We start from the raw sequence: 144,179 nt of genomic DNA on the forward strand, positions 1-144,179 counted from the left end.
TGAGTTCAAATCCAGCCTCACCTACTAACTATGCAATTTTGGGCAAGTCATTTAACCTCTATCTGCTTTAATTTCCTCAACTGTAAAATGTAAAATGTACCTAACTCCTAGCTTTGTTGTGATAATCAATTAATATACTATTTTTGAAATAAGTACAGTGCCTGGCACATAGCACACTATATAAATGCTAACTATTATAATTATTACCAATAATCTTAATCTATTTATCTTGTTGAATATCTAAGAATTATACCTGTTTTATATATCAGAAAAGTATAGACAGGTTTGGGAAGATTTTTTTTTAAACAGCAGACTACTTCTTCACAGTCACACTATTAAGTGAAAGATGGTAAAGAAGAAAACAAGGAAACAAGAATCAATGAAGTACCTACTATGTGCCAGAAGTCTTACAAATGTTATCTCATTTAATTCTTACAACAGCTTAGGAAGGTAAGAACTCTTATTATCCTCATTTTATAATGAGGCAGATAGAGGTGCCCAGGGTCACAGGACTAGTAAATACTTGAGGCTGGATTTGAACTTGGCTATTTCTTGACTTGAGAACCTGAGTTCTAACCACTATGTGGTCTAGCTTACTCATCCTACTATATTGTATCCTACTAAGTTTATCATTTTTTGGTGCTTTTAAAAATCATTTATTTATTAATGAAAAAATGAAGCCATAAAAGCTTTCCTCCAGTGAAATGTTAGCATTAAGGCAAGCAACATCAGAAGAAACACTGGATCTGGAATTAGAAGCATTTGATTTAAATCCCAACTGCCACATATTGCTTAAATAACTTCAGGCAAGTACCTTAACCTCTCTGAGACTATGAGAAGTCTTTATCTATAAAATGAGAAATCAGCTCGGTTGGCTCCATACTTCTATGGTCCTTTCTGGCTCTAAATGTATACTTTGACATCATCCAATAATTGTTAAATGAGACATTAAAATAGGAGATGTATTCTTGCCAAGCCAGTTTGTCAGTCATGATTGATAGCCAAATGGAAAGGAGATTTCTTATAGCTAATAAAGTTCTTCAGATGCTAGTATTTGCAGATAACATTGTTCTGATTGCATTAAGCCACAGAATACAATAGGATCTCCTTAGTGGGGACAATCACTATTCAAAGGAAGAGGACTTAGCAGTCCACCCAGGAAAAATCAAATGCATGATGACTGTATAGTGCCCAAATTATGATGTGCATCTGAGCAAACAGCCTATTGAATTAATATATCAGCAACATACAGATTGGACACTTGCTGAAGACACACAATGGGCTGGGCCCAGAGATGAATATGAATAAGAGCATTCTGTCATATCTGGGGGATTTTATAGTGTTATTAGTGATGCTAAACTATTCTCTGATATAAAAACCCTATCTTTTAAAAACTGATATCCTTCCAGTAATGACATGTAGCTATGAGTCATGGAATATCATGATCTCTGAATAAGCAGAATTGTAAGTATCCCCAAAAGCAGTGAGGGTAGGGCAGGGGATGCAAGTGAGCTACACTATGTGACCAATAATGACTAATTCCCAAGAACTGTCATAAAATGACATCATAAATAAAATATGTGATCAAAAAGAAGGTGGGAGGATCTTATTTCAAGGGCAAATTGTCTGATTTGGCATTTGACATAATTTGCAGACACAATCTTGACTTCAAAAGATAGGAAATGGTGTGGGGGGGTTGGGAAGGAGGCAGAATAGAAGAGACCTCAAAAATGCAATAAATCCCAGTGGAAAGTTTGCCCCATAATAGGTAGAGGATATGCTTTGGAAAATTGCTGGGAGGATGAGGAGGAGAATTAGCACATAGGATAAAGTCACCTGTCTTCTCATGCTTTTCAATCTGTACCACTGGATAAAGTATCCACATCATCAAGATCAAGGAGCCACCAAAAAAGGGGTCCTATTCTGGTTAGCCTCTTTTAAAATGATTAAATGAACAAAAATGTTTAGGAAGTGTTCCATTTGTTTTATTTGCTGGGGGGGTAGGTGGGAGGAGGAATAGGCCCTTTGATTTCATGCATTTCTGAGGGATGAGTAGTCTTAACTGAGTAGATATAAAAGCATCAGAGGCTGCTCTGTGCCTTCTGAGTCATCTACAGCTCCTTTTGCTGGTAGTTACTAATCAACTATTCCCTGCTGCTACTTTAGTCTCTCTCCCTGCCCCCACCCCTATCTTTTGAAATTAAGGCTGTGTCTGCAAATTATGTCAAGTGAAGAATAGAGACAATTTGAGAGACAATGTTATGTTGGTGGGAAGCAAATCTCAATTCACCTGGACTTTTATGACAAAAATGAGCTTTGGGCTAAAAATATCCTGATGATTTTCTCTCTTTTGGGGGGCCACAGATGGCATCTCTGAAGGGAAGTTATTTGCTTTGTCATCAACCTCTTTTGAAGTGAAGACAAAACCCTGTGTTAGTGTTGGTTGCAAATATTATGAACTGTGGCCAAAAAAAATACTTGTACCTAGCTTAGGGCTTTGCATATAGTAGCTGCTTAATAAATGGTGAGTTTCCTGTTTTCTGATGCATTAAAAATAGTCCTGAAGTTTCTTTCAAAGAGTCCAGTAGGAAGCATATTAAATGTAACCTACATTGTTCCTTCATATAAAATGTTTCCTTTCTAGAAGTGAGCATAATGTATCGCTTATAACCGTCTATACATTTTGATGATCCCTGAAAATCAATAAAAAAATAAATGTAGTTAATGTTTGACCAAAGGTGTACAGGGAGCGGCGAGTGAATCAGAAACTGTTCAAAGGGAGGTGCACAGGCAGATACGGCTTGTCTCAAGTAAGCAGTCTTAAGATTCGAAAAGAAGAAAATACATTTTAAGGAGCCTTCCATTTCTTCTTCAATGAAAGGTAGGGATTGACCTCTTTGAAGAGTACAGATACAATTTTCATGACTGGAAAATTAGGATGAAATTTCCAGTAGAGTGGGAAATAGGGGCACTTACTAAGTTATAGGAATTGGCTTCATAGGGAGAATAACTGATATGACTGTTGGTAAGAGTGGCTTATTCATTTTTACTTATTAGCTAAGTTTTCTTTGCTTCATTATGTCTTCCTATGTGGTTTGCTTTTTATAAATTCACCTGAAGAGCTAAATTCTGCTAGGTAGCAAAGTCAAAGAAGAATTTGTGTTCTGTTGGAAGTTTGGAACAAGTATCTAGTCATTTTTTACTGTGTGTCTGGAAGTTAAAAAGAATCTAGTCTTAAGTTATGAAGGAACTCTTGCTATTTCTAAAATTTGAACATAAATCTCCTATTCAGCATCAAGTACCTAATACTGAGACAGAAACCTCTGGAAAAAAAAAGAATTCCAGAGTTTATGAGAGCTAGGAATGATCAGGAATTAAAATTGCTAGAGACTGAAAGAAGGCCTAGAAGGGCTTTCTAACATGAAAAAAGCTATATAAAGGAGAAGGAAAATTCAAGAAAAAAGACACATAGGCCTTGGGGGTAGGAAAGAAAGGATACTAAGAACTCAGTGATAGTCTAATATTTCAAACATCTACTCTTTGGTTTGGGGCCCTGGTTACAGTTAGAGGAAATGCACTTTGCCAATGGTTTCCTGAGTTTCAGAATTAAATATGTTCTTAAATCCAAAACCAACTTCCTCCTTTTTTCTTCTTTCTCTTCCTCCTGTTGTTCCTTCTCCTTCTGCCCTTTATCTCCCTTCTGCCTCTTAAACTCTTCTTCCTCTCACTCCTCAACTTCCTCTTCTTCTTCTTTTTCTTCAGCCTTTTTCTTTTCCTTTTTCTTCCTCATCCTCCTCTACTTTCTTTACTGTTCTTTCTCTTTTTTCTCTTCCACCTTTTTCTCCTCAACTTCCTCTTCTTCCTCCTCTTCTTCCTTTCTACTTCTTCTTCTCCCTCCTCTCCTTATTCTTCTTCTTTTCCTCAACTTCCTCTTCTTTCTTTTCCTTTTACTCCTCTTCCTTCTCTTCTTCCTCTTCCTCCTCAACCTCCTTCTTCCCTTCTTCCTCTTCCTTTTCTTTGTTCTCCTTGTATTTATCAAAACTCCTGGATTCTGATCCTGGCTCTACCTCTACCTTGCTTCATGACACTGGGAAGGTCACTTCATTAGCCTGAGCCTTGATGGTCTTATCTGTAAAATGAAAGGGCTCGACTAGATCATCTCTTAAGCTCCCTTCCAGGTCTAACTATCTATATTCTATGAAAAATGCTATTTCTTGTGCCAGGAAACACAATGCATCCTTTACCAAATATAATTGTCCCAGGAAAAAATTTAAGCAGGTGGCTCAGACTTTGAGATGAGAATAAGTCCTGCAATTTCAGCTACATTTTCTTCTATCAGGAAACACAACCTCTCATGTATCTTTTATACATAAATCTTACATCTTTTAGATCTATATATGTATATATACACACACATATATATATATATATATGGAGAGAGATAATTCATTCATTATATTTAAATTGTAAATTGTATGGACATATATGATGGAAGTACAGACTCAGAACCAGGACACACAGCTCAAAAGTCTCTAGAACAACAATGGGTGTGGCAAGTACATGACCTCTGAGGAAAGGAAAGATCATTAATGTTAATGGCATCACTCCACCTCCAGGTAGGCGTCCTTTCTTATCAAAGGAGAATTAAATAAATGTTTGGTGCTATTTTTCTTTCTGATTTCATTGTCAAGGCCATTTTCCAGAAAGCACAGTAGTAATCCACTTTTATTATACTGTGAGGAAGAATATATTAGGAAGCAGTCAAGAAGTGATCTTACTCTTTTCTTCAGAGATTCATAAATTCATTCTTGTATTCAACACACATTTATTAATCACTTATTATTTTCAGAACACTGTACAAGGTATCAGGGAAAATAAAAAATAAAGGTAAAATATGGTTTTGACTTGTGGAGTTTACACTTTAGTCAAGGGATAAGAAACAAACAAATAATTATGATCTATAGTATTAAAAGATCTATGCAAATTTTAAAACAAAGTTTTATAATATGTAAGGTACAAGGGGGAAGGTTGTCTCTACCTACCTGGTCTTTTTTTCTTGCGGGGGGGTGGTTTGATTAGGAGTCACTTGATTTAGGTTTTAGGGTAGGATGAGAATTTAATAAAAGAAAAAAGAGAAGTAATGAGTTATAGGAATAGGGAATAGCATGAGTAATACCTTGGAGATGGAGATGGAAGTGTTTATTTGGGGAACAGAAATTGATCCATTTTAATTGTAACATAGATTACAAGGGATTTGGGGATCAGACCTATATCATTCATATGGGGAATTTCCACTGATAAAATTTCCTCTTCCATACCAGCAAATATTCTGAAACTTTTAGGAAAGTGTCTGGGGTTCTGATAGGTTCAATGATTTGTTCTCAGAAGCAAAACTTGAATTCAGATCATTCTGCCTCTGAGGTCAACTCTTCATCCATTGTGTCAAGATTGTCTTCTTTTATATGGAAGAATTATGGGAGAAGGCTGGCAAGGTAGGATGGTATCGGATTGTAGAAGGCTTTTACAGATAGTACTCCACTTGGAATAGAAGTCTATCTAGGGCCATTTATATAGTAAAGCCTAAGAAATTTAGATTTTATTAATAGAGAATTTTTGGTCATTAGTATAGGGACAGGGCTAGAATTTACTCCACCCCCCCACCTGAATTCTTTGAAATCTCAGCTTAAATCCTACCTTCTGAAGAAAGCCTTTCCTGATCTTCCTCCCTTTCAGCTATTAGTGTATTCTCCTCAGAGGATACTTCCTATAAACTCTGTATATTTTAGGTCTGTTTACATATTTTTTGACTGAGCACCTGAAGGGCTGAGATTATTTTGATTTTTCTTTCTTTCTCCTCTACTTATGCCTGACCCATAAGAACACTTAATAAATGCTTTTTGATTGATTTTTATATAAGTGTGTATCTGTGAGGAAAGGAGCCCTTATACTAGGATTGCTAGGGAACCATGGAAGGACAGTGATGATATAGCATTTGAATTCATTTATGAAAACCAAAAAATGGGTAAGATCCTGTTGTGGCACTGCTTTCTTAAGGCCAAATCCACCTAAGAGTCACTCTACTCCTTTTTGTCAGTCAAAAAACTTTCACAACTCTCTAAGATGTCATTTTTAACTCAGTTGCTACCCATGACTTACATTTTCCTGAAGCCACTGAGGCTTTACTGTTTCCAGTTCAGAATTTAAGCCACAATAATAATTTGTAAGCTAAAAAAACCTGTTTTTGCTATTCCATCTCCCCACCCTCAACTCCAACACATCCCTGGATGGGGTCTAAGTTGGACATCCTTTATTTTGAATTTTATTTTCAGCAAATGTGTCATAATGAAGTACTAGTATATTAAGAAGAGCTTATTACCTTGATAAAATCCTTTAAAGTACATTCTAGAGGATATAAGGAAACACATGTAAGAATTTGTGTATAGTGAATATAAGTAGCAAATTATAAATGAATTCTTCAATCAAAAATTATAAATTTCATTTTACACAAAATAACAGTGATTCCAAACCACTTCTATTGCTGGTATTATTGGAACAAAGAAAACTCCCTCCTCTCTTTGGGACTTTCTTAGGCTTTCTTAGAGAATCCTTCTCCCTCTCTCCAACCCCCTCCTACCTCACTCAAGGATGATGCTCAATTCCTAGCTCTGCATTTGTCAGGAATTAAGGGAGACAGGGAAGTAGGCGAGCTAGATTTTCACAGTAAGATTCCCAAGTTATATCCTTCCTCTTCCCTTTTCCCCTCAAGGCTCTAAGGTGCTGAGAGTGCACACTGGAAGGGGCAAAGAGACAAGAGAGAGCACATCTTTCTCATATGTTGCTATTTTGAAGAGGCAGAAAAATCTAGTGCAGGATTTCTTAACCTGGGTCCCTAAGCTTGTTTTTTTTTTTAAATGTTAGGATAATTATATTTTAGTAATTTTATCAAAGTTTCCTTTATTATCTTATGTATTTAAATCATTATTCTGAGATTATCAGTCATTATTATTGATGATGATGATGATGGTGATGATGATGATAAGTCTCTAGATTTTTCCAGACTACTAAAGTTGGGGGAGGTGTACACAATACAAAGGTTAAGAACCTGGTGTAGAGAATGCAAAGCTGGCTTCAAATTCCACTTCCAGTACTTACCTGTGACCAAGAGCAAATGACTAACTGTCTCTAACTCTTAGGTTCCTTATCTGTAAAATAATTCCTGTAGCCCTACTCCCCACAGGGCTATTTGAGGACCAAATAAGAAAATATAAAATGTCCCCAAAGACTTAGTGCATCTAGACTTAATGGCCTAAATAACTTTACTTGAGGCAAATAGTGGGTAAGGAATTCCCTGGAGTTATTTAGTTAATGTTGGGATTTGAACCTTACTGTAAGTCCAGCTTTCTGCCTACTACATTGCACTGTCTACACATTACTGTGGATCAGGAAAGCAAAATAAATAAATAAATAACCAAAAGAAAATATAAATAAGAACAATATTTTCCTTAAAAGTTGCCTGTATGGTAGCTTAGTTAACCAAGATTGGAATATTTTTAAAAAATTCTCTATGGGAGCTGCATTCTGTAAAGTGAATAATCATATTCTATTTTATTTTTGTGTAATTCTAAATTTTTAAATGTTGGGACTATTTTCATATCACAGCTTGTTAAATTTAGCACAATCTCCAAAAGTATATTGCTGTCTCCCCCTTTCCTTTGCCTCTTTTTCTTTCTTTCTTTCTTTCTTTCTTTCTTTCTTTCTTTCTTTCTTTCTTTCTTTCTTTCTTTCTTTCTTTCTTTCTTTCTTTCTTTCTTTCTTTCTTTCTTTCTTTCTTTCTTTCTTTCTTTCTTTCTTTCTTTCTTTCTTTCTTTCTTCTTTCTTTCTTTCTTTCTTTCTTTCTTTCTTTCTTTCTTTCTTTCTTTCTTTCTTTCTTTCTTTCTTTCTTTCTTTCTTTCTTTCTTTCTTTCTTTCTTTCTTTCTTTCTTTCTTTCTTTCTTTCTTTCTTTCTTTCTTTCTTTCTTTCTTTCTTTCTTTCTTTCTTTCTTTCTTTCTTTCTTTCTTTCTTTCTTCTTCTTCTTCTTCTTCTTCTTCTTCTTCTTCTTCTTCTTCTTCTTCTTCTTCTTCTTCTTCTTCTTCTTCTTCTTCTTCTCCTTCTCCTCCTTCTCCTTCTCCTTCTCCTCCTTCTCCTCCTCCTCCTCTTTCTCCCCTTTCTCCTCCTTCTCCTTCTCCTTCTCCTCCTTCTCCTTCTCCTCCTCCTCTCTTTCTCTTTTTGTCTCCTTACCTATTAAACAGAACTAAGTATACAAACCAGTTAACTCCTCTTCCCTCTCCTCAGGTAAATTGATTTGCCTATTATGAGGCAATAATCTTAGAATTCCTCCCTCCTTTAATCCCTCCTTCTTCCTTCCCTCCCTCCTTGCTTTAATTCCCTCCCTAACTCCTTTAGTCCCTTCCTTCGTTCCTTCCTTCGTTCCTTCCTTCGTTCCTTCCTTCGTTTCTTCATTCCTTCTCTTCCTTCGTTCCTTCCTTCGTTTCTTCGTTCCTTCTCTTCCTTCCTTCCTTCCTTCCTTCCTTCCTTCCTTCCTTCCTTCCTTCCTTCCTTCCTTCCTTCCTTCCTTCCTTCCTTCCTTCCTTCCTTCCTTCCTTCCTTCCTTCCTTCCTTCCTTCCTTCCCTCCCTTTGATTAGATGCCTCAGTCAAGAGTACAAATTAGTCAAATCTTTTTCTGTCTTAATAACCTTTAAGTAGTGTAATTGGTGCCAAAAGGCTTCTAGCCAAACTAAAAAAAGATGCACATGTTTTATCTGAAAATCATTTAATGAGGAATGCTCTGAGCAGTGTTTTAATTTGATCTTCATTCATATCTGACCATGATTCCTAACTTGTGCTTGCTGTGCCAAATTAGTGCTATCCAAAATGGTACTAAAATAATGAATGCAGAGGACACCTGGGGCTATTTCATTCTGGGGAGGTTACACATGCAAGACCCATCCTGCCTGGATGTGCTCCCCATAGTGTTTTAAAATAGCTACTCTAATCATTTACTTCTGGGATTTATCAGCATCTTGGACATGGAAGGATCTTTAGTAGAATTGACCTACTTAGCAGTAGGTGCTAAGCTCAGAGCACTTGGACATTTTGTGAGAATGGGTTTTCCAGTTATGATGAATGATTGTCAGCTCTCTCTAGTTCACCTGTCTGTCAACTTGGAGACCTATAGTCTACATATTCATATTATTTGTTGAGGTAATGGGGGATGTGGTCAATACACCCTTAAAGAGAACTTGTAAAGAGCTCCCATTGTGTGCTCTACTCTGAACATTTCTTAAATCTTTTTAAGTGCCTTGGAACCCATGAGAAGAATGGATTATCCTCAATGAATGATTTCAAGGAGATGGTTTCTGTCTTGCATAATTATGGTATAAAGAATTCAACACAAAAGGTCCTCTATCCAGGGTGGCCTGCTGTACTGGCTCTGAGAGCTCTCAGATAAATCTTTAATGTGAATACTTACACTTCAGAAATCATGTTTTAAATCAGAACTTGATTTATAGTTTTGTTGATATTCTTAAGAAAGTGAGGGAGAGTATGTTAATAATGCACATTAAATCTGAAAAACATGTCCTGCATTCTTATCTCCCCAACCAAAACTAGTTGTTACATTTTTGCCAGCATAACACTGCCCCAAACGCTATGTTGCCAGCTTCTCTCAGTCAAAATTAGAGTTCATTGTTAAATTTCAAATAAGAAGGCAGATGTAAAGGATAGAAGGTGAAGAGAATGAAAGGGGCTATGTTTTTCTGAAATACATCCTTCTCTGGAAAATTCAAAATGGTTAATGAAGGAAGAAGGGTTATTTCAAGGCCAAAAGCTGATTTTGATAACAGTGAAGTGTAATATTTCTTTCTTAAACAGAGACAATAGACATTAAGTGTAGGATGCTTTTTTAAAGCCTTACCTTCTGTCTTGGAATCAATAATGTATATTGGTTCCAAGCCAGAAGAGTGATAAGGGCTGGGCAATGAAGGTTAAGTAACTTGCCCAGGGTTACACAGTGAAGTATGCTTTTTAAAAAAATGTAGAATGGACTAAACTCAATATGTGATGAGGCATGCTGTTTCATGATGTCTCTGCTATCTGGCAAGACCTCAAATGAACCCAGAACTTTAAAAAGTTGTAGTATAAGGATTGATGTCAGTGTTCTTACTAATGGCATCATTTTCTTAATTATGAAGTCTGAGTTTTCTTCAGGAAAAACACTTTTTGTGAATGACTGTTGAAATAAGACTGCCAATAGGACAAGTTTCCAGAACCAAAGAGGTCTGGTTTTCATTCACACAATATAAGCAAGTGAAGACTTTCAGTTGGTGAATGTTGGGTTTAGAGCCTCTGCCCTGTGTTCTTAGGATTTCCCAGACAACCGTTGAGGAGAACACGTGGCATTTAAAGGATGTACATGTAGTATACATTTAAAAAAAGATATATGAGAGACTTTTTAAGTTTTCACTTCAGAAAGATAGAAAAGAATAGCTTAACAAAAATCAACAGTTTTACTCTATTGATGTCTGGAGCGATTCTGGCAAAAGGTAGGAAAACTCAAACATTTGGTTTGGGTCATTTAGACAAAAATATCACTGAAATGATCTGGAAATCTGCTTTAATCCTCTTATAAACACTGACTGTGGGAAATTCAAACTGCATACCTGGTCAGATTTTACAGAAAGTAATTTAAAACTCAGTGTGTCCTAAGTATCATTAAAGACTTTATGACTTCAACTCAGAGCCCTGTAATGACAATGATTAATGTAACCGATGTCCATGTGTGGAGAAAATATGACAAAGTCCTGCCAGAAAAGTCGAAGTCCGTTCTTTATATAATCTGGATAAAAGTGGAGTTTTTCTCCCTCAATTAACAATATCACTCTGTGTTTGAGTTGGTTATGTGAGATGCCTTACACTCATTCATTTGCCTATTTCAGATATAAAAACCCTATTTAGGGAGGGCTTTTAAAATTGTAAAGTATGAAGGGAATTTTTTACTTTAAAAATGTTCAACTTAGCACAATAGGGTGGAAGATTAAATTAGGTTCATGGGGCCTCAATTTATGCTGCAAGAATTCTTCCTCATTTAGAGATGAGGAAATTAAGGCACAGTGGTTATGGGACCTACCCAAAATTGCCCACATGGCAAATGTCATAGATGGGATCTGAACCCAGGTCTAGACTGATTCTAAGATCAGAGTTCTGTCCACTATATCACACTGCTCTGCCATCGCTTCCCAAAATAAGGCCCATGGAGTTCCTTCAGGGCTAAAACATTCCCATGCTGGCAACTGAAGATCAATGGGTAGATTGAAAGGAACAACTGATAGGACATGATCCAACCATTCTGGAAGTCAATTTGGAACTATTCCCAAAGGGCTGTAAAACTGTTCATATCCCAAAGAGATTTTTTAAAAAGGGGAGAAAGGACCTACTTACACCAAAATATTTATAGCAGCCTTTTTTGTGGTGGCAAAGAATTGAAATTGAGATGTCCATCAATTGAGGAATGGTTGAGCAATTTGTGGTATATAATGGGTGATGGAATACTATTATGCTGTAAAAAATCATGAACAGCATTATTTCAGAAAGAACTAGAAAGACCTTCATGAACTGATGCAGAGTAAAACAAGTAGAACCAGAAGAATATTGTGCATAGTAACAGCAGTATTGTGGAATTATCAACTGTGATAGACTTCGCTACTCTCAGCAATACAGTGATCTGAGAGACTTAGGGCAAAGAATGCTATCTATCTCCAGGGAAAGAACCATTGGAGTGAGAATGCAGATCAATCAAAGCTTATTATTTTTTACTCAAGATTATTTAGGTTTTTATTTTGGGGTTTTGGTTTTATATGATGATTCTTTTACAAAACTGAACAATATGGAAATATGTTTTATATGATAATACACGGGTAGCCCAGATCAAATTGCTTATCATCTTTGAAAAGGGGTATAAAATTAATTTAATATACAATAATTTTAAACATTATATTTTATAAGATTTATTAATATTCACTAGAAATGACAAACTAAAAAGGTAACAAAATAAACAAAAACAAAAACAAAAAACAAAACAAAATAGCCCATGGCTAATCTACCTGTTCAAAAGCCCCACTCCACCACAGGGAGCAAAGAGAGTGAGACCAGGAACCCCACCAAATTTATCACTCCAAGTCAGCATGTAACAATAGGAAGTCAGTGGGCTCCTGGGAAACATAGTTCAAAGGCACAAGATTTCCAATTACACAGGGGAGGGAGACAATAAAACTTATGTGGAAAATTCTTATTACATGTAATTGATAAAATAAAAGATCCATTTTTTTAAAAGAAAGGAACAACCAAGGTAAAGAGGCAGCCAGTTGGCTCAGTGGATAGAGGGCTATACCCAGAGTCAAGAAGACTCAGGTCTTCAGGTTCAAAACCAGCCTCTGATACTTACTAGCAGTGTAACCCTGGGCAAATAAATCACATAATCTCTATTTGCCTTAATCCACTGGAGAAAGAAATGGCAAACCACCTTGTATTTTTGCCAAGAAAACCCTATGCCCAGTATTAGCATGCTATGATCCATGAGATCGCAAAGAGTTGGATGTGACTAAAGAACAACAATTGAGCTAAAGCTGAGGCCTGGATTAGTTTGTCCTCAAAGAAATGATAGAAGGCTGGTAGTGGCAATGGAAAAGATTCAGTTCTACTCCTTCCTGACAATTCTTCTCTAATGGAAGAGAGCAAATGTGACAGAAACAATGCACTATGAACTCATCTCTGTCTTTACTTTCTGGACTTGCCCAAAATAGGGAATGGCTTCTTGAACATCAATATAAAATAAAAAATACTTTTTTTCTCTACCTTAAAAAAAGAGTAGAGCCCACTTAAAATCTTACTTTGTCTCTTGTCCATTGAGTCCCATTTTTATGGACATCAGAAACACCACCAAGAGCATTAAAAGTCAGGAGGTTAGCATCTTCCTTTCTTTTCTTTTTTTAAACCCTTATTTTCTGGCTTAGTAACAACTCAAAGGGCTAGGCAAACAGGGTTAAGTGAGTTGTCTGAGATCACACAGTTAGGAAGTGTCTGAAACTAAATTTGAACTCAGGTCTTCCTGACTCTCGATCTGGCACTCTATCCACTGTACCACTTAGCTGCCTTCATTAGTACCTTACAATCCAATGTTGCTCATCTACTGAGTAGCAGGAACTATTAGTTTGTTTGAAATAACTCCCATTGCCAAAAATACGTTTAATTAAATCTAAATGTAATTGAAAAGATTTGTTTTTAGTTCACGTGTACATTCTAATGCTTTGAGAATTAAAACGTGTCAATCTCTCTATAGTATGTCAATTTTTAAACACTTGCAAATGTTTGGCAATAATTAAGTTTCATTCATGAAACTGAAATGTTTAAATCTCAGAAACTCAAGTTATGTGTTTCATTCTACAATATGAAAGAATTAACATATATTACCAAAATAATACTCCTGAAGTGGAAGTCTGGTTATGTCACTTCCTTGCTTGACTACAATATTGTTTTACGCAATGGTGTGCTGGTAAAGGTCTAATAACTGGCTCTCCAAAATTGGGCAGCTAAATGGAACAGTGGATAGAGTGCTGAACCTATCAACATTAATTATAATCTGGCCTCAGATACTTCCTAACTGAGTGACCCTGGTCAAGTCACTTAATCCTATTTGCCTCAGTTTCCTCATCTATAAAATGAACTGGAGAAGGAAATGGCAAATCATTCTGGTATCTTTGCCAAGAAAAACCCAGAGAAGAAACCAAAGAGTTGGACATGAGTGAAATGACTGAAAGACAATCTCCAAAACTGTATACAAGGCATATTTTAAAGTTTAATCTACATTATTAATTTTTTCTCCATCACATTTTAATAACTTTTTTCTTAATCACATGTAGAAATAATTTTTGACAATTTTTTCTGATATTTTATGATTAAGTTTTTTTCTCCTTCCCCTCCTTCTTCAAGGCACTAAATAATCTGATATAGGTTATACCAGTGCTGTCATGCAATAAATATTTTCATATTCCTCATGCCACGAAGGAAGACACATGTACAATAAAAAGTTCACAGAGGAAATAAAGTGAAAAATGGAATGTTTTGATTTGCAATCAGAATCCAACAGTTCCTTCTTGGACTGTGGATTGTATTTTTCATCATGAGTCCCTTGGGTTTATATGAGAACCTTGTTTTGCTGATAACAGTTTAGACCATCGTTGATCATCACACATAGCAATATTTCTGTTAGTGTATACAATGTTCTTCTGGTTCTGCTCACTTCATTTTGCATCACTTCATATAAGTCTTCCCAGGTTATTTTGAAATGATCCTGCTTGTCATTTCTTATGGCACAATAGTATTCCATTATAAACATATATCACAACTTGTTCAGTCATTCCCCAATTGATGGACAACCCTTCAGTTCCCAGTTCTTTGCCACCACAAAAAGAGCTGCTAAAAGTTACAGACCCAGTAGTGGTATTGCTGGGTCAAAGGGTATGCATAATTTTATGGCTCTTTGCATGTGGTACCATATTGGTTTCCAGAATGATTGTATCAACTTACAGTTCCATCAACAGTATATTAGTGTCCCAATTTCCCATATTCTCTCTTAACATCTATCATTTTCCTTTTTTTGGTCATGTTAGCCAATCTGATAGGTATGCAGTGGTATCTCAGTTGTTTTAATTGTATTTTTTCTAATTAAAAGGGAGTGTTATTTTTCATTTGGCCATAAATAGTTTTAATTTCTTTATGTGAGAACTACTTGTTTATAATTTTTGACCACTTATCAATCAGAAAATGCTTTGTATTCTAATAAATTTGACTCATTTCACTATCCATGTAAGTAATAAGTTCTTTACCAGAAACACTTGCTATAAAATCCATAACTTTCCTGAGACAATCAACCACACAATAAACCAGTTTTGATTTTTAGTGTTTGTTGACTTCCTCACACAACTAATTTGAATTAACTTTTGCACATCCCTTCTCTATGATCAAATTTGAACAACTTTGGCATTTACAAACCATTTTCACAGTCTTCCTCCTCTCTATCTTTCCAACCATTTTAAAATTAGCTACCTTCCTCTCATCTATGGTTCAGCCAACTGGTCTTCTTGCTGTTCTTATCATAGGTCACTCCATCCCTCATCTCCTTGTTTTTGTATAGTCATCCCTCCATTTCTGGAAAGAGCTCCATCTTTTCTTTCTCTCTTAGAATTTCTAGTTTCCTTTGAAATTCAGTAGTTACTACTTCCTACATTAGGTCTTTTTCTGATTCTTCCTGCTGTGTTCTTCCTTCCAAATTACCTTATATTTATATTATTTATATCATATGCATCTATATTCTATGTATAGATATTGATTATATCTCTATATCCCATCTATTATAGATTTCTAACTATCCATGATTTATTTATATCTAACTCATCTGTTAAAGCTATCTCTATTTCTTATCTACCTTTGTCTATCTATCTATCTATCTATCTATCTATCTATCTATCTATCTATCTATCTATCTATCTATCTGTCTGTCTGTCTGTCTGTCTATCTGTCTATCTGTCTATCTGTCTGTCTGTTTGTCTGCCTGTCTGTCTGTCTGTCTGTCTAGTCTACCTTAATAGTACATAAGACCCTTAAGAATGGGGCTTTTTAAAGTCTATCTTTAACACCTAATGCAATGACTGACACTCAGTAAGTGCTTAATGAATATGTTGCTTGATCAGTTCACATGGTTATGCCATTGTGTAGACACTGCTGTGCATTGGATATTTATATTTAGTTTGAAGGAATAGAGACATGGCATAGGGGATAGAGTACTGGATTTTAGAGTAAGAAGCCTTGATTTGAATCCCATCTCTGACATTCACTTGTTCTGGGACCCTGAGTAAGTTATTTAACCTCTCAGAGCCTCAGTTTTTTTCATCCACAAAATGTACCTATGAATACTTTATGAATACTTGTACACCTGCCTTATTAAGTTTGTATGACCAAAGTGTTTTGTAAACCTCAAAAGACTGTAGAAATGTGAATTGTTAATATTAAAAACATCAAATAAAAATAAAATGATTGACAGAAAGTTTTCAGTCCTGTTTAACATGAAAATAAACCAACCTCTATTGATATCTTTTTCCATTGTCTCAGTGAGTTATGAATCTTGCTGGCTAAAGTTCTGGCAGCTTTCTGTTAGGCTGAAAAGGAGGCTTTCAGTATCATCCTAGGGATGGATGATGTCTATTGTCAGGGGGCTCAGCAAAAGATTGGCCATAAAGTAGCTACATTTAAAAAAAATTAAAGCAGCTGGAATAATCATCTACCATAGCAAGGAAGGGCTTCAGACTACATTGATGGAGGAAGTAACCAAACTAATGAAATAATTCATCTTTTAAAAGAAGGAAATAAACCAAGTTTAAATGTGATTTCTTGATACATTGTTGTTGCTGTGGTACTACATAGGACAGTAGATAAAATGCTGTACCTGGAATCAGGAAGACTCATCTGAGTTCAAATCTGCCCTTAGACACTTGCTAGCCATTTGCTAGTTATGTGATGCTAGGCAAGTCACAACCCTGTTTGTCTTAGTTTCTTCATTTGTAAAAATGAGCTGGAGAAGGAAATGGCAAATCACTCCAATTTCTTTTTATAATAAAACCCCAAATGAGGTCACAAAGTCAGATATGTCAGAACAACAACAAAAATTTTAAGGCATTTGAATGTTGGTATTGGTAGGCAGTAGACTTGAATCTAGTCCCAGGCCTGCCACTGGAACTCAATGATATAAGAAGACTTTTTATCACTCTAGACCTTTTGTATCTAGATCTGCAAAATGATGCACTACATGGCACAGGGAATAGTTCAAATCCAGCCCCAAGCGCTTATTAGATGTGTGACCTGGGTAATTCACTTAACTTCTGCCTGTTTCAGTTTCCTTAAATGTAAAACGGGGTTATCATAGCACCTGACTCCCAGGGATGTTGTGAAGATTAAATGAGGTAATATTACCAAAAGCACTTTGCCAAATTTTAAGTGCTGTATAAATGCCAGGTATTATTACTATTGTTGTCTGACATGACTTCTGAAATCCATTCCAGCTCTTAATTTCTATGATCCTCTGATTTTCCATGCATAAGAACTCTCAATTAATAGAACAGGCCTAGGGCTACCAGTGAATCAACCTCGATTCTGGTCCTGGTTTTGCTGGTTTTGCCACTTATCCAAGTTCTGTACTTCATTTCCTGCCTGACAAATAGGGATAATAATCCCTCTCTCAGCAGCCACACAGAGCTGTATATTGTGATTACATCATAGAATCTTTGGCTTTTATAGTGGAAAGGACCCAGGAGGATCACAGAGGTGAAGACATTTTGACTGGCTGATGACATTGTGTTCCATTATCATAAAAATGACTTAGAGGATCTTACTCTAAATAGAATGTGTCTAAACAACAGCCTTCCTTTTCAGATAACATGGAACATTTCTCTCAGACCTTAAAAGCAGTTATGAATTGCCTTAGTGTGGAAGTTACAATTTCACCAAGGAATCAAAACTCTAGGGTTAGAAGGGATCTTAGAAACTATCTAGTTCACAGAGACCAAGGAATTGGAAATGCAAATAAAAAAACTTGAGAATGAACAAATTAAAAACCCCCAGAAGAAAACCATACTAGAGATCCTAAAAATTAAGGGAGAAATTAATAAAATAGAAAGTGACAGAACTATTGAGCTAATAAACAAGACTAGAAGCTGGTACTTTGAAAAAACAGACAAAATAGACAAAGTACTGGTTAATTTAATTAAAAAAAGGAAAGAAGAAAGGCAAATTAATAGCATCAAGGATGAAAAGGGGGATCTCACCTCAAATGAAGAGGAAATTAAGGCAATCATTAAAAACTACTTTGCCCAACTATATGGCAATAAATATACCAACCTAGGTGATATGGATGAATATTTACAAAAATATAAATTGCCTAGACTAACAGAAGAAGAAATAGTTTTCTTAAATAATCCCATATCAGAAATTGAAATCCATCAAGCCATCAAAGAACTGCCTAAGAAAAAATCCCCAGGGCCTGATGGATTCACCAGTGAATTCTATCAAACATTCAGAGAACAGTTAACCCCAATATTATACAAACTATTTGACATAATAAGCAAAGAGGGAGTCCTACCAAACTCCTTTTATGACACAAGCATGGTACTAATTCCAAAGCCAGGCAGGCCAAAAACAGAGAAAGAAAACTATAGGCCAATCTCCCTAATGAATATAGATGCAAAAATCTTAAATAGGATACTAGCAAAAAGACTCCAGCAAGTGATTAGAAGGGTCATCCACCATGATCAAGTAGGATTCATACCAGGGATGCAGGGCTGGTTCAACATTAGGAAAACTATCCACATAATTGACCACATCAACAAGCAAACCAACAAGAATCACATGATTATCTCAATAGATGCAGAAAAAGCCTTTGATAATATACAACACTCATTCCTACTAAAAACACTAGAAAGCATAGGAATAGAAGGGTCATTCCTAAAAATAATAAACAGTATATATCTAAAACCATCAGCTAATATCATCTGCAATGGGGATAAACTAAATCCATTCCCATTAAGATCAGGAGTGAAACAAGGATGCCCATTATCACCTCTATTATTTGACATTGTATTAGAAACACTAGCAGTAGCAATTAGAGAAGAAAAAGAAATTGAAGGCATCAAAATAGGCAAGGAGGAGACCAAATTATCACTCTTTGCAGATGACATGATGGTCTACTTAAAGAATCCTAGAGTCTCAACCAAAAAGCTAATTGAAATAATCAACAACTTTAGCAAAGTTGCAGGATACAAAATAAACCCACATAAGTCATCAGCATTTCTATATAATTCCAACACAGCTCAGCAGCAAGAACTAGAAAGAGAAATCCCATTCAAAATTACCCAAGACAAAATAAAATACTTAGGAATCTATCTCCCGAGACAAACACAGGATCTATATGAACACAACTACAAAACACTTTCCACACAACTAAAACTAGACTTGAACAATTGGAAGAACATTAACTGCTCATGGGTAGGACGAGCCAATATAATAAAAATGACCATCCTACCCAAACTCATCTATCTATTTAGTGCCATACCCATGGAACTTCCAAAAAATTTTTTTACTGATTTAGAAAAAAACATAACAAAGTTCATTTGGAAGAACAAAAGATCAAGGATATCCAGGGAATTAATGAAAAAAAATACAAAGGAAGGGGGTCTTGCAGTCCCAGATCTGACTATATTATAAAGCAGTGGTCATCAAAACAATTTGGTACTGGCTAAGAGACAGAAAGGAGGATCAGTGGAATAGACTGGGGGCAAGCAACCTCAGCAAGACAGTATATGACAAACCCAAAGATCCCAGCTTTTGGGACAAAAATCCACTATTTCATAAAAACTGTTGGGAAAATTGGAGGACAGTGTGGGAAAGATTAGGCTTAGATCAACACCTCACACCCTACACCAAGATAAATTCAAAATGGATGAATGACTTGAACATAAAGAAGGAAACTATAAGAAAATTAGGCGAACACAGAATAGTATACATGTCAGACCTTTGGGAAGGGAAATACTTCAAAACCAAGCAAGAATTAGAAAGAATTACAAAATGCAAAATAAATAATCTGGATTACATCAAATTAAAAAGTTTTTGTACAAACAAAACCAATGTAACCAAAATCAGAAGGGTAGCAACAAATTGGGAAACAATCTTCATAAAAACCTCTGACAAGGGTTTAATTACTAAAATTTATAAAGAACTAAATCAATTGTACAAAGAATCAAGCCATTCTCCAATTGACAAATGGGCAAGGGACATGAACAGGCAATTCTCAGCCAAAGAAATCAAAACTATTAATAAGCACATGAAAAAGTGCTCTACATCTCTTATAATCAGAGAGATGCAAATCAAAACAACTCTGAGGTATCATCTCACACCTAGCAGATTGGCTAACATGACAGCTATGCAAAGTAATGAATGCTGGAGGGGATGTGGCAAAGTGGGGACATTAATTCATTGCTGGTGGAGTTGTGAATTGATCCAACCATTCTGGAGGGCAATTTGGAACTATGTCCAAAGGGCGATAAAAGACTGTCTGCCCTTTGATCCAGCCATAGCACTGCTGGGCTTGTACCCCAAAGAGATAATGGACAAAAAGACTTGTACAAAAATATTCATAGCTGCGCTCTTTGTGGTGGCCAAAAATTGGAAAATGAGGGGATGCCCTTCAATTGGGGAATGGCTGAACAAATTGTGGTATATGTTGGTGATGGAATACTATTGTGCTAAAAGGAATAATAAAGTGGAGAAGTTCCATGGAGACTGGAACAACCTCCAGGAAGTAATGCAGAGCGAGAGGAGCAGAACCAGGAAAACATTGTACACAGAGACTGATACATTGTGGTACAATCGAAGGTGATGGACTTCTCCATTAGTATCAATGCAATCCCTGAACAATCTGCAGGGATCTAAAAAAAAAATACTACCCACAAGCAGAGGATAAACTGTGGGAGTAAAAACACCGCTGAAAAGCAACTGCTTGACTACAGGGTTGGAGGAGATAAGACTGAGGAGAGACTCTAAATGAACACTATAATGCAAACTCCAACAACAGGGAAATGGGTTCGAGTCAAGAACACATGTGATAACCAGTGGAATCATGTGTTGGCTATGGGAGAGGGAAAGGCGGGGGGGGGGGGGGGGGGGGGAGGGGGGGGAGGGGAGGGGAGGAAAAGAAAACGATCTTTGTTTCCAGTGAATAATGTATGAAAACGACCAAATAAAATAATATTAAAATTAAAAAAAAAAAAAAGAAACTATCTAGTTCAACCCTTCCTTTTACAGACAAGAAACCGAGACCCAGAAAGGCTAATTAATGGACTGAAAGTCACACAGGCAAGATTTGGTGTAATAAGGAATAGGAGACAAAGTAAGGACTAAGACCATTTATACTTTTTTAGGATTGGATGACCAATTTCTTTTTTTTTTTTAAGGATTTGGGTTTGCAAAGCACTTTTTATACACACTCCCAGCTCAAAGGGGGACAAAGAAAAGGTGAGGAGAAGAAATGAGCATAAATTCAGCTAATCAGACAATAGAGAATTCTTCCCTATAAAAGGATGTCTTGAGGAAGAAAGAGAGGAATGAAGAAAGGAAAGAAGGAAGGGAGGAAGGAAGGAAGAAGAAAAGAAAAGGAGGAAGAAAGAAAAAAGAAAGGGAAAGGAAGAAAGAAAAAAGGAAAGGAAAGAAGGAGGGAAGAAGAGAAAGAAGAAAAGGAAAGAAGAAAGTATGGAAGAGAGAAGGAAGAAAGAAAAGGACAGAAGGGGAAAGGAAGAAAGAGAAAAAAGGAAGAAAGAGACAGAAAATTTCTTTATTTTAGGAAAATCTCTTTTAAGTTTCACAACAACCTTATGAGGGAGGTTATTTTCCCCATTTTACAGATTAGAATATTAAGGTTGAGATAGTTTAATTAACTTGCCCATAGTCACTATGCAACTAAGTATGTGTTAAAGATAGGATTTAAACCCAAGGCTGTCTGACTCTAAATCAAGCCCTCAATCCTTTTATCCTGTCCTTAGAACAAAAAAATAATACATTGATCTTTCATAAGTGGAAATACCGATGATTTGAACAGTCATTAATTATTCTAATCTCTGTTTTTTTTTTCCACAGAAGTTTGAATTGAAGAAAACATGCTGACTCAAACCTCCCTTCATTCACTGTTACTCATTTTACTTTATTTGGTAAGATCAGAGTTTTCCCTTCTGTTTTTCACTAGACAGTGTGCTGAACATCTTGGGTATTTTGTGTCCCTTTCCTGCTCCTCCCTTATTTTTCCTCCCCTCTTCCCCAGAGAACTCCCCAAATTTCCTTTCCTTCTCTTCCCTGCCTTTAGTTGAGGGAACTTGTCAAGGAGGGTCCTTCCTGCCCCAGCTTGGTAGAAGATTGGGACAGAATAGAGGATGGATCATCATATAATGAGTAAATCAGAGTGCAACATCCATCTTTGTTAAAAACTATCCTGCAAAACAAATGTAAGCTCCAATCCAGGTTAGTGGATGGAAAGGATTTATAGTTTACATTGTTTTCATTCCCAAGATTAAGTGGATGTAAATCATGAGCTCTTCTGTTGGAAAAGCCTCCCCACCCCACTTCTAGTCTCTAAAAACCATTATAACCAATTGGGTGATGTTTAAACATTAAAAGAAAAATGCAACATTTCAAGTTTCTTACACAATCTAATGAATTTGATCCAAAGAACATGAGTGATATTTGGACTTTTCCATGTCTTTTTGCTGAATTCTTTATTTCTAAAAAATCAAAAATTCTGTCTGAATCACTAAGAGGTAAAGTTGTTTCTTTCATTTCCACCACATATCAATGTTGTAAGTTTCATTTTTTTTATTTATTTAAAACCCTTACCCTCCATCTTGGAATCAATACTGTATATTGGTTCCAAGGCATAAGTGGTAAGGGCTAGGCAATGGGGATCAAGTGATTTGCCCAGGGTCACACAGCTAGGAAGTGGCTGAGGCTAGATTTGAACCTAGGACCTCCTATCTTTAGACCTGGCTCTCAATCCACTGAACCATCCAGCTGCCCCCTGGAGGTTTCATTTAGGCTTGTTTTTGGTTGTTTGTTTTAAGGAGGAAAGGGAATTGCTAATGTTCTTTTTTCCCTATTAAATTCACTTTATTAATTATTTTATTCAGTGGAGTCAGGAAAACTCATCTGTTTGAGTTCAATCTGGATCCAGACATTTATTACTTTGGTGACTCCAAGGCAAATCCCTTAACCTTGTTTGCCTCAATTTCCTCATTTGGAAAATGAGCTGGAGAAGGAAATGGCACACTACTCCTGTTATCTTTGCCAAGAAAAGCCCCAAATTGAGTTGTGAAGATTAGGTTACAATAGAAATGACTTCTGTTATTTTCTTTGGTAAATTCCCTTTCAATCATTCTCCAGGTTTAGTTTTGTAAAGGTGCAAGGCAGGATTTTTATGACTTTTTTTGGAGTGGAACCTGATTGAAAACATGAAGATCTGGAAATACCAACAGACCAGACCCCTGGTTTCCGAGCAATTTCACTCTGGGGAAGGCTTTGGAGTTTGCTGGCTAGCCCAACAGAGTCAACAGAACTGAAGTTTTTGTTGTTTTTGTTTTTTACAGCTAAGTTCTGTTTAAGCTTCTTCATTTGTGAAACGAGAATAATGTACTACTTCGTTCTCAGAGTTGTTTTAAGAAAAATACTTTGTATACTTTGAAGTAGAATATAAAATGGAAGCAAGAGTCAGTTTTGTTGTCATTGAATCATTTCAGTCATGTCCAAATCTTTATGACCCCACTTGGGGTTTTCTTATCAAAGATACTTGAGTGGCTTGTCATTTCCTTCTCCAGTTCATTTTACACACGAGGAAACTAAGGCAAACAGGGTTAAGCAACTTGTACACAGCTAGTAACTGAGGTCAGATCCAAACTGAGGAAGATGAGTCTTCCTGACTCCAGATGAAACATCCTATCTATTGTACTATCTAACTATCCTGAAATTATCCTTAGAGAGAATATTGCGAAGTGAAGGAGCTTCAGTTCCATTTTAGTTACCTTTGGATTCACTGTATTCGTATATCTGGGATCCTTATCTTGTCCATGCAGAACTGTGGAAATGAGAACCTGGAGGAATGTAGTTCTCTGAGTTGGATCCAAGAAGTGAAAATTCATTTTTTTACAGGGTTTAGGGTGAAGGTGAATTTCTTCCTACTCTATTCTTATTCATATGGATGTGCAGGCAGGACTAACCCCTCTGGTGTAAGGCTTGCTGAACCCCTTTCAAAAGGGCTGCTCATCTACCTTTAGCATCTTCCTGCCTCACAGCTCTTACTCATGACTCCAACAAGTTGTTGTATGGGCAGCAGTCACACTCTAGTTGGCAACTTTGTCTATCAGAAAGATGGGCACCTTATCTGCCCTTTATTGTATTAGGGAGCTCTCTGATGCCCTAGGGGAGGAATGACTTGCCCTTGGTTGTATAGCCAATATATATCAGAGGAGAGACTTGAACTTCTGTCCTGTTCATCCAGTTCAATGTGCTTCTCCTCTGAATCAATTATACAATTTAGTACATAAAAATTCTAAGGAGCTTTCGTTGGTTTTTCCCACAGGTATGCCTGTTGGTTCTTGGTTCAATATTGGTTTGACCCATGTTTGAACCACCCTCCATTATTTTGGTTCCTTTGGTCCCTTACAAATCTACAGAGATATGCATAGAGTTGGGGGTGGATGGGATTCCGAGCCATTTCTGAAGAAACCCACTCCAGTGTCTTCTTATACATTTATGACGGTCTGCTTGTTCCTCTCAGTCCTGGACATATTAACTTTAGTGACTCATAGAGTTGAAACTTTTATAGCCCCGATAGTAGTTTTAATGGACAGGAAGGGAGATGAGTTGTCCTGATATGAGACCTGAACTTTGAGCCCTGAAGTCAAACACTATCCTTCAGTAATTATTTCTTTCTAATGGTACCCCCCTCTGGGTACTGGCAAAGAGCTGCTATTGTTCTTGGGACAGTGATTATCATGTATTGGCAGTTGGTCAGGGGGCATTGTTGGGCTGACAATCAGGAGAGAGCTGGGCATGAATCCTGGCCTTGACCTTTATTAACTATGAAATCCTGGGTAACTCTTTATACCAATCCGAGTCCCAATTTCAATATTTGTACAAAAGGAATAATGATTGATCAACAAACATTTATTAATCGATCACTGTGTGCTTGGTACTAGGGGCACAAAGGGAAAAATGAGACAGTTCATGCCAAAAAGATTATGCTTTATTAAGGGAAGACCATATGTACACCTATAATAGTTAGCAATAGCTAGCATTTATCTCTTTATTTAAAGATTTGCAATGTGCTTTGCCCATGTTATTCTGTTTGATTCTTATAGCAAACCTGTGAGACAGGGGCTGTCTTTATCCCCTTCAGAGAGAGGGTAAGGAACTTGTGTAAGGTCTTAAAAAAGTGCTTATCTGGGGCAAGGCTTGAACTTAGGTCTTTCTGACCCCAACTCCAGCACCAATGCCATCTGGCAGCGGCAGTTATGGGAATCAAGAAGGCTTCATGTCAGAAGTCTGGCTTGAGTGGAGTGTTGAAGGAAAATAGAGATTCTAAAAGATTCAAGGAAAGAAGGGGTGAATGTTTAGACTGCCTACCTAGAGGCAACTACATGGTGCAGTGCCTACAATGCTGGGTCTGTAATTAAGAAGATTGGAGTTCAAATCTAGTCTCAGACACTAAACAGCTATATGGGAATTTGGAGCAAGTCACTTAATCTCTGTTTTTTTCTATTTCCTTGATTGAAAAATGGGGATATGAATGGCTCCTACTTTCCAGTGTGTTTGTGAAGATCAAATAAGATAACATAGTATTTATAAAATGCTAAGCAGTGCCTGCCCTGTTGCAGAGCTTAATAAGTGCTTATTCTTCTCCCCTTTTACTTTACAGAATTTTTTTAGGGACACAAATTAAGCCTTCAAATGCTATATAATTGTCAATTATTTTTATCAAAGTTTCCTATAGATATTCTCACTTATCTGAAAATTGAATTAACGCTGATAGAAAAGTTAAGATCATCTTCTGAGAATCTCTAGTTCCCTTCAAGATGCAGTTTGGGAGCCATCTCTTACATGAGGGATTTCCTGTTCCCTTCCACACTCAACCTCATTCCACTACCTTGATCACCTCTAAATTTGAATATATTTTATAAGTCTCTGATATTTATCTATTTATATAAAATGAATGAGGATACATGGTATCACCTTCATTGGAATGTAAGTTCCTTGAGGGGAGAGATTGTTTCATTTCTGTCTTTAGCTCACATTCGTTATTGTGTAGACATTTCATTTGTATCTGACTCTTTGTGATCCCATTTGGGTTTTCTTTGCAAAGATACTGGAGTGGCATGCCATTTCCTTCTCAAACTCACTTTATAGATGAGCAGGCATTTTTTATACCATTAAAGAATTTACAAAGTGCTTTCTAGACGAGCCTCCCAATAATCCTATGAGGTAGATGAATTAATTATCTCCATTTTGCAGATATGGAAACTGGGTTGAAAGAAGTCATACTTGCCCAATGTCACAGAGTTAGTATGAGCCTGCAAGGGATTTGAACAAGGGTCTTTCTGATTTCAAGTCTAGTATTCTATTCACTACTCCAGTTATCACATACTCGGGACTTAAGAAATGCTTCCAAAACTGAAGAGAAAATAGGAAGAAGGTCTTCCTGACTCCAAGGGCCAACACTTCACCCAATGTACAGTCTAGCTGCCTCTACCTGAATACATCAAGGATTGATTGATTGAGTGGAAGAACTTCTTTCAGATTATAACTTCTCCACAGCTTCATGGTTGGTAGTCACGGGTTGCTATAGTTTAGGTTCCCCTGGAATTTAGTACTCTGGAGAGAAGCTTCCAGGATGAGCTAGTTTGGACCTGGGATGCCACTGGGTCTACCTTAACATTTTTCTCAACTTATTAGGACCTGCCAGAGCTTAAAAGGTGCTCCCTTCATGTAACTCTTAAGAGCTTCAGATCATCCCCACATCATAATCAGAGGAAGCATTTAGAGGATAATATATAACAAACTAAAAAAAAGTTTAGGAAGATAAAACTTGAGGGAAGATAAATTAAGTTAGTAAGGGTATATGCATGGGATAAAGAATATATTTAATTTTTCATGCTTTTTTGCAATGTAGCTAATGTGGAAATATGTTTTACATGACTTCAGTGTATAATGAGTGTCATATTGCTTTCTTTCTCAAGAGGTAGAGGAGGGGTTAGAGGAAGGAGAGAATCTGGAACTCGGCAAAATTTTAAATGAATCAAATGATACATTCTAGAATTGTTATTGAGTTGTTTCAGTTACATCTGACTTTGTGATCCCATTTGGGGTTTTCCTCACAAAGATACTGCAGTGGTTTCCCATTTCTTTTTCCAGTTCATTTTACATATGAGGGAACTGAGACACACAAGGTTAAATGACTTGCCCAGGGTCACCCCTAGTAAAGTATCTGAGGACAGAATTGAACTCATGAAGATGGGTCTTCCTGATTCTAGGTCTGGCACTCTGTCTTTCACTCTCCTACCTACCTGCCAACACATTCTAGAATACTAGAATTGTTTTTAACCCTTACCTTCTGACTTAGACTCAATGCTGAGTATTGGTTCTGAGTCAGAAGAGTGATAAGGGATGGGCAATGGGGGTTCAGTGACTTGCTCAGAGTCACACAAATAGGAAGTATCTGAGGTCAGATTTGAACCCAGGACCTCCTGTCTCTAGGCCTGGTTCTCAATCCACTGAAGCACCTGGAATACCAGAATTAGAATACTAAGGGTGTATCTACTGAGACTTGGAAGAGGTCTTTTTTTTTTTTAAAGGAAATTCTACTTTACAGAAAAAATAAATGTTAGCATCTGGTTACATTAAATGGAGGGATAGACTACAAGTATAAATAAATTCATGAAAATTTTAGACAAATTAGTGGATGATATATTATTATCATTAGGGTATAACTAGAACGTAGGGATACTGAGAGAGAACTAGGAAACAATTTGATCAGAATGGGTTACTGATATACTGGAGAGAGCCAACCATGGCCTCTTTCTGATGGAGTCCTATGACACGACAGTCTTGTCAACTGGCTGTCCTCGGAAAGCCCCAGGAGCGAAGCTACAGTACTGAACCAGCCCTGTACCAACCACATCAGTATTGATGCCCAGGGCAGCAACAGAGCACCAAGCAGCACGTGTGCCATGGGGCATTTCCTGTGTCCTTGCATGCTCTTGAAAACCTACTTTGACAAATTCTACATCGTTGTTTTAATGCAGCTTGATTTGAAGTTATGTCTTGAATACAGAAGTGCCTTTATGGTTACAAATGGAGTAGTTATGACTTCATAGGGAGTGGGCTGGATTTTGGGTAAAGAAGACCTGAGTTCAAATCCCGACTCAGACACTAGCTTTTCCTCAGCCTCACTGAAGCTCAATTTCCTCATTTGTAAAATAGGGATAAAATATATGGAGTACCTATTATAAGGCTCAAATGAAATAAAGCACATGAAATACTTTGTAAATCATATCTATATGTATCTATCTACTATCTCTATATTTGCAGAGAAAGAGGGATGAGAGAGATGACAGACATATATATATATATATATATATATATATATATATATATATATATAGAGAGAGAGAGAGAGAGAGAGAGAGAGAGAGAGAGAGAGAGAGAGACTGGAACTGTGATATCTTCATTCTCCCTCCCTAGGCTGGCACCTTCTGAGAGACTGTATTTTGTTCAGGGTCACATAACCAGGATGTGTAAGAAGTGGAATTTGTACCCAGAACTTCCTTGCTTTGATGGTCAATTCTCTATTCACTTCACTGGGCTTCCTCTTATTAATTAATTATAAAGGATTTGAAAGTGCTTTAATGACTTTAGCTTCCAAATATGAAATATTGTGAACTATAGCTTGGGAGTAGCGCAATGCATCAGGAGCAAGATAATGGCCCTTTCCCTTCTAGAACAGACCTCAGTTTCCTCATTTATAAGATGACAGATGTACAGAATCTGAGAGTAAGAATGAATAAGAGACTATGTTGTCAAATTCATTCCTGAAAAAGAATACCTTCTGCCACATAGCCAACAATTAGTCACTTGACAAACATTTGTTAAGTACCTATTATATACCAGGTGGGCAGCTAGGTAGTATGATGGATAGAGTGTTGGACCTGGAGTCAGGAAGTGGCCTCTGATACTAACTGTGTGACCCTGGACAAGTCACTTAACCCTGTTTATCTCAGTTTCCTCATCTGTAAAATGAGCTGGAGAAAGAAATGGCAAACAACTCGAGTATCTTTGGCAGGAAAACCTCCTTTAAACAAACATAAAGTAGACACCATGGTACAAAGATGAAAATCAAACAATGCTTATCCTCAAGGGCTTTATATATACTTGTACATAGTATGCTATCAGAAGGAGAGCAAGTGTCCTTGTAGGTGAGAGGAGAGAAGTTAGAAAAAATAAGATTCTCCTAAAAATATCTTCACGTAGGATTAAAAAACTATCCAACACTGGATAAAATATTCTTTAGATCATATACTCTGTCTTATGCTGTTACCTTTGGGCTTTAATTAATGAAAGTTCATGAGACTTTGTGTAATCACATTCATTACATAATCAGAATCAATAATTAGACCATGTGGCTCTCCATGTAACTATCCCAGCTTTAACATTCTACCACGTGTAAAGTTATTAAAATAAAGATCTTCCCTAAACTTCCTGGGTTTATGAAATGTCAAATGTGAATTTAATGTCAGCTTTACAAAGTTGGATTTATCCTTCAGTTTTAAAAAACAACTTTGGGAAATAGTCTGGGAGAGAGGCAGGGAAAGCCTTTGGACAGTTTGTTTATTAGCAGATTATCTGTAACTCTGAAGGATTTTGACTTGATCTTGACTGTGATGAATCTTCTGTAACTGTAGTGTGTGAATGTAAGGGTTAAAATAAAAAGGTTGGTCTAAATATATAAAAATGTGGTTGCCAGAAATTATTATTCAGGTCACGATGATTTTATAGCAATTTATTTATAAAATAGAGGGAAAGAGTAAAATTAAGGAAATCAGAGAGAGAGTAGATAATTACTCTGGCCCGGTCTGAACCAGGCAGGGCTTCAGAGGCCCCAGCAAAGAGGGCCCAGAGGTAAAATTAAACAAGGGTTTAGCCACGAGGTTGCCTTCAAGATGAGGGGTCTCTCAGGAGACTAGTACCTCCAGAAAAGCCAAGAAAGGGAGTTAGACTTTTTCACTCACCCACATGGTCATCCTAAGGGAAAACTGAAGAGCAGTCCAAGATCCCCAAGCCAAAGCTTCTAGGTCAGTTTCCAAGGCAAAAGAGTTGGTCACAGGAAGTTCTTGCCACTTTTTAAAGACCCTTCCTTTCATCATTTCCTGTGCCTTCCTTCTACTTTACATGGACCAATTGCAGCTATAGCTTTGCTTAGGACTGCCCAAGGGGAAGTCAGTCGATTTTGATTCATCACTCACTATAGCACACATGGATCACAGACCTCTCCATACTTAAGGATAAGTGGGGTGTATACGCTTCTGATGATTAAATCTAAAAATGGGCAGGGGAGAGTTAATCCCATCTTCACAATCCCCTTGTGATCATTTGGGAAACTAGTCTCCCCAATTGATCATTTAACATAATTGGCTTATACTTCTAAAAATCTTCTAACTACAGGTGTATACACTATTGCACCTTCTAAAAGGTAATTATAATAGTTAGAGATAAAAAGGAAATAGAAGATAGAGAAAGCAAAACCAATGTTTGCTAAGTGCATTGACAAAAAGCCAATTTGGAAGTCCCCTTTGACATAACAGTTTACATTCAAAATAAATGTGTTCAACTCCCTTCAGTTCAATCAATTACACCCCAAAGTTCATTCTGGATCTTCTGATGCAGTGTAAGTTTCTTCAGGCTTCTTTTTCCAAACAGTTCATTTTCTTGATTCAAGGAGTTAGCAAGTTTCTTTGCCTGAAATTTTTCTCAAACAAAATTTTAATGATTTTTATGAAAATACATACATTAGGGCTGGAAGGTATTTTTTAGTCAAATTGATTTCTTTAAAGGATAGGAGGATGATGGCACAAAGTTGAGATACTAGGATAGTGGTTTTGAATTAGATTAGTAGATAGGTTTTGAATTCCAGAAAAAGGAATTAAAATATTACTCAGATAGCAGTAGGTAGCTTGGAAGATTTTCAAAGATAATTCTGGCATGATTAAATACCTACATGAGGCAGATTATTCTGTAAGAATATCAAGGATGGATAGAACTGGGAAGTAACAAAGAGGAGGAAGCCTGATAGCAGGTGTAGTAAATAGTCAACATAGGTAGTTATAAGACCTCACTAGGGTGGTGGCTATGAGAGATATGAGAGGTGGTACAAAGGTGAAATCAATAGGATTTATGAACTGCTTAAATATGAGAAAGGAGGTAGAGGAAAGCAGCATAGATCATGGAACCATGAGCTAGAAGGGACCTTAAAGGATCTCTAGTTTTTCATTTTAAAAACAAGAAAATCAAAGCCCATAAAAGTTAAATAAATTGCCTATGGTTGTACATGAAAGAGAATAGAGTTAGGATTTAATTCCAGGACCGCTAATCAAAAATCCAGCATTTTTTCTCACTGTACTATGAAAAGTACATTGCAGTAGCTACAAGGTTTTGAATATATGGTCTTGGGTTAATATTAAGCTCAGGAGAATATTAAAAGTATAGAATATTAAAATCAAGAGGAGAAGAACGTTTTTGTGGAAAGGCAATAATTCTGATTCACATTGAGTTCAAGTACCTTCATTGAGATAGGTCCTTCTAAACCAGCGGTTCTCAACCTCTCAATTTGTAGCAATGAGAATACATAATGCATATCAGGTATTTATATTCTGAATCATAACTGCAGCAAAATTACAGTTTTGAAGTAGCCACCAAAATAATTTTTTGGTTTGGGGTCACTGCAACATGAGGAACTGTATTGCGGGATCACAGCATTAGAAAGGTTGAGAACCACTGTTCTAAACTAACCTCATGTCCTTTTTTGGTTAGAATTACTAGATTGATAGATCAGTGGAAAATCATAGAGTTTAGCTGGATTTTAGTGGCATCTGACAAAGTCTTTCATGATAATCTTGTGTACAAGATAGAGCCATAGTCTAGATTAGTTGTGTCAAACGCAAAAAGGGGGACATTAAACCATACCTAAAGATGCTTGTGGGTCACTTATTGATTTAGAAAATCACACATAAACATTATTTTATTTTATTTTTACTTGTTTCATTAAATGTTTCCTAATTTCATTTTTTATCTAGTTCAGCTACACTTCAGAATATCTGTTTGATATATTTGATTTAAACAGTTAAAAAGCAAGATGGATTTAGAAATGGCTGAATGACTAGATTTAAAAAACGATCAAGGGATTAATGATAAGCTAAAAGGAAGTTTCTAGTGGAATATCCCAGGAATATATTATGTTGTATTTTACAATTTTTGCCAGTGACTTAAGTAAAGGTATTGATAGTATGCTTTTAAAATTTGTAAATGGAAGAAAATTAGGAGGGATAGCTAATGTGCTGAATGAAAGTTAAAAAAAATACTTTACAGGCTAAAATGAGACTTCTTAATCAAATAAGATGAAATTTTAGTTTGCATAATAGTAATAATTTTGTCCCCCCTTATATGTGTTTCCTTCTGTTCTCTTCTGAGTGTTTTAAAATGTTTCATTAATGCTCTTTTTTTTGCCATCACTATTACTATCCCTAGTAATACACAAACTCCCCTCCCCTTCCTCCATAATCAATATGACAATATACATACAATAACTGTGTCTGAAAATGTACCTCTTGAGTCCATCACCTCTCTGACAAGAGGTGAGTGTCAAACTTTACCATCAGCCCTCTCAAATCATGATTAGCCGCTATTTTGATCAGAGTTCTGGAATCTTTCAGAGTTGTTTTCCTTCTCCAGATTCTGTTCACTTCATTCAGCATCTATTCATAAATGCCTTCCCAGATTAGATCCTTCTTGTAGCACTTCCCTCTGGGTTTATTCCCAAATCTTACTTGCACTGGAAGACTGGGGACCAAGAGGGACAACTGCTACCTGAGGTTTCTAGGGAAAGGTGGGAAAATGAGCATGAAATTAAAGTATAACAATTATAAGGCTCACATATAAGGGACACTCATGGCCAAGATTATATTATATATATATTATACATATATTATATATATATATATATTATAATTCTGGAATGGTAGGTCTTTGATAATCTTCTTTTCTCTGAAGAATCCTCATAAAATTCACTGTGGGGTAGAACATCGCTGATAGATGACTCATTCTACTAGTAGACCAGGCTACCTTCTCAAAGGGCAGGCCATCTCAGCTGGGCAGGTTGCCGAGTTGCTAAACTGGCTTATTACTGGCTTGGTGTACTGCTGGCCTGCATTGGACAGGGCACTCAGCTGCTGGGACTGTTCCTGCCAGACTGAGCTGGGTAATTCACTTGTATTCTGTGCAGTGGCTGTGACTGAGACAGGCAGGTTACTGGGCCATTGGATTCTTCATGAGGCATTTCATCTTATGTGTCACCCCACTGTCCTTTCCTCTCTAGTTCCCTTTTATTTTTATTTATTTATTTTATAATTTATTCTTTATAATTATTTTAAATTATTATCATTTTATTTTAAAATAATTTTAATATTCTAATTTTATTTATATAACATTATATATTACATGTATGATAATATATTTATAATAAAATGATTGTGTTTTATGTATTATCTTCCCCCAACAGAATGTAAATAGGGATGGTTTTTCTTGCTTGTATTTGTAACCTCAGGGCTTAGCACAGTGTCTGGCACATAGGAGTAAGATGTTTGGTCATCATCATTTTACCAATGAAGAAAATGAAAGTGGGAGAGATTAAATAATCCCAATATTCCATAGGTAGTTATCTGGCAAAACTGGGCCTAATTCTGAAATCTCAGAGATTGGTGCCTTTTCATCCTTTTTTTTAAATAGCCTTCCTTTCCATTCAGTGTTCGTTTAAACAATAAGGCTGTGTTCATCAATCCAATATAAGCCAAACTGTCCTCCTTAATGAATAAGCAAACACACTATTTTTGTGTTAAACAAGAAGTGTTGATTAACAGAGTAATGAAGCTGGTCTTTCAAAATCTGGCTGTAAAAGAAGGAACAATATGTTGCTCAGGTTTCCAACAAGTATGGCTTTTCTCAGTGAGGATTTATTTGTTTTTGTCTTTTATTAAAAATCAACAGCAGGTTAGCCAAGATTAGACAAGTCTAGTGATGTATTTGTTAGATTTCTCTTTCTTTATTCTCATACTATTTGAATGTCTGATTCTATTCGTTTATACAGATATACCTATGTACATATCTGTGTATATACATACATACACACACATCTGGCCACTACTGAACCACTTTCACATTCATGAATATGCACATCCTAGGAAGGGAAAAAAGCCTCTCTACTACAGGTGACCTTGATTCTGCCCTTATTTGTTCATTAGGCAGCTGATGATGTTTTCCTGGTTATAGTGACCTCCTTCCTGTTCTGTTCTTTCTCACCCTCGACCTCATCCCAAATAGCATCCTATACAGAACTCCTCCATTAAGAAAAAGTTTACTAATATCCTTTTCTTTTTTTTTCTTTTTTTTTTTAAACCGTTACCTTCCTTCTTGGAGTCAACACTGTGTATTGGCCCCAAGGCAGAAGAGTGGTAAGGGCTAGGCAATGGGGGTTAAGTGACTTGCCCAGGGTCACACAGCTGGGAAGTGTCTGAGGCCAGATTTGAACTTAGGACCTCCCATCTCTAGGCCTGGTTCTCAATCCACTGAGCTACCCAGCTGCCCCCCTAATATCCTTTTCTTTGTATAACATCTCTGTCTTTTCCATGGAATCCATCTCTATCCCTCTTTCTCAAAAAAAAGAATAATAAGAACCACAACTGTAACAAAACCATGTAATACGTATATACTTAAGCAAGACAGAAGGCAGATGGGGGCTATTTCCCTCAGTCTAATCATTCACCATGCTATGTCCTATTTTAAGTGACTCTCCATTGTAAACTAGTTGACAGAAAATTGTTATTTCAGGGTCTTCAAGTCCCAAAGCTACTACACAAAATGGTTTGAAATACCTGCTATACCCTCCCACCCTACCCTTACACGTAATTTATAGGAATGTCCATTCCAGCTCTTTCGGCAAGGAAGTAGAGACTTTTCCAGATTTCACACAACTTTTTTTGAGTGTCTCTGTTGTGATTCTATCACTCAGTTATCTGGTATTTATTTCTTTGTAAGAAATATTCAAGCCAGAAGGAACCCCATAAACCACATTAAAAACCTGGAGGAATTTGTGACAGAGATCAGCTTTACACTGACAATCAACACATGATTTTAATCCATGATAGATCAACTGTTAAAAGTTTTAACCAGGCAAAAAGAAGTGTGGATTTTCAAGAAAGATAGCCAGGATAATTTACTTTTCTTTTCTCTCTTAACAGATGACTGGATATGGTCAAGATGGAGAATTCAGAGGACCTTTGAAACCTATGGTATTTTCTATATCTGAAGGTGAAGAAAAAACTAATCAAGTTATATTTCAGGTAATAGTTATTTAATTCATTACCTTTGGGCATTAAGAGCTCTCATTTTAGTGAGTCCACTAACAGTGGACCTTGAATTCCTTTAACTAAGGAATAACACAACCATACCTGAATTAATATCATAGACTGAGAAATTTTTATCAAATAAATTTATAGAGATTAAATTGAAGAGAGGGAAGGTATCATTAGTATTACAAGGGGATGCATAATTATGCTGTATTTTCTAATGACTTCTTATGTGTTAGATGTTCCTCAGGGTGGGGGACAGGTTCCCTGCCACAAGAGTGATGTTTGAACTCCTAATTTAGAAAAGGAGACAGTTTGGTTAGAACCCAACACTGTTATGTATTCACATGTGGAAGCATTGTGTTAGAATGAGATTCAAATTCTGGGCAAGTCAATCAGGGTGGGAATAGATGATTTCTGCACCAGTGGCAATACTCTGATTCATGTCTACCTCCTTCCTGAGCCCCAAACTCTTCTCTATGATCTTGACAAACTAGCATCAGAAATGATGGTCATTGGAAGGTAGCTGGGAAATGGAGTAGTAAATGGTAGTGTTGGTGACCAGAGTGGTGGTGGTGAGTAAGCATGTATATGAGAGAGACAGAGACAGACAGACAGACAGACAGACAGACAGAGACAGAGAGACAGAGACAGAGATAGACATAAAAAGAGAGGAGGGAGACAGAGAGGCAGAGAGGGAGACAGATGGACAGACAGACAGAAAGAAGGTACTTGTATTACCCATATTACTTCAGTTTGGGGTGACCACTGAGAATTTTTGCTTTGGTAATGTTTGGATTTTTGCAAATTGATGAACAAAATTTAAAATATGTTAGTTCATTAAGCTTTTAACCTCTTTTGTGTTGTGGATCCCTTGGGCAACCCGGTGACACTTATGAACCCTTTCTCTGAATAATGTTTCTTGCCTACTTGCATAACTGAAGGAAATTCTAAATTTCAGTTAGAGTTTAGTGGAAATAAAGATGGAATTTGTTTCCCATTCAAGTATATGGCCCTCCTGAATAAAAAATACCTAATGTTTATATAGCACTTTAAAGCTTGTAAAGCCCTTTAAAAATATTATATTACTTTATTCACACAACAACCCTGGGAACTACGTACTATTATTATCCCAATTTTAAAGATGAGGAAACTGAGGCAGAGAGAAGTTAAGTGACCTCCCCAGGGTCACTTAGCTAACATATGTCTGATATCAGTTTTGAACACAGGAGCTGCTGACTCCAAGTCTATTTACTGAACCACCTAGTTGCCCCAACCCTTGGGATATCTACATACCCCAGATTAAGAACTTCTTTAGTTTAAAGACTTAATATTATTTGGTTTGGGATAAAAGTGGGAAAGGGAAATCATTGTGAGTGAAATCCATGTGGGGTATTGAAAAAAGGCCCACGCTGAAAGTCTGGAGAACTGAGTAGTCTTGGTTTGAACACTGACTTGCTATATGACCTGGGAGAATACTGAATTTCCTTGGGTCTCTACAACCTCACCTGCCCTTCTAGCTCTAAAATAAATTCTACTGAACAAAAATCACTTATTAAATATTTGCTCAGTGGTAAGCACTGTTCTAGGCAACAAAATCATATAGAAAACAATGAGACAGACTTTGCCCTGATGGAAATTATATCTTACAGGGGGATAGGGGAAAAGATGGGGGAGAATATACATTCATACATATATACATGCATGCATGCATACATACATAAAATATACATATATATGCATAAAAACTTGTCTTGTTCAGTTGTTTCAATTACATTTTGCTCTTCCTGACCCTCTTTGGATTTTCTTGGCAAAGATAATGGAGTGGTTTGGCTTTTCCTTCTCCAGTTCATTTACATATGAGGAAACTGAGGCAAACAGGGTAAAGTGACTTGCCCAGGGTCACATAATTAGTAAGTGTGTGAGACCAGATTAAAACTCAAGAAGATGAATCTTCCTGACTCCTGGCCTGGCACTCTACTATGCCACCTAATTACCCCATATATACAGATAAGTAAATACACATTAATGTATATCAGGGGTCATTAATAGAAAAGGCCTCTCAAAGAGATGATTTTTCAGCTGAGACTTGCAGGAAACTGAATATTACATAGGGTGGAAGAGATGGTACACATTCCAGGAATGAGAGACAGCATGTGTAAAGGTACGGAGATGAGAGATGGAAAATGGAATGTTGTACATGGAGAACAGCAAAGGGACCAGTCTGACTACAATGTAGAGACTTCACAAGAAGGAATAATATGTAATTCATCTGTAAATATAGGAAGAAGATTTGCCAACCTGTAGCAGTAAAAAGATATCATTTGTTGCTCTTCTGGCACTCAGTATAGTGCCTGGTATACAATAATCACTTAATATATGCTTATTCACTGATTGGCCTCTATGGGACTCAGTGTCCTCATCTGTAAAATAAGATCTCTGAAGAAAGCTTCTGTTCTAGATTCATGATCTTAACTAGTCTTCCTACTTCCTAGTTCTTTCTTCTCAAATTTCCTTGTGCTTTTGAAGGTTATTCAACATATTTAATGCTAATAGCTTTTTTCCCCCTTGAGAACCTTTATTAGTTTGTCACCCATTATATCATATATTAATTCCTCATCCTTTTTCCAAGGCTTACCATAATCTGGTTCTACCTACCTAACCAACATTATTTTCTACTACTCCACAGTAGGCATGGTCTGCTCCAACTAATCTAATCATCTAGCTTGCCATTCTGTTTCCATATTAATTCAACAATTATTAATTGCCTTCTATATGTGGAACACTATGCCACACACATATTCCTGTTATAATGTATGTTTCTAGGGATCAGGGGTTATTTCCCTTTGTTTTGGTACCTGGCATAAATTCAACACATAAATTCTTTTTGCTTGAGGGATTTATCCCCACCTTCATTCTTCTATCTTATAGGACATGAACTATGTTGGGGCTACAAAGATAAAATGTTGGAGTATTTGCCTTCAGAGAATTTATATTATCTTATATTCTAAAAGTATTGATGGGTACAGCCTGTGGACTTCTTGTAACTTCCCATAAAATCAATAATTTGTTCTTCCATATTTACTCATTTTGTTTTTCTTTCTTTCCCAGTTTAAGACTAACACTCCCAATGGGAAATTTCAATTAAGCGGTGAGACAGATAACATTTTTCATATCAATCCAGACGGAATACTGTATTATACTGGAATCCTGGATAGAGAAAAGAGAGCTGTCCACAATCTCCAGGTGAGCAGAAACCATGCATTGGACCATACCTTGATTCTCAACACTTAAAGCATCATAAGCAGCTCATACATTGGTAAAAAGAGTTTTCCTACTTGAACACCAGTTCTTCTGGCCCTGGTGGAGTAGTTTGTTAAGATGGATTTCATTTTAAACCCATGTGTCAACTTTGTGTGTGCTCTAGTGTAGAAAAGCAGAAATTCTGTCTGTCTCCGTTTATCTCTGTCTCTCTCTCTCTCTTGCTTACTCTCTCCCTTCATTCCTCTCTCTCTCTCTCTCTCTCTCTCTCTCTCTCTCTCTCTCTCTCTCTCTCTCTCTCTCTCTCTCTCTCTCTTTCATTGTCTTTTAGACTTCTTGATCAATTACTCTTTTTGTCATGTCTAATTCTCTTACTCAGGAAGGCTCAGCCAAGTACAGTCATTTGTTAACCTGAGAAATCATCTTTTGGTCCCAGACCAAATCAGTCTACTTTTCCTATAACACAATCCTTTCTCATGCCCTATTTGCTAGAATACCACACCTGTCTATGTGTAGTTCTTTAATACTCCCAGCGAGAGTCAATAGTGTAGTAAGAAGAGTGCTTGAAATGCAAGGGGTAGAAAGTACAAATGAAGAGACAAGGGCAAAAGTCACACTTTTTCCTTCTCTCTCTTTCCACTGAAAAGCTGGGGCCTATGAAACTAGCCTGTGATGATGTATAATACAGGCTAGAACTGTAAAGATTAAAATTTAGGGGAGACTGAGGCAGGTAGAAATTAGTTTCTCTCTGCAAGGAATATTATATTTTTACGAGGTTTATTAAAGATTAAGGATTAAAGAAAATACAGGATAAGAAAACACGTGCCTAGGCCAGAGAGGCCTAGACAAGATAATCTCACATCATGGAAGAGACGCCTCTGCTCCAAAATGGAAGTCCAAAAGGAGAGTGAGCCTATTCACAACCAGGTTTAAATACCTTCTCGATCTCGGCCCATGTGAGAATTCAGTGAGATTACAGGGCATTCTGGGGATTGAAGTCCTGGATTCATGTCTATTTTTTATAGAACAGAGAGAATTTCAAGCCAGGGCTCAAAGAATGCTCTTCTGGGGATAAGGGTATGTGTGTGGGAAAGCTATTGATTAATCTAGCTGCCTAGCTTACTTAGTATTTTTGGTATACTGGAAAGAACATGAGAAAGAGAAACTTTGTGGATCAACCTTATTCCTAACACTTAACCAGTTGTGTGGTCTTGGGCAATCCCCATGTCTCCATGTCTTCAGGTACAGAATAGAAAATGGCAATCCAGATTTGACCTACTTCTTAGGGCTGCTGTGAGTATCTAATGAGATAAGGCATGTCAGGCACCCTATAATTTGATGCTTCTGTGTATCTGTGATCTTCCTTCCACTAATGTTGACTGTGACTTATTCATGTCTTCAAATTCTGGCTATTTTTAGTCCACTTCCTTCTACATAATCTCCAATGAGGAAATGTTGGAGCTTTTCCAGTGCAACATTCCAAATGTCTACCTGTGGTTGAAATTCTTAGGATTTCGAGTCCATGTGTTGTATTTCAGTTGCTACTACTACTATGGTTACTATTGCTACTGATATTTTTGCTATTGCTGTTGTTGCTGCTTCTGTTACTATTACTGTTATTGATGCTACTACTATTTCCATGACTAATACTGCTTCTATGACAGCAACAAAAATTACTACTAGTACTACTACTACTAGCTTTTAGAGAATAGAATCACTTCAACAATACCATGCAACAAAGCGCTACTGTTGCAATGATCCTAGCCAATAAAAATCATTAAATGGCACTATTTATTTTTATTGTGAAGATTCCATTACAGCCAGCCCATCACAGCAGTAGTCAATCCTGTAGTAAATAATGGGATCTCTAATGCCACAGAAGTTGCAGTTATTTTGATGGAATCCTCAGCTTTTGTGTTATTTGACTAATTTATTTCCTAGGATTTCTAGGCACATTATTCCAACTCAAAGGGCTCCAATATATCTTCCATAGTCATTGAGAAGCTCAAATGAGACATATCAAACTCTTTGCTAGATCTAAATTACTATATAAATGCTAACATCACCATTATTATTATTGCTATTATTATTTTTAATTTTAAACACTTTCTTTCCATTTCAGGTAGAAGTCTTGGATGCCAGTGGGAAGCTAGTAGAGGGTCCATTTCCTATCACTATTGAAGTTAAAGACATCAATGACAACCGTCCAGTCTTTCTGCAGACACGGTACAATGGGACTGTGAGACAGAATTCTCGTCCAGGTAATAGAGACAATGAGGGGCAAAATGGATGTGAGGATCATTGAGACCAGGAAAGCCACAAAGATAGCGAAGGGGAGGGAAATTCATTTCTATATAATTCAGATCCTGGGCATTATGATAAGTCCTGGGGAAACAAAAACAAAAAAGGAAGCAGTCCCTAACCTCAAAGAATTTACCTTTTCTTAGAGGATAGGGGATGCAGTGAGGAGAAACATACTCACTGATAAGTAAATGCAAAATATATACAAGATAAATACATAGTGATTTCAGAGGTGAAGGGTCTCTTAAAAACTGGAGGAATCAGGGTTGACCTTCTGTAGAAGGAAGCCTTTGAGTTGAATCTTAGAATCTGGGGATTCTAAATAATGGAGTCAAGGAGGCTTGGGCTAACGAGGATTCATAGACTTAGTGTTGGGAAATGTTCAAGAAAACATTATTGGAGTAATTAAGTGATAATTTATTGTATTTCCATAAGAAATATATTCTATATTTCTCCTCCCTTCCCCCCCCTCTATATTTTTAAAATTTTTATTTCTATAAGCACTAGCTTCTTGTCTCCTTCATGGAAGTCATTTAGGAAATGCTTGCTAAGTGAATGAATGGATGAACCACATCCCCAACCAGAAACTGATTACATATTTTTGCAATAGGAAAGCCCTTCATGTATGTCAACGCTACAGACCGGGATGATCCCACTACTCTCCATGCTAAGCTTTTTTATCGGATTGCCATACAGCTTCCCAAGATAAAGGATGTGATGTATTTTCAGATAAACAACCAAACAGGTGGAATCTCCCTCACCTTAGAAGGTCTGTATACTATGAGAATTGTCTTTTTTTATGCCTGAAAAATTTGAGGTATGAATATATAATCATCCCTTGCCAAGGGGTCACACAAAATTATACAGTGGACACAGAGACACCTTCCTGTTGTTTTTTCCTTCTTTTTTCCCCAGGGTCAAAGGAATTAGATCCATTTAAGAATGACCGTTATGACCTAGTGGTTTCTGTGATGGACATGGGCGGTCAGTCAGATAATTCTTTCAGTGACACTGCATCTGTGGATATTATTGTAGAAGAAAACATTTGGAAGGCACCAGGTCTTGTTACCATTAAGGAAAATTCTACTGAGCCTCATCCTTTAAAAATCACTCAGGTAATTATAATAATAGCTAATATATTTATATAGCTCTTGCCATGTACCAGGCACCGTACATGCTAAGTACTTTACAAACTTCATCTCATTTGATCCTAATAACAACCATGGGGGGTAGATGCTTTTGTTATTCAAATTGTAGAGAAGAGAAAACAGAATTTAAGTGACTTGCTTAGGATCATGTAGCTAATAAGTGTGTGAGGATGGATTTGAATTCAGACTTTCTTGACTCCAGGCCAGTACTCTATCCACAATGCCATTTAATAGTTGCAAAGGTCTCATTGGTTCCCTCCTTTCCATATACAAACCTAATCTTCCCCCTGTTGTGATCTTCAATAAAACATGAATAAATGATATTTTTGTGCATAGGATAAAAAAAAGCAAACCATCAAAGTAAATGAAGCAAATATTGTCTCTCTCCTTTTAGCCATTTGCATACTGAAGCATAGGTAAGCTTTGAGGATCCTTAACCCAACTCCCACTGTCAGTGAAAAGTCAGGTTCCCAGGGCTTATGAGTTCTAGGGTACTCCTGAAGAACTGGGAGGAGCGAACATTTCTCCAATTCGATTGGCTTAATTGTCAACTGGTATGTTCTTCCCCAAGATTATTAGTTGAAGATCAATCTAAAACTTTTAGAAAGGCTTTAAGAAAGTCAACTAGCTTTTCTTTTCACTGATATGTAATAGCAAAAATAGTTGGTATAAAACATCTCTATATCCTCTTCCCCCTCCAATGTGTCTCCAAAGGGACACACCTCCCAAAAAATACAGAGTCCAGGAAAAAGTGGGTTCAAGCTTAGAGCACATGTAGCAAAACGGATGTCTCACAGCTCTTGGTATGGAAGTCTTTTTTTTTTTTCCTTTTGTAGAATGCTAGAATGCTCAAGAAGTTCCCTTTAAGCATGATGAATCTATATCAAGTCCTTCCTTCGATTCTAATGCAGATACTTCATGTCCTTATCCAGTGATATTTCTAGGACATCAATCGGAGAATAGAAAGCCTAACATTTCCTACCCCTTTGAAACCCCAAAGCTTTTACCATAGAGAGGTAGAGAATGAGACCTAAGGCCTTTCCTTTCCTCCCTCCTTCTCCTCCCCACTTTCCCTTCTGATGTCTCTTTGGAAAGCCATACTTGTTCTATCTTCCAGAATTACTGAAACTTGATATTCCAGAGGGGAACAAAATCCCCTAATCAGTTGGGACAGATTTCTTATCTGATGCCATTTGACTTCATCAAATGACTTTCAAAGACTTAAAAAAATCCCCAAATCTTGCTTTCTATCTTAGAATCCATGCCAAGTATCAGATCCAAGGCTGCAGAGTGGTAAGGACTAGGCAACTGGGGTTAAGGGGTTTTCTTAGGGTCACAGAACTAGGAAGTGTCTGAGGTTATACTTGAACCCAGGCCTTCCCATTTCCATGCCTCATTCTCTATCCACTGAGCCACCTAGCTGCCCCTTTCAAAGGCTTTCATTCTTAATCTAAAGCCTGTGATTGAAATGGACTGATCACTTATTTCAAGTTGTATATAGTTTGATTAGAATAAATAGCACAATGTCAAGCTTCATGTTCTAAATGGTGCCATTATCTGTGTGAGACCATGTTCTTTCTATACAGTGTATGTTTATTATAATAATGTTTTATTTTTTGGCTACAATTTCAGTTTGCAAGTTTGTCTTTTCAGTTTATTTCCATTGTCTCTGTTTTGGACATGGCAGCCTAGTCCTAATTTTGATCTTGTCAAGGGATAAAACCAATAGATGACTGATTGAGAGTTCAATTGTGAAGTGGGATTTTCTTGGAAATGTTCTCATTTGGCCTTTTGTACATCTCTCCCAATTTGGAATTCTCCCAACATCTATTTTACCTATATAGTGTCCTCATGTTGCAGCTACCCAAGATCCAACTATGTGATTCTTTCCTCAGATCTGTCTCCCTTTGGCAGTGATTCACACTCTTCCCTCCACTAAAGCTTTAATCAATGAAGCCAGAGGGAGGGGTTTTGATAAGTCAAATACAATACCAACATTTTGGGTGTTAATTGATAATAATGAGGTTTTAGGGGACTTTGCCAGGTAATTGGAGAGAATAAGTTGCTGATAATGACAGAAAGACAATAATTGGTCCAGCAACCATTTCAAGTATTTGACGCATTTCAAGAGTCCTGGCTTACAGACCAGTTTTGCTACTGAGTTTTCTTGTTTGTTTCAGAAATCTTCTCTAGAATTTGAAATGTGCCTTATCCTTTATCCCTGAAGTTCTCAAGACTAAATAATTGGAGGAGGGATTTATATTATTTATGAATCCTTTAGTTTGCTTAAACATCTCCCAGGAGAACTGTTCAAAGTGTCCTCTGTTCTTTTTCTTCATCTTCTTTCTTCCTTTCTTTCTTTTTCTTTCTTTCTTTCTTTCTTTCTTTCTTTCTTTCTTTCTTTCTTTCTTTCTTTCTTTCTTTCTTTCTTTCTTTCTTTCTTTCTTTCTTTCTTTCTTTCTTTCTTTCTTTCTTTCTTTCTTTCTTTCTTTCTTTCTTTCTTTCTTTCTTTCTTTCTTTCTTTCTTTCTTTCTTTCTTTCTTTCTTTCTTTCTCTTCTGGAATTTTGGAAGCTTGTAGTAAGTCAGTGCTCCAATCCCTAAATTTTGTCTGTCAGAACATTTTATCTCTTATACAGATACCAGATAGATATGAACCTCTGAATATCAGTTAAAGTTCTAAGATTTAAGGGTGCAATAGAGGGATGGATGGGGTAAATACTATTTTTAGATGGGTCAGATAGTATTATTTTGTAAGAAAATGTTTCTGAAACTGCATCCCGCCCTGCCTTTATAACAATTGAGCTTGAAAGATGAACTTTTCTTTAATCAGTCAACTGACATTTATTAAGTAGCTACTTTGTGCCAGGCACTGGGCTAAGTGCTGGAACATCTCTGGTTTGATGTTTAATGTTCAGTTGCTAGTACACATATACACAAGCTGTTACACAAACACACAAAGCCACAACAATACCAAGGCTGTTCAATTTTTTAGGAAAAAAGCAAATAGCAAAATTATTAAGCAATAAAGAAGTATTTATCACTTGTCCCTCCTATATGCTAGGCAATGTGCTAGATGCTGGTACACAAAAATAAAGATGAAAACAGTCCCTCCCCTCAGGGAGCTTACATTCTGTCAGAAGGGACAACCAATTCAAATATTCATGTGCACAAAATAAAAATTAAATGAAATACAAAGTAAACAAAATAGTTAGAGAAGGAAGGTACTAGCAGTTGGAGGTATCAGGAAAGACTGCATGTAGAGAAATGATACACAAGGCTACAGCTCTTTAGATTAGAGAGATGACATAGTATAATGGTAACAGTGCTATATTTGGATGGAGTCAGAGATTGGGACTGAGTCTTACTGTCCTGGCTCTGCTGCCTGGTACCTATGCTACCTTAGACTAGTAACAAGCCCCTTTCTAGACTTTGGTTTTCTCATTTCTAAAGTAAGACGTTTGGACTAGATGACCTATGAGGTTCCATATACCTCTAAATCAATGACTATGGATCTTTACTATAATTTTATAGCCTGTCTATTGTTTGTGGTGCTGTAGGTACGGTGGAATGAACCAGGTGCTCACTATTTCTTGTATGAAAAGGAGAAGCTACCTCGATTTCCATTTTCAATTGACCAAGATGGAATTATTTATGCGACTGAACCATTGGATAGAGAAGAAAAGGACTCAGTAAGTAATTTTGAAATATTCATCAGTGGCAAGTGTAATATTTATTGGGAAAGGAAATGGAGGATTGGAAAACAGGGGGATAATGGGAGGTTTGTATGGGGGTATGTAGGAGTTGAGGGAAGAGAGGGAATATTGCTTGGTGATGCAAGGGAGGGAGATGCCCCCTGCTGAGAGGAAGCAGCAGGGGTCTGATAAAGACTGTTTGTCATTGAATGACTGAACTGAAGTTCAGCTCCCTCTATGACCAGTAAAGATAGGACACTTATCTGACTGCGAATTCAAATAATATAAAGTTTAATAACCAGTTGGGATTGGAGTTTTTTCCTCAGCTTCAGAGTTGAGGCCAGGCCCAGAGGCTGGCGGAGGGTTCTCCCACTTCCATCTACTCTATATCAGTGCTGCTTTGTCTAATTCAGAATCTTAGCAGTAGACAGAAAGCAAATAAGAACAGTTCTAACCTTCAGAAGCCTGTGCCTTTGGGCTGAACAAAGTAGAGGCACACCACACCAGACTGGGCTGAACAAGGTCCTCTCTCCTCCAACACCAGGAAGGAAGTCCCACCCAGCAGGAAGGAAGTGCTAGTCACAAGACCCAACTGCCACTCCCAGTTTCCCCTTCCCCCACAAACTGTTAGTCTAGTTTCCTTTCCACAATCATCCCTTTTTTTGTGGTGACCTTCCCAAGGTCATTTATTTATATTATAGTTACTAATTTACTAAATCTACTAAGTTTGGGTAAGGGTAGTTTGGGGGTTTACAATAAATTCAGTACAATAAATGTTGAACAAAACTATTACAAGAAATTTGAATCTTGGTGTTAATACTACTTTTCCTAAGTTAACTAAAACTAATACATTATTTATAGAAATTATTTACACATAATACAACAATATACATTGTTCCACATCATGATGTCAGTCAAATGGAAATATCTATTGATCTTTCTATTTGCCTAAGACCTTATGGAACTAACTATATACATATTTACATTTTGCATAAATACAATTTCAGACACTTGTTTATATAAACAAGGTCTCTCAATATGTTAGTTTGTGATTTTGTGTTTTGTGTCTAATAGTGTTGTGTTGAATTAATACTTATCAAGTTTCTTCAGATTTTCACTTCTCATGTTGACTGATGGATCTCTTCTTTCTTCCATGTTATGTAGTGATGCATGCTATTTCCCTAATATGTGAAATTACTTTTGTTTTATTATTTCAACACACTCAGTCTTACATATAAGTCTTGTTTTTAATCTGTCCTCTTTTTATATAAACACATTTACAAAGTTCAAAGTCTTAGCTGTCCATTTCAGTTTTTTTGTTTCATTTCTCTAGTAGCTATTAAACAAATTTACAAAGTTCAAAGTCTTAGCTGTCCATTTCAGCTTTTCCTCTTTGTTTCTTTTCTCTTGCATCTTTTCTTGATGCTTTTCCTCTGGGCTGGTTCAAAATATTTTCCTCTGGGATGCTTTTCCTCTGGGTTGCTTTTCCTCTGGGTTGCCTTTCCTCTGGGCTAGAAAGTTGTCTCAAACATTATGTGTCACTATTATTTCTTTGTGGTGTACTTTTTATGTTAATCAGTTTTTGTTTTAATTTCTCAGCACTATCTGTTGTTTAATTCTCTTCTATGCCTGTTACAGTGATGTTGAACTTTTTCTGGTTTCATGTGGGAATAGTAAAACCACGAGTCTTTCCTTGCAACTTTTATAGCTGTTGGGGTAGTAAGCAATACTTCATGTGGTCCAGTCCATTTTATATCTGTAGCCAATTTTCTATTGAAAAATTTTTTAAGTATACTATATACCTCCTAGTTTGATGTTGTGCAAATTGTAATCCAGGGGTGCTGTTTGTTGTATTAAACCCATTTCATGGAACTAGTCACAAGACCCAACTGCCACTCCCAGTTTCCCCTTCCCCCACAAACTGTTAGTCTAGTTTCCTTTCCACACAAGACATGTTCCTAGCAAAACATATTAAATAATAGCAACAGTGATTTTATTTGAAAAAATAATTCTATCCAAAAAACAACTAGGTGGCCATTGGATAATTGGATAAAGGTTTTATTTCAATTGCCTGACTTAAACTTCAGTCAAGAATAACCAATATGATTTTAGGATAGTGACAACTGTTCAGAGCCTCAATTTTTTCATCTGTCAAATGAAGATAACCCCATCATTGTAAGACTCATCAAGGAAAATGCATGTAAAGTGCTTTGTAATCCTTAAAGTACTGAATAATGCAAATTTTCTTTTTCTTTTCTTCTTCTTCTTCTTCTTCTTCTTCTTCTTCTTCTTCTTCTTCTTCTTCTTCTTCTTCTTCTCCTCCTCCTTCTCCTTCTCCTCCTTCTTCTCCTTCTCTTTATTCTCATTCTTCCTCTTCCTCCTTCTTCTCCTTTCTCCTCCTCTTCCTTCTTTCATCATCTTCTTCTTCTCCTTCTCCTTATTCTCCTTTCTCCTCCTCCTCCTCTTCTTTCTCCTCCTTCTCCTTTTCCTCTTCTACAGCTTCTTCTGGCATGCTATCAACTTTCAACAAATCAGTTTATTTTCTTCAAAATTCAACCTTTCCCCTTCCCTATTCTCTATGTCTAAGAAAACAGTGATTACAAGGATAAAAAGAACTAATAGTTTGCTTTGCTTTTCAGAGTGAGATGCAGGAATGAATTTTAGATAAATTTTCTCCTGACTTTGACTTTCCTGTTTTAGTATGTTTTCTATGCAGCTGTAAAGGATGAGAATGCACGACTCATAGCAAGACCACTGGAAATCCAAGTTGAAATAACAGACATTAATGACAACCCCCCTGTATGCCCTTCTCTAGTGACAGTATTTGAGGTCCAGGAGAATGAAAAAATAGGTAAGGAATTGTTTTATTCTTTTCTGAAAGAAAATCACAAACTAAGTTTGGTTCCTATTGAGAGCTATTTGCTGTTCCCACTTAGTGCTTCACATCCTCATTCTTGTAGTAGAAAAATGGAGTAAGATTCTGTCCTAAATATTACTGATCTTTCAGTAACTTTAAAATATTTTTCTTATCTTTTGACTTTGCATCAACTACATTTCCCTATATATTCCTCCTCTTCTCTTCCAAGAGAACAATCTTTTGTAAAAAAGAATCATAAAAGATATAATTGAGTAAAACTGACCAAAATATTTTTTAATCTGACAATTTATGTAGTATTCCACACTCATAGTTACCCATTTATTTTAGGAAAGTAGAGAAATATTATCTCATATCTCTTCTTTGGGGCCAAGTTTGGTCATTATAATTTCATAGCATTCAGTTGTTGATTTGTTTTTTCATTATTATAGTCATTGTGTATATTATTTTCCTGGTTCTGCTTATATCACTTTGAATCACTTTGTATAAGTCTTTCACCTTTCTCTATACTCATCATGTTTATTATAGAATAGTACTATTATATTGTATCTATGTATCACAACTTGTTTAGCCATTCCTTAATCTTCTTTGTTTCCTACTACTTTGTTTCCAGCTCTTTATTGCAAAATATTTCCCTTAATTATAGAATTTCTACCTTGAAAAGGACTTTGTGAGATTGTCTAGTCTATCTTCTAGTGTTTGTCAATACCATACTTAAACCATCTCAGATTTTTGCTTTAACAATATAAGCATTCCCATTGGGCTGCTGGATGAAGGGGTGAGTGATGGGAAAAAATCATCAGGTGTGGTGTGCCTTTCTGGTAATGAACTTGGGGGGGGGGAGTGGAGTGGCCATGTATCCACAGAGAGTGCTCAGTCTGCCATCTTTGGCACCCATGCCATAGCTTCACCATCACTGTTCTAGATTGTCCATCACTTCCATATATTTGCATTCCCAATCAATTATTCTCTCTTTTGTGTCTTTGGTGAGACTTGGCACCATTTTTAATTTTTGTTTCCCAAGTTGGAATCCCAGCAAGAATGTATTTCTGTAGTGGAGAGTAATTCAACTACCCTTATTGATTTGAGACATTAAAGTTTTTCCATTATGCCAACTATTCCTGCTATGCAGGGCATAAATTCTGTTCTTACAAATTTTATTTCCTTTTAAAATCACTTAGAAATATACTTTGGTTCTATGCCCTCTTCAGATTCCATAGAGCCATTTGCCTCATCAGGTGTGGCAAATTTTAATTTTCTTATAGGATATATTTATTCAGAGATACCTGAAATATTTTATTAGCTTTAGAGGCCATATTTCCTTCTACAATCAATAACTTCCCTATTGGATTATTTTTTTATCTTCAAAATTTTTGAGTTTTCTTACCCCTGAGATCTTTGGCAATTTCAGCCTTTTCCTTATTTTCCTCTATAGCTTACTTTCTGATTCTCTCCCTTCTCTGATGGAAGTTTCCCTGGAGGCTGAATCTCAAAGCATCTCAGCCTCTTCCTACACTGGTTCATGGTTCAGTAGCATAGATCTCTGCTTCAGATGCCTTCTGGAGTGAGCAAACTGGACCCGGCTGGATGCTAGGTTCTTTCACATAGGTTTGATAGAGTGCTACCCAGTTCATAGCCTCCCCACCTGTTTTCTGTCCCCATTTCTTTTGTTCTTTGACCCACTGACACAAATCATTCTCATGCCACTATTACAGGCTGAGCAAATTTCTACCATTTGGAATTTGGGTCTCCATGGTGCTGGGGGTGGGGGTCAGCATGTCAAATTGTGCTCTGTTACAAGCTTGGACACATATCCTGCCCTGTTCCCTTTCTTCCTCCAATCGTGACATATATATATATATATATATATATATATATATACATGCTTCAACATGATTATATTATATATAACATAAGTATATATATATATAACATAATCATGTTGAAGCATGGAATGCTGCCATGGGGGCTATCATGGCTATCATGGCTTTAACAAGTTTTGCCACTTATAGTTTGGTTCTTTCAGACAATGGGAATCTGTACGGCTTTGCACTGAGATTGTAGTGAACAGTGGAGAGAGCAATGTTAAGGCAGTGCTCATTAGGGATTAGGAAATAATACCTTAATGTCTCATGCCTTCTCTGCTGTTAGTCTACTGAATATTTACCATGTTTGATTCTTGGTGACCTAGACTATGGTGACCACTGAAATTTCCATTTTGAAGAGGTTTGAGAGGTTGAGAGGATTAGAGAAGATATCTAGTCTTCCATCTTGTTAGTCACTGAACCTGGAAGTTTTAAGATAATTTTCAGTATTTTCCAAATACACATTGGTTCAGCATAGTTTCATAGTTTTTTTGGTATCTGCTATTTTTTATAGGTGAAATAGATTGGTTTTCTGTTTAAGGGACACTCCAATTGACTCATTCCATCTTTTCTTCTCTTTAGGCAGCAATATTGGAGTCTTCCAGGCCCATGACATGGATCAACAGGGCACTACTAATAGTTTTTTACAGTATGAGATTGTGGAACAGAGCCCCTTGCTTCCAAGTGAAGGGCTTTTCCTCATTCAAAAAGTTAGTGCAGTTATCCAGCTGGCTAAAGGATCATTAAGAAAGCAAGATGTTTCTCAGTATCACTTAAAGGTGCAAGTGTCAGATCCAGGTTAGTGCCTCCTGATCCACAAATCTGGAAGAGAATTCAGAGGGTGTTTCCAGCATTGACTTCTGGTTGAACTTGGTTTGTATTCCTTGCTACATTTACTCAGTGATTTTTTTTAATTTTTTAATCACTGGAGCAAATGATGGCTTACAATATAAATGCCTGTGGTCCAACTGAGAACATGAACAAAAAAGTCAATTAAACAAACTGGGTCCAATTCTTTTTCTTCTCATCTAGGAGGATTGTCCTCTGTGAAAAGAGAATAGAGTCAGGCCTCATTTTGCTGTCTTGGTCTTCTTTGCAGACCAGCACCAAACTTGAGGGGAGAATTCCTTAGGTAGCAGAGGAATTCTCCTTATTTTTGGTACAAACGAGAGGGTTCTTCTCTCTGGTTTTACTACTGTTAGCTCTCGGGTTCCTGAGTCCTGTTCTCTGCCTCCTGGCATTATACTCAAATTGTATGTAAAGATGAAAAATGAGTATTTATTATGGCCCTCTCCCATCATCTAGGTATTGGATGGAACTGGTCCTGACCATGTCCAGCATATAGAAAATCAGAGACTCAATTGATTTGTCAATCACCTCAAACACTTTGGCACTTAAAGAGAGCTTACAGAGAGATTGATATTGTGCCAGGCACCAGAGGAATACAAAAGAAGTTAAGAAAGATTGCCTACTCCACCTGAATACCTTTTAGCATTAGAATTCTGTGTATATACCCTTGCAGTTTGGATGTTTCTTAATGGTTTGGGCAAAGGGATTTTCAGTGGAGGTTTTAGGTAACGTTGTTTTGTTTGATTTTCAGATTTCAAGACAATCTGTCATGTGATAGTAAATGTTATTGATATCAATGATCAGATCCCCATTTTTGAAAAAAACTCTGTGAGTATTACTGGATCTTATCTCTTTTTCTTACTGCTTGACAAGATTTTCTGAAACAAAATGTAAGATGAAGGAACATCCTGAAGTCACAACTCCAGGATATAGCAACTAACTGTAGTTAACACACTATGAACACATGCTTCCCTTTCAGTGAAAAATCTAGCGATCATTTTTTTTTTGAGAAGCAGTACAAATATGAATTCAAACTAGGTATAGTGGCACATAATTGTAATCACAACATTGGAAAGGCTGAGACCAGAAGATCTCTTGCATTAAAGAATTGTGAATTGCATTGAGCAATGCCTATTGGGCATCTACACTAAGTTCAGGCTCAATACAATGAGTCCCTAGCACTAGAGAGCCATTAGGTCACCTAATAAGAGGTAAACCAACCTAAATTAGAAACACAGCAGATCAAAACTTCAATGTGGGTAGCCTAGGGAGAAAGAGAAAACCTACTCTTCAAAAACAAAAATAGATTTGAGTCTTATAATATTCTGCTAAACACTATTATGCCACACAAGGGAGGCCAGTCCCTAAATTGGAATTTGGATCTAGCTACTTCACATGCTAGTCAATAATACATAACTCCACTCTAATAGAAGGACCTGAGCAATTGCTTGAAGTTTGTTATAAATTTTTAGTCTATATGAAATATATAATTTGTCAACATGTTTTAAACAAGCATGGTTAGTACAAATCAAAATAACTATATTAGGCTTAATTGGAAAGATATCATCTTTGGGGAGCTAAACGGCTTAGTGGATAAAGATCTGGAGACAGGACATCTTGGTTCAAATCCTAGCTGTGTGACTCTGGCCAAATCACTTAACACCCATTGCCTAGCCCTTACCACTCTTCTGACTTAGAATCAACACTTAGTATTGATTCTAAGATGGAAGGTAAGGGTTTAAAAAAAGAAATAAAGAAAATCATCTATGCATAAATAAATGCATTTTACTTTGCAGAATCACGGTAAATTGTTATAAAAATTATTCCTATAGGACATTGGTAGTTTAAGTCCTTTTGCCAATATTTATTATGTAAAACAACAAAAGAAAGAAAGACATCAACTTAAAGTAAAATATTCATAAGGTATTTGTAAAATTTAATAGAACTGGGTGAGGTTAGAGAAAAAGGAAAAAATAAATTTAATGCTTCTACAAAACATACAGATTGGGGGCAGCTGGGTAGCTCAGTGTATTGAGAGCTAGCCCTACAGATGGGAGGTCCTAGGTTCAAATCTGGCCTCAGACACTTCCCAGCTGTGTGACCCTAGGCAAGTCACTTGACCCCCATTGCCTAGCCCTTACCACTCTTCTGCCTTGGAGCCAATACACAGTATTGACTCCAAGATGGAAGGTAAGGGTTTTAATTAAAAAAAAAAAAAAAAACCATACAGATTACTGTTTTTTTGATTAGCAAATTTGAGACTTGCTAGTGATTTTATTCAACATTTCACTTAAATAAGCTGTTAAGATTTATTACTTTAAAAAAAACTGGGGAGCAGCTGGGTAGCTCAGTGGATTGACAGCCAGACCTAGAGATGAGAGGTCCCAGTTTCAAATCTAGCCTCAGACACTTCCCAGCTGTGTGACCCTGGGCAAGTCACTTAAACTCCATTGCCTAGCCCTTACCACTCTTCTGCCTTGGAACCAATGCACAGTATTGATTCCAAGAGGGAAGGTAAGGGTTTTATTAATAAACAAACAAACAAACTGGATAGGATCTCAACTGACTAGATTTTAGCATCATATTTGAACAAAATTCTTTAATAAATAACTGAAAGATCATGGATGACTTAGTCCAATAATTCAACTTAGTTATAACTAAAAGATTTACTTTTTGGATACATTGTAGAGTATTAAGGATAAGAAAATACAAAAGAAACAGAGTTTTCAATATCAGAGTGTCCAATAATTTGAGATCCTTGTTCTTTTTTCTTGCGCAATGCTTTTCTCTAGATAACTTACTTAGGCCTTGGTAGCACTTCTAGTTTCGACCCATGTCTCAGTGCTGTTATGAGGAAAGTGCTTTGTAATGACTTTAATGCTTTAAAAGGTGAGGTGCTATTTATTAGGAAGGAACTACAGGTATTAGAGTGGAAGAGATGCAAACAGCTCCATTCTCCAGACTATATAGAAAAAGTGAGCCTGACTTCTCTACTCCTGAACCCTTCTTTCAAGTTTGTCTGTCACAGTCTTTTAGATCTATTGTGTATTGGGTGGGGGGAGTCTTTGGGTAGCTCAGGGGATTGAAAACTAGACCCAGAAAAGGGAGGTCCTTTGTACAAATCTAGCCTCAGTCAATACCTAGCTATGATCTTGGGCAAGTCACTTAACCCCCATTACCTAGACTCAGACTGCTTTTCTGCCTTGGAACCAGTATAAGATATTGATTTTAAAACGAAAGGTAAGGGTTTAAAAAAATCTGTCTGTCTATGTATCTATCTATGTATCCATGTATCCATGTATCTATGTGTCTATGTATCTATCTATATATCTATGTATGTATGCATGTATATATGTATGTATGTGTGTGTATGTATGTATGTATGTATGTATGTATGTATGTATCTATCTATCTATCTATCTATCTATCTATTGAGATACCAAAAGAGAGATTGTTAGTGGAAGAGTGATCAGGGAATCAAAACTGTAGGAATCTTCATGTAAATATAACATAGAAGAGAACCTTTTAGCTTCCTATCAGGAAAATTAGTTGATATGGAGTGATGGCTAAAATACCAAACTAGCTAATGACTCCGTTAGTAGGCTAATTTTTACATCAACTAAACTAAAGTGAATTATTAAGAGGAATAAAATGAAGCAGATGAATCTAAATCCAAGTATATAGCCCTAACTCACTCAATATTGAATTACTTAATCCATGATCATCATTAAATAATCAGTTTGCTTGATATTCCAATTTTGAATTTTGGTTGCATCCTATTCCTTAATGGAGAGAATTATAGAATTCTCTAGTTCTTTTAGAGTTGGAGAGGACCTTAAGGCCATCTAGTCCCACCTCCTTCCTTTACAGAGGAGGAAACTGAGTCCTGAAGAGTTTAAACAACTTGCCTAAGGTCAAGCTGGATTTAGATTCAGATCTTTAGATTGGCTACCTAGCATTTTTTAACACTGTACTATCAGTTATATCTCTTGTCTATCCCAAAACTAGTGAGGCAAAGTTTTCACTTTGGAATTAGTAGGCTCATTAGAGTCCAAACTCCTACTAAACTGAACTACTTGTCATTTGATATTTTTATATTTTATATAATGGTCTCAAGCCTTTGTTCTCACCATTCTGCATGTCTAGAATTCTTCTTATTGTAATCCTATGCAGCTACTCAAGCGACAGATTAAATAATACCTCATTTTTTATTATCCCTGTAAAAATATGGACTTTCCTTCCAATATATCTCAACTAGCACTTTGTTTTTCTCATGAGTCTGTGGTATCCTGTTTGCTTTAGAGTTATTGCAGAATTATTAATATTTATTTATATAGTACATATTTCCTGACAGTATGTATCTGTATACATGATCCCATGATATGGGATCATATCAATCATATTTCTATCCCTCCCAGAACCTAAGACGCTGTCATGTAAAATATGACGCATACTAAGTGATTGGTGAATGAGTGAATAAATGAAAATACTGTCTTCTCTGAGGCCTACTATGAGCATTCTCCCATGTTTATTTTCTTTTTCTCCAGTATGGTAATCTGACTATTAATGAAGATGCTGCTGTTGGTACAACAATTCTCACCATCCAGGCTACTGATGCTGATGAACCATTTACTGGGAGTTCAAAAATCCTGTATAATATTGTTGAGGGGGACCCTAATAGAAAACTTGTTATTGAGACTGATCCCATCACCAATGCTGGATATGTCAAGATAAATAAGGTAAATGACCTATTGTGCTGTATCTATTGTTATCTTTATTGAATAGGCCTATTTGTTTTTCCCATGGTACTAAAAGGCCACATTGGTGTCATGGAAAGAATAGAGGATTTGGTCTTATCAGGTTATAGCCTGACACTTCATAGTTGTATATGACCACATATGACCATGTCTGAATCACTTTGTTTTTCTGAGCCTCAGTTTCCTCATCTTTAAAATGGGGATGCTAATACTTCCATGACCCATCTTTACTATAAAGTGTGTTGCAAACTTTAAGGTCCTAAATATGTGAGTTATTATTTTGAAAAACTGTGATATATTAGAGCCAAAGACCTGCATTATGGTGATATCTTTATTACAAATCAGTATTGCAATGTCTCAATGTAGATAAGTATGCAAAGATATATCCACAGAGTTCAAATTTGGATATTCCTTCCTTCCTTCCTTCCTCCCTTCCTCCCTTGCTCCCTTCCTCCCTTCCTCCCTTGCTCCCTCCCTTCCCCCCTTCCATCCTTCCTCCCTCCCTCCCTCCCTCCCTCCCTTCCTTCCTTCGTTCCTTCCTTCCTTCCTTCCTTCCTTCCTTCCTTCCTTCCTTCCTTCCTTCCTTCCTTCCTTCCTTCCTTCCTTCCTTCCTTCCTTCCTTCTCTTTCCTTCCTCCTTCTCTCTCCCCACCCTCTGTCTCTCTCCCTAACAAGCTAGAAAGGCTTTGATATAGGTGAGATCAGACCCTTTATGTTTGTATTCTTAGAATCATAAAAATTATAGGATTAATTTTATAGGATCACAGATTTAGATCTAGAAGTAATCTTAGAGATCATCTAGTCCCTCCTCCTCCTTTTACAGCTAAGGAAACTGAGGCTTTGAAAGGTTAAGTGACTTGCCCATGGTCCAACAGCTAGTAAATAACATAGTGGGATTTGAACCAGTTGTCCTGATTCCAAGTCTAACACTTTAAATATTACAACATGTTTGCACTTCTAAAGCAAACTAGCTTAGTTAGCAGAATCTGATCACCATTCCAAGTGATGATTTTGTTTTTGGCTAAGATAATTCGTTATGTTTTCTAATAAAGTGCAATGAGAATTCATTCTGTATTTGTAGAGGGATTACACAAACTGATGAAATTCAGAGACTTAAAAAAAGGAAATGAATGGCACATTATCAAAATAAAACATTGCATTTATATTCAGTACTCTCTTTAGCTAACTTTCCAAACTTAAAAGGTTTTACCTATTTGCTGAAGGTCAGTGAGTTTCAAGATGATTTACTTATGTGCTTTTGTTCTTCATGGAGAAAATACTAACTGAAATCTATAGTCAGAGTAAGGAAGACAGCTTCTACAATTGACTCCTTTTCCCTATGGTTTAGGAGTACGTATTATCTCCCCAACATCTCTCACCCCCAATTCCATCACTAAAGACCTGGAGATGTTTGTTTATTTTGTAATACAATGTTTTAATGTCTTTTGTGAAAAATTTTCCTAGGAGTTGAAAATTTCCAATAATAATTGATATTTTACATTTATATAGGACATTATGCTTTCAAAAGCATTTTTACATACCTTCTTACTTGATTCTCAGAACCCAGGGAGATAGGAAAGCACTTTACCTGTTTTATAGAGGAGAAAACTGAACGTTGAAAATTTAAAAGTAGCTTCCCGAGGGACAAGTATTCATATATAAATGAATGAATGAATGAATGAATGAACAAATAAAAAATAAATATAATGCTGTTACTAGCCCCTGAGACTTTTTATCCCTGGGTTTTCTCTAGGACATACCACTAATTAATATAGGAAAAAATGACAGAACTGGAGATCATCAATCCACTGAGAGTCAGGGGGCTTACAGAGCAGGCATCAGGAGCAGGAGGATGTTATGATCACCCATGAACCTCCTGAAATTTCCGTTGCCCACCAAGCCTGCAGAACTATCAATGAGGGCATATCAGAGAGCAGTTCATGGCAGAGAATGACAGATTTCATTTCTACATTTCTTAGCTATGTAACCCTGAACAAGTCACTTAATCTCTCTGAGAACCAAATTTCCTCACTTATAAAATAAAGCTGATAATAGTCTTCAGTTTTCCCTATTAGTAAAATGGGAACAATAATCGACTATTTTACAGAATTAGTAAGTTTTGGGTTTTTATGCATTTATCCAACAATATATTAATAATATATTTATTAGTATATATCAATAATATATTGAACACCTGCTCTGAGCCAGACATTATGATAGGTGCTAGAAATACAAAGAAAACAGCTCCACCAAAATAGACTCTGCCTTCAAGGAGCTTATATTCCATGGGATTAGATGGGCTGGAAGGAAACAATATATTTGGATAACCAAATACAAAGTACTTACCCCCAAAAGGAGCACTACCAACTGAGGGATTAGGATAGGGTTCCTATAATAGATGGAGCACATAAAATTTTACAGAGAAATATATGTGTATTTAAACTATTACTATATTATCAGTTTGATAATTTTTTCAATATGTCTGATTCATTTTGAGTTTTCAGTTTATTACTCAGGATCATAGGGTTTTCAAATTTGGATGCGGTTTTAAAAATTAGATGAGATTTTGAAGATTAGGCCATTTTCTGCCTATTTTCATCCAGCTATGCATTATCTATAAAAGTAGTGATCATACTTTCCATTTTGTCAGTTTTCAATGGTGGGAAAGGTTGAAAAATGTCAGAGTACCAGAACCAGAGCCAACTCCTCTAGGACATTGTTTGTCACATCTCTGGGGTGACTTTGGGTCATTAATTATAATGATTAAAGTGACCTGGGTGCAGGGCATGAGCTGTGACAGTACTGTTTCCCCCTATTTATGCAGAACCAAAGACAAAGCCTTCCTATAATGTGAAGATAGATTGTCATTTACCCTAACTCTCTAGGCAGATTTTTGCCCAGATTTGTTCTTCATAAAGTCATGATCATTGCCCTTTGTTGCTTTGCCCTCTCAAACTTTTTCAATGCATTTTTGGTGTGTGTGTGTGTGTGTGTGTGTGTGTGTGTGTGTGTGTGTGTGTGACTTGTTCCAATATTTTCTAGTATGGAAGTTAAGCTAATGGATCCATTTGTTCCAGGATTGCTTTTTTTCTTCTTCTTGTAAAAAATATATGTCATAGGTTAGTGATGGCAAACCTATGACATGGGTGCCAAAGATGGCACACAGAGCACTCTTTGTGGGCACTAGGCCACCCCCCACTGCCCCCAGAGTTCATTACTGGAAAGACAGAGGGACTTAGGTGGAGCTGCTCCCCTCCTTGTCTCCAGTATACCTGAAGACACTTTTTCACATCCCCCCTTCTGCCCAGCAGCCCAATGGGAGTGCATGGGGGGTAAGTGGGCAGTTCACAGGCAGAAGAGCTGGAGGGGAGAAGAGGGCTCAAGCTACATTCCTATTACTTTCTATACTCACTGAGGATATTCCTCACTTCACCCACTCTTCCGCCCAGCAACCCAATGGAAGCACTTTCTTCTTCCCCTGTGTGGGGTAAGAGGGGCAGGGAATGCCTGGCACTCAGTGGGGGGAGGGATATGCAGTCTCTAGGGGATGGACATGGCACTTGGTCTGGGGGGGCAGGATGAGACCCAGCACCTGGTTTCTAAAGGGTTTGCCATCACTATCATGGATCATACAGCTCTGAACGGGATTACTATTACTCTAATAGTGAGTCTCAAGTTAAATGCAAATTTTATAATTTGCCACATTGTTTTCATTGATAAACAAGCCTACATATAACACAACCTATTAACAAGGTAATAATAGTTTTCTGTTTAAATGGGGGCCAGTACCCAAGATCTTTCTTTAATCCCCCAAAGAATCCCAAATATTTTAATTGGCAATTTTTAACAGAGTGACTCAAATGCAAAAAAGTATAAAGAATTTGTGATTTCCTTCCCATGAGATAAGTACTGGTGTGGAAGCTTCAATTACCTTTGCTCATATAGTATGAAAAGCAGGCTTGCAACCCAAACCCAGAACCCTGTGACTCATTGCCTCTTGACTAACATACTGGGAATTAAATCTTATTAAACTAAACTAAAATAACTTTGTTTCATGGGCTTCATTTTCCATTTAAAATAATTTTAAAATTGTGACTTCTTTACTTCAGTTTTCTCATCTGCAAAATGAGAGACTTAAATTACATGATCTCTAAGTTACTCTCCAGATCTGAGTCTATGAACCATAATCCTTGTGGCATGGAGGTTATCTTGGTTCTCAAAGGCTAAGCCAAAAACCCCACAATCTCTACTGGGTCCTGTTAAGCTATAAAGGTTTCCATTACTGCCTTTAAGGTGAACTATAGGATTTCATTCAAGGGCAAATTTGCTAAGTTTCAGAAAGGTGCAGGATCATGACTTTTTGGCAACTCTCATTTACTAAAGTTGTAATCTATGTTGGTGGAGGGTATACCCACATCCATGAAATCACAGGTCATTGAAGTTCAGAGTACTTTTTAATATAATTTGTTTAAAAGTTTAAAAAAATGATGTAACCAATCATGATGTCATAGTAGGATGTGGTATACCAACACTGAACCTTTCTTACCTTTCATGATGGATCTCACTGATCCCTCATGAGTTCTCAGAAATGACATGGCATGGTTCTTGTTTATTAAGTTGTGTACTAAGGAAATAATTTCCCAAATAACATAAGAATCTTTATATGATGGGTACTATTGTGTGTTGGTTTTGAGGGGAACAGGGAGACTATGAATCTTTCTGAGGATAGCCAACTGGCAGAAAATATGAATTAACCTTTTTTTTTTTTGCTTGTTTCCCAACAGCCTCTTGATTTTGAAACAGAGCCAATGTACAATCTTGTAATCAAGGCTGAAAATCCTGAGCCACTTGTTAAGGAAGTACACTACAATGAAAGTTCCTATGCACACTTTTTTCTTAAGGTGTCAGATGTGAATGAACCTCCTGTATTCTCCCGTGCATTGTACCAAGCACAAGTACTTGAGAATGCTGATATAAACACAAAATTGATTATGGTGAATGCCACTGATCCTGAGGGATTGCCAGTAAGGTAAAGAATGGCCCTCCTTTCTCTGGGTCAGATTCATTCTTTTTATTGAAAGAGACCAACGAGCAGTTTGGGATCTGGACAAGTCTTCCCATACAAAATAAATAGGCAGAATGCATAACTATTCTTTTGATCTACTCAGATAAACTATGTCTAGTTTAATCCATTTAGAGATGTGAACACATTTTTAAAGAGATTAAATTAACTAATTGTTCATCACCTAATAGGCAGCTGGATCATGGAATGGATAGATTGCTGGTCTTGGAGTCAGGAAAATCTGGGTTGAAATTGGCCTCAGAAATTTGCTGTTTTGGTGACCTTGGACAAGTAACTTAACTTTAAAATGCCTCAGTTTCACTATTATTTCCCACTAGAATCTATTTCTCAGGGTTATGAAGATAAAATGAGATAATATTTGTAAAGCAGTTTGCGACCCTGAAGGTGCAATATAATTTCTGACTATTATTATTATATCTGCATATGATAGCAGCTTATATCTTTATAAAATTTACATAGAGATGATCTCATTTGTACTTCACACTAATCCTATGAAGTGGGCATGATTACCTTTCTTTTTAGATGAGCAATCATTAGCTTAATTACTTTCCCAAGATCATCCAGATAGGAAGTGTTAGGGCTGGATCCCAAACCCAAGTCCTAATTTCTAGGTGGTCTTTCTACTATATTATGTTGCTTTTTGTTTCTACCTATAATACCAGGACCTTCTATGATGCTCTTATGTTTTGACTTATCTTCAGCTAATAAGCCCTAGACTTCATTGGCTACTGCCTATTGCTTTATTATTTTCACTATCCTTTTCTCTCATACCGGATTCTTATTGTAGAGGTACTTCTTTTCTAAGTGTAATAGAGATGTAGTGCTATTAGGAGCTCTGGAATTTGCCAGTCCAATCTTCACTAGGTTGTAAATACTTTCCATCTCATTTTAAATGTGTTCCTTGCCCTGATTCCAGGTTTGGGGGCCCTTGACTTTTGGAAGGTACTTTTGCTCTGGCTGACCTTTCAAAAGATCCTCCCATGGATTTTAGACTGATTAGCAGCAATCTTCCGTTGCTCTCTCCTAAAAGAATCAGAGGCCCCTTCTTGCTCTGGCTTCTTGGATGAGTAAGTTCCTTCAAAGGGTCCTTCCTTGACTTGGAAGAGATCCCCCACCCTTCCTGAGATCTCAGGACAAAAGACTGCTGGAAGTTCTCAACCAATGGTGACCAATATATTTCTCTCTCACCTCAGTTTGCCAAGAGCAGAGCTGCTGGCTCATTATGTCTATATTTGCCATTTAGGTGTAGCCTGACCTTTCCCCCTATTGCTCCATATTGGTTTCTATGTTCTGTGGAGATCACTAATATGGGACCAACATAGAGTATAAGAGCTACCAGGATGCTTCTTCCCTACCTTGAATTCTCTATGCTTCTTTCAATGTGTCCACAGTTGACTAAAGTTTTGCTTTTTTTCTGTTAAAAAGCTAAAAGGCTAAAAGCTAAAAAATGGTCTCAATTATGGGGTTCCTTTTATAAGTGAAGAGATTAAGAGGAGTTAAATGACTTGTCCAGGGTTAGGTTATGCAGTTAGTAAATGTCTGAGGCCAAATTTGAACTCGGGTCTTCCTGACTTCACATCTATTATTCTCTCTACCTAGTAACTCCTTTAGAAGTCATCTAACCCAATTCTCCCACTTTACAGATGAGGAACTTCTACCCCAAAAAGTTAAATTGTATTCCTAGGGTTACATGGGGTGTAAGTGGAATAGTCTGATTTAAACTGAGGTCCCTTCACTCTCCTAATCCCAAATCCAGTGCTTTCCATATATATATATATATATATATATATATACAATTTTCTGTAGCATATAACTCATTCTCAGGTACCCATTTTCCCCTAGGGCTGTGTTGGTGAAGACATGACATGCATGCTAGAGGGGGTTGCTTCCCCTCCCCCTCTCCACAGTACCTGAGGACAATTTTCACATGCCCCATCCCTCTGCCCAGCGGTGCATTGAGAGCACTTCTTCTCTCTGCTGTCTGGGATAATGTTGGGGTGGAGGTGAGGGGAACTCATAGGCAGCTTGAAGGAGCAGTTTGGGCACATGATCTCTAAAAGGTTTGCTAATGCTGCCCTAGGGGAATAATTTTATATTTGTATTATAAGTTTACAAAATAGACAAAAAACTTCACACTGTAATTAATTGCAGTTTTGTCACTAGTAAGGATAAGGTCATGGTACTAAAACAATAGACATGGCTTTACTTGCCATGTATATACAGAAGAAAAGAGAAAAATTCAATCAATGATCTACATGCTTCCAAATATTACAATAGTTAGCAGCAGATGGACAAAACAGCTACACTACTGACCATTTTTTTTTCTCATTTTTTCATGGAAATGTTTCCATCTAGCTATGGATACCACTCAGTTAGTCAGAGAGAAAGTGTAAGTTCAAAGCAGGTAGGTGGTTCAAAGGATTGAAAGCCAGGTTTAGAGATGGGAGGTCCTGGGTTCAAATATGGCCTCAGATATTTCCTAGCTCTGTGACCCTAGTTAAATCGCTTGACTGTGATTTCCTAGCCTATACCACTTGGAACTGAAACTTAGTATCAATTCTAAGACAGAAGGTAAGGGTTAAAAAGGAGGGGGTATTAGTTCAAGTCTCAGCTTGTGATAAACATTTATTTCTTCTATTTCTAATCTCTACCTTTATTTATTTTAATTGAAAAGAAAATTATTTAATTACTTAATTTAGAATATGTTTCCATGGTTAAATGATTGATGTTCTTTCCCTTCCCCCCCATAGCTGATGCACAATTCCACTAGGTTTTACATGTGCCTGATCAAGACTCATTTCCATATTATTGATAATCAGCATTTCTTTAAAAGAAAGGCAGATGCCAAACAGAATTCTCTTTCCAGCTTTATTGGATATTATTTTTCATTCTGAATTCTTCCAAGCATCCAAACTGCCCTTCTCTCTGTTATTCACATGTGATGCTTCATCTCCCATTTCCATTCCCTAGACTTAGAACACAGTCCCTCCTTACCTTTGCATCATAGACTCCCTCTCCTCCCTTAAAATATTTTGTTTTTTAGGGTCTTTTGGAGACACCTCAATCTTGTGTTTATACAAAAAACTCAGTGCCACGTATTGGGCACTAATCATGACATTTTCCTATATAACTACTGACCTTGGCAAAGCAGCACTCAGAGGCAACGGCTTTATTTCATTTGAAACTTAGTTTTGTGGATCATCCAAATGAAAACTTTCTCCATGTCTCCATTAAAGATTCACTCTTCTTAAAAATGGCAAGAGCTGGGGGCAGCTGGGAAGCTCAGTGGATTGAGAGCCAGGCCTAGAAACAGGTGGTCCTGGGTTCAAATATGGCCTCAGACACTTCCCAGCTGTGTGACCCTGGGCAAGTCACTTGACCCCCATTGCCTAGCCCTTACCACTCTTCTGCCTTGGAGCCAATATGTAGTATTGACTCCAAGACGGAAGGTAAGGGTTTTAAAAAAAATGGCAAGAGCCAACAAGTACACAGTGACTTTTAAAAAAGAATTATCAATTAAAGTTTCCTGAATAAAAAAAGTAGCTCAAGTATCAGCTTCTTGAAGCCTTTATCAGTGTCCTCCAAACCACTTAGCAATTGACTAGATTGCAGGAGGCATAATCTCCCTTATTCGCCCCATACCACCTCAGTCACTGAGGAAAGGAAGGGAATTAAATTCATAGTTTAGCTTGATTAGTACAGAGTATATTCTCACTTGGCCCTAAGGTTGAACTCCCAGTTCAGTGGGGATCTACTTTGGAACCTGAAACTGAGAAGGGCAGATAACCTAGAACTGAGCCAAAAGCCCCCGAGACCATTTCTCAGAGCTGGATAAGAGAAGAAGGGAAAGAAAAGTCCTTCTCCTCCTACTAGTTCAGTTCATGGCCCCCATGCAATATGAACAGCTCAGTCTCATCAGTTTAAAAGGTTCAAACATCCAAACAAAGGAGGTTACCTCTCCCTAGGTATTAAGGGATGCAGAGGTTTCCATGTTGGGAAATCTAGACATGATCCAAAGACCCCTCAAAGGCACTTCCATGTTAGACAGATTGTGAATGTCCTGATATTCCCAGTTACATGAATATTAGACCTCAAAAAAGATACCTTAGCAAGCAATAAACCCATACATCTGAGATAGATGACAGGGTCTTAATGAGAGAATAACAATAATAATAATAATGATGATGATGATAATAAAAGCCAGTATTTATCGAGTCTTTTAAGGTTTAAAAAGTATTATACATGTGTTATCCCATTGATCCTCACAACAACCCTAGGTGGTAGGTGCTATTACCATTTCCATTTTATAGCTGAAGAAACTGAGGCTAATACAGATTAAACATTTTGCTTGAGGTCTCACAGCTAGGAAGTATCTAAGGAAAGATTCAACTTTATGTCTTCTCAATTCCAAGTCCAATGCTTTTCAGTTGGACCACTTTTTTCCATTTTCATTTTCATTTTTATTCTTAAATATTTGAGCAGAGCTTTAACCTCTGAACTACTAATTAATGAGCATCTCTGGATTAAACTCAAAGATCAGAGTGTTCTGACTGGCTGTCAGTCAGTAGTTTTGCCATATTCCATCTTCATGACTTTTCCTTGGTAGTCCCCCATGCTTGAGAAGGTCTCTCACCTTTTTGATTCTAAGGATCTCTGATTTTTCTTAAGCTTAAATTTCCCTTCTTCCAGGAAATCTTTCCTGATCCCCAAAGTTACTAGTGCCTTCCCTCCTAAGATTACCTTTCATCTGCTCTATATTGATCTTATAGATACTGGTTTAAATATGCTCTTTTCCCCATTAGATTGCAAGCTCCTTGTGTTCAGGAACTGTTTTTATTTTTCTTGTTATCTCTAGTGCTTAGAACCATGCTTGGAACTTAGTAAGAGCTTGGAAATGCTTGTTTAATCACTGATTGCCAGGCTTTTACCTTTTATAGTTTCTTTGGTTTTATGGAGAGAAACAGACAGAGAAAACAAAACTTGGGCTCAGATGGTCTAATTCAGATTTGAAACTATAGTGGAAAACAGATGCACAAATTACTCTTGACAGCTAGCTATATGGTAGAATGGTGGATAAGGCCCTGTCCTTGGAACTTGGAAGATATGAGTTTGAATCCAGATTCAACCACTAACTGTATTCCTAGGCAAGCCACTTCAACTTTCTCTGTCTCATTTTTCTCAACTATAAAATGGGGGTTGTTTTAGCACCTACCTATTAGAGCTGTTGTGAGGCTCAAATGAGATAATATTTATAATTCCTAGCATGGTGCCTGGTACATAGTAGGTACTTAATAAATGTTTGTTCCATTTCCCCTTTCCAAATATATAAAACAAGGGGCCTAAACTGCATGATTGCTTCCTCCCAGTTCAAAATCTGGTGCTCCCAAATCTTTCCGATTATATGGACTATAACTTCAGCAAGACCCCAAAGATCATTTCCTTTATTAACCCTTTGCCTAACCTCAAAAGATGTTCTGAGAATCAATAGAAGAGAACGGAATGCAAAACTGAGTTTAGTATATGTTTGGGAAATAAAAATGTATGTTTTGGCAAATTGAAATGAGAGTTAGGGAAGGATGGAAAAACATATATGTGCTTTTTTATGAGAAAGTCAAGCTGTGAAATCTCTAATAATTATGGATGAAGCTACTATGGGGTGGTCCAGCCTCCCACAGGGGTTGGGGTCTTGGAGGTGGGACAATGTTGGTGGAATGATGGGACACAGCTTTCTATTCAACCTGCAGCACAGGTTTCACAGAATAGACTGCTCTGTCTTGACTGAGGCTTAGCTTTATTTTATATCCTCATGATCACACATCTACTTGGCACACAATTTCATTCTTAACATACATGTTTCCATAGAACCTAAGAACAGATGCAAAGCCTAAGGAGATAGTCAACAAAAATATTGTTGCTAAGTGCAGGGTCAGAGGGTAGAATCAACATGACACAGATTTGCCAGAAATTTTTATGCCTCAAAAAGAGGGTCCTATCTAAGTGGGTATATAAGAATCCTTAGGTTTAATTTTGTAAGTGGGATCTCTTGGTAATATTCTGGGGATACAGAGTGGGACATCTATATTAATCCTGCAAACATGTTGCTCTCATCTATTTTTCCTGGGTTAAGTAAGAATAATAATCATAGCAATTCCAATAATAAGGGGATATTCATAAGGAAAGTCACTGGGGGGGGGTGTTTCAGTAGATATTTCCATCCTTCCTGGGGGCTGCTTTGCAGTCCCCAGTTTCCACGTGTGACTGTGTCAAATAGCATGGTCTTTAATGGCTTCCAGCATGAAGCCTGTAAACATTTTTGAGCTTTCTTATTTTTGGAGTAAGATGGCATAGAAATATATATAATATATCAACACTGAGCTTAGAATAAGATGATATGGGTTCAAGACTTGAACACTTAATACCACTTGACTTTATCTAAACCTGTTTCCTCATCTGTAAAATGAGGATCATTTATAGTATTTTCACTCAAATAGTTATAGAGAAAGTACCTTGTAAATAAAAACATTTTCAACATGTGAGCAATTATTGAAAGGCACTGTTAGATGATGTGCCTTTAAATTCAGAATCTGAGGTGGGTTTAAGGGTTTGGGGCAGGTAATCAAACTGTTCTAGGAGCACAAAGATTGCCTTTTGGGGGAAGAGAAAAGGGGAAAGAAATAGAAACTCTGGGATGATGGCTGGGGTCAGTGGGTAGGAGTAGAGAGGTAGAGTGGGGAAAAGAAACTCACCTTAGTTTGACATCTTGTACCTTCCTATCTTAACCACTTAATATTGCTACCTAGGGACTTAGTTCTGTTGTTTATATACTGCTGCCAGAATGTAAGTGTAGTCATGTCCTCAAGAGTCAGAATTCTGGGAAAAGTCCCAGTTGTCCAGCCTTCGTTAAAGCTCTATTAAATAGTAAATGCTTTGATAGTAAATGGTATATAAATGATAGTACCATTTAAAAAAATTCATTTCTTTTATGTGGAATAATATAATGTTTTGTTTGCTCCATTTCCTTTGTGTAGCTACTCTTTGAGTGGGGACACCCAAGGCTGGCTGAGAATTGATGGAGTCACTGGTGAGATCTTTACCATGAAACACTTGGACAGGGAAGCTGCAAAAAATTATCAAGTGAAAGTAATAGCCACTGAGAAAGGTGAGCAAATTAAATACAATATAGATTTTCAGAGACAGATGAATAGCAGATGGTAAAATGGACCAATAGAGGCAGAAAAAATAATTTATTAGCTATGTAGAGGAATGAGTGATGAGTGAAAAAGCATATATTGTCTTTACTAGAATAAGCACTAGATACTTAACTCTCTATCTTCTGAGAGATGCTAAGGTAAAAAACCACCTGGATTTGGAAAGATCGATTCTCTCAATCAATGCATCTGTAAGGGTGACACACATGTGGAGACTAACTAGACTCTGTGATATTACTTTTTCCCTTTCCTTCATCATATTTGGTATGGCCTAGAGTTTCTCTCAGGTGGAAAGATGCATTGTGTTTGAAAATACAAAGAACAAAATGATCCCTGCCCTTAAGGGGCTTACAGTCTAATAGGGAAAGACAGCACAAATGGTGGGAAGAGAGGTGGCTTTGACCAAGGAAGTCACAGATTTGGTGAGTAGAGTCATAGGGAAGTTGACTGACACACCCTTTCTAAGAATAATTACTTTTCTCAGAGTTAGAGGATCAAAGGAGTGAGGAGAAGGTTATTTGGTGGCACAGCATAAAGATGGCCATGGAACATGGTGGAAATGGATTGGGGATAGATATGGTAAATAGTTACTAATCCAAAGTCCAGGGTCTGGGCAGGAGTTGGAGAGTTATGTAGAACTTAAATGAAGATGTCCACAGAACCACAAAGAAGAAGGGAAATTATCTGATAGGAAACCATCATTGGGTTGTTAGGGGAGTGGCATCCCATGATCTGGAAAATCTGTGTAAAATTTATTGGCTCTCCTTTCCTACTAGAGAAGAAGTCTGAAATTCTTCTCTTTTCTTTTATGAGATGTTTATAATACCTTATATGCATTTATGAGTAATTAAACTTTTAAAGATATCACTACATTTCTAGCCTTTGTATGTCATTTGTTGGATTTTGCATTCTGTTGGCAAAGTTTAACTTTCTACTTATCTTAACTTTAAAAAGAAATTGTGTCTATTTTTATAATAAAAGATAAAATATGCTGATATTACATAGTACTATACATATGTTTTCTGAGTTTCTAATTTTTTTCTATATCATCTGCTGGCCTTCATGTGTCATCTGTGGCTTTCACAAAACTCCTCCAAAATTCCCACTTAATTTCTTATGCTGACCTGCAATATCTTAAAAAAAACATGATGGGGAAAGTTGGCAATGTAAAAAGAATACATGTGCTTATATCCTTTGTAGCTTAGCTCTGCCTTAATTAAGGAAGAAAGAAAGAAAAAGAAAGAAAGAAAGAAAGAGAGAGAGAGAGAGAGAGAAAGAAAGAAAGAAAGAAAGAAAGAAAGAAAGAAAGAAAGAAAGAAAGAAAGAAAGAAAGAAAGAAAGAAAGAAAGAAAGAAAGAAAGAAAGAAAGAAAGAAAGAAAGAAAGAAAGAAAGAAAGAAGAAAGAAAGAAAGAAAGAAAGAAAGAAAGAAAGAAAGAAAGAAAGAAAGAAAGAAAGAAAGAAAGAAAGAAAGAAAGAAAGAAAGGAATTAGTTAAAATAAAGGAAAATTTTGGTGTAGGTTCATCTCTTTCTGGGGCTCTCTCTATCTTCTGAGAGATGCTAAGGTAAAAAACCACCTGGATTTGGAAAGATCGATTCTCTCAATCAATGCATCTGTAAGGGTGAAACACATGTGGAGACTAACTAGACTCTGTGATATTACTTTTTCCCTTTCCTTCATCATATTTGGTATGGCCTAGAGTTTCTCTCAGGTGGAAAGATGCATTGGCCCTTTCTGATATGCCATCAATATTATGTCCAGAGACTACCATGGGAAAGACATTGTTAACTTATCTGAACCTCATTAACTCCTCTTTACTTTGTCTTATCTCGTGAGGATTCGATTTTCTATCATTGAAACTTTTGGAAAGAAAAATGAAAATTTACAAGCATGAAGACTCTTGGATGAGAGGCATCCAATATGTCTATATTTCAAAAAGAAAAAGAAATCAGAGCATAGGAAATTATTATTAGGAAATTCATTGTTGTCTCCTAATCAACTATCAACAACAAGAAAAGGTCTATTGACCTAACTACATTTTTTGTTTCAGTTCCTTGACCTCTTTGGACCTCAGTTTCATTATCTGTAAAATAAGTGGGTTGGAATAAAAGACCTTCCCTTCTAATTCCAAGCCTATCAGCCACAAAATATTAGTCAATATAAGTTCGAGTTTATATAGGCTAGGTTGTAAAAATAATAGCACACATGTATCCTAAAAATGGATCTCACATTCATAAAAAGTAATAGGTCATCATTATTCTCAGAAATTTCAAAAGAGCAAAATCACCCCACCCATAACACAAACAGAAGGCACTTTGAATTGCTCATTAAAATGTAAAAGAAATATGTTCAGTCTCACTATTCCTTCATTTCAACTTCATATTATAGTTTCTTGTGGCTCAAATTAGCTTTGAATAAATTATTGGCAAAAGATATTTGGGGAATAATTTTAGAATTTCCTAGAAATTTTGATAGCTTTTTCTTTTTTTCCTTCCACTATATAAACATATTGCACAGATTTCATCATTTGGATCAAAAAAGAATCTTGGGCTAAAAGAAATTAAGGTAGACTTATATTTAAGGGAACGAGAAATGGGACTGTAGGAGACCTGGGATACCTCCAAATGCTAATGATAAATTGAACTTCACAACAACTTCCTTCTTAAGGGCTTGGTGTGGATCATCAGTATGTTCTCCTTTTCCTATATATCAACAGTGACTCTACTAATTTCCCAGCAGCACAACAGTGATGAAAAGGAGGATCAGGAATTCCAATTCTCAGTCTAACTACTTTAAATATTGATCACCTTATCATGTCAGACGTATTATAGAATGTCAATTAGTTTATATTAGAAATCTGAAGTATCTTTAAGTTAGAATGGTCCTCAGTAGACATTTACTCTCATTCCCTTCCAAATCATAAACTTCTTTTATATCATCCATGACAAGGGCTGAGATAATTTTCCTTGCAGATTTCCTGTAAGGGGAAGCTCGCTATGCCCCAGAGGCAACACAAGACAACACTATGCCTTGATTGGGCAATGAGAGGTCTCCAAGTGATTATCAAGATAGTGAAATAAATATTTTGCTGGAATTTCACAAATTAAGATCATTGAAATACTTAAATGGATTTGTGATCTCATTGATTCAGAAGTTTTATCCACTGATATATACAGCAACCCATCTATGCCTGTCTTACCTGAGCAATTCTTGTCCATGGCCTCCCATGAATTTCATCATAGGAGGTTCATCCAATGTGCTAGAGGCTTTCTTTGCCTTCCCTTGATATACAAAGAATAGTTCAGTCAATGATTAAAAATCTGTAGGATCCAACAAAATTATCACTAAACAGGGATTCACACTCAACTTTTGCCATTTTTATTTTTGCCACCATTGGTGGAAGTTTTGGGAATCTCACTCAAGATTCAAAAATCCTTGGTTCAAAAATCACTTATTCCAGCCTTTACCACTTCAGGGGAGCATAAAAATAAAAGAATAAGGAAAATCTTATTGTTGCTGTTGTCTTTGTTAAGGAAAAGTGTAGTTCAGGAATTAGAGAATAATGGTAGAGATACCCAGTTATATAGTCAATAAACATTTATTAAGCTACTATGGGTCAAGTACTGTGCTAAGTTCTAGGGCTCTGAAGAAGTATAAGAAATCTAGGCTTATTACTCTAGAATCAGGTAGACATCAAATGAAAAAAAAGCAGAAAAGCAACTGTGGTCAGAATTTTAGAAGGGAAAGCATTTTAATTCATTCAGTTATTCATTCATGCATCTTTGTTATGAGGGAAAATGCAGAAATATCACATTGACTACAAGTGTTCTTCCTTTCTCTAGGTCGATCTTTTTTGACATCCTCAGTATATTTTCACTTAACCCTCATGGATGTGAATGACAACCCTCCTCGGTTAGTGAAAGACTACACTGGCTTCTTCTTCTGCTATCCACTTAAAGCCAAAGGAAGTGTCATTTTTGAAGCCACTGATGATGACCAGCCACCACATAGGGGTTTTGACTTTACTTTCTCCCTTGGCAGTGAACCCTTGAAGTATGATTGGGAACTTTCCAAAATTAACGGTGAGTTGTGAAAATCCCACTCATGAGGAAATTCAACTTATAAGCTGCATTTAGAACTTGGCAAAATATTTGGCTATTTTTGTAAGCCTGAAGCAGTAAACTGAGGCTCACTTTCTGCTTGCTGACTTAAATAAAGAAGCTTCCATCAATAGAATGCCTTGAGTGTTAGAAGAATGAAGAATTCTCAGGACAAAAAAATACTCATACATGCACAATTTTCCTTACTTGGAGTAGAGAAAGAATTGAACTCACAGAATTACATCATTTGCTAGTTAGACTGGTGGTTGTGAAAATCATTTTCATTGAATATTCACTAAAACTTTACCTGATTTTTATTGATATTTTTTGTTTTTATATCATTCACTTCTGAATATATCCTCTATATTTTTTCCACTCAGTGAACTTTTCTATGTAGCTAATTGGTTATTTTCTGTCATAAATATATGTCACAAAATATTTGTTATATATACATTTTATATAATATTTCTGTTTTCTATGTTAGACCTGTGAGTCAAGACAGAGGATCTCTACAAACTTTTAAAAATTCTAGGCAGACAACTGGAAGGGAATGAACAAGAAATGAAGCACTAGTATGTCAAGAGAAAACTCTAAATACCAAGCATGAGTTTTGGGGCCTTGATAATTTTGTCAAAAAGTAAAAGCAAGGGGGGCAGCTGGGTGGCTCAGTGGATTGAGAGCCAGGCCTAGAGACAGGAGGTCCTAGGTTCAAATCCTGCCTCAGACACATCCTAGCTGTGTGACCATGGGCAAGTCACTTAACTCACATTGCCTAGCTCTAACTACTCTTCTGCCTTGGAACCAATACACAATATTGATTCCAAGATGGAAGGTAAGAGTTAAAAAATAAAAGGCAAAAGATTTAAAAAAATTGATCTATATATGGAAATATATGGCTTTGTGATATAGTGGAAAGAGCACTGTGTTTGAGATCAGAAAATTTCATTTTGATTCCTATCTGATTCTTTATTTTAAAAATATTTTTCCATGTTTACATATTTCATTTTCTTTCCCTTCCCTCCCCTCTCTCCCCTCCTGGACCTAATAAGCACTTCGGCTGGGTTATGCAAATGTTATCACTTATACCTATTTCCATTTTATTCATTTTTACAATAAAGCAATCTTTTAAAACCAAAATTCCAGATCACATATCCATATAAACAAATGATATCTCATTTGTTTTTCTTCTGTGTTTCTACTCTCACAGTTCTTTCTCTTGATGTCAATAGCATAGAAATAATGCTATAATAATAATTGCTAATGAGAAATACATAAATCCCTTGAGATTACCTTGTATTAACAAAGTCTATTACATTGTATTGTTCCACAATATTTCACTTTCTGTGTATAATGTTCTCTTGGTTGTGCTCATCGCATTCCTGGAGATTCTTCCAGTTCATATAGAATTCCTTCAGTTCATTATTTCTTATAGCCCAGTAGTATTCATAACCATCATATACCACAATTTGTTCAGCCATTCCCCAATTGAGTGAAATCCCCTCATTTTCCAAAATTTTGCCCCCCCCCCACAAAGAACCTGGCTATGAATATTTTTGTACAAACATTTTTCATTATTATCTCTTTAGGGTACAAACCCAGCAGTAGTATGGCTGGATCAAAGGGTAGGTGGTCTTTTAAAACCCTTTGGGCATAATTCCAAATTGCCTTCCAGAATGGTTGGATCAATTCACAACTCTACCAGCAATGCATTAATGTCCCAATTTTGCCACATCCCCTCCAACATTAATAACTTTCTTTTATTGTCATATTGTCCCATATCCTAGGTGTGAGGTGGTACCTCAGCATTGTTTTGATTTGTATTTCCTTAATTATGAAAGATTTAGAACATTTTTCATGTGCTTATTGATAGTTTTTATTTCTTTATCTGAAAACTGCCTATTCATGTCCCTTGACCATTTGTCAATTGTGGAATGGCTTGATTTTTTTGTACAATTGATTTAGCTCCTTATAAATTTTAGAGATTAAACCTTTGTCAGAGGTTTTTGTTATAAAAAATGTTCCCAATTTGTTGCTTCCCTTCTAATTCTGGTTGCAATGATCCTATCTCTGATTCTTAATGCTTGACTTCTTTAGTATAATTTCCTTATCTATAAAATAATGATGGGGTTGGACTATTATGGTTTCTTAACTTACAGTTTGTGAGTTTTTTTAAATTTTCATAGCTTTTTAAATATAATTTGTTTTTTTTTGTAATCCTATATTCAAGATATCCCCAAAGTCTCAGTTTAGTTTTAAGCTATTATTAATAGTGTCACTAATATTTTATAGTATAATTATAACACAATTATATAATTAATAATAATAAATTAATATCTTTACTTAAATAATTAATGCTATATTTATACAAATAGATGTAAGCTATTGTGAATATTAATACATAGCATAATTATAATACAATTATATAAACATAACTTATTTGATATATTGTATTTCTATAATTAACATATATTATATATTTATAATATTTATGAATATTTATAACATTGTTATAGTATATTTAAACATTTAATGGCTTCAGTTAGACTTTTAGTACATCTGTATTTTATTTTATGCATTTAAAAACATTATTCTGAGAAGGAATCCACAGGCTTTACCATGCTGCCAATGGGGCTCAAAAGATAAGGATCTGAAACTGGTCTTAGACACTTCCTAGCTGTCACCCAGGACAAGTCATTTAACTCCACTTGCTTAGCCTTTGAAGCTCTTCTCTTTTAGAGTTGATACAACCTCCAAAGGGAAGGGCTTAAAAAAAAGTCTAAGCACCCTTGGACTAGATGGAATCTAAGATTCCTTCCAATTCTAGATGTGTAATCTGCAATGGAAGGTAATTGATGATAATGCCAGTAGTAAACTACTTTAGTCACTTTTTGACTATGACAATATAAGGGTAGCATTTCCCTTTTTGCTTTGGATAATCTAAATCCCATCACATATAGAAATAACCAGTAATCCTTAGGACACAAGCAAAGTTGCCAAAGACTTGGAAACTGCTTCTCCTAATGAGTGTATTGTCTGCTTTGATTGCTCACTGATTTGGACCCCACTTCAAAAGAGAGGGAAGTGTTCCCAGAATACAAAGTGTTTAAGGTATCAGCATTTGCCTTGCTTCTGACTCATGCCTTCATTTGAATCTTTGTCTAATCTATCCCTTTTGACAGGCACCCATGCTCAACTTTCCACAAAACACACAAATTTCGAAGAGAGGGTATACCAAGTTTATGTCAAAATTAATGATGGGGGGAACCCACCTTTAGAAAACACTGTCTCTTTCCCAGGTGAGTTATATCTCAATCTCTTGCATTTTGGGGTAATGTTTACTGTTTAGGAATAGCTACCTCAGAGTTATTATCTGGCCTCTCTCTTCATTTCTTTCTTTCTTTTTTTTATAGTTAGTCAGGTAATAAATATTTATGGAGTACCCTGCTAAAAGTTAGGCACTGGGCTAAGACCTGGAGATATAAAGAAAGGCAAAAAGTAGTTCTTGCCCTCAAGAAATTTACAGACTAATGATGTAAAGGGGAAAGACAATATGCAAAAGGAAGCTGAAAAGCAAGGGAGGGCAAAGAAAGTACCTGGGCATGACACAGTGTAGTAGGTAGAAAACTGATATTCGAGCCAGGAAGAGCTGCATTTGAGACTCACCTCTGAAAGGTGCTGACTGTGTGACTTAAATTGATTTACTTACCTCTGAGTACCCCAGGCAACTCTCCAAGACTGTAAGTTATACATAGTTCCAGATCTGATTGCTGGATAGTCTCTTCATTAAGGGTTCCCTTAAGGGATAGAAGGATAGAAAGGATAGAAATAAACAAAAATGATGCCTTTGTGGAGCAGAGGAATGGGTAGGGAGAACTCTTTAACCTTTTTTTAAATTTCTTTTATCTTAAAGGTATAATTTACTCTGAATAATTTTTTTTTAGTCACTATGTGTACGTGTGTTGATGGAAGATGCTACCAGCCAGCAGATACTATGCCTGGGATGCCCACATTAGGCATGGCAATTGGTACTCTCCTAACAACTTTCATAGTCATTGGTGAGTGAATTTTTTTTTCTTTTCTTCTTTTTAAACCTTTACCATCTGCCTTGGAATTATATTGATTCCAAGGCAGAAGAATGATAAGGGCTAGACAATTGGAGTCAAATGACTTACCCAGCATCACACAATTAAGAAATATCTGAGGTCTGATTTGAACCCAGGACATCTCATCTCTAGGCTTGGCTCTCTAACCACTGGGTTGACTAGCTGCCTCCATGGGTGTCATTTCTTAGATCCAGATGATGATAATCCTTAGTCTAAGAAGCAGTGATAACTTGACCTGATACCTAGACCTATATTCCCATTATTTCCATCTTTTAGAATCTTTTGTTTTCTTCAAGATTTGATTTGGACACTACTGTTGACATGAAGCCTTTTCTTTTAATACTTCTTGCAGCTTGTGTCCTTTCTCTCCAAAAAGCTTTATATTTATTGTTTGTAGATTCTGTATAGGTGCTGAATAAATATTTGTTGGTTGTTTGATTTGATTATTGTTTGGGGCACGGGGAATTATACATCTTTCTTTTTATTTTTTTATCTGCCCAAATTTGGAAAAACTGTTATATCCCAAGAAAGAATTCTGAGCTTGGTTTTCACAATTTGTGATAGATCCTACCATTTTAATCCTTTTACCAAGACACATGTTTCCATAAATCTTTTGTAGATGGCCAAATGATACTTTAGAGGGTTCCCTTCTAAGGTTAGGTAAATTAAAGCCCCAAGAAGAATAACTTTCTCTGAATATAAGCAAGATGAAATAGCTGTTCTAGGATATGTAGAGACTGATTTAGATGTGGATTTGATAAAATCTCAAATTAATTCCTTTCATAATGATTATAGAGAAAGGGATATTTAGATTTCTGTGACAGAATACTAATCATTATTTCCATTCCTCTCCTTTCAATCCATACATTCTTCACTTTATAGATGGATTGGGGATGGGAATTGTGTGTGATGGGAATAATCCTACATGTATTTTGTTTTTACATAGTGGTTTACATGTTGCCTCCTACATTAGACTATGAGCTGCCTGAGGGCAGGAACTGTTTTTACTTCTCTTGGAATCTGCAAGTGCTAGCAAGTGCCTAACATCTAGTAGGGACTATAAATATTTACTGACTGACTTCAGGCTTCTTCCTCTTTCCCTTCTGATTTGCTTTGCCTCTGTCAAACTACCCTGTTACAATTCTGCTCAACAATCTGTAATGGTTCTATTGACTGTGGTCTCAAGTCCAAATAGTTCATTTTGTTTTTCCATAAGGTCCTACAGAAAGGGATCCCACCTCACCCTAACTTTCTTTTAAAAAATTAATTTATTTAGTCAATTTAGAACATGATCCCTTGGTTACAAGAATCATATTATTTCCCTCCGTCCCCTCCCCCCACCCTTTCTGTCACCCATGCGCAATTTCATTGGGTATTACATGTGTCCTTGATCGGAACCTATTTCCATGTTGTTGGTGTTTGCACCAGGATGTTCATTTAGAGTCTACATCCCCAACCATATCACCTCGACCCATGTAATCAAGCAGTTGTATTTCTTCTCTGTTTCTACTCCCACAGTTTTTCCTCTGAATGTGGATAGTGTTCTTTCTCGTAGAACCCTCCAAGTTGTTCAGGATCACTGTATTGCCACAAATGGAGAAGTCCATTACATTCGATTGTATTAGCCTAACTTTCAACCACAGAGTAAATATCATTTTTCCAGAGACAAACTTCCTTTCTAATATGAACCCCCTGTCTTGTCAGTCTGGTCTCCTTAAAACTTAATTTCACAGGGTTGGATTGGGAAGCTTCCTATTACCAGTGACATCAATTTCAGACTTCTCATCTTGTCATTGCATCCAAATCTTATTTGATTGGACTCTGAGTGGAGAAGTCATGCTATCATGCTTTAAGACTAGTTTGGGCAGAGGGTGGTCCGGGGGACAGAGTACTGAACTTGGAATTAGAAATACTGAGTTTGAATCCTGCCTCAAATAACTTGCTAACTGAGTGATCTTGGGTAAATCATTTAATCTCTCTGGGTCTTGAGCAAGTCATTTACTCTCTCTAAGACTCAGTTTTATCATCTGAAAAGTGAGGATATTAATAGCACATACCTCACATAGTTATTGTGAGCCTCAAATAAAATAACATATGAGAACTCTGCAAACCTTAAAACACGATGTTTTTTTCTTTCTAAAAATGAAATAGAAATACATGAACCATAAAATCCAACTAAAACCACTTAAACATGTGAAGGTTAAAAATGCATAATCTATGGGAATGAAAGTTTTAGAAAACACAACTTCCCTTCAGTCATTAGAGTCAAGAACTGAATGCGTGTGTGCCAACAGTTCAAATATAGGAAAATATTTCAAACCATCTTCTTTGCCCCAAGCCTAATTCTTTGTCATTCAAACCACCAGATGTGCAAAGCACCTGGTGGGGGCTGAGTCAAGGAGGGAATCAAGGGCAACCACAGCCCCTGGAGCAAACCCAAGCTCCCACTACACATATCTTGTCCTTTCTTTTTGTGTCTTCTGTGCTATTTAGTATTTAGTCAAACTTGTCGGATCCTAGAGACACATTTATTGACTTGTTGAATATGCACTGTCCGGCGTGTTCCAAGACAGCTGTCTAATTAAAAAGAAACCATAATGCTTCCATCCTTTAAGCTATTTTTTCCTCATAAAGGCATGTGTTATTTATCATGGATGGCTTGTTAGGTTATAAATAGATAGCATGGTCTGTTGGATTGAAGCCTACCTTGAAGCCAAGAGCTTGAGCTCAAGTCCTATCTTTGACCCTTATTGGTTCTATCGCCTTGGACAAACCTCCTAACTTCTCTATGCTCTAAGCAACTCTTTATAGGGATGTAAAAAAAGTGGTTAGCTCACATCATTCCTAAATATGGCCAAAACCAGATGAAAATTAAATTGGGAAATATTTATCAAAGTAAGTAAGAATACACTAAAGCATAGATAATGTTACATTTGAAAATGAAGCCAACGTTTCCCCTTAGGGATCCTTATGTGTGGACTAATGGCCTCAAATCAATGAAATCACAAGACTAGTAGATACTGTTAAAATGAACCTTTTGCAAACACAATAAATAACGACATATTTGTGATTAGCATCTAACAAAGGATTTTCTCTTTCAGGTGTGATTTTAACAGTAACATTTATCTGTTTGAAGAAAAAGAATAATGAAAATAAAGCTAATTCAAAACTTGCTCAGTCACCTGAAAGTGATCCTCTAAGGACATGATTCTGAGGAACAGTTTTTGCATTAAAAGGAATTGATGGAGACTGAATGCCAATTGAAGCATACCATTCTTCACTTTATTTCCACCATGCATTTATTTTTAGTGAAAGTGATATGTGTTTTCTTTTATAATATGACAAACATGGAAATAAATATTGTATGGAACATGTCAACCTATATCATATTCCCATCTATCTTGAAGGGGGGAAGGTAAGAGACAGGGAACAAACACAGGTTGCAAAATGTCAGAAAACAATTATTAGAAATTACATCAACTTGTAAAAACAATTTTTATAAATGTATTAGCAGGACTTGGTGAAAAAGTGTAATGCCTTACTACTGGAAGAAAAGTAATACATTCATTAGTCAATTCAACTAATAAACAATTATTACCTCAAAAAAAAACACAACAGTTTTTAAGTTTAACTATCAGATGTCTATTTTGCTACTGTGGCCTTTTGTTTGATCACTATATTTTTTGAAAAGTGTAAACATTGATCAATATTTGTTCTATCAAATTCTTGACAGAAATGTGCTCTCACCCAATCGTTAGTTACTTTAAAATATTATGCAGGGGGGCAGCTGGGTAGCTTAGTGGATTGAGAGCCAGACTTAGAGACGGGAGGTCCTAGGTTCAAATCTGGTCTCAGACACTTCCCAGCTGTGTGTCCCTGGGCAAGTTACTTAACCCCCATTGCCTAGCCCTTACCACTCTTCTGCCTTGGAGCCAATACATAGTATTGATTCCAAACGGAAGGTAAGGGTTTAAAAAAATATTATGCAGGCACATAGTACTCTCCATTCTTCCATGGCATATGTTTCTACTGTGATGCACTTAGTTATTTATCCAAGAATCTGAATGAGCATTGAGATCCAGGAGGCCGGGTACTATACTAGAAATAGCAGAAGGCTTGGAGTCAAGAAGGGATGGGTTCTAATACAACCTCTACTACAACTGCCTGTGTAACAATGGGGCAAGGCAATTCTCACTCTGACAAAAACATAGATTCTCAATTATTTATATCAGACTTGAAAACTGACATTTGTTTAGTACCATTACAGAAGAGAAGAGAATCTCTTTCCTCCTTTTGTTACAAGTTCTGCTATTCTGATGACCCGTACATTTTCTTCCATTATACTTGATATGGCATAAAGGAGCCATATCTATGAATTTTTCAGATGACTTCTTCCAAAACTATTTTTGGTCTTCTACTTCGACAAGTGTTAGATATTACTTATCTTCTTTTTTGCGTGTATATGTCTAAAAATAAGTTCTAATACTTTTTCTTTACCATGGAATGGAATGGAAAGAGCATCTATTAAGTGGCAATACATTTATTAAGTGCTTACTATGTGCCAAGCATGGAGCTAAGTACTGGGGATACAAGTCAAAAATTGAGACGCTTTCCTTTCAAAGGAATTCACATTACAATTGGTTGGGGAGAGCACATTACATCTTTGTCATTTCCCAATGCTCTCACCTTAGCAATAGAACCTGCCCTTGTAATTAGCAAAGCAAAGCAACACATTAATTACATCTGACAACATATGCCCCATTTCACACCAGTTTACCAGGAAGAAGGAAATACTTTTCAGCACCAGTATTCTATTCTGTATTTATTCCCTTATATCTCAATATTATCCCATTTCTGTGGAAAGTTTATCACAGAGGAAAAAAAAAAACAAAATAGAACCTTAAAGGGAGGGGCTTAAAGATCATTCTGCTTTGTGCTGAATAACAATAAATTCAACATAACTAGTCTTTGTTCCCTCATCATGGCTTGCTAAATACCCCAGTTTTTAAAAGGCACAAACCAGGAGATCTTAACATTACAGGCTTGCTCTTTTTGACATGATCCATAGTGTATGGTGCACAGTGCAAAAGTGTAACAATTAACAGACCTTTTATAAGCACACCATTATCTTCATGGGCTATTGGTTTCCAACTTGGGATACTTTTTGTATGCATATTTTAATAGCTTTGACCTTTTTTTGGATTTTTACTGTGTAATGAAAAATAAGAAATGTTGATGAGAAATAAAAGTGAAATTTGATTTTTGTGGGTTTGTTTCTTTGCTCTTCTACTTCCATTCTTAGATCTTGGCATTGGTTGTGCAGAGGGACTTGGTGAGAAAGATAGCCAAGTTGGTCAATGAACTGCATCTCAATGAACTATCAAAGTCACTCCTTTTTTTCAGAGCAGAAGGATTCTAAAAAGAAAACTTGAGGAAAGTACCATGAATCCTAGCTAGCCTAGCCATTAGGCTGTAATTTTCAATGCCAGATTTTTTAATGGATTAAAAACTCAACCATCCATGTACCATTTATTATTTAGGCTAGTATTCCTCAAAAGAAGAGCCAATTTTGGCTACTTGTGTTATCACCTATATTTTTGAAATTTACATTTAAATTATTGCTAGCTACATGATAGTTTAAGACTTAACTAATTGATCAGAAAGCAAGTCCCCACCATTACTCCTTGTTGACAGTATTTTCAAAGAACATTAATCTCATGTCCATGATACTTTCGCCCTCTGTACACAATCCCCACTACTTGGATTCTAGAGACTCAAGAGCCTAAAAGCAATCTGCTTATGAAGTCTGGATTCTTTCTTAGGGAGTCAATACGCATCAAATTTAAGAAATGACTGATTGGCAGCAGAGGTGGAATAGGGTCAGGGAGATGTTACAGAAACTGTAACAGGCAAGGAGAAAGTCCTAACTCAAGGGAGTAATTCAATCCAATCCAATAAACATCTGTTAAGCCCTTTCTACATGTAAGCAGCTAGATGGCTCAGTGGATGGAGTTTGGGGCCTGGAATCAGAAAGATTTGTTTTCAAATCTGGCCTCAGACATTTATTAGCTATGCGACCCTGACCAAATGATTTATTTTCTGCTTCCTTAATCTACTGGAGAAAGAAATGGCAAATTGCTCCAGTATCTCTGCCAAGAAAACCTCATGAACAGTATGGTCCACTGGGTCACAAAGAGTCAGATATGCCTGAATGACTGAATTACATATGCCAAGCATCATGCTGAGCACTGAAAGCACATTTAATAAGAGAAAGACAATCCCTGACATCAATGAATTTATAATTTAATGGGGAAAGAAAGACACAAAAAGTAGGTAGGAAGTTGGGGTGGGAGAATAGAGGGCAAGGGGGTGTCCAACACATTGGACCATCTTATTTTATGGAATTAAAACCAGGTGGAGCTGCATACACAATAGAATGAGCAAAAGTTCAATTTCTGCTCTCTGTAAAGGAAGGTATTGAGAGAAGTTTGGTATTCCACCCTCCAACAGTCCAATCAGAGAGCAGTGGAGTCTGAAGGGAATAAAGTGAATTTAGGCTTGAGTGACATTATAATAATGAGATCTTGGTGATGAGCTTAACCTAGGAGGGGCATTTTCAAAGTTGAAACTAGACAGATCAGCAGATCCATAGTGGAGTAGTGTATGAAGAGAGGAAACACAAGAGTTTGTTGTTAGTGAAGAAAATCCATCTGAATTATGACATCCTGGATATTAGAGATAAAAAAAAATGAGATGTCATATTATTGTCGTTTTTCTTATGTTATGTCAGACTCTTTGTGACCCCCTTTGTGGTTTTCTTAGTAAAGATACTGGAGTCGTTTACTATTCTTTCTCCAGTTCATTTTACAGATGAGGAAACTGAGGTAAACACAGTTAAGTGATTTGCCAAGGGTCTGAGTTTTCCTGACTCCAAGTCTAGAACTCTGTTGATTATATCACCTAGCTGCCTCTGAGATGTCAAAAAATCCCAGAATCCTAGAACGGAAGGAACTCATATCCGAACTGGAATCTTTTCAACCACACTGTTGATGAATAGACATCAAAATGGCAGATTTCCATCAGTCAATAAGCATTTATTTTGAAACTTTTGTGTGCCAGGTACAGTGTTAAGTGCTGGGAATATCAAGAAAGGTAAAGTATAGTCTTAAGGAACTCCAAGTCTAATGGTGGAGACAATGTACAAAGGACTATATAGAAATAAACTGTAGACAGAAAAAGTCAACTGAGAACATAGATTTAAGAGGTATTGGGAAAGACGTTTTATAGAAATGAGATTTTAAATGGAAACTGAAGGAAACCAGGGAAGCCAAGGTGAACATAAGGAGGGAGAACATTCTAGATATGTGGAACAACAAGAGAAAATGTCTGAAGCCAGGAGAGGGAATATCTTGTTCATGGAACAGTAAGTAGGCCAATGTTACTGGATGGAAGAGTATGAAGAGGGAATCCATTACCTCTTTACAACCCAAACTTGTCCCTCTAGTTTTCCAACTATGTCCTTGAACATATGTCCTCTAAGGTCAAGCAAAATAAATTTTCTCCATATTACATGTAATAAAATTTTCAAATACTTGAAGACAGACCACCTATTACCCCTTCCCTCAAGTCTTCTGATGGCTAAAAAGTTCCAGTCTCTTTAATTCATCCTTACATGGCATGGTGTATTGTCCACTTTCATCATCCTTGTTGCCCTTCTCTGGAAGTGATTTTATTTGCCTATATTGCTAAATTATGATACCTAGGATGGAACACAAATATCCAGTTCTTCTGGGACATAAGAAAAGTATAGTGGTATTCATTCTCCCCTCCCTTGCTCTGGGTACTATGAATCTCTTAATGGTGCATATTATGTGTTAGATTTGGGGGTTCCTATATCAAAACTGTTGACTCATATTGAGCCCCAAATTCATTCATTTTATAGTGGGTGATGCTAAGACTCAAAGAGATTTGGTGACATCCTTAAAATCATATCACTAGTTATTATCAGTTTCAAGAATGAAGATTATTGGAAGCTGGCACAAAAAAGATGATGTGCCAAAGGAAAAATTCAATACCAGGGGCCTGTATAGTGTTAAAAATTCAAAAGTATCTGTGCTTTTAAAAATTAAAATTAATAATGAATCCTGGAATCAGGAAGAGAATTTAAACCTAGAGGCAAGTATGACAATGATATAAATACCTTGAAGATAATGACTCAAAGAATTTAGAGATGGAAGAGTTCTTAGGCATCAACCAGTAAAAGTCCTTTATTTGCAAATGAGAAAATTGAGGATGAGGGAATTTAAGTGACTAGCTCAAGATCACATGACAAGTGACAACCAGACTTAGTGTGTACTTGATACAACTGAAGGACCCTGGGACTTTGTCAAATGTCCTACTCCTGCAACCCTAGTACTTCAGGGCTTTTCCATCCCCATAAATGAACCTTCTTTTATGTGTTAGCTCCCTCAATTAGAGTATTAACTCCATGAGAGTGAGGACTGTCACTTTTTCTACTGTTGCCTCTAGTAATTAACACAGTACTGTTGTGAGAAAACACACCAAGTTTATATCAGAGTCTCATCTGTAAAAATTATAATTAAACCTCAATAATAAAATTATATATTTTAAGGGAATTAGTAATGATCATTAGAAATCAAGAAATAAAGAAGATAGAAAATAAAGATCACGTATCCATGGCAGATCAACCCATTTAAAATCCCCATGCTTTTTGGAAATGGATTCTGATCAAGGACACATGTGAGACCCAGTGGAGTTGTGCGTCAGCTACGTGTGGGGGAGAGGTGGGAAAGAATATAATTCTTGTAGCCAAGGAATGATGTTCTAAATTGACTAATTAAAGAAAATTTTCAAAAGAAAGAAAGAAAGAAAGAAAAAAACAAAAAAAATAAAATTTCCATGCTTAGCTTACCACTGCCACTAAGCTTGATGTCATCACACCAAAAAGAGAGGGGCAGGACCACACTCTCAATATTTATCCCCTGTCTACAGGAAATACGTAATGATAGGAAATCAGTGGGCTCCCGGGAATTGTAGTTCTTTTTTAGGGTAACAAATTTTCAATTATACATATCCCAAGAATGAAAACCTCAAAACTCCATTCAATCCATATTTATGAAAGAACTTTATTTGAAGAAGTTTTTGAGATGGCATAATAGCCTAGGCTAGTGAAATGGCCTAGGGCTATGTTATTGAACTTCTCCCCACCTTATCCCACTCATGGGAGGAAGAAGGCACTCCCATTGGGCTGTGGGACAGAGGGGCAGAGGATGTCAAAAAATGTCATCAGGCATGATGGAGAGGTAGAGGGGAGTAGCTCCACCTGAGTCCCTCTGCCTTTCTAGTAATGAACTCTGGGGGTGGAGTGTACATGCCTACAGAGATCTGCATTCCATCTTTGGCATGTGTGCCATAGGTTCACCATCATTGGTTTATATATCTATAGAGGGTCTAGGGCTGTGATGGCAAACCTATAGCACACGTTCCAGAAGGGGCACTCAGAGCCCTTTCTGTGGGCATGTGTGCCATCCCATCTCCCCAGCACAGAATGTCACCAGAGTTTGTTACTAGAAAGCCAGAGGGATGTGGGGCTGGGCTGCTTCCTTCCCCCTCTCCATATACACCAGAGGACACTTCTCACATCTCTAAAAGGTTTGTCATCATTGATCTAGGGGATTTTCACCTCCAATTCCAGGAAAATCTCTACTTTTCCTCAAAATAGCCTACTTAATGGCATTCTGGGGTAGGCTAATCTAAGAAATAGTAGAAAAATAGGAGAAGGATCCAAGTTCAGGTGGAGGTGTGTTTTGGGGTCTGACACATCATAGGTGATCTTGAGGATACCAGAAAGGGAATAAGGAGCATGTGAATATTGGGGATGGGAGAGGTTCCCCTGGACTTCCAGAGCCCTTAGTAGGCATGTTACATGTTCTCCCATTGCCCCACTTGCCATCATTTGCTGATGTGATAGGGGTCTTGCTACCCTTCTGGAATGACTTCATCAAAGAGGGGAACATAGGAAGAGTATCGTACAGTAGATAAACCACTATAGGTAATTAATGATGCTTAATACAGATGCTTAATACAGAACAATATAAGCAATTAATAAGAAATATGTCTGGATATGTGTCCATATCCTCTCAGAATGCTCTTCCCTGCTCCCTTCCCATCCCTGCTTATTGAATTCTTACCTGTCCTTAAGGAACAATTATTCCATGAAGCCTTTCCCTGATCCCATAAACTTAATGGGTTTCCTTAAGGTAAGCAATATCTCAAAATAGTCAGGCCTTTATTCAAGACAACTGGACACCCAAAACAAGAAAAATCTGTTAGGAACTTCTATTGTTCATTAGGAATTCTATTATATGGGACAATGAAGTATCGCACGTTTCCATAGAATTCATTTCTCCTCTGGTTTCAGTGCTAAGACGGAAATCATATTTTAGACCCCCAGATGTTAATTTTGTTGTTAGAAAATTGGTTTCCTTTGACTCCAAAGCTTATGTATTCATGTGGTCTTCATTAGATGGAGTAGGGAATGAGGGGAAAAAAGAAGATAGGAGTTGGAGGGAAAAGCAGAAAGAGGAGGAATGCACATTCATCTGATGCTTTATCATTTTTTTTCCACTGCTCAGAAAGGCTACTGATATGTAAGGCCCAGGATCTGCAAATCTACTTTTGGAGACTTTGGAGGAGGAATATAGGCATGTGGAAGAAAGAAATAAAAATAGTTGGTGTATTTATACAGCATTTTTTAGTTATTCTCTTGAATATAGAACAGGGCTCAGAGGAAACAGAACACTTTTTTTGCAGGGGGTCCCAGGCCCCTACAACCAAGGCTGCCTGACTCTGCCTAGAGAAGCTCTCTGAGACAGTACTGCCTTGGAGTAGACTCTAGGTACTGTCAAAACCAGAGGCATTTCCTCAATTTCATGAAAGGATGGAATGATCACAAGCCCAGGGAAAGGTTCCATAAGACAACAAATTATCTGGTGGACAAGAAGAGAAAGCCCACCCCCTCACCCCTCCTCCAGAGCACTGCCCACAGGGTTTTCCATGGCCTCTTGCACAATGAGTGACCAAGCTCCTCTAAAGGAAAGCAGGTCTCTAGTACAGTGGGTTCCCTTTCTTTGCCCTTGGGATCTAGTTGGCCTGTATTTACACTCTGAATTGTCAGTACAGCTCATGCCAGAGCTTGGGGACAGGATGGGACTCCCACTGTGTTTGACATCCTCTGAAGGGGCCCTGCATTTTCTTAGCTTGTTTTACTCTTCTGTACTTACTTTTATAACCCTTTGTTTTTGGAAGAGGAAAAGAGGCATAAGGTCCCTTTGGCTTCAAGTTGGGAGAATTGGAATAGTTTAAATTTTTTGCAGTGGAAACAGTCAACCCAGCCCCTTTACAGGGCATTATCTATATGCTCAAATGATAAAAATCATGTGCAATTGTCCAGTACTTATTGTTTTCAACAATATTATCTTATAACATCCCCTTGCAAAGGACAAAGCATCTCATTATCCTTATTTTACATTTAAGAAACTGAAACTCAGAAAGACTTCAATTTTATGTAATCAAAATGATTGGTTTTATCTTTTGTGATCCTCCAAATCTCTTATTTGGCCAAGAATTGTTTGGGGTTTTTTCCTATCCAAAGTTGTGGAGGTTATTCTCTTTCCTCATCCCAGAGTTTCTTTAAATTATGACATTTCATATACATATAGATGCCATAATCCATTTGGAGAGTATTGTGGTACATGTGTTAAATGTTGAACTAAACCAAAAGAAAGGCAGATTGCTTTCAAATCTGTTTTTTTAAAGAATAACAATTTGGCAGGTGTCTGGAGGATGGATTGGGGAGAAGAACAATTGGAGACAGGAAAAACAATTAGGAGGCCATCTCACTTGTCCAAGTATGAAATGATGATAGCATAAATTGGGGTAGAGACTATGGGAGTAGAGAGAAAGGGATAAATGTGAGAGGTATCGTGGAAATAGGCTTAACAAAGTTTGGGAAATTAAGAGGTGATGAAGAGGACCAAAATCAAGAGTGATGGATCCTCCTCTGGTAAGTCTATTCCAAGAAAAGGACCACCACATGGTTATACTCAAACTCACAGAGTTGTTGGAGTTCACTCTGCCTACTTCCCCTTTCAGCCCTAACGCCCCCACTAATATACTGTAATTTATACAAAGTTAGTCATTCCCAACGATGGCATGTTTACATCTCAAACATAATAATTTACTTAACCAAAAAGCAAAAGAAATAACATCACAGGTTCTCACATATTAAAGAAAATGATGGAACAATAACTACACCACAATCTCCGATAAACTTAGTTACTCCTTCCCACCAAGACACTTAGTATATATGACAGACACACACATAAAAACCTACCAATGAAATATGAGTAAGGAAAACCTATGTGTTTAGGGTGATTCACAGCTCTTAAGTATAAACTTTGTACTCCTCTTTCTACCTCAGGATCTGACCATAGAAGTTCCACAAAGAACACAGTTTCCATGTAGACCAGCTGCTTCCACTGAGTTGACCCACACTGTACTTAACAAACATCTCACAGGGAGCAACAGTTCAGCCAAACTAATTAATCTGTTGGGTGATTTCTCTGATTCTTTGTTTCCCAGCTAATCCTCTGTTCAGATGGACTTACTCTTTCACAACAGCTAACTTCAGCTTTTGTTAATGTGGTTCTGACAGTAGTTCTTCTATCTCTCTTTCCTCGTATCTTTGGGATTCACACTGGGGAGTCCTCCTATTTGCAAATAACTTATTGTTAGTAACAAAGTCTCATCTGTCTATAAACAGATACATTACATTTGTTCTATATCACAGAATAGATCTGATGTCTATACCATTCCAGGATACTACAACTAGTCACACTCAAACCACCACTGGCTTTAAATAACAAGTACTGCCACAATGAGTAACGTTCAGTAACTATTTCTCTTATAACTCTGACCCAACCTAACCAATTTTGTCATATCTAAAGAAGGGCACTTTAAAGAGATGGTGCTTTATACAAGGATGATGTACCTTGCAAAAGGATACTTCAAGGCTGAAAATCTGAATGATTTTCATTCATCTGAAGGATGGTGATTCTATCAACAGAAATGAGGAGATCTGGAAGAGCAACAGATTTTATAGATAGGCTGGACTTTGAAGGAGGATACAAATTTGGATTTGTGAAGAGACACAGGAAGAGAATTGCTTATGAATGAATCAAGAGATTAGAATAGCCTGAGCAAAAGCACAAAAAGAATTTCCTCTTAGTCAGATTTAGGGATCCCTTGTTTACCATGATGAAAGTAACCACCTGTCTTATCCCTCTTCTGACTCCTAATGCCCTTGTGCACATTCCTTGAGAATAGATAACAAAGGATTAAGAAAGTTGAACTCTCATTTACCTTCCAATATTCAAAGGAAAAATATGTTAAGAATATAGGAGAGGGAAGGAAATAATTGAAAAATGATTGAAAAAAGTATGCCATATAAATGTGATGGAACACTCTTGCACTATAAGAAATGATGGAAGGGACAACTTCAGAAAAGCCTGGGGAGAATTGTATGAACAGATGCGGAATGAAGTGAATATAGCCAAGAGAACAATTAAATCAACAACAGCATTGAACAACTTTAAGGATTATGATCAATATAATAATCACCCACAACATCCAGGACCAATGATGAAGTATATAACCTACATCCTGACAGAGGGGTGTTAGACTTGAGGTACAGCATGAAACTTTTTTTTTGGACAATATTAATGTGGAAATTTGTTTTATTTGACTATGAGTTGTGTTACAAGGATTTTCTTTTTCTTCTTCCAATGAAGGTAAGAGATGGGAGAGAAATAAAATGTATTTTTATTAATTAAATTAAGAAAATAACATCCAGGAAAAGCGTGACTAATAGAATTGTTGTTTGTACTGTGTATTATGGACAAATAAATTCTCCTACTGCTCAGAGATCTCTGATCATTAAATTTTTAGTATTTCCTTTAAAATGGATAGGAAAGTGCATGTACCTCTACCAAATATGTGTACAAAGCAATTCCTTGTTCTGTTTCTGAAGGATAGCTTTGACTATATCACAACATTTCATGCACTTCCATCAGACATCTCTTGAAGGTAAAGAAAGGCTGAGATTTATGATTCTCAATTTCCTTGTAAGCTTTTGTCCCTTTGCTCAGTAAATAGATTAGTCAGTGAAAGGGACAGAAAAAAAGAACATTTATGTAAGGAAAACTGATAAAAATCCACTTGTGAAGAAATAGTCTTTTAGGAAAAAAATGTTGAGGAGAGATAGATTATTCTGAGGATCAGATAGAGAGCCAAGACTCAGATGAATGTCTTGAAAGTATCTCTTTGAAGGCAGAGAAATGACTGAGGGTAGTGATTGCTGCAGGCAGCTAGGTAGCACAAAGGCTACAATGCTGAACTGAATCTGGAGTCAAGATGACTCATCTTCTAAAGTTCAAATCTGGCCTCAGGCACTTATTAGCTATGTGATCAAGGGCAAATCACTTAACCCTATTTGCCTCAGGTTCCTCATCTGAAAATGAGCTAGAGAAGGAAATGGCAAAGCACTCTAGAATCTTTGCCAAAAAACCTCCAAATGGGGTCATAAAGAGTTGGACATGACTGAAATGAATGAATAACAGAAATTGCTATAAGACATTGTGATCTATCAGTTCATTTGCAGGTGACTGTTTTAGCCTAGTGAGTGGTAAGAACTTGTTATATGGTTGTTGCCCCTCTCTGAGAACCCTCCCAGACCTGATAGCATGAGGAAAGGAAGGAAACAAACATTAAATGCCTACAATGTTCTAGGCACTATTCTGAGGGTTTTACAAATATTATCTCCCTTAATCCTTACAGCTACGCTGAGAGGTAGGGACTAATATCATACCTATTTTACAATTAAGGAAACTGAGGCAAGCAGAAGTTAAATGACTTTCTAATTTTACATAGTTGAAGCTAGAGAGCTAGTAAGTATCTGAGACTGGGTTGGAACCTTCTGACTCAGATCTTCCTGACTCCAAGCCAAGTTCTCTCAGCAAGTCAGGCCAGAAAGTGAAAGTGAGGGTACACACCATGCCCACGCAGATACACAGTAGGAATTTCAATTACTTGCCAGAGAATCTGATCTAGGAAGAGACCCAGCATCTCCCAAGCATGTAGCCTTACTTAATCAATCGACTTCAACAAGCCTATATTAAGGGTCTGTGTCTAGCACTGTATCACGTAGTGGAAACATAAAAGACAAAAAAGAAACAGTTCTTCCATTGGCAGCTTCTATTCTGCGAGGGTGGGGGAGATGCACATGGGACAGCATGTCCCTAGACAAGTAAAGACAAAAGAAATACACACTAGTTTTAGTAAAGAAAGCAACACTAGCAATTATGAGAATCGCAAAAGGCTAATAGGAGGTGACACTGGGACTGAGCTTAGAAGGGAGCCCGAGATTTAAATGATATGCTTCTTCTTTTAAAGAACTAAGAAAGGAGAGAGAGAAGAAGAAGAAGAAGAAGAAGAAGAAGAAGAAGAAGAAGAAGAAGAAGAAGAAGAAGAAGAAGAAGAAGAAGAAGAAGAAGAAGAAGAAGAAGAAGAAGAAGAAGAAGAAGAAGAAGAAGAAGAAGAAGAAGAAGAAGAAGAAGAAGAAGAAGAAGAAGAAGAAGAAGAAGAAGAAGAAGGAGAAGAAGGAGGAGGAGGAGGAGGAGGAGGAGGAGGAGGAGGAGGAGGAGGAGGAGGAGGAGGAGGAGGAGGAGGGAGGGAGGGAGGGAGGGAGGACGTAAAGGAATGGAAAAAAGCACGGGCTATATAAGAGAGACCAACTTATCGAGTTCCTCAGTGATTGATTCATACACCTGACAACCGAATCCTCTCCCTTCCTAGCCAAGGAACACCTTTGTGAAGGGATTTTTGGTGAGCAGCAATTCCTTTAAAGCCTTAGCTAGTCTTTAGCTTAATTGGGCTACTATGGCCTTACTCAATATTGGATATCAATGAGATTTTCAAAGGAAAAAAGATGTAGGCACTGATTAAAATCAACTTTCTAATGTAAGTTAAACAAACAAACACAAAGGATTCCATCTCTTTAAAATGCTTCTGGCCATTTCAAACCAGTGAGAACACTAATCTCCACTCCTCTGCCAAGGACAATAATGTGCATCTTGCCCAAGGATGAAGTCACTGGGATATGTGTCGCCTGGATCTTTTCCCTGGGGGATTGCATCCTTGAATAGGCCCAGCTCTTGAATATAGTCCTATATGAGCAGTGACCATGACCTCTGCAAAAGTCATGTTTGAAATGTAAAGGAGCACAGAAATACTTCATTTCTTTTAAACATTTATTAATATGCTTGCAGTGAAAAGAAGGATGAATATACCACTGGGCTGCCTTTCAAAGCATTGGGGCAGTGACAAGAGACCTGCACAATTTGTACTTTCTGGATGGAGGGGAGCAATGGAGGGAGTGGCAACATCCCAGCACCTTGAAAATTTTGCCTAATGATACTGTGGATGATGTCTTTGCTTTGCAGAGGTCTATCTAATAGGAGGCAGCAGCTAAATGGTACAGTAGATAGAGCATTGGACCTGGAATCAAGAAAATCTGAGTTCAAATCTAACATCAGACACATACTTGATATGTGACCTTGTAAAAGTCACTTAATCCTCTTTGCCTTAGATCCTCATCTGTAAAATGGGAACACATTGAAGAAGGAAATAGCAAACCACTCCATTATCTTCTAAGAAAACCCCACAAAGTCCGTGGGGTCATATAGAGTAAGGCTGGACTGAACAACAAAATCAACAAACAAATAGAAACCAAAATTTTAACTTCCTTCCTTCCTTCCTTCCTTCCTTCCTTCCTTCCTTCCTTCCTTCCTTCCTTCCTTCCTTCCTTCCTTCCTTCCTTCCTTCCTTCCTCCCTCCCTCCCTCCCTTCCTCCCTCCCTCCCTCCCTCCCTCCTCCTCCTCCTCCTCCTCCTCCTCCTCCTCCTCCTCCTCCTCCTTCTCCTCCTCCTTCTTCTTCTTCTTCTTCTTCTTCTTCTTCTTCTTCTTCTTCTTCTTCTTCTTCTTCTTCTTCTTCTTCTTCTTCTTCTTCTTCTTCTTCTTCTTCTTCTTCTTCTTCTTCTTCTTCTTCTTCTTCTTCTTCCTTCTTTCTTCTTCTTCATCTTCTTTCTTCTTCTTCTTCTTTCTTTCTTCTTCTTCATCTTCTTTCTTCTTCTTCTTCTTCCTTCTTTCTTCTTCTTCTTCATCTTCTTTCTTCTTCTTCTTCTTCTTCTTCTTCTTCTTCTTCTTCTTCTCTCTCCTTTCTTAGTTCTTTAAAAGAAGAAGCAGCAAATGTATCATCCATATTGTCCTATATTTATTAGTGAATAGGGACCTGGAATTCCTGGTTTTATTCCAGTCTTGGCATCTGAGTAATTTTTTCAAATACTTGGAATCATTTCTGAAGCTGAGGTTCTTTGTTTATAGCATGAAAAACGATGTTTTTTCCTTTCACACCAAGGTATTTCTGGCTTTAGTATTGATAGAAATAGGGAATGGACTTGTGATTTATTGGTATAAGTAATCTTTGGATAATGAAGCTGTCTCTACCTATGCAAATCATTACCTTATAGTCCTACTTAGACCACTGAGAAGTTAAGTGATTTGCCCTGAGACACATAGAATGTATTAGAGGCAGAAACTTCAGATCTTTCTACTTCCAAGGCTAGCTTGTATCACCCTATCTCTGATAAATTTATTTTTTTAATGTTTAATTTTTTACCTCTTACCTTTTATCTTGAAATCAATTCCAAGATAGAAGAATGCAAATGTCTGAGGTCTGATTTGAATCCTGGTCCTCTTGACTCCAGGCCTGGTGATCTATCCATTGTGCTACCTAGCTGCCCCCATAAATTAAATTTCAAAAAAGTCTTTAAAATGCTTTTTTTTAGAACTTTAGTTTCACAATATAAAATATGAACTACTATTTGAAAACAATAGGTGAATGTGGAGCAATGAAAATAAAACGCCCTACCTAGCCAAGGTAGACCTCATTTTCCTCATTTGCATAACCTTGGACTCTAAGACTAATATTTTAGAAGGGATATCAGAGATTAATCAATATAACTAAAAAAGAATCTTCTCTGTCACACAGCCAAGCTTCAATTAATCAGCCAATCAACAGTAATTAAGCACTGGGGATAAAAAGACAACAATAACAATGACATACTCTCTACCCTCAGGGACCTTACATTCTTTTGAGATCATCCAACCTTTATTTGGAGACAACCAATCAATAAATATTTATTAAATACATACTCTGTACTGGGTACAGTGCTGAGTGATGAAGACACAAAAGAGGCAAAAGATAGTTTTCATCTTCAGAGTCAAAATGAAAATAAATACATACAAAATGAGGGCAATCAAGGCAGCATATTGCATTTCTCTATTGTTTTTTTTAGGAAGTCTATCTTGAGGGGGCAGCTAGGTAGCTCAGTGGATTGAGAACCAGACCTAGAGATGGAAGGTCCTAGGTTCAAATCTGGCCTCAGACACTTCCCAGCTGTGTGACCCTAGGCTAGTCACTTAACTCCCATTGCCAAGCCCTTACCACTCTTCTGCCTTGGATCCAATACTTAGCATTGATTCTAAGATGGAAGGTAAGGGATTAAAAAAAAAAAAGAAAGTCTATCTTGACATCAAACCTAAATGTCTCTTTGCAAAAAGATATATGTACACATAAAACTATGTCTTGATTATTTTTCTATTTGTCAGTTCTTTCTGTGGAGGTGGACATTCACAAGTCATTCTTCAAACAATATTTTTAATAACTTGTTCTTTCAGACTACAGGGGGAAAAGAGTTTTAATGGAATAAAGGAATCCCAAGCATTCCTAATGAAAAGAAATGACGCAAGTTAGTAACTGCAATACAAACACAATATTCAGAGAGACAAAGAAATATAAATTTATTTGAGCAACTGGAAAATGATTTTTGATGCTGGTAGCATCTGGGGAAACTATCACATTATTTGAACCTAGTCTTGTGTGGCTCAGAGACAGATTTCTTGCTGCAAGTTATCCTGACTCCAAAAAGAGTTATGATATGTGAATGAAATGAAATACTATGGTGTTATAAAAAAATGGTGAATACAACTTAGGAGAAAATAGGGAAAATTTATATAAACTGATGCAGAGTGAAGTAAGCAAATCCAGGAGAACAGTTTATAAAATTACAAGTTATAAATAAACAATTTTGAAAGATTTAAGAAACCTAATCAATGGAATGATTGACTATTATTCTAGAGTACCTATAATCAAGCTCCTCTAAAGCAGAACTCCTTACTGGATATTCTCCTTGGTCTGGAAGCTCTTGAATTTGGCTGTAACATTCCTGAGAGTTGTCATTTGAGGATTTATTGCAGCAGGTGATCTGTGGTTTCTTTTTTAAAAACTTTTCTACCTATAAAATGATTTATTTTTAGTTTTAAGTATTTTTCCATGGTTACAAGATTCATGTTATTTCTCTCCCACCCCCCAGATCTAACAAGCAATTCCACGGGGTTATACATGTATTATCACTCAATACCTATTTCTATATTATTCATTTTAATAATCTTCTAAAAACCAAAACCCCCAATCCTCTGCCCATATAAACAGGAGATATATCAAATGTTTTCCTTCTGCATTTTTACTCTTACAGTTCTTTCTCTCAATGTTAATAGCATTCTTTCCTATAAGTCCCCAAAGATTGTCCTGAATCCTTGGCGTTGCTATTAGTAGCAAAGTTGATTACATATGAACATCTCATAATGTTTCAGTTTCTATGTACAATGCTATTCTGGTTCTGCTCATTCACTCCACATCAGTTTGTGGAGGTCTTTTCAGCTTGTATGGAAATTAAGCAGTTTATGTTTCCTTGTTGTACAATAGTATTCCATTACCATCATATACCACAATTTGTGCAGCCATTCCACAATTGACATCTCATTTTCCAATTTTTTTGCCACCACAAAGAGTGCAGCTATGAATATTTTTGTACAAACATTTTTCATTACTATCTCTTTGGGGTACTAACCTAGCAGTAGTATTGCTGGATCAAAGGGTAGGCATTCTTTTAAAGCCCTTGTGGGCGTAATTCCAAATTGCCTTCCAGAATGGTTGGATCAATTTACAACTCCACCAGCAGTGTATTGGTGTCTCAATTTTACCAATTCCCTCCTATATTTATTGCTTTTCTTTACTGTCATATTGACTAATCTGCTAAGTGTGGGGTGGTACCTCAGTGTTGTTTTGATTTGCATTTCTCTAATTATGAGAGATTTAGAACACTTTTTCATGTGCTTTTTGATAGTTTTGATTTTTTCATCTGAAAACTGCCTATTCATATATCCTTTGACCATTTGCCAATTGGGGAATGACTTGATTTCTTATATATTTGATTTAGTCCCTTATATATTTGGGAAATTAGACCTTTGTCAGAAGATTTTGTTTTAAATTTTTTCCCACTTTGTTGCTACCCTTCTAATTTTGGTTACATTGGGTTTTTTTGGACAAAACCTTTTTAACTTAATATAATAAACATCATTCATTTTACATTTTGTAATGTTCTCTATCTCTTGCTTTGTCTTAAATCCCTTCCTTTCCCATAGATCTGATATGTATACTATTCTATGTTCACCTAACTTATTTATGATTTCACTCATTATATTTAAGTCATTTACCCATTTTGAATTTATCTTGGTATAGGGTAGTGATAGCGAATCTTTTGGGGATCCCGCGCCATGTCCCACCTCAACTGCTTACCCCACCTGTTGGCTATGTGCAGTGACCCACCCACCCCTGCATTTGGGGGGAGGGGGTAAAGTCAAGCTCTGCAGGAAAGCTCTATGGGGAAGACCCTATACCCTCCTCTTGCCTTTGGGGGGCAGGACCAGGCTACCAGCCTTGGGTCAGCCACATTCCCCAGGGACAGCCTCACCACTCAGGGCTGGAGGAGCGAGGTCAGCACCACTTTGGGGCTGGAGGGGCTTATGGGAGGGGTGCAGCTGTGCTCCTAATTGCCAGTTTGGGGCGGGAGAGGTGGGGCCATGCAGGTCACTTGCTGCTTCATTCTGGGAGGGGAGGAGACATGCCCTCTCTTGCTGGTAGGAAGGGCACCACTCACTCAGCCCCTGGGATGGTGGAGAGAGGCTAGAATGCCCCGTGCCCTGCATTCAGGAACAGGCCAAGGCTCCTAGCCAGCTAAGCCAGTGACCTGAGGATGCCCACTGAAAGGTCTATGGGCACCATCTTTGGCCCGCATGCCATAGATTCACCATCACAAGTATAGGGTGTAGATGTTAATCTAAATCGAATTTTCCCCATATTGTTTTCCAAATTTCCCAGCAGTTTTTGTCAAATAGTGAGTTCTTGTTCCCAAAACTGGGATCTTTGGGTTTATCAAACACTAGCTGGCTGAGGTCATTTACCCCTAGTCTATTCCACTGGTTCACCCTTATGTCTCTTAGCCAGTACCATATTGTTTTGATGATCACTGCTTTGTAGTACAGTTTAAGATCTGGTACTACTAGGCCCCCATCCTTCCCATTTTTTCATTATTTCCCTTGATATTCTTGATGTTTTGTTGTTTCAGATGAACTTTTAAATATTTTTTTCTATTTCTATAAAACTATTATTGGTAGTTTGATAGAGTATGGCACTGAATAAGTAAATTAATTTAGGTAGGGTTGTCGTTTTTATTATATTAGCTTGTCCTACCCATGAACATGTTTTTTCCAATTGTTTAGATCTAGTTTTATTTTTCTTGAAAAGTGTTTTATAGTTTTGTTCATATAATTCCTATATTTGTTTTGGCAGATAGATTCCTAAATATTTCATATTGTCTAGAGTGATTTTAAATGGAGTTTCTCTTTCTAATTCTTACTGCTGATTTTTATTGGAAATGATAGGATAGGAATTTTGGGTAAGGGAAACACAAGAGGAAAAAACATATAAAAATCTACTTTATTGATTTGGAAGGGAAAGGAATAAAGGCTTAGGGATTTATTTATGCTTATTCTTATTTTAAAAAAAAACTAACTATGCTAACTAGGTTACTAAACTAAAATTTAACCAAGTACCCAATAGTTAGAGCCATGATCTGTTGTTGTTAGATATCCAAGCAAGTCCTGATGTCCAAGTGACACTGAATGCTTTCAGCAGCTAGATAAAGGAACCCTTCCTCAGTTCAACACTGGGAAATCCTCTTGATTGTTCCTCTCATCTTCCTCCAGAGGCCAGAAGAAAGTCCTTCAGGCCAAGATAGAATATTCCCAGATCCATGCCACTGTCAATCATACCTAGATTTGCATTTTTCAGTTTTTGCACAGTTTTGCAAATTGCAAAACTTTCCATCCTTTATCACAGAAACATAGAAATGCTGATAATTTGTGTGGGTTTATTTTTTTATTCTGCAACTTTGCTAAAATTATTAATTATTTTTACTAGCTTTTTAGCTGATCTTCTGAGATTCTCTAAGTATACCATCATATCACCTGCAAAGAGTGATTGTTTGGTTTCCTCACTGCCTACTTTAATCCCTACAATTTCTTTTTTTTTTCTCAAATTGCTACTGCTAGTATTTCTAGTAAAATATTAAATAATAGTGGTGATAATGGGCATCCTTGTTTGACTCCTGATTTTTTTGGGAAGATTTCTAGCTTATTTCCATTGCAGATGATACTTGCTGATGATTTTCAATAAATATTGTTTATTTTTTTGAGGAAAGGCCCCTCTATTCCTATACTTTCTTGTGTTTTTAGTAGGAATGGGCATTGTATTTTGTCAAAGGCTTTTTCTGCATCTATTGAGATAATCATGTGATGTCTGTTAGTTTGGTTATTGATATGGTCAATTATGTGGATGGTTTTCCTAATGTTAAACCAGCCTTGCATTCCTAATATAAATACCACCTGGTCATAGTGAATAATCCTTGTGATGACTTGCTGTAGTCTCTTTGCTAGTATTTTATTTAAGATTTTTGCTTCTATGTTTATTAAGGAGATTAGACTGTAGTTTTCTTTCTCTGTTTTTGGTCTGTCTGGCTTGTGAATCAGCTCCATATTTGTGTTATAAAATAATTTGGTAAGGCTCCTTCTTTGCTTATTTTGTCAAATAGTTTGTTTAGTATTGGGATTAGTTGTTCTTTGAATGTTTTACAGAATTCACTTGTGAATCTATCTGGCCCTGGGGATTTTTTCTTAGGGAGTCCCTTGATGACTTATTGAATTTTTTTTCTTAAATGGTATTGTTTAAGTATTCTATTTCCTCTTTTGTTAATCTAGGCATTTTGTATTTTTTAAAATAATGCCCATTTCACCTATATTGTCATGTTTATTGCCATAAAAATTGGGCAAATTAGTTCTTAATATTTGCTTTAATTTCTTCTTCATTAGAGGTGAGATCACCCCTTTCATTTTTGATACTGTTTATTTGATTCTCTTCCTTTTTTAAAAATTAGATTTACCAGTATTTTATCAATTTTATTTGTTTTATTCCAATAGTTATTTTACTTTCAATTTTATTAATTTTTTTCCTTTAATTTTTAGAATTTTCAGTTTAGTTTTCATCTAGGAATTTTTAATTCATTCTCTTTCTAATTTTTAAAGTTGCAAGCCCAATTAATTGATCTTCTCCCTCTGTATTTTGTTGATATAAGCACTCAGACATATAAATTTCTCCCCAAGTACTGCTTTAGTCCTATCCCATAGATTTTGATATGTTGCCTCCTCATTGTCATTCTCTTCAATTAAATCAGTAATTGTTTCTATGATTTGCTTTTTGATCCACCAGTTTTGAAGAATTAGATTATTTAGTTTCCAATTAATAATAAATTTGCCTCTCTATGAACCCTTTTTACTCATAATTTTTATCTCATTATGATCTCAAAATTCAGTATTTCTGCTTTTCTGCATTTCATTGCAATTTTTTATGCCCTAGTACAAGGTCAAACTTTGTATATGTACCATGTGCTGCTGAAAAGAAGGTATATTCCTTTCTATCTCTGTTCAGTTTTCTCTAGATGCCAATCAACTCTAAATTTTTTAACATTTCATTCACTTCCCTTACTTCTTTCTTTGTTTTTTTTTTTGGTTTGATTTATCTATTTCTTATAGGGGGAGGTTGAGGTCCCCTAATAGTATGGTTTTACTATCTATTTCCTCCTTAATTTCCTTTAGTTTCTCCTTTAGGAATCTGGATGCTATAGCATTTGGTGAATAAATATTTAGTATTGATTTTAATTGACTGTTTATAGTACCTTTTAGCAAGATGTAATTTAATTCCTTATCTCTTTTAATCAGATCAATTTTTACTTTAGCTTTGTCTGATATCATGATTATTACTCCTGCTTTTTTTTTTTACTTTAGATGATGCCTAATAAATTCTGCTCTAGCCTTTTACCTTTAATCTTTGTATGTCACCCTACCTCAAATGTGTTTCTTGTAAACAGCATATAGTAGTATTCTGGTTTTTAATCTACTCTGCTATCAGCTTCTATTTATAGGTGAGTTCATTCCACTCACATTTAGAGTTATGATTACTAACTATGTATTGCCCTCCATCTTATTTTCTCCTTTTGATGCTGCTATTCCCTTTCACTCCATTCCTCCTCACCAGTGTTTTACTTTTGATCACTGCTCCCCACCCCCCACTTCTCCCTTCTTCCAATTACCTCCTTCTTACCTTGTCTTATTCCCCTTCTACTTCTCTGTCGGGTGAGATGGAATTCCATACCCCAGTAAGCATATTTATTTTTCCCTCTCTGAGCCAGTTATGATGAAAGTAAAGTTTAAGTATTACCTGTCACCACTCTTATCCTCCCCTCCCCATAATGATTTTTAATGCCCCATTACATAATATAATTTACCCCATTCTATCTCTCCCTTCCCTTTTCTATTGGTTGTGAAGATGAGATTGACTCTCCCCTTGCTTACTTTTAAATTTAATAAACCAAAAGCATAGACACCCCTATTTAACACTAAGAATGGGAGATCTGCAAGTCTTTTACTAAAGTGAGTGACAACTCCAAAAGCAACTGACCACCCCCTGGGCAGTGCTAAGCAAATTTAAAGACTGTAATTGGTCCCTGTAAAGTGGAGGAAGGGACAAGAAGTGACATAAAAAGGACTATAAAAGATGATAAACTTCCTGGGCAAGAGGTCTTCATCCTGAATTTTTGGGTTGGAGATCTTGGACTTGGACTGCAGCTTGGAGCTACTTAGACCTGGAACTCTGGATCTTGGACTGCTTCTGGTAAGACTGCTCCTAGATATTCTCCTTTGGAGCTTCAACCAGGGTGAATGAGAAGCTGACCCTCTTTTCCTGGCTTCTGGAGAGATTAGTTCCAGAGAGCCCTTCCCTTTTTAGAGAAGGCATGTGGGTGGAACCCTTGTTTAATTTACCACTGGGCTGTCTGGTTGGGGTTAATGAGTCCTGCTAAAGTTGAATGGGTACCAGAGCAAATATTTAGTGTGGTAGGATAGATATCTCCTCTATCCTCTTTTTCATTTCTCTACTTTCACTCTCTACCTTTTTTGTAAATAAAACTAACTAAAAGTCAGTTTTTTACTTGGGCTGTATTGATTTTAAAATCAGTGACCACAGTATTATCTTAGAATTCTCATATATTTAGTCCAACCATAAAATTTAATTCCTTACACAGTGCAATCCCTTTTCACTCCTTTATTTTTTATATATTATATCATTATATATATACTATATCATACATATATATAATTTCATATCATCAGACACATCATATCATCATAATCAGCTTACTTTCTTATTTTCTTTCTAAGTATATTCCTTCTGTCTTCTCTACTACTAAGAGTAATGTTTGAGAATTACAGATATCCTCTTTCCATATCGAAATGCAAACATTTTGACCTTAATGAGTCTCTTAAATTTTCTCTTTCTTATTTATTTTTTTAGACTTCCCTTGGGTCTTGTGTTTGGAATTTGAATTTTTTGTTTAGGTCTGGCTTATTCTACAAGAATATGTGGAAATCTTCTATCTTATTGAATGTTCATTTTCCCCCCCTGAAAGAATATACTCAGTTTTTCTGGATAAGTGACTCTGAGTTGTAAACCTAAATCTTTCACCTTTCTGAATATCATATTCCATGCCTTCTGATACTTTAATGTAGAAGCCACTAAGTCCTGTATGACCATGTTTGTACCTCCATGGTATTTTAATTGTTTCTTTCTGGCTGCTTGCAGTATTTTCTCCTTGACTTTGGGGGGGAGGGTGTTGGATTTAGCTATTATATTCCTGGAAGTTGTCATTTGAGGATCCCTTTCTGGAAATGATCTGTGGATTCTTTCCATTTCTATTTTTTTCTTGTTCAAGAATATTTGGGCAGTTTTCTTTGATAATTTCTTGTCTTATGATGTCCAGCTTTCCTTCCCCCCCCCCTTCTGATTATGGCTTTTTCGTAGACCAATAATTCTTAAATTGTCTCTCCTAGATCTATTTTCCAGGTCAGTTGTTTTTAAATGAGACACTTCATGTTTTCTTCTGTTTTTTTTTTCATTCTTTTGATTTTTGTTTTGTTGTTTCTTGATGTCTTATGAAATCATTAGTTTCTAATTGCTCAGTTCTAATTTTTAAAGCTTGATTTTCATCTGTCAGCTTTTGGGTTTCCTTTTTCATTTCTTCCATTTCTCTTTCCTGCTTTTCCTCTGCTTCTCTTAATTGATATTTGAAGTCTTTTTTGAGCTCTTCCAGAATCTGTGTCCAATCCATATTTTTCTTTTGGACTTTGCATGTGTTTGTTTTGCTTTCACTGTCCATTTCTGTGCCTGTAACTTGCTCTTCGTCTCCATAAAATTTCTTTAGAGTTAGGTGCTTTTTTGGTTGTCTTCTCATTTTTCCTACCTTTTTATAGGTAGAGTCTGTTTTCTGACAGGTTAGGGTATCCTCTTAAACTCTAGTCCTTCCTTGGTGCTACCCTTAGGTTTTTTTCTGGGTTTCTGCCAGTTTCAGTTCTACAAAGATGTTATGATGGCCTGAGGATTAGAAGCTCTGAGGACTACCTACAACTGCTGATTCAATTTACCTTTAAGATGCCAATAGCTTAAAGACTTGCCTTAGGCTTGGGTATAAGCTTTCGGTCTTACTCTGAGCTCGATCATTTCAAGGACTACTCAAATTCTAGCCTCAGGCTTAGGTGTAAGTTTTTGGTCTTACAGTGTACTTGATCTAGTTGGGCAAACAGTTGATTTCCCTGCCCTGGAGCTCTATTCTGAGCTTTTGGCAAAAAGATCCAGACCCCCTTTGGGTCAACCAACTATCCAAAATTAGCATCTATGTCCTCACCATACTCCCAGACTGGGACTCCTGGATTCACTCTGGGGCTACACAGATCAACCCACTTCAACACAGTCTGCCCTGGGCTGAGATTCTGGACCTTACTATAGGTTTCTAATTTCAATGGGTATGGGTTGGTTGGACTTCGATTTGCTCAGGCAGGGTCTTGGGATATTGATGTTGGATTGGGCTTAGGTTCTGAGCCTAGAACAGCAGATGTGGAATGGGGGTATGTGGTTCACCCTTGGCTTGCTCTTCACTCCTGACTATAGCCTCTTTCAGACTGTGCTCCCTCCTCACTCCAGGGCCTCAGATATTCTCTGCCTACCTTTTAGGTTTTTCTTTTCTTGAAAGTTGTTTCATTCTGTCTCCTGTATTCATTTTGTGTCATTATTTTCATATGGTGGGGGGGGGGAATCTTTCAATGACTAGTTTGCCCTCTTGTTCAAGAATATCAGAGCAGTTTTATTGGATATTTTTTTGTAATATGATGTTTAGGCTTTTTTTGTTTTTGGTCATGACTTTCAGGTAGTCCAATAATTCTCAAATCATCTCTCCTGGATCTATATTCCAGGTCAGTTTTTTAAATGAGATATTTCATATTTTCATCTATTTTTCATTCTTTTGATTTGATTTTATTGTTTCTTGATATCCTGTGAAATTGTTAGCTTCTATTTGACTAATTCTAATTTTTAAAGACTGAATTTCTTCCATTAATCTTTTGAACCTCCTTTTCATTTGGTCCATTCTACTTTTCATGACACTTTTTTCTTCATTAGAATTTTTCTGCTTCTTTTTCCAGTAGGCCAATTCTGATTTTTAATCCATGTATTTCTTTATTGGATTTCTGTCCTTCTTTTTCCATTCAATCAATTTTGCTTTTTAAGCTGTTATTTTCTTTTTGCATTACTTTAATTTCTCTTCATTTTTTCTTCAAACCGTCTTATCTGATTTTTGAATTCCCTTTTGAGTTCTTCCAGAGCTTCCAACCAATTCCTTGTTTTTTGTTTTGAGATTTTTCATGTGTTTGCTTGTTTCTCACCATCTCCTGTTGCTTCTGATTTTTGCTCTTTCCTCATATAGATTTTTGAGTATTGAGGGTTTTTGTTGTTTTTTTTTGCTTTTGTTTTTGCTGCCGTTTACTCATTTGTCTACCTGTGGCCTGGGAAATCTGCAAGTTGTTGGTGGTTTCTGTCTTAGCTTCTGGGTTACAGGGTTTTTCCTGGGGCTGTCTACACTTCTGTCAAGGAGACTTGAGAGCACCCAGTGCTGTGGACCTCTGAACCTCGTTGCCAGTGTCTGGAACTTCTAGGGGTAGGTCTGTGGTACTCTTTTGTTAGTGTGCCCCACATCCTGGGATCCTGGAGTTGCCTAAGTCCTGATTCTGCATCTGGTCCAGTAGGTTGGAGAAGGGGGGGGGGGGTCAGTCTGCACTTTTTCTTGTGCAGTTATGCTTCCAGTTCCCCCTCACATCATCGAAATCCATTCTCTCTCCCTACCTTTCATGTTGTGTTTAGTGGGAGAGTCCCCTCATTCATCCTGCTTTGGCTCCTGTCCTTTTGAGTTGCCTTTTAAAGATCAGTTTGAAAGGATGTTTAGAGCAGTTTCAGGTTTTTGCTGCTACTACTCTGTCATCTCGGCTCTGCCCCACCCCCGTTACAAGACAATCAAAAGCAACTCTGGTCTCTTCCCGGGTTCTAGGCTTTTTAGTGTTGGCTTATACCAAATAAATGGAAAGTTTTAGAATACACTGTTCTTTGTTCATCACGGCCTCCTCCTCACCTCTAGAATATATTCCGGATCACAGCTTGGCGTTCAGACTTTAGCTATAAGGGGAAATCTAGGGAGAAATGACATTTCCTTTCCTGTGGCACAGACTTCACAAAGTTATGGGGAGATCAGTGGTAGCAGTGCCACCCCAGCAGCTGGGAACACACCGAGTGTACTCTTCCAAATTCAGAAAACAAGGTTAACTGTAGCAGTACATTGGAGGAGACCCTGAAATGTTCTGATTATTAAATTACCCAACTTCAAATCACTTTTAGAGGATCAAAGGTAGAATAAATATTACTGGTTCTCCCTCTATATGGCAATGTTTTCCTAAAGCAGAATGAGAAATAATGAAACTTAAAGGGAATCTATTTGAGCTTTGGCTGGAATGATTTGTCCTTCTTCTGCTTCTGCAGGTAGTGGTAGGACACATGCAAGCAAAGGAGATCCAATAACTCCTCTGGTGATTCTGCCCACTGAATTAGCAGAATGAATCTTAGACCCAAGAACAGCAAACAACATATGAGCTCAATTTCAATGAGTTTATATATTTTTTTAAACAGAAAAGTGATAAAGGCTAAGCAATGGGGGTTAAGTAACTTGTCCAGAATCACACAGTGGGGAAGTAGATGAAGCTAGATTTGAACCCAGAACCTCCCATATCTAGGCCTGGCTTTTAATCCACTAGGATTTCCCCTAAAACAATGAAATCTCAGATCTAGTTTAAAAAAAAAAAGACTGCTGCATAAGTGTTCTACTATAACACATAAGAACATTTTAAAATAATAAAACTTCCATTCCCCAGTGCTTTAACAAATATAATAGGGAAGTCAGAGGAGGGGTTATCTGGTGCTGTTTGTGATGGATGGCTACTGAGGTCTGTTCCAACTCAATGGTTTTAGAATTTGGGGTCATTTTAAGAAAGTTTCACTGCTGATCTTAAAAAATATGGAAATTAGGGAATGATTAAAGTTCAAGACAAGGCATCTATGCAATGATCAGATCATTCTATGGGAAAAGGTGATAAGATTTACAAGCACAGTTTTGCTGCTTGGCTTCTTGGCTTTCTGACCTCTAAGATATCCAAATAAATCACTCCTCTTAGACTTCATTTAAGTACACCCTGCTTGGTGTATAGACAACTGTGTGCCCAAATGTATCCTTTGATCTCTGAAATGATTTTCTTTTGGGCTTGTGTAGCTTGTCTTGTTCATAGAATAAAAGAATTTTGGGTTCATAATGACAAGTAGGTTTCTATTAGGCAAGACAGTAGGAAGAACTCGTATTTGTCACTAAACACGTCAGTGAACCAATTCATAAAAACTAGAGCAGAATTAGGATGTTTAGATAACATATAGATAAAACTATAATATCTAGGCTGAGGATAATCACTAATAACCATTACTGTGTCTTTGAAAATTTGAGATAGAAGATGGAATGTATGAGAGACAGCAAGCTAGTCAGTTTGACATAAATGTCTGTTTGCCTCAGTTTTTTCATCTGTAAAATGTTCTAAAGAAGAAAATGGCAAACCACTCCAGTATCTTCAGCAAGAAAATCCCAAGTGGGTCTTGAAGAGTTGGACATGACTGAAATGACTGAAGAACAACAAAATTAGATGATCTTTAAGGACATTTCCAAGATGAAATTTATATTTCTTTGAAATGTGTGATTTACATAAAGACTTGTGATACAGCAAAAGTGAGAGCTTATCAGTGAGTGGTCCATTTGTGCTATTAGCAAATGTAAAATGTCATGAGATCACATTAGCTGGTCTCCTGGGGTAGACTCAGGGGGCCAACCCTGGTAAGAGATGAAATCATGGGTGGGTTGTGATCTTCATCATAGGAGGGAATGCCAAGATCCATGAGAGAGAGCAGAGCTACCAGAGTACTGGAAGCAAAAAACCCCAAACAAAACAAATACTTCTTATTCAGTCCTATCTGACTATGATTCTACTTGGAGTTTTCTTGGCAAAGGTACTGGTGGTTTGCCATTTCCTTCTCCAGATCATTTTACAATTGAGGAAACTGAGGCAAATAGGGTTAAGTAGTTTGCCTCATGTCACCCAGCTAGTAAGTGTCTAAGGTCAGATTTGAACTCAGAAAGACTCCAGACTCCAGGACTGGTGCTTCTATTTACTGCACCATCGAGTTGTGGAGAGGAAAGTATAAAAATTTCCCACCTTGAGTTTGCTACATAAAGTAAGAAAAGTTTCTTAGCCTACTTAAACTCATGGTGCCTCGATTCTGTCATGTCTAGAAAAATGGGAGTGGTAATAATAGCTACCCCTGGGCCTCCAGAATGAACTCTTATGGGATCTGTGGAATCATTGGGCAAAGAGAAGGTGCCTTATTGATACAGGAACTAGTTAAACATCAGTGCGTTCGACTCTGAGGCTGAGATCATCTTGAATTGCTTAATAGAACTTTTTGAATGCACTAGTGGGCTTTGGTCTCTACATGAAAAGCATCGGCATTTTCAGAGGCAAGAACAAAACTGATCCAAATCTGAGCCAAAGGAAGTGCAAAGAGAGGTAAATTGAATGCACTGACTTCCTCCCCATCAGAAACACATGTCAAGTGTTAAGGCAGGGGCTGTTGGAATTTTAAACACAGTATTTCAAATGAAGAAAAGTTTGCTTCTGGGATCAGTTCTGCAAATCCTGTCTGTCCTACACTTGTTCACAAAGCTCCCCAAGACTCCACAGGGGCAGTCCATGCAAAGGCCAGATCCATCAAGCAAGTGAAAGAGAATTCTGCCCATAAATGGTCAGAATTGAGTTCTAGAGAGAAGGAGAGTTTTGGGAATTCATTGGGTTACATGGGAACAATACCTGATGTCATAGGTAGAGTGAACTCTGCGATGAAGATACTGCCTCTCCCAGTCTTCTCATCCTGGAGATACCACTGTGCCAAACTCTCTTCTGATGGGTGAGTGCCTGACTCCCATCATTTGATGAGGCCTCCTGACCACATTTAATTAGCTCCCAGCTCTACCCCTCACTCTCCAGACTGCTCCACACCTTTAACAATAGTATTACTCCCCATGGCTATGTGTCCTTCATTTTTTTACAACTCTACTTTATGTTTTGTCCATTGGAATTTAAATTCTTTGACGGTAAAGACTATCTTTTTTGCTTGCATTTTTATCTTACATACTCAGTACAGTGCTTGGCACACAGCAAGCACTTAATAAATATTCTATCTATCTAGATTTCTTTCCTCACAGTTTGATACCGTCCCTGCAATTTATCATATTAGAGCTGCCTCCTGGAGTGATATCAAACTCAGATAGGAACAGATCACTGCCCTCTGAATGTCGACTTAGAAAACCACATAGTAATATCATTGATATCCTTTCGCATTTTTATTTTGTTAAAAATTTTCAATTACACTTTAAACATGCTTCAGGCAGTGAGTTTGAGATCTCTGGCCTAAAGCTGGTGCTTCAGAGGTTAAGCAACTGGCTTTGAGATATGCCAGAGGTGGGATTTGAACCCAGGTGTCTGCATGGCTTTGACACTGGTTCTCTATCCATTACCCCAAGGTGCCTTGGGACTTCTAACATTTAGATAACATTTCCCCTTTTGGCATGCAAACTATTTATGGCATTTAGGTGGTGCAGTGGACAAGGGCTATGCCTGAAGTCAGGAAGACTCACCTACCTGAATTCAAATATGGCCTCAAAAGCTTCTAACTATTCGACCCTGGGTAAGTCACTCAACCCTATCTGTCTTAGTTTCTCATTTGTAAAATAAGCCAGAGAGGGAAATGACAAACTACTTTAGCATCTTTGCAAAGAACCCCCCCCCCCAAAATCAGACCCACCAAAGGACTGAAGAGCAACAAAAACTAGGTACTTGGGCTAATTTAGGCTTACCTTGTAGGCAATTAACATGCAACTAACTGCCTGTCCTACTTCATTGGCCTTTGATCCTGCCACCTACCTCCCTATGAAGCAAGCCACCAGGCACACTGATTAAGCCTTCTTCATCCCTGCTGGGAAGATGACAGCGTCATCAGGTGTTGCCTTGGCAACACAACAACAGAAACCTGCTGAGAGAGGGAGAGGGAACATAGAGAAAAGGACAGACAGTAAGCAGTCTTTACAGGAAACCAAACTAATGGAATAATCAGAGCTCAGGGTGAGTAAGTTAGAGATGAACAGGAAGGAGCTCGGGGGGAGATATTACACAGAAATCAACTTGATCCCCCAGCTCAGACAGCGGGGCCAATGCAGGCGACTGGTGCAGGAAACAGGGTGCCACGAAGGCACCCAGGAGACTGGGAAACGCGAGGCCAACAAATTCCAAGAGATTTATTAGTTGAAATGTCGAGGTGACTCCGCAAGCATCACTTTTAGATTGTTTTTCCAAGTATCTCCTTTTTGCAGTTTTGATCTTTGTCATGGTTCAAGAGCAGAGAAGCTGGAGACAACCTCCTGCCCCTCAGATAAACTTGTTTGGCTCAAGCTGACTTACAGCACATTTTCCATTCCCCAAGGAATGTTTAAGACTTATCTTCATCTTTTTCCAAGAATCTTTTCCAGAACCTTACTTTTACTGCCATTTACTATATATATATATATAACTATATATATATACTATTAACCACATTATATAGATAACTATATAGCATACATATAAACATATATAGCAGAATATTTATGTTATCTATACATGTTTATCTATATACAAATATATGACATGTATATATCTGTGTGTATGTATATATAACATGTATATGTATGTATATATGTATATATATACATATATATACATGCTGAGTTCTCCTTTCTTAAAGATATTCCTTGAAATCACTGAAGGCAATTTTATTATTTTTTAATGAGCTTTCATGGGCATAGCTTGGCCTTGTCCCTATCTCTGGTCTAGTTTTATAGCTCTGTTCCAAAGCCTGATACCTCTGTAACCTTTGCCACATCACAAAGCCTCTGGCTTCTGTTTCCTCATCTGTAAAACAAGTTGGGGGTCAGGGATGTGGACCAGATGACCTCTCAGGTCCCTGACGCCTCTAGATCCATGATCCTGTGGCCTTAATGTAATGCCTTCTTTCCCAGTTGACTTGACTAAAATTTCAGCTTGAAAGTTTATCCTTTTGACTCAAATCATCCATTTAGAAGGGACTTCAGTTATTTTCAACCCTTTGTGACCTCATTTATAGTTCTTGGCAGACATACAGAAGTGGTTTGCCATTTCCTTTTCTATCTCATTTTTACAGATGAGGAGCTGAAGCAAGCAGGGCTAAGTGACTTGTCCAGGGTCATAGCTCAAAACTGTCTGATGCCACATTTTAACTCAGGAAGTCTTCCTGACTCCAGGTCTGGTACTCTATTCACTGCACAACCTAGTTGCCCATATTGACATTCAATTAAGTAATTTTTATGAGAGTAGGCACATCATAGATGAATACATGAAACCCAAATCCTGAACAGGTGAGTAAATATCAATATCATCCTGTTTTCCTGTTGAGAAATTCAGGAAATCTACTCAAGACTTGATTATTAAATCAGATTTTGCTATAAGCTTAACTTCCTAAAAGAATAAAGCCATTCTTCTTCCCCGTGAATGTTTCCAAAAATAGCAAAGATATATTTCCTTCTGTTCTATTCTTAAAGATTAGTTTCCACATTAGAAGATAACACATTTCAAAACCTTTAAAAAAACCTCCAAAAGCACATTTAGATCAAATGCCTACATTTAAGAAAGTAGATTCCCTCATATTCCTTGTTGGGATGGAAATGAAAATATTTTTATGAATTTCTAACATGGTACAGCCAGATCCCACTCATTTTGCCCTCTGCCTTCTGGCTCATGCTTTTTTCATCTTCAGTATCTATTTGCTTTCCCTTGACCATTCCATTTCCATTTCTTAAAGACTGTTTGGGAAATCTTTCTTAATAATTGCTCACATTTATTTAAGAACTTTAAGGTTTACAAAGCACTTTTACATATATCATTTAATTCTCATAAGAATCTAGCATATTGATATTATTATTCCTACTTTACAGATAAGGAAACTGAGGCTCGAGGAAACTTCTGCCCAAGGTCACCCAGCAAAATGAGTGTCAGAGACAGGTTCTGAACCCTGATCACCAATTTGGCACTCCATCTGTTAAGCCAAATTGCTTCATAGAACTTAACTTGCATTTACAGAGTCATCAAAAAGGTCACTTTGGATTTATTTGGTGGTTTAGAGGAAGGAGACTTCAGCTCATTTTATTCTTTTCCAGTTCTGCTTTGTATGTAAAACTAAATGCAGCTTTATTTATTTATATATTATAGCAGCTCTTTTTGTAATGGCAAGAAAGTAGAAACAATTGAAGAATGGCTAAATAAATTGTGTTATATGAATATAGTAAAGCACTATTGTGCTGTAAAAAATGAGGCAATAGATGATTTCAAGGAGACATGGAAAAACTTATATGAAATGATACAGAGGGATGTAAACAAAACTAGAACAATTTAAACTATAACATCAATATTATAAAAACAACAATTTTGAAGACTTTTGTAAACTGATGAAGGATAAAGTAAGCAGAGCCAGGAGAACAATTTATACAATAGCAACACTATAAAGACAAACAACTTTGAAAGCTCTAAGAACTAAAATCAACATCCCTCTCAGGAGGTAGATAGCATGATTCCAGAGGACCAATGATGAAACATGCTAGCCATCACCAGATAGAGATGATGGATTTAGGATGCATAATGAGACATATATTTTTGAACACAACAAATGAGGGAATTCACTTTGTTTGACTGCGCTTATTTGTCACAAATAATTTGTTTCTCTTTTCTCTTCCCCTTCTAATTTATTAGAGGATGGGAGAGAAAAAAACTAGATTTCTATTCATTAAAAAAGAAAATACTTTTTAAAATGGAGAGGTTGGGGAAGCTACAAGTATGGAATGTTGCATGAGCTTTCAGATTAGGTTACTATATTAGTTTTACTTCAATATTTTACATTGTTATAAGGGAGTTCTCACAAAGTGGGTGTAAGCTGGAAATATTTGTATTGGAAAAATAAAATGTCAATAAATTTTTTTAAACTTTGGTGATAAATAGAAATCAATATAAAGGAAGGAACATCTGAGTAAAATGAGTTTAAAATCTTAGTTATGCCATTTATTAGTGATTTGATCATTTCATCTCTATTTTCTTCACACATAGAATAGGAATAACAATACTTTCACTACCTCATAGGGTTGTTGTAAGAATAGCACTTTCTAAAATTCAAAGCACTATATAAATACCAGCAATTATGATCTGAACACTCCATTTGATCTATGAGCTAATTAAAGTGGGTAAAGACTCAAAATGTAAATCACAATCCATCCATATCCAACTTTCTCGTGCTACTTTCATTTATATCCTTCCATAAATTTATCATGGGGCATCATTTCACGCTGTAGTCTTTTTTATATACTCTTGGTGAAGTTTGAATGCTAATGTAGCACACAGACGATCCACTGGTCATCACTATGTGACCAGCCATAGTTTTTTTAATAAAAAAAATTTATATAATTAAATAGAATATTTTTCATGGTTACATGATTCATATTTTCCCTCCCCTCATCCCTCCCCCTTCCCAGAGCCAATGAGCAATTCCACTGGGTTTTATATGTATCATTGTTCAAAACTTATTTCCATATTATTAATACTTTCAATAGAGTGATCATTTAAAGTCAACTTCCCTAATCATATCCCCATTGAACCTCGTGATCAACCATATGTTTTTCTTCTGGGTTTCTACTTCCACAGTTCTCTCTTTGGATGTGTATAGCATTCTTTTTTTTTTTAAACCCATACCTTCCATCTTGGAATCAATGCTGTGTATTGGTCAGATTTGAACCTAGGACCTCCCATCTCTAGGCCTGGCTCTCAATCCACTGAGCTACCCACTGATAGCATTCTTTCTTGTAAGTCTCTCAAAATTGTTCTGGGTCATTGCATTGTTGCTAGTAGAGAAGTCCATTATGTTCAATTGTGCCACAGTGTATCAGTCTCTGTGTACAATGTTATCCTGGTTCTGTTCCTTTCACTCTGCATCAATTCCTGGAGGACTTTCCATTTCACATGGAATTCCTCTCTCTTTCAGCACAATAGTATTCCATCATCATCAGATACCACAATTTGTTCAGTCATTCCCCAATTGATGAACATCCTCTCATTTTCCAGTGTTTTGCCACTACAAAGAGTATGACTATAAATATTTTTATACATATATTTTTCTGTATTATCAATTTGGGATACAAACCCAGCAGTGGAATACCAGCCATAAGTTTTATATGACCATTCAGCTTTTTGATGTCTTGCACTTTCTTTCTTTCTTTCTTTCTTTCTTTGTTTCTTTCTTTGTTTCTTTGTTTCTTTGTTTCTTTGTTTCTTTCTTTGTTTCTTTGTTTCTTTCTTTGTTTCTTTGTTTCTTTGTTTCTTTCTTTGTTTCTTTGTTTCTTTGTTTCTTTGTTTCTTTGTTTCTTTCTTTCTTTGTTTCTTTGTTTCTTTGTTTGTTTGTTTCTTTCTTTCTTTCTTTCTTTCTTTCTTTCTTTCTTTCTTTCTTTCTTTCTTTCTTTCTTTCTTTCTTTCTTTCTTTCTTTCTTTCTTTCTTTCTTCCTTCCTTCCTTCCTTCCTTCCTTCCTTCCTTCCTTCCTTCCTTCCTTCCTTCCTTCCCTCCTCCCTCCCTCCCTCCCTCCCTCTCTCTCTCTCTCTCTCTCTCTCTCTCTCTCTCTCTCTCCATTGCTCTTTGGGTGATCTACAACATTAGCTTTGTTGCCAAATGGCTGTTTGAGAGCTAGAAGGGGACTCAGTGGCCATCACGTCCAACTCATACCCCAAATGAATCCCTACAATAATATATCTAAAAGTAATCATCCAGCTTATGCTTCAAGACCTTCAAGGAAGGGGAATCTTCTTCATTCCCAGTTCAGCTTATTCTTGGATAAGTCTAATTTGTTAGGAAATGTTTTTCTGATAGTCAAACCTAAATTTGTCTTTTGGCAACTTCTATTAACTGCTTCTGGTACTTCACTTAGAAGAGAAAGAAATAAAGAAAGATGATGAAAGGAAGAAGGAAATGAAACTGATAAAGAGGATGCAAGTATTATGTTCAGTCTGCCCCACCCCACAGCCCTTGTTTAGGGGAGCAAATCCTTGGAGAATAGGCCATTCATTCCTGATACTACCACCACCAGCAGCTTGTCAAGTATAAATAAGGTAAGGCAGTCAGACTAGCTGAAGTAACAAGACTCCCTGAGTTGAAGACAGGATTTGGCATGTACCAAATAAATCAAACCACCTCAACTATTCAATTCTCTCTGATATTTTATATGATAGTCCTGGGAATTGGAATGTATCCCAGATAACTAGTGTTGCTTCCAACTTGGCTCTTACAACTCTTATTGAAGGGAACAATCCTTATGGAAAATGGGCTCACTATCCCAGCCACCACTACCACCAACTGCCAAGTGACTACTAAAAACTAACAGGTTGATTTCCAAGAGCCATGGAAACTGCAGCATCCCCAGAATACTGTCCCTGCTTCTATCTTGAATTCTGAAGTAGGGAAATAACAGTTATAGAGATTAGATTTGGCAGCTTCCAGGATAAGTCTACAACACCTGCCTCTCGGTAACCATATTACTAAAGATTTGGAAAAGAAAGTTCTCACCACTAATGTCTTTGACACTGTCAAATGATTCAACCTCAGATAATCTGGTTTTATTAAATGACATTAAAGAAGATTAATTATTATCTGCTTTTTTACTGTACCCTATGAGCCTTTCCATTCTAAACTGAGAGCAAAACTTTCTTATAAGTGTTTCTACTTGCCTTTTAGAACGTGACCTCCTTAAGAACAAGGACAATCTTGATTTTCTATTTATATCTCTAGATCTCAGTATAGTACTTTGTTCTTAATAATCACTTATAAAATGTTTTTTAATTCATTCAAATCTAACTTTCTTCCATATGATAGCCCTTCAAATACTTGAAGTGTTTAGATTAAAATTCTCTGGAGACTGTATCTTGATTTATAATTATTTATTAAATAATAAAAAGCAGGTCAGAGAAAGAAAAGGCCCCAGCCACATGTGGCCAGTTGTTTCCTTCACAAACCTTCTCCCTACTGCTGGCTGTGCCAGCCGGCTTCTCAGCCAGAGTTCAGGGTCCTAGGACTTCTGGTGCTTTCCTACCTGTCTTGTCTCACTGTGATTCCAGCATATAAGAGAGGAGGGATTTTCAGGGACCTCAAATTCATATCCTCTGTAATGTCATTCTTGGTCTCTCTGATTGGCCAGACTTGACCTCAGTTCAGGTCAGAGGCTGGTCTTCCAGACACTGTCATGTGGGACAAGAGGCAAGGGTCCTCCAGTACCAAAGATTCACAAACTTCTGGTGTCCTCCCAGAGTGCACATGTGCCTCCCTTATGCAGATAAGCCTTAGGTCTTGTTCTTAACTCAATCAGAAAGTGGGGTTGAATAGAATCCCCAAAAGAATATGGGTTCAGAATAGTAAATTCTCACAGAAGAAAGTCATTACTACCTCCTATTTCTTTTTTATCCAGTATAAACACCACCAATTCCTTTAATTCATCTTTATATTTGATGGACTGTACTTGATTGAGGTATTGATTCAAATGGGGGCCCAGATTGGAGGGCTCTTCACTGTATCTGTTGCTTTTCTTTGGATGCTCTTTAGTTTTTCAAGGTCTTTCTTAACATTGGTGTCCAGAACTTAACACAATATTTTAGATGAGGTCTGAGTACATTGATAGTATCACTTTCATATTTCTGGGAGCTATGCCTCTTTAAATACAACTCGAGATTGTAGTGCTAACTTTTTTGCCTGCCACATCACATTACTGATTCTATTTAAGTTTCAATACTCACACACACATATGTATACTCCAGACCTCTCTCAGAACATGTATTGCCTAATCATATCTCTTTCATCTTGGACTTGTAAAATTCTTTTTTGTATCCAAGTATGAAACTTTACATTTATCATTATTTAATTTCATCTTCTTGAATTTATCCGAGTGCTATTAGTATCCTTTTGAATCTTGACTCTTGAATGTATTTGCTATCTCTTCCAATTTTGAATCGTCAAAAGATTTAATGAAAGTGCCATTTATGCCTTTACCCAAATCACTGATAAATCTGTTAAAGCAGTCCAAAGCTAATCATAGGTTTATAGGGTACTCCACTGGAGACCTCCTGTCAGACCAACATTGAATCTTTAATAACTATGCTTTAAATCCAACCAATTCTGAATCCATAAAATTGCATTGTCCTCTAGACTATATCTTTTTTTTTCTCCATAATAGCAATCTGAGATTCTTTATTACCTGCTAATTGGTAATTGCTAAAAATCTAGGTAGAATATACCCACATCTTTAATAATCCTGTCAAAAAGAAATGAGGTTAATCTGACATGACTTCTTTTTTTTTTATACCCCTACCTTCCACCTTAGAATCAATACTATGTATTGGTTCCAAGGCAGAAGAGTGGTGAGGACTAGGCAATGGAGATTATGTGACTTGCCCAGGGTCACATAGCTAGGAATTGTCTGAGGTAAGATTTAAACCTAGGACCTCCCGTTTCTACCTCTGACTCTCAATCCACTGAACTACCCAGATGTCTCCAGGCATGATTTATTCTTGATGAAGCCATACTGGCTCTTTGTATAATCTTGGCTTCTTGTTTGGTATATTTATCAATATCTCTAGTGATTCATCAATATCAGGTATATTAGCATCTTGAAAGTATGATTGGTGTATTGGTATTTTATCTTATGTGTTCATATACCAGACTCATGGTCATGTTACTTATTGATTATTGTATTTCCAAATCTTCAGTCCAAAGGACAAAAGAATTCCTGAGCAGGACATTATTTGTCACAGGTTCTAGCTCCCACCTTGTTAGACCATATTCCCTACCAAGTCACATGTTTTATTAACCTCCTCCTCTTTGATTATGTGATTATCAATTGAGCCAATGTTAAGACTTATGCCATGCCACATGTTTATTAGCTACCTCCCACTCCATATTCCTAAGTTCTCCAATAAAAGTTTAGGGACACGTGTAGAACCCTCTCTCAATTCCATCAGAGGGGCAAGCATGATCGAGCCCATATTTTTTAACTCCTTGTCTCTGAGTCTTTATTCCTTTGTCTCTCTCTCCTCATTCTCTCTTTCTCTCTATCCATTTTCCCTCAGTTTCCAATCTCCATCTCAGGTGTCCACCCATGAAAATATTAATATGTAACTGCAGGAGGTTACATGATCCATTCTAGAATTTTCTTAGGAAGTTGAGGAGCCTTTAATTTGAGAATTCCATAATCACTTTTTTTCTCCTCAAAAATTAGGGCACCAGTTGGCAGCTAGGTGGTACAGTAGATAGAATTTATGAGCTTGACTCAGGAAGACCTGATTTCAAATCCTGCTTCAGACACTTTTTTGCTGTGTGATCCTAGGAAAATCATTTCATCTCTGTCTGCCTTAGTTTCCTAATTAGCAAAACGGGGATAATAATAATGTCTATATCACAGGTTATTATAAGAATAAGATGATATAATATTTCTAAAATACTTTGCAAATCTGAAGGTGCTACATGACTATAAGTTATCATCATCACCATCATTAATGATTATTTGTCCTTTTCCGATCTTATAGTCTCTTTCATTTCTAAACTTTCAAATATTATTGGTTGGAACTTAGTAATTATGTTAGCCAGTTCCTTCGGTACCCAAGGATGTAGTTCATCTGGACCAGGTGAATCGAATCAATCAGGGGCAGCTAGGTACTCTTACTCTTTAGCTATCTTAGGTAACAAATAAGTGTTAGTCAATTTATGTTCTCAACTTTTCTGTGTAAAAATCATTCTCCTTGGCAGAGAAAACAAAAGAAAATAAAAATTGGAATAGCTCTGACATTTCTCTTTTGTCAGATGTCTTTCTCCAATTCAGCCCCAAGCAAAGATCCTATCTTTTCTTTGATCTTCCTCTTTCTCCCAGTATAGCGAAAACCTTTTTTTTTTTTTGGTTATCCTTAACTTTCCTTAATTTTCTCATCTCATTCAGAACTTCAGCACTTCTTCACTTAGTCAGCCTTACAGTTCTCCTAAGTCATTTATTCTCTGTTGCCTGACCTTGCTTCATCTTCTATACATTTCTCTTAAAAATATAATTTTTTTCTTTATTTATGCCCTCTGGGATCAAACAAACCAGTCTAATCCCTCTAACCTATGTTATCCCTTTAACTCTTTGAGATCTCTTATGTCATCTTTTGTCTGGGTTGAATATTCTCACTTCCTCCAACTCAAAAATTCCCAATGGTGTCATAGATTTTTATCACCTTTTGCAGAGATGAAGCCAATATAAACTTTCTCAGAATAACATTCTTAAGTGCATAAAATACAGTTACCAAAATAATTAAACAAGATAAGGCACTAGAGACTCTTGTTTAGAACCTCCTGTTCTAACTAAATCTTCTATGGCATGATACCAAGGCCTTTTTTCAATCCAGTTCTTCCTCTGAACAACCAGGTCTGACTTAGCTTTCAGAGGTAGATACAAAGGCATTGATTGAGACTGGTGGCCAAGATCAAATATGAATGCTCAGACAGGAGTCAAACAGAGGTTTAGCTCTGGAACAAAAGTGGGGAGATGGGAGATGGGAGCAAGGGTTTGTTTATCTCTATGCTCGAGGAACAGACATTCCCCGGAGCAGAGAGCCAAACCAAACTTCAAGTCAAACCATGAAAGGAAAAACTGATGCTTCGAGAATGTGATAGTTCAAAGGATTCATTTCCTATGTTTAATTTCCTCTTTTCCCCCCTCTACATTTGTTTTTTAAATTAAACAGTGCTATTTGTTATTCGACATAAGCCATATAATATTCTCATAAATGTCAGGCCTTCTGGAGAAGCATGTGAGTGAGGGATCTAGTGGTTGTGGATGGAGAAGCAGATGGTACCAGATAGAGCTGACTATGTCTCTCTGGACTCTGGTGATTTCTCTAACCCTAGGCTGTGAACTTAGCTGTGACGCCTGTTGTATTCCTGACCTCTCTTTTTTATTGGTTAGATTTAGTTCACCCCAGATGTAGATCACAGGTTTCTGTGGTCTTAACATGTTCTGGTTCTATGGTAGAATGGTTCTATAAGCCATGGTTCCCCAGTGACCTTTAAATAACACTTGAATTAATCAAAACAAGCATTTGTTCAGTACCTGCTCTATGCAATGCCTGGCACTGTCCTAGGCACTAAAGATCTAAAGACAAATTGTGCACACCATCAAGGAGCTTTTATTCCAATATGTGTGACCATTTGGTGGTACTTTCTGGAAGGATTTAGAGGTTTAAGATGGAAGGTTAAAGCAAAAATGCATTTGTCTCATCCTATGGACCTGATCTACCAAAGGTATGTTTACTCTTCCCAAACCACATCCTTTTCCTCCCATTGGGTGCATCTATTCGCTAGTCAGTAGGAGAAAACATTCGAGATCATCCATAGTTCTCCTTCTAACCAGACAACCAAGGCTACCAGACTATTGATTTCAGCTTAGAGAAAAATAAAAGACCCAGATCCAGATGGCTTAATCTTCTCTGTGACTAGAGAGCTTATGAACTATTCATGAAAGCAAACAAAATTAATAAAGACAAAACCATAAGATTCATGATTTTAGCTCAGGAACCTGCAGTGAGGAAAAGTTTGGGCAGGGGAGGGGGGAAGGGAAGGAAGTGGGGGGTGGGGAGGAAAGTATTCATTCATTATAGGCCTTCATCATCTCACACCTTGATTACTGCAATAGCCTGCTGGTGGATCTGCCTGCCTCAAGTCTCTCTCTCCACTCCAATCTGTTCTCCATTCAACCACTCAAGTGATTTCCCTAAAATAGAAAGTTTGGCATGTCCCTCCCCCTACTCAATAAACTCCACTGACTTCCTATTGCTTCCAGAAGCAAAAATAAAATGTTCCTTTTGGTATTCAAATCCCTTCATAACCTAGACTCCTCTTACCTCTCCAGGTTTCTTATACCTTACTCACCAACCTATACTCTTTGATTCCGTGACTATTCCTGACTGTTCCATGAATAAGACATTCCATATCTTGGTTCTGTGTATTTTCTCTGGATGTTCCCATGTCTGGAACTCTCTCCCTCCTCTACTCCAACTACTGACCTCCCTGGATTCTTTTGATTCCCAATTAGAATCCCACTTTCTACAGAAAACTTTCCTAGCTGCTTTTAATGATGGAGCTCTTCATTATTTCTTGTTTCTCTGCACACAGCTTGCTTTGTGTATTGGTTTGCATGTTGTCTCCCTCATTAGATTGTAAGGTCTTTGAGGCAATGACCAGCTTTTGCCTCTTTTTGTATATTCAGATTTTAGCATGGTACTTGGCACATCATAAGCATTTAACAAATGTTTACTGACTGGTTGATATTTGTCACTATGTACCATAAGCAAATCAACTTTCTCATGCTACCCTCTGCTTACTAATAAACACATAGCTACTTGCTAGTAATATGCAGTTAAAGGGGTAAGGGATAGACCATTAATTGAAACTAGCATTTCCTAGGCAAGAATTATGATTCAAACCTTAGAAGCTTTCAAACCTGTGGAGGCATTAAAGGATGCTACTACATGTAGTAAAGCCTAGTAGTAGGGGGAGTAGTAAAAAGTAGTCTTCTTATTATCAGGGCATTTTATCTCAAAGGCAGCTCAGTGTATCTCAAAGTGAAGAAAATTACAGAGTCTTGGAGATGAGAAAATGAACATTAGATTCAAATAGGAAAAAGTGTCCTTTTAAGGTTATGATCTAAGCATCTAGAAGGCATTACTAGAGTAGGCATTAAGGGTTAAGGGGTTTCTTAGTGGCGTCCACAAAAATATCATGAAGAATTTTAGCCAAGTTCAGAATATCATAGTTCTGAGCCAGGTACACCCCACCACAGTGCCAAATGTAAATCCAGGGAAACACATTGGATTATAGCGATGGTTGATGCTAAAGCAAGAGTCTGGGCCAATAAGCTCTCTCCCTCCTTCACAAAACAGTTATGACAACTCATAATTTTATATCAAGAGTAAGAAGCTTTTAAGTAATATGAAAATTAGAAATTATGACCTACTTAAATACTAGAAAAAAGTTCTCACGGATGACTGACATCTGAAAATAAAGGAGGAAGGAAAGGGAATTAAATACATCACCACTTTTTGGCCATCTCAACACCAGTTTAATTTGATCTGAAGAAATTAAAATAAAAATGAAAATATAAACTTTCTAAAATCTCCTTGGATATCTGACACTTTAGAAAATCTAGAGGTAAAAACTGTTGTATAATATTTTGCTTGTTGTACAATATTTCAGTTGCTGGAGGTATTCAGGTGGAGACTCAGTGACCACTTAGGAGAATTCCATTTCAAGTATCAAACTAAATGACCTTGAACTCCTATCTCTGAGGTCCTCTGAGCATCTTCATTTCAGAGGGAGGTGAACAAAAGACGTCTTCTGATTCAAGTCTCAGTGACTGGGACTGAGCCCAAGATGAGCTGGTTGATTTGAAGTTCCTCCTGGATCCTTCTGAAGGATGAGTTTCAGTGATAGAAATTCACCCTAAGATAAATTAGTTGGATTAAAGGGTTACAGATTTAGTGACAGAAGGGATTTCAAGTGTCATCTAATTCAATCTAATCCATCTGAGAATGGGAGTGTGTGTTAAGTAAGATGGAATTTGAACCCATATCCCAGGAGTCCAAATCCAAGACTCTACTGTATCTCAGTATTTTTTTCTAAATTTGTTTCTCTTCTGAGGGTGGAGTGATGAAGGTAGAAGACTACATACATCGCCATGGAAAGTGGTACTCAGTGGAATGTTGTGGAACAGGGAGGGTTTACACTGTTGGCAGCACCAAGCTCGGTTTTATCCTAAGTGGATGCCAAATTATAGTATGGCTCAATTTTAGTATGGAAGACTTTAAGACTTTGGGGAAAGTAAGTCTCACCAGAAAGGCAGGATATTCTACTGTTAATGAACCAAGTCTAGTGAGTATTTTCCATGTTCCTTTATGAGCCTCCTGGCATTTTCTTCCAGGAAAAATATGGTCTGTTCTCTACTTGATGAATATGTAACTCTGAATGCTGAGGACTCTTTTACTCACATCTATGAAGACCCAGGCATGACTTGTATGCAAACTATAATTGGAAATTTTTAAAGGATTTGGGGGTGAGCTTCTAAGATGGAATCTGGTCCATATTAGCTCAGAGCACATATTGCTGAGCCATTTGATACATCTCTTTTTGTGCAGTAGGGAAATGTCACTATCATTTCAAGTGGTACTCACAAGAGTATATTTAGACTCATTAGAGCCCACATGACTATACCCACACACCAGTTACTCAAGAATAATTATTTTTTCCAGAAACCTACTGGTTGGTCAGAATTGAACAATAGGAAAATGAATGAAGAATTAATACATTTAAATATAATCCCTTTTTTAGGGTAAAAGCTAGAGGGGCAGTGGTAGTAGATTCTGACTCCCTTCCTTTCCTATATTGGTTTTTGTCTTATGGGAAAACATCCTACAGAAAGAAGAGAACAATTCTTTTGTGTCTTCCTTTAGCCATTTTTTATGAATTGCTATGAAGTTCCACATTGATGGGAAAGGCTGTCCCTGCAAAGAATAACAAATAATAGTGTGATCTACAATATTAATGTCCCAGAGGTTTATATGAGGGATGTGTTTGAGCCTTTGAAGACACCAAATTAGAAAAGGCTCCATCTCTGATCTCAATGAAAAATAATGAACCTAACTCCCAGTTGGGGAAATAAGCTCCACGCCTATTTGTGAAATGATATTCTTAATCACTGTCAACCAGAGAGGGAAGCTGCCTTTCTAAACAAAATGGACTCACATCTAACTTGTACTAAACTTTGACAAAGGTGAAACGTCTATCCTCACTGTCTGCTAACTGCCAGCATATGCTCCTTACAAATGAATGAGCCCAATTTATGGATTCATTTTTTAATGCTTTCTCTTAAATAACTAACATTTATATAGCTAATAGGGTTTGCAAAACACTTTACACATGTTATTTCATTTGATTTTCACAACTCTGTGAAGTAGATGTTATTATTATTCTATTTTACATATGAAGAAACTGAGACTGAGAAGTTGTGACAGACCTGTAATCACATAAGTATCTGAAGTAGGATTAAAAATCCAGCACTCTATCCACTCCACTATTTTATCAACATTTTGGGGCCATCTGCCCCTAACTCTCACAGTTTGGGTTACCTTGAATGGTCAAAGTATTTTGTGGGCTTGAATTCCTAAAACAGGAACCCCCACCAGGTGTATTTACTTTTAATAGTCATTCAATTGATATAATTAGATCAAAGCAAAGGCATTTACTGAAATAGCATAGTTGCAACAGGTGCTATACCCTTCCATCCCAACTGTAAACCTTAAAATTTCTTAGACTTATAAATGTTGGAAATTTCACCATTGGGAAATTTCATACTTGAAAAATTTCCTACTGATAGTCTATTGGAATGTGAACCCCATTGGCATGGGAGGTTCCTCCTCCTCCCTTCTTAAGATTACTTTAGGACAGAAACCTTTTGCTGAACAATGGAAAGGGCTTTGACCTATGCTTAAACATAGAACAGGAAGTTCTTTGAGTCATGATTGATTTTAGAATTGATACAATAGAGATACTTGGAATGACAGAACCAGGTCTTGGAACTTCCAATCTCTACCCTACTCAGGGTAACAGGATTTAGGAAGGGCTGCAGCAAAGGATCAAGATTTAATTATTTGAGAACATGACCTTCAACAGACATGTGCAAAGCCACAGACCTCTGGGCGGTCCTGGGTTAAGGTAGAGCCACCATTAGCACAGGGAAGACATGGACAGTGATTGGTAGATGTGAGAACTGAGGGGAGGGAACATGGATGGTTTCCTTAAAGATAGAGGGGTCTGAGGACTGAGGGGGGGGGAGAGAGAGGTTTGGCTCTGAGAGGTTGTGCTCTGAGAAGCTTGCTCTAAAGGAAGCTGGAGGTGGAGGCCCCTGAGACTGTTTCTCCATTTTGGTCACGTGAGTGATAGGGACTGATCTCTTTTCTTTGCCTCAGCTATCTAAGGGCTTGGGCCTTTTGGCCCAGCCTAAACAGAGGGGGTATTTAAGCCCTATTCCCTTCTCTCCCCTTTCTCTCTCTTTCTCTCTCTCTCTCTCTCTCTCTCTCTCTCTCTCTCTCTCTCTCTCTCTCTCTCTCTCTAATACCTTTCTTCCTCCTGTTTGTAATTAAAAACTCCATAAAAGGTTGACTGCTGACTTGAGTTTCATTTAGGAATTACATAGCTGAATTCCTTGGCGATCTTAAATTAATATATATCAGTCTTTTAAAGTGATTTCCTTGTCACACAACCTAGGGCACACACTTCCACAATAATTCAAAGAGCAGACACAAATGTGGAGTATGTGAGTGGAGCAGCACATACCTAAGCAACCCAGCTAACACCTCTGTCCCTGCAGGGCCCTAATGTCTTGTCCCCTTTTGGGGCATTTTAATTCTGTTCCCTCTGGACTCTCCAGGGTGGCTTGCTCAGCTGATCTCCCTGGGTCTGTTCCTCTCTGTAATTCAATTCCCAATTGCCAGGGGATTACTGTTCTCTTGACCCTCAGACTCTCTCCCTCTTGATTCACTCCAGAGCTGGTAAGCTTGCTTTTTAAAGGCTGGAGCTATTTCCCATGATTCCATCCCATTTTGCTTGGAGGAACTTCACATCATTACCTTTCCTTTGGGGACACTCCCAACGTTAGTCCCTTGATAATCAGTGAATAGTTCAAGAAAGGTATAAATCGCTGTTGGCCTCAATCTACTTAAAAAGTAAAATGTGATGTACTTAGTCCCAACTGGGAAAATACTTAATAATCCTAATACTAAATGAACTTAATTTTCTCCTTTACATTAAATTACAATTTCATCCAGTGGACCAGGGTAGGGAAGAGTCAGAGGATTCAATTGATCAGAGGTCCCCTCCTCAGTCCCCACTTTACCAACTATCAGTTGTACAAACATCCAATCAGGAAACATTTATTAAAAGGTCTCTATGTGACAGGCAATGTGCTAAAGCACTGGTTCCACCAAGAAGCAAAAGATGGTTCCTTCTGTCAGGAAGTTTGCAAATTAATGAAGGAGACAATATAGAGACAAATAGATACAAAGCCAGCTCTATACAGGATAGAAGAGGGGGAAATGTCAAGGAAAGCCAATGGAAGTAAGAGGAGTTGAAAAGGGGAGGCACTAAAATTAAGAGAGGTCAGGGAAAGCTTTCTGTAGAAAGTGGGATTTTAGTTGAGATTCACAGGAAACCAGGGAGTTCTGTTGTTGGAGTAGAGGGGGAAAGAGCATTCTGGGTATAGGGAACTGCCAGAGAGAATGTCTGGAGCCAAGAAATGGAGACTCTTCTTCACGGAAGAGCTAGGAGATTACTGTCACTGTAGCAAAGAGTCTGGTTTGGGGAGTAAAGCGTAAGAAAACTTTAAAGAGAGGAGGGGGACTAAATTATGAAGTTTGTTTGGAATACCAAGCAAAGCATACAAAATGGATACAAAGATAAATCAGCTTCTCTGGTCACAGTTTCTCAGCTGTCTACTGTAGGTTAAAAGAGGCAAAGAAGCACACTGAATAATTTTAGGAAAACCAGGACTGGAGATGGAGGCAGGTTCAGTGGGTAGAGCACTGAGCTTAGAGTCAGGAAGACCTGAGTTCAAATAGAGCTTTTAACACTTATTAGTTTTGTGACCCTGGGCAAGTCACTTTACTTTTGGTTGCTTTAATCCACAGGAAAAGGAAATGGCAAACCATTCCAGTATCTTTGCCAAAAAAAAAACACCACACAAAGTCACAGTGTCAGACATGACTAAATAGCAAGAACCAGACACTGGTTTTATACTCAGGAAGTAAAAAAGAACTCGAGCCTCTTCCAATTACTCCTATCAAGGTTAAGAAGAGCCCTGGCATCATTTGAATATAACAATCATGGGTAGGTTAAATAAAGAAACACATAGGCAGAGGATGCTAAAATTCCTTATAATTATGTATTCATTGGTCATTCTACCTTTTTTTCTTTAAGCCTATCTTTTCTCTTTCCTCCCCACTCTCCAAAAAGGGCCCAGTCAAACTATTATGCCTCAAAGCAACAATAATTTTCAGATTTGAGAGACTACAAATATAAACCTTAGAATATTTCAAAGATTAAATAACAATTGCTAGCATTTATCCAATATTTCAAGGTTTGCAAAACACTATACAATTATTTAATTTTATCCTAAGACAACTGGGGGGGGTATAAAACATTACCATTTCCATTTTACAAAAGAGGAAACAGAGGCAGAGATTAAGTGATTTGCCCAAAGTTACAAAATAGGAAGTATCTGAGACAAGATCTGAACTCAGGTTTTTCTGACCTTAAGTCAGATCTTAAATCCTCCATCCACTGTGCCCCTGACCATTGTTAAGTGAAAGAGCATGGATTAGTAGTCAGGAGACCTGGGTTCTAGTCTTAGTTCTGCATCTAACAGTCTAGATGACTTTGGAGAAGTAATTTCCTCTCTGGGCCAGTTTTCTAATCTGAAAAATGAAGGCTTAGGAAGGATGAATTCTAGATTCTGCTCTGAAGACTATGAAGTTTGCACCTGGCAGAGCACCAAACCTGGAGTCAAGAGGACCTGGATTAAAATCTAGATTCAGATACTTCCTAGCTGTATGATCCTGGGAAAGTCACTTAATCCCATTTACCTAGCTCTTGCCCATATGTCTTAGAGTTGTTAGGAAGACAGAAAGTAAATGTTTAAAAAAAAGAATAGGAAGAAATTCTCCCATGTCTACCTGTATCTTAGCTCCCTTCTCACACTGGAGATGCCTACATCCCTGCAGCCTTTTCCTCCAATTGGTAAATTCCTTCCCAGACCCTCCATTTGAGGAAGTGCCCTGACAAGCTACCCTCACTACTAACCTGGCTCTGCTTCTCACTTTCTGGATTTTCCCTCACCACCATCCCTTCTTCTACTTCCTTTAATGTCTTGTCTTTCCTGATTGGAAAGAGGAATGCCCTCTATGAGGGCAGAAGCTATATAATAGATACATTTACTGGCATTTTGCTTAGAACAGTGATTGGCATATAGTAAGCACTTAAAATGATTTTATATTTTAAAATGTCACAAAAGACACTTAAGATATTTTTGTTAGTTATTTATTCTTTGTCTTGCTGGAAGCCATCTCTATTGGAACAGGGTTAAGACTATGAAAGTCCACTGGATTTCCTGAGCATCTAGTTGATATACAGATAAGTCTAGCATATGTAAATTAGTTGGATACCTGGCAGTCCCAAAGGTGGCCTTGAAGTATATCAAATAAATGGGCTGTGCTGATTAGCCGAAAACTTCGCTTCTGCCAGAAGCCTGACCATGATGCCACTGCAAAGAAGGGCTAGATGTGGATGAGTGCCAAATGAAAGAAAAGGGACAAGACAGAAGGAAGGAGAATGGCACAGAAGCACTAGATGGGGAGGGGAGAGGAGGTCCAAGACCTTTCATGCCAGGGGTAACTGTATGTCAACAGAGAGTTAGGAATGTGTAGGGAAGGCTATTATTGAAGGATGACAACTAATAGATAAAGAAAGGATGTGATCGGTCATTCAATTACACATTAAACACCCAGAGAAATGAGTCAAGTTTTTTCGTGGGGAGGGAGGTACTAACCCCCAGGGGGAGGGCAAGAATCAGGAAGGGCATCCTTAAAGAGGTTATGCATGAGCTGACTTTGAAGGAAACTCTTGATTCTTAGAGGGGGAAGTAAGGAAGAATACAGTCCAAACATGGGGGATAGTGTAGGAAAAGGCATGGAGATAGGAGGTCCTGCCACCATAAGTTGAGTTAGTTTCAGGGCAGATCTTAGACTACCCCTACTGGAGATCCTAAAGAGAGTGGAGAAAAGAAACATGGGGCAGCTTTGGGGAAGTTACTTACCCCATTGCCAGCCCATATCGCTCTTCGACCTTAATCTCAATACATAGTATTGATTCTAAGATGGAAGATAAGGTTGTTTTTTTTTTAAAGGAAAGAAACAAATGGGTGTTTGTGCCATTGAGTAAACAAATTCTTTGACAGGGGAGAGAGGTCAGGAAGTCAGACATAATGAAAAACAATAATGGGAAGGGTTCTAGGGTCTCTGGCTTTGACAGAGTCATCTATATGAAGAATGCAGTGTTGGGAATGAATGCACAGTTGCAAATGAGAGCAATGTGACTTTTAGGACTGGAAAAATAATTACTGACTGGAAACTAAAAATTGAAAGGTCATTTCTTGGCTATGTCATTTTGCACTTCTAAGTTATAGGCCGTCTGCCAGAGCCAGACAGGAGTATAATTAGGAATTGGAGGTGGGGTAGGGACAGCAAAGAGGACAGTCTGATCATGAATGACAAACCATTAAGCTCTTACTATGTGCCAGCTGGAGCAGCTGGGTGGCATAATGCAAAAAAGTGCTAGGATTGGAGTCAGGAAGACCTGAATTCAAATCCAGACTCAGAGATTTCTTAACTGTGTGACCTGGGGAAAGTCACATAACCTCCATTTATCACTGGAGAATGACACGGCAAACCATTCCAGTATCTCTGCCAAGAAACCCCTCAATGGGGTCACAAAGCAACAGAATAACAACAACAACATGTGCTAGGTACTGTGCAAATACCTGGGGCTACAAATATAAGAAAGTAAGATAATTGCTGTCCTTGAGAACCTCACAATTTTTAAAGGGAGAAGACAAGACATAAAGGGTACTAGAAAACTGAGGGAGTTATGGGAGGTGTCTCAGGGAGAGCATCCAGGTCCTAATGGGAAGGAGGAAGATGTCCAGTGAATAGGCATTATGGTTTGGAAATGACTTTGAATCAGGTTCTGGACAAGAAAAGACAAAAGTTTATTTATCTATGCCCAGGTTCCCAGGGATAGAAACAGATCTGAGACCTTGTAGAAGAAGGAAAAGGAAGTTGAAGAGAAGGTCTGAAGCAAGGATGTTATCATGATTTAGAAGTGACCAGGATGACCACAAGTGCCAAATAGGTTGTAGTCTGTCTTTTAAAAATATGCCCTGTGGGGAACAGTTGGGTAGTTCAGTGGATTGAGAGCCAGGCCTAGAGATGGGAGGTCCTAGGTTCAAATCTGACCTCAGACACTTCCGAGCTGTGTGACCCTGGGCAAGTCACTTGACCCCCCTTGCCTAGCCCTTACCACTCTTCTGCCTTGGAGCCAATACATAGTATTGACTACAAGATGGAAGATAAGGGCTTAAAAATATGCCCTGTGCCCCAGCAGGGTTAGATGGGTCCCCTAAGAGGGGAACCATGGCAATAGGTCCTTGGGATGAGATACGCCACCATGTCAAAAAGACTAACAGAAGACAATGCAAGGGAGGCAGCAAGGTGGATTGAAAGCCAGGTCTACAGATGGGGGGTCCTGGGTTCAAATATCTCAGACACTTCCTGGCTATGTGACCCTGGGCAAGTCACTTGACCCCTATTGCCTAGCCCTTACCACTCTTCTGCTTTCCCTTGGAACCAAATACACAGTTTTGATTCTAAGATGGAAAATAAATATTAAAAAAAAATTCAAATCAACTGTAGGTGAGCAAGGTGGAATCCCCTCTGGGGTTCTTGGTACTCTGGTCATCTCTATGGATCAGGGGTCAAACCTAAGAAAATTTTTCAATAAACGACATTGTATTTAACATTCCATATTTCCTCTTCCCTCTACTTCAAAGCTTTCCCTTTCATTGGTCTCCTGGGGAAAATGCTGGCCCAAGTTTACCCTCCATAGATCAAACTCTTCTTCTCCATCAGAATTGCTCTGTTCTGGATCCCATGTGTCAAGAATAGGCAAGAAGAGAGAGGATCTGGCCTGAAAAATGATCTCTCCCTGCAATAATATATGGGGTGATTATTTGACTCAAAAGATAAATCTGAGCGTGTAAGGCTAATAATAATGCCAAGGGATGAAACCTTGATGATTTGCAGGACTATCTTAATTTCCATATTACCTAAACTTGAGCACTGAGTTTGTGATCTTCTCTGTGACTGTGCAGAATGAAGTCGTTTAATTAGTGCTGCTGCAGTTTTAGTTACACCCACTATTCCTGGAATGACACATGAATGCATAGGGATTTGTTTAATGTATTAATTTAATTAGATCCTGGATCAGGGAGGGACAATGTAGTATCGTGAATAGAGGCTTGGTCTCTGAGCCAGAAAGACCTGGCTCCAAGTCCCTTCTCTTACCCATACTGGCTGTATGTCTCCAGGTCAAGTTGTCTAACCTCTCTCAATGCCCAAGGTAACTACAAGACTATAAATTGCAAGTTAGGGAACAAGAGGGACATTCTTTCCCCTAATTCCTCCCTCCCCATTATGTGTTGTCTTTCTTACATTAAGGTCTGAAGGTCTGATTCATTTGCTTGCATTTATATTCTTAACACAGTGCTTGGAACACAAGGAGTGCTTAATAAATACTTTCTCTTTCATTCATGATCAGGGCCCCCTTGGGGGAGAAAATTGGTTACTGGGAGCTCTGGACACCCAAGTCTCATGGCCAGTCCCTTGTTCTGTCACCTGAGGGAAACAAATCCACACACCCAATGTCAGGCAGCCAGAAAGCTTGGAATTCTGGCTGGACCAGATTTTCAATTCTCCTTGCCTTCTGAAGGGCAAAATCTAAGAATGATGCTCATCAAATCTGGCTGCAGTGAGATTGGGAAAAGGAGCCATCAGGGAACTTTGCCAGTATTCTCTGACCTCACTGCCTGTCCAGGTGTTTCCCACTTCCCTCTAGGCTCAAAGAATTGAAATTGGCTCATTCCTGGCAAAGCAGCTTATATTTTGGTGGTATACAGGCTCAATATGAGTCAACAGTGTCCTATGGTGGTCGAAAAAGCAAATGCAGTTTGCAATTACATTAAGAGAAACATGGTGATAAATCTTGTATTCTTTTCTATTCAGTTCACATTGGGAGTTTTATGTTCAGTTCTGGGAGCCACATTTTAGAAAGGACCCTGATAGGTTGGGAGAGCATCCAGAGGCAACAGCAAAAGGGAAGGACCTTGGGTCCACATTATACCAAAATCATTTGGGGAATCTTCAGCTTATAGAAGAGTAGACTCAGATAGAGCATTATAGCTGTGTGTATTCCAAAGGCCATCTTGTGAAAGAGGAATTAGGGTTTGTTCTTGTTTGTGTGATGTTCATCCTTTGTTTAAGAAGACCAATGACATCACAAGGTTGGGGCAAAATAGTAGATGAGTTATGTCTTGACTTTCTGATGAATTGGATTTATGTGAGGCAGTTGTGCAGTCATCAGCCTCACTCTCTTCCAGAGTCTTCAAAGGCTAATGGCAGGACAAAGTCAAGACAACTGGTGATAGTCTTGGGATGCAGGATTCAGTCTCAGAAGACAAACCATGGAATGATGAGACCCCCTTTCTTTGGGGGTTCTCAAACAGAGATCAGATGACTATTCATCAGGATTGTTGAAGAGGGATTCTATTTTCAGATCAGCTGACCCCTGATGTTTCTTTTTACTCTGAAATGTTATAATACTGGGATTCCCAGAAGTCCAAAGAATTTAACTTTTTTTTTTGCTTTTGATGATGGGGATAAGAATTATGAAATGAATATAGATAAAGAAAAAAAAGTGCAAAAGAAATGAGCTGTTTCCTGGTTTAAACAAGGATTTAGGAAATTTGTCTCATAAACTTGGCTTAGACTTGACAATAAGCTGGAATAATGAGAAGGTAATTGATAGCAGGGATTTAGTTGAGTTAAGGGGATTAGTAGGCTCCTGCTATGTCCTGCTATATATTCATTATACGGAAGACAAATGTGTTAATGTAGCTTATGAATTAGACTGAATTAGAAAATGGGAGCAACATCAATGAAGCAATTCTAGTGAAACTAGAGATGCAAGAATCTGAACAGAAAACAAAATTATTTTTCATTAGGAGAAATAACTGAACTGATATTCAGAAGACTCAGCAATCTGAAATGCTATGAATGAGAAACGCTCAAGGAACCAGTCATTCCAAAAGAATATTTACATACATTTACAATGAGATAGAACACAGAATGTATTAAAGGGCCAGAATTTTTCTAATGATGATCCCCCCAAATTGAAGTAGTTTATTACATGCAGTATTACAAGTATTCAGTGCATATGAAATTAAGTGGCACTGTGGTATACTAGACAGAACATTGGATCTGAAGGCAAAAAGATCTGGGTTCAAAACCTGCCTCAGATTATTATTAGTTGTATGACTTGCCAGAGACTTGCTCATCTGTGAATTGGAGATGATGATACTTGCACTATTGACCTCATAGGATTGTTCTAAGCATCAAATAAGGTAATGTGTGTAAAGGGCTTTGTAAATCTAAAAGCACTTATAAAATATCATTTGAGTACTTCAACTAAAAAACATTATTATCCATGCTTTGTGGGAAGAGCCCTCGGTTTAGCTTCAAAGGGTTTAGCTTTAAAGTTCTAACCCATATTGGTCAATAATATTCCTTCCATCTTTTGAAATTCTATGATCTATGAGTCTCTGAAACCAAAAGCATTTACTTCTTTTATACTTCCCTCCCTCCCTCCCTCCCTACATTTCCCTACACTTAGTAGCTGTGTGACTCTAGGAACAGACATGTAAGCTCTGTTTCCCTCAGATTCTTAAAAAATGGGATAATAATAGCACTGAGCTCCTATAATTGTTAGGATCAAATGAATTAATATATATAAAGTATTTGGCACAGTGCCTGATACCTAGTAGGGGCTTAAGAAATATCAGTTTCTTTTCTTTCTTTTTTGGTTAGGATTTATGATTCTAAGATCATATCCTGTATAGAGAACATTCCTATTCAGGTGTGAAATGCACTAAAAATGAACTCTAAGGTAGCTTACAACTCCGTTATTCAATGTCTCTGTAAGTCAAGGCCCTTCTTTTCTTCCACATTTGTTTCCATTTCTGTATTGCCTTTATATTCATTCATCTATAACATTTATCTCATTGCCTCAGTTGTAAGAATTAAGTTGGTGTAATGGGTGCTCATCTATATGATCTTTGGATGATATATTTTGAGCTGGAAGAGATCTTAGATGGTCTTTAGCCTAACTCTCTCACTTTATAGATGGGGAAATTGAGGCATGTAGAGGTTAAGTGATTCATTCAGATTCACATAAACTAGTAAAGTCCTGATGTAGGATTTGATTCCCTGACTCCAAGTCCAACATGTTATCTGCTATACCATTCCTCAAAGCCTGGCAATAGATTCCAATATCTGTGTGTCACTGGACTTCCTACAGCTCTTTCATAATGCAGAGAACAATAAGAGTAAAAGCAGATGTATCCTCCCTAATTAGTACTAATATTATAATCTAGGGCAGTTATCATGTCTAATTTAATGTACCCTGTGTTTTGGGGGCTGGAAATGAGTGTATATGTGGAGGAGAGAAGGTAGAAGGAGGCTGAATAAATTCCTTTGATGGTGATAATAATGGACAAGACTCCAAATAATCCAAGGGAGGTTTGAATTCTTTTATGTAATCTGACCTCAGGGTACCCTTAGTGGACTTTTTAAATGCACACAAGTTAAAAAGAAATGTTAAAAGAACTGTAAGAGAAATGACCTTTACTCTTCCTAGCTTGAGGATTAGTTTTGCACTGAGGCTAAAGGTAAGTAATTCTTGACTTTATCAGAGTGGAAACTGAAAATGGACTTCCTTAGTGGCTGCCTGGTTAAAAAAATTAGTTTTAATTTTTTCTCAATTCCATGTAAATAAAAATTTTAACATTCTTCAACACAGGCCATAAAAAAACAAGAATAACAAAGTTTAGAAAAATGCTTCAATCTGCATTTATACTCTATCAGTTCTTTCTATGGAAGTGAATAACATTTTTCATCATGAGTCCTTCAGAGTTGTCTTGGATCACTTCTGAAAATAGCTAAGTCAATTACAGTTGATCATCATACTGTGTAATTGGAAATCTGTTCCCCTAAAAAAGAACTACATTTCCTGGGAGCCCAATGACTTCCTGTCATTAGATACTTCCTGTAGACAGGGGATATTAGGCAATGGCATGGAGAGTCCTGGCCTCTATACTTCCTGTTGCAAGCATGGTAGTGGTAAGCATGGGGTTTTGAACAGGGATATTTTTTCTTCCTACCATTCCTGTGTGCATTGGTCCTTTCAATTATCTTGCCTGAGATTCAGGGTGGAAATTCATCTCCCTACAACCCATTGCCATTTGGGCCTGCCCAGTCTCTAAGATTCATTCAGTTTGGGATTCCTCAAAATCATGTTCTCCCTTGCTATGGGAGATCCCAGAGCTCTGGCCAAAGGAATCTGAATGGATAGAGAAGGAATTTTAAAGGGACTGGAGGTGAAAATTTTAAGCCTTTTCAGACTCTACTATTTTATGAAAGTCTCTGTATTTTATTGTATTTTACTGATGATTTCCTTTAAGATTTAATTTTGTTGTTTTAAGTTCATATATTAACCTGATCAATACTATTCTGTTACACTGAATCATTTTAATTGACTGTGTTTTAACTTTTAGATATATTCTGTTACTTTCCCCCTATAACTATACTGAACAAAATATCACTGTATAAGCACATAAAAACTGCCTTTTTTTCCCCATTTTTGGCTTTGTTAATTGTCACATAAATGATGGATGGACTCTGTCAACCTGATTAACAACCTTTGTAAAATTTAATGAGGTAAATATTCCAAATTGATTTTAAGGGGTCTTCAGACATGATTTTAAGGTTGTTGTTGTGTGTTTTTTTTTTCAATAGCTCTGACTGATCATTTTGCCTGCCTCTGAGTTATTTGTAACAGGAGGTAAAGGGTCCATTTTAGTAGCTGAAATGAAGTACAATTATATCTCCACCTCCACATTTGTAAAATTGTGAATGGATGGTATATTACAGTCTCATACCAGAGGAGCCGGGAAGTTGTTCCTAGGGCATGATACCCCTGGATGACTCCCAAAAGAGAGTATCTCCCATTTGTAACTCTCCAGATTATTCTACCCTTCCACCGGAATGAACTGGATTCTTGGTGACATTTTTAGACGCAACATCAACAGTACAGAGGTTTGGTTTTTTCTAGACTCTTCTGCCCCATTTTGTAATGATGGGAATAATAGATTATTTATATATATATATGTATATATATATATATACACATATACACATATATGTATATATATATATATATATATCAGTCAAGGTTGAAAGATTGCTACACCTGAAAAAGTTGTGACAAGTATCCATATTCATATATCCATATTCATATTCATAAGTTTTTTAAAAATGTCACCCAGCAACTCATGTAAAATATGATAGTAGGTTTCTTTAGTATTATAATTCAATTGGCTATTATAACTTTTGGGACTTTGGTATTTCTTTAAATGTGCATTATTGACTGTACTATTGCTTTATAAAAAATTTGCACTCACACAGTCATTTATGGCCAAGTAAAGAAAAGGAAATGGATGTCATTATTTTGTGAGAAACCTTTGAATTCTACCTTTTCTTAGCAGATACAGTGTGTCACTGATTATAAGCTATATATTTTTATTTTTAAAACTTTTTATTATTGTTTTTGCTTGCATGTATAATATAGTATTTCAGTTTTATTTTTTCTCTCCTTTTGTATTTGATGTACATGTCAATATTGTTGAAAAGATTTTTCTTTAACTGTTTTTATTCTACAGCAATATGTTTAAAATACATTTGTTCTAATATTAATGCATACCCAAAAAGCTTTATACTATGGAAATCTGCCATTTATTGATAAGTGTTATGGGACTGTGATTAATGATTGTGTCTGATTCCTGGAGAAGGAAACATAAGAGCCATTACATAGTGCCAAAGAAGCACAAAGCTAATTGCATAGTGCCAAGTGAGCAGAAGGTCAAAGGAATCAAGCCAATCCTATAGGGATTGATAACATTCTGCACAACAAAGCTCAATGACTTGATCATGTGTGAGACTCAAGGTTGTGACTGTTTAATATGTGTTAAATGCAGGATATCCTTGTACCACACACTCTATATCAAATATATAACATCAAGTGTTCTGGCTCCAATATCCCTGAGAGAATACATAAAATCAGACCAAGTAATGCTGTTTCCCATTTGCTGCTAAAATCTAGTCCCTTTTCTGTCTTTCATAGTGTGGCAAACTTTCTGTAGTCCTGGCTCCTGATTGGGTAAATGCATAATTGCTTAAATCACTTTAACTGGGCCCTGATTCAAGGACCTGTTATAGGTTTATTGTTCCTTTACTTAAAATTTTTATACATAAGACTTTGATAGACTATATTTCATCCACAAGTTACCTTTTCTCTTTTATTTGGATTTTTTATGTTTTTAATTTCTCTTGCCAATTAAGTCATATACCTTATAACTCAGCCATGCATTCCTAAGTGATCCCTGTGTTTTTCAACACCCTCTTCAGGAGGGAATATATAATTTTCTAAATTGCAAAGTTTAAATTCTTTTTGAGAGTAATTTTACGCTAAGAAACATACTACCTCTCCGAATCCAGAAAGTGAACTGTTTGGAGAAGGCACCATGAAGATGCTTGCACAGACAACATGCTGCACCAGAAGATATAGAATGAACTTTGGGATGTGGTGATTTGAACTGTGTGGGGTTGAATGAATTTGTTTTGTATTTATACTCTTATGCCAAAGTGGACTGCCCCCTAACTGGCTTTTTGTCAATGCACCTAGCAATCATGGGTTTGTTATTTTTACTTTTATCCCCAAATTACTATAATTTAAAAGTTAATTATGTTAAGTGATCAAATTGGGGAGAATATCCCCCCATGATCATTTCAGGAGAATGTGTAATTGGAAATCTGTTACCCTATAAAAGAACTACATTTCCTGGGATCCCACTGACTTCCTGTCATTATATTTTAATAAAAGTCCAAGATTTTGAAATTTTGTTCGAGAAAAGATCTTCAAGGAAAGAAGCTTGCTAACTCCTAAATCCAGAGAATGAACTATTGCAGAAAGATGCCAGAAAACCTACATTACATCAAGAAGATCGAGAATGAACTTTGGGTGTGGTTGATTGAACATTTATTTGAATGTATACTCTTATGCCAAAAGGGGACTGCCCCCTAATTGGTTTTTGTCAATGTGCCCGGTAAACATTGGTTTTGCTGCCTGTCTTTCTTCTGTTTCCTTCTTCTATCTAATTATTGTAATTTCCTCTTAGAAGGTGAAATTATGTATGCACCTGCAGTTAGAAAATTTGGAGGTGCAGAATGATTAAGTTTAGTGATCAATTGGGGAGACTCATCTTCCAATCATCATCAGGGGGGATTTTGAACTTTAGATTACTCCACCCTACTTAGTCTAACAAAAACAGGAATTTCTACACCCATACTTAAGGATTAAATATTTAGGAGGATGGCCTATGACAGACATGTGCTAGCAAATGACAAATCAGAAACAACTGACAGACCCCTGGGCTGTCCTAAGTCAAGCTTAAGCTACCATTTGTACATGTGAGATGCAGGAAAGTGATGTAAAAACTGTCTATTTCATGTCACTTCCTCTCTCCAGTCTCTTTCCGCGGAGAGGTGGTTCTGGGGGCAGCTTGCTGAGCGTTTTGGAATTGTGGTGTGGTGGCAGCTATTGTCCAGGTTTGGTGGTGAGTTTTCCTTGATACTATACTGGGAGAAGCTTAATGGCCTAGTTCAGGTGAAGCATCTTCACTGAACTCTCTCGGAGTTTAGGCTAATTCTTTCTCCTTTACCTTCCAAACACTATCCTTTTAGAAAAGCCTCTAATCTTCTTTTAAAGACCTTGTGGCGGAGGTCTTTGAACTCCCCCTGGCACAGGCCAGGCAGGAGAAATCCTATAATCTCTTTCTCTCTCTTCTCCTTAATTCCTTCCCTCTATATTAATTAAAATCACCATAAATTTCCAAACTGACTTGGGTATTTTATTTGGGATTTTCTCTGGTGACCAAATTAATTTAGATTAGGTCACAACCCTAAAATTATCCTTACAGTCCTTCCTGTAGATAGGATATTGGGCAGTGATGTGGAGGGTTCTGGCCTCTTTACTTCCTATTGCAAGCATGGTGGTGGTAAGCATGGGGTTTTGAATAGGCTAATTAGCCATAGGCATGTGGTTTTTATTTTGTGTCCCCTTAATTCCTTTATTTCTAATGATAATTTAATAAACCTGCAAAATTATAATATTCATAATATGTAATAATATTAATAAATATAAAAATATTTTTTATTATTGATATTTAATTTTAATTTTTACAATACAATATTGCTATTATTGTGTACCCTTTTCTTATGGTTCTGCTCACTTTACTTTGCATTACTTCATATAAGTCTTATCATGTTTTTTCTTAAAGCATGGTGCTCATTGTTTCTTATGGCACAATAGTATTCTTTCACAATCATATACCACAACTTGCTCAGCCAAATGGTATAAAATTAAAAGAAAATTTTTCCATCAAATTTCTTGGATAAGAATCTGGTGTCCAAGATAGTTCTCCATGGATAAGTGGTCAAAATTTTTCAAAAGAATTGCAAATTATTAACAAACATTTGAAAGAATATTTCACACCATTAATAATAAAAGAAGTACTGGAAAATCAATTTATTATTATGCAAATAAAGTTGCTGAAATTTCCATATCCTTTGACCCAGAGATTCCATTGCTTGGTGCATACACCAAGGAGATGAATGACAAAAAAAAGAAAGGCTCCATATTCATCAAAATATTTATATCAGCACTGTTTATAATGGAAAAATACTGCAAAAAAGTTGATGCTCATCCATTAGGGAACAAGTAAACAAATGATGGTACATGATGTTATGAAGTTATAGAATATTAGTGAGCTGTAAGGAATGGTGCATATGATGAATAAAGAGTACAGGAAGACTTATACAAATTGGTACAAAGTAAAGAAAGCAATGCTAAGGAGGCAACATGAGTAATGACTACAGGAATGCAAATGGAAAGAACAACCACAAAATAATTGAAACTGAATGAAGCAAAATTACAAAGAACTAGCTTAGTCATAAGAAAAGTTATGCAAAAATACCTTCCTCAGTCATCAATAAACTTTTATTAAATGACTACTATGTACTAGGCAAGGCAGCTAGATGGTTCAGTTGATTGAAGGCTGGGCCTGGAGTCATTAAGACCAGAGTTCAAATCTGGCCTCAGACACTAGATGAATGACTCTGGACAAGTCTTTTAATCTCTGTTTCTGTTAATCCACTGGAGAAGGAAATGGCAAACCACTCTAGTGATCTTTTGCCAAGAAACCCTCAAGCAGTGTATTGACGTGGGGTCAATTGAATAATTGAACACAACTGAAAAACATAGACCAGGCACTATGTTAAGCTCTGGGGATACAAGAAGAGGCAAATGATAGAAATGGAGGACCTATAAGTGTTTGGAGCATTGCGTATGTTGTCAGATTTTTTCAATATATTGATCAGTTTTGCTGATTTTTTTCCTCTTCTTCCATAAAAATATTCCTCATTATAAAGGGGCAATATAAAGGCAATGGGGGCAAAGGGGAGAGAGACAGACAGACAGAGACAGAGAGATAGAGAGACAGAGAGAGACAGAGAGAGAGATAAAAATATATCTAAAAAAGACATTGAATTTCTTCTACTTACAAATTCTTTGCTATAGAAGCCCAGGGAGTAAGAAGATAGAAGTTAATTTCAAATGTTAAGAGGGCATTTCATATGAGAAGCAGCTTTTTAGAGGTCAGAATATATAGGATGCTAGAAATCTAAAATCAACATCTTTATTTAGGGATCAATCTTTGGTGATATGATTTGAATGATGAATAAACTCATCAGACAACTAGCAGGGCTCAGAAGAAATGGAACATAGAATAGGTTGTTTTCATGGAATAAGGAAAAATCTAGACTAGCATATTCTGAGAATGATACACAATAATGAGTCAGAGGACATGGAAAGGGCACTCACTGTACATGAAGTAGAGTTAAGATATACCTGCTAGATGAAGGGTTTCAGGAAGGGGTGCTGCTGACACACTGTACCTATTAAATATCTTTCCCAGAGCGATTTTTGTCTTTATTCATATTACCTCCAGTTATACCTGGATTTTGCTTTCCTTCTACTTTAAGAAAATTACCTCGTGAATTCATGAAGGATAGATAGGGGGAGGTGAGTGAGAGACATACAGACAGGCAAAGAGAGAGAGAGACAGAGAGAAAGAGAGACAGAGACAAAGACAGGCAGACAGAGAGATGAGGGAGAGAGGAGGGAGAGAGGAGGGAGGGAGACAGAGACAGAAAGAGAGGGAGGGGAAGGAGAGAAGGAGAGAAGGATGAAGAGAGGTCAGGGGGAGAGGGAGAGAGAGGGAGGGAGAGAGAGAGAGACAGAGAGAGAGAGACAGAGAGACAGAGAGACAGACAGAGACAGAGACAGAGGGAGGGAGGGAGGGAGGAAGAGATAATAAAGGTATGGGAAGAATGCATTTCACTAATGAACAGTCACCAGAATTAGACTATGATGGGAGATGTGAATCTGCCATTTCTTCAGGGAGCTTCCTTTCCTATTCTCTCATTGTGTGAACATTTTACTATGCTGAGTGTAATTTTCACGGTTATCACCCTTGCCTGGAATTGTCTTCCTCCTGACCTTCTCCTGACTTTCTCAAAACTCAGCTCAAGTCCAGATGCTTCATCTTTGCTGCCCCCCACCCTCCACCCCATTGATAGTGCCTGCTCTTTAGGATTACCTCCAGTTTACCCTGTATCAGTGATGGCAAATCTTTTAGAGACAGAGTTCTGGGTTCCCCCACCCACCCACCCAAACTCCCCCATAAACACTTGTTGGTTTGACTATTCATCTTATTCACAATCTCTTCATTTTACTCAGGCTGGTAGAACTATGGGGAAAAAAATCAATATTACCTGACCTTCGTAGCATTCCTCATCAACTAGAAAGCAAACCCTCCTACCCTATTCCCTTTGCCATTTTTGAATCTCCTCATGTCCTGGTCAAATTGGAAGAAGCAGATATGAGGTGGTATAATTATCCTCTAATATGTATGAAGCTCTTTCAAAAGTACTTTTATCTTACTCATCAGTTTTTCTGTCATCTAAATCTTTACTTATTTTTGGTTTCTTCTATTTTGAGCAAAAGTCCCAGATCCTGCCTCTCTTCTGATCAATATCGTAGTTGGTCCTAGTGAAAAATAAAATTTGCATTCAATTGTTTCCATAGCAACCAACAGCGTCATCATGCTTCTTTCTTACAGAATGTCTGCTCTTAAAGAGACTCTAGTTCTTTTCTGCCGCAACTATTGGAAATTACTGTGCTCTATTTTATGGACAATTTAAGAGATTTTCTAAAGTAATTTTGGCCATGTTCAATTGGTTTTCTTTTTTTGCTGTACTATAACTTTAGAATCAACTATCCCTCATCTCCCAATAAGATGGAGCTCCACATACTACCTATAGACACCCTATGCTATCATTTAGAATCCTAGATTTAGACTCAGAAAACATGCACTCTACCTCTGCCATTTAACTAACTGTGCAAGTTGAGGCAAGTGTGTTTCTGTTTTGTCACATGAAAAATGAATGGGTTGGACTAGATAAACAACTAGGTCAAGACCTCAGTTCAAATTTGATTTCACTTATAATCTGTCCCTGGGCAAGTCACTTAATCTCCCTCTGCCTCAGTTTCCTCAACTGTAAAAAATAGTAATTATATCACAGGGTTGTTGTAAGGATCAAATGAGACAATATATACATTTTGCTTTACTTTCCTCAACTATAAAATAACATGTTCTCCTGCCTCAAAAGAACTATAAAAGAACTTACAACACAGGTTTTCTGTGAGGATCAAATAAGACAATATATTGTAAAATCCTCACTTTCTGTCAACATCAATTCTAAGACAGAAGAGCAACAAGGGCTAGACAATGAGGGTTAAGTGACTTGCCCAGGGTCACAAAGTCAGGAAGTGTTTAAGAAAGATTTGAACCTGAGACAATATTTTTTAAAGCTCTTAGTACATCGCATAGTGCATAGTTAGCTCTATATAAATGCTTTGTTGTTGTTCAGTTGTCTCAGTTGTGTCTAACTCTTTTTGACCCCATTTGGGATTTCTTAGCAAAGATACTGAAGTGGTTTGCCATTTGCTTTCCCATCTTATTTTGCAGATGAGGAAACTGAGTCAAAGAGGGTTAAGTGACTTGTCCAGGGTCATACGATTTGCAAGTATCTAAGGCTAAATTTGAACTCAAGTCCTCCTGACTCCAGCCTCAGTATTCTATCCACTATGTCACCTAGTTGCCATATAAATGCTAGTTCTTATGATGATGATGGACTCTAAAACCTCTTTTGATTCTAAATCTATGAAGCAATCATGCTTTGTGATGGGTAAATGTTGGTCACAACGTGACTTTCACATTTCCATCATTATTGAAAAGGAACCCCTGAGTTTTGCCTCCTGGATTTCTGTTCTGATGACATCTTAGTGCCCTTTGTTCTGTCCCTGAACAAAGGCAGTTAGAGGAATTTAAAGACAAACTCCCTCCAAACACCATCTGCCAGAAATAAAATACCCAGAGGCAACTTAGCTTGAAGTCTGAAAAGTCTTCCATTTCTTTTTTCCAATATCTTTTCAAATCCAGAACAAAGATTTTCCCACCGATATGGCAAAGACAGAGCTCCCAAACCCTGAAACCACCCAAATTCAAAGGACAGTTTTCTGTTCACTGAGATAAAAGTCATGGCATTTGCCTCCTGGGCTTTGTCAAATGCTTAGGGCATCTTTCAGTGGCATGCAGGACATAAAGTGGTACAGTTCCATGGAAGCCCTCTGTACAAAAGAGATGCCCATCCTCAAGGAAATGACAAATCGGCCTGATCCATGGGTTTAGATCTAGGTGGTAGAAGTTGGTCAAGAAGCACAGATCTTTTTTAACACTCTAGTATAGTGCATTTTATCTCCACAACATTTTTTTTTTCTATTTGTCCAATTCTTTCCATTCACATAGCCTCCACGCTAATTCAGATCCTCATCACCTCTCACCAGGACTGTAGCAGTAGCTTCCTGATTGGTTCTCCTGCCTCAAGACCTTTCCCACTCAAATCTGAACTCCACACAGCTATAGATTTTTCTAAAGCACACGGCTGACTCAGTCACTCTTGTATTCAATAACCTCCTGTAGCTACTCTTTCTTTCAAGAGCCCCATATACACTCCTCTGCAAAACACTTAAAACCTTCACAACTCATCTCATCTACTTTTCTAGATGTAGCATACA

General features: G+C 37.2%; 1 protein-coding gene across 1 annotated transcript; it reads left to right on the plus strand.

Annotated features, from left to right (window-relative positions):
- The first annotated feature begins 2,768 nt into the window (after nucleotides 1-2,768).
- Nucleotides 2,769-81,845, plus strand: CDH17 (cadherin 17). Its single transcript, XM_007488115.2, has 18 exons — nucleotides 2,769-2,881; nucleotides 21,771-21,841; nucleotides 35,237-35,338; nucleotides 38,456-38,590; nucleotides 40,728-40,866; nucleotides 41,517-41,675; nucleotides 41,822-42,021; nucleotides 45,613-45,744; nucleotides 48,448-48,598; nucleotides 51,070-51,285; nucleotides 52,088-52,164; nucleotides 55,884-56,075; nucleotides 60,877-61,121; nucleotides 68,204-68,334; nucleotides 72,226-72,465; nucleotides 75,663-75,779; nucleotides 76,425-76,538; nucleotides 79,688-81,845. The coding sequence occupies exons 2-18, from the start codon at nucleotides 21,791-21,793 to the stop codon at nucleotides 79,792-79,794; spliced, it is 2,508 nt and encodes an 835-aa protein (XP_007488177.1). The 5' UTR covers nucleotides 2,769-2,881; nucleotides 21,771-21,790; the 3' UTR covers nucleotides 79,795-81,845.
- The last annotated feature ends 62,334 nt before the right edge of the window (nucleotides 81,846-144,179 follow it).

The sequence above is a fragment of the Monodelphis domestica genome, chromosome 3 (assembly GCF_027887165.1).
Source record: "Monodelphis domestica isolate mMonDom1 chromosome 3, mMonDom1.pri, whole genome shotgun sequence".
NCBI lineage: Eukaryota > Metazoa > Chordata > Mammalia > Didelphimorphia > Didelphidae > Monodelphis > Monodelphis domestica.

Bases quoted from the DNA above. Each gene is read 5' to 3' on its own strand.
- CDH17 (XM_007488115.2), top strand. From the start codon at position 21,791: ATGCTGACTCAAACCTCCCTTCATTCACTGTTACTCATTTTACTTTAT. The intron at 35,339-38,455 runs GTAATAGTTATT...TTTCTTTCCCAG, and splicing joins CTAATCAAGTTATATTTCAG to TTTAAGACTAACACTCCCAA. The intron at 41,676-41,821 runs GTCTGTATACTA...TTTTTTCCCCAG, and splicing joins AATCTCCCTCACCTTAGAAG to GGTCAAAGGAATTAGATCCA.